This window comes from Chionomys nivalis, chromosome 6, assembly GCF_950005125.1.
Source record: "Chionomys nivalis chromosome 6, mChiNiv1.1, whole genome shotgun sequence".
NCBI lineage: Eukaryota > Metazoa > Chordata > Mammalia > Rodentia > Cricetidae > Chionomys > Chionomys nivalis.
The window spans coordinates 100230365-100351517 of record NC_080091.1 but is presented as its reverse complement, the minus strand read 5'-3'; the positions used below and the strand labels follow the sequence as shown (position 1 = coordinate 100351517).

The 121153-nt window shown below is 44.3% G+C and overlaps 3 protein-coding genes across 6 annotated transcripts; 2 read left to right on the top strand and 1 right to left on the bottom strand.

Annotated features, from left to right (window-relative positions):
• Window positions 1-1977: 1977 nt before the first annotated feature.
• Window positions 1978-10700, top strand: C6H1orf146 (chromosome 6 C1orf146 homolog). Its single transcript, XM_057772904.1, has 5 exons — window positions 1978-2083; window positions 6564-6657; window positions 8673-8838; window positions 9200-9278; window positions 10557-10700. The coding sequence occupies exons 1-5, from the start codon at window positions 2015-2017 to the stop codon at window positions 10698-10700; spliced, it is 552 nt and encodes a 183-aa protein (XP_057628887.1). The 5' UTR covers window positions 1978-2014.
• Window positions 10701-11297: 597 nt separating this feature from the next.
• Window positions 11298-45315, bottom strand: Glmn (glomulin, FKBP associated protein). Of its 3 annotated transcripts, none has more exons than XM_057771930.1 (19): window positions 45247-45315; window positions 44474-44513; window positions 43400-43525; window positions 35305-35421; window positions 34437-34545; window positions 29732-29966; window positions 27670-27772; window positions 25665-25852; window positions 24304-24357; window positions 23886-23916; window positions 23526-23615; window positions 22810-22851; window positions 22636-22709; window positions 19348-19432; window positions 18857-18963; window positions 17988-18051; window positions 12505-12628; window positions 11645-11727; window positions 11298-11421 (listed from the first exon to the last, which is right to left on the bottom strand). In XM_057771930.1, exons 2-19 carry the CDS (start codon window positions 44510-44512, stop codon window positions 11305-11307), a joined length of 1788 nt encoding a protein of 595 aa, XP_057627913.1. In that variant the 5' UTR covers window position 44513; window positions 45247-45315; the 3' UTR covers window positions 11298-11304. The 3 variants fall into 3 exon arrangements, with proteins under 3 accessions (XP_057627913.1, XP_057627912.1, XP_057627914.1); XM_057771929.1 differs by lacking the exon at window positions 45247-45315 and adding an exon at window positions 45080-45216; XM_057771931.1 differs by lacking the exon at window positions 45247-45315 and adding an exon at window positions 45080-45216 and having other exon boundaries at window positions 11645-11724.
• A 133-nt stretch (window positions 45316-45448) lies between these two features.
• Window positions 45449-107069, top strand: Rpap2 (RNA polymerase II associated protein 2). Of its 2 annotated transcripts, none has more exons than XM_057772024.1 (13): window positions 45449-45583; window positions 46196-46241; window positions 48802-48916; window positions 49918-50016; window positions 50215-50280; window positions 51880-51968; window positions 62981-63016; window positions 64700-65603; window positions 68458-68552; window positions 71919-71999; window positions 79596-79664; window positions 104147-104296; window positions 106779-107069. In XM_057772024.1, exons 1-12 carry the CDS (start codon window positions 45511-45513, stop codon window positions 104286-104288), a joined length of 1815 nt encoding a protein of 604 aa, XP_057628007.1. In that variant the 5' UTR covers window positions 45449-45510; the 3' UTR covers window positions 104289-104296; window positions 106779-107069. The 2 variants fall into 2 exon arrangements, with proteins under 2 accessions (XP_057628007.1, XP_057628008.1); XM_057772025.1 differs by having other exon boundaries at window positions 46196-46578.
• The last annotated feature ends 14084 nt before the right edge of the window (window positions 107070-121153 follow it).

The window sequence follows — 121153 nt, the reverse complement described above, 5'->3', positions numbered from 1 at the left end:
CTTGTATTGTGTATGGTGGGGGCAGGGAGGTGAATTCTCCTTCTTCACCGTGTATCAGGAGCTGGGTTAGGTACGCCAGAAAATGTCTTTGCTCTCGGAGAGTCAGTTTGTCATTCATTCATGCCATAAATGAGGCCATTATGGAGCGGCTGGTTTTAGCTCAGCAGGAGGAGGTCGTTATGGAGCAGCTGGTTATAACTCAGCAGGAGGAACTTGCTAATTACTAGAGCTGTTTTAGTAGAAGAGACTGTCTTGGGAACTGCTAACTCACCATCACCCAAAGTGACTTGGATTTGCATGAGTCACTTTCTAAATTTTGTTTTGAACTACTTCCGATTTAGGTAACACGCAGAAGGTGAATTTAGTCGACATTTAGACATGTATGGTTTAGCTGTTGACATAAAATACACCTCTAAGCAATCTTGTTGAGAAAATACACTAAGTGTTCAATCGAGGAAGGCAAATTCTGAACAAGTCCCATTTCGTTTGAAGGGTTATTTTTTTGGAGTAGACAGGATTTTTAAGGAGCTTTGAAGAAAAAGCTGACACTTATTATTCTAAAGATTTATTATTTGGAGGCTAGAGAAATGGCTCAGCAGTTCAGAGCACTGGCCGCTTTTCCAACGAACCTTTGTTCAATCCCAAGCACCCACATGGCAGTTCACAACCATCTGTAACTCCAGTTCCAGGAGGTCTGACACCCTCTTCTGGCCTCGGTGGCCACTAGGCACACCTATGGTACATAATCATTGATACAGGCAAAATACCCATACACATAAAATAAAACAAGTCTTTTTAAAAGATCATTTTCCATTGTGCGTGTGGTGTGAGTCTGTGCGCAGGCGTGAGCTCGTGAAGGCATCAATCAGATCCTCTTAGAGACGGAGTCATAATGGGTTTGTAGCCACTGCTGTGACTTTGGTGAATCAAACTCAGGTCCTCAACAAGATTGCTTTCAACTGTTGAGCCACCTCTTCAGACCTGAGTAAGCTGTCTTTAGAACATTGAGATTTATGTAAGTTGTAAAGCAGTGTGTGCCCAGTGTAGTGGATTGAATGAGAATGTCTGAGACCTCAGTGCCTGCCCCCTAGTGAGCACTTCCTCCAACAAAGCCGCAGGGTACTGTAACAAGGCCACTCCTTGCTATGAGCCTATAGGGACCGATTTTACTCAAACCACCACAGTTTTTCCATTCAAACTGTTCTGCTCACCTTTGTCCATTTCCTTGGCCTCCTCTGCCATAATGCCCGTCAGTGAGGTTTATTTTTGAACATGTTCTTACTTCGGGGCAGTACAGAATCCTGGCTCCTCTTAAATATTTCCTGCCTTTGTCCTGCAATCAGCTATTTCTCCAAAGAACCTAGTTTTGTAGAATTCTATAACAACCAGTTTGGTTGCTAGATATGTGTGTTTCAGAGGAGATGGGATTTGCCTACAGGATAGAATTCATAATTGCTTATAAAAAGTTAGGGACTCCAGTACACTGGTCCCCTCCCATCACAAACTGCTTGTGCTCAGGTATCACCTGGCCTTTGTCCCGTGACCCTGTGAGTATGGGCTTAAGAACTGTTACCAGAAAGTGCTAATGCCAAAGATGTTCTGGTGTTAATACTGTGGGCAAAAACTCCTGATATTGGCAGGCTAACTCTTTGGTTTACAAATCGGATAAAACAGCTGTTGACCCGAGTCATCTTCTCTCTAGGTTAGTGCTTTGGAGCAATTGCCTCTAAATATTACAAGAACTCTTAAGAGCAGACATTCACACCTGTGATCTCTGTACTTGGAAGAGAGAAGAAGATCAGTGAGTTTGAGGCCAACCTAGGCTATGGGGGACCCTGATTTTTTTTTTTTTAAAGACAATTAGTAAAACCTAGGATGAGAGAAGCCAAAAATGTGCAGCCAGACACTTCCTGTTCTGACTTTGATATTTAGTCTCACATTTACTCATCAGACATTTCTTCATTTCCTCAGATTGTGCCGCAGTCAGAGTCTGGGCTCGCCCAACGGCACGCCGATGGAGACAAGTGGAGGAAAGGAAAAGATAAAGTGGACAACCACCATTATTATCAGCTCATCTCTTAAGGTAAGGGGGCATTTAGACCACTGGTCTTCCATTACAAAGCTTGCAGCACCTCATTGAAGACGGAATCCGCAGTTAGGGAACAGGAAGTAAATGTGCCAAATGTAAGTTAGTTATATGTGTTCTGCCATCGCGTTCAGAACCCTACTTCCTAAGTGTGAAAGTTGGGAATGTTCTGGTGTCCTTTATAGGTAGGGTCTATTAGCTCAGGCCTCAAACTTGCTGTGGAGCTGAAGACACGGGAGTTCTAATCCTGCCTTGGCCTTCCTTCGACTGTGTGCAGTGCAGTGGTTACCGGTGTGTGCTGCCGTCCCGGTCCAGTGCTCTTTTATATTTCCTTAGTGCCTCTTTTTAAAATGTCTGTTTATTTATTTGTTTATTTTTACTTTTGTGCTTACTTCATTTATTTTTCTGAGACAGGGTCTCATGTAGTGATAGTAACATCCAGCTGCTACAACTGAGATGGCCTTCAGCCCCTACATCCCAAGTGCCGGGCATACAGGCATGTGCTGCCGTGTCCTGTAGTGTATTCTGATTCTGAGTTCACCAGTACACTAAATACTCATTAGATCAGAGCCCCATGTCTGGTCGTCTCATCGCATTCAGAGATGTTCAATGTTTCAAATGCGGTTTTTGATGTTATTTGCCAAAAAGATCCTAAGTAACAGATCTTTGTGATTCTTTGCTAAAAGAGTTGGTTACTGTAGACTTTTCTCATTATTTTCTTAAAATTTCACTTGCAAACATTTTATTTTTGACTCATATACTAAATATTGGGCCATGGTTTTCTCTTGTAGTTTTGCAGAGTTGAGTGGTTTTCTTTTGTGGTCTACCCTAGGCCCATAGTTCTCATATGCGTATGTAGCCTAGAAATCAAGGCTATTGCTAGCCTTAATTAAGAGTATTGCTAGCTAATAAATAATTACAAAGATGAAAAAAAGTGAAAAAAAAAGAGAATATTGCTAGCTGTTGTACTTTCAGGAAGGTTATATTTTTTATTTGTGATGTATAAACAAAATGAAACAGGTCTTTGCTGTTATTGTTTTTTTCTGGGGGGAGTGTTTTGAGACAGGGTTTCTCTGTGTAGCTCTAGCTGTCCTGTAACTCACTCTGTAGACCAGGCTGGCCTCAAACTCACAGAGATCCTCCTGCCTCTGCCTCCTGGGTACTGGGATTAAAGTGTGCACCATCACTGCCTGGCTGATATACTCCTTTTTTTAATTTTAAAGATATGATGAGCATCTTAGGCAGTTTGGCTCTTACATACCTACTGCATCTTTCCATATTTTAAGATAAGTGTCTGCTAGCCCGACTGTCTAGATCCCCTGTGGACCCATTTTTATTAGCTACTGTTTACGTAGTTCTCTGTCATGTCAACTTCTATGTGCCTGGCTGGTGTGTGTGTCTGTGTATTGTAATTTATATTTTAAAAATTGTACAAGTAATTTGAAGTCTTTAATATATTTAGAAGAGTAAGCTCTTCTACAAAGGCCTTAATTCTGTAATAGAATTAAATTGATGCTATTTGTCAGGCAAAACAGAAAACTTCATTTTAGATGAATAATGCATCAATAGAAGTCTTAAATATCACATAAGACTTTTAAAAATTGCCTCACCGAACTGGTCAATGCGGAGCACCTGTGTAAGCTCCTGATTTGATTCCAGCACTGGAAACAAATCTCACATTTATAATTCAGATTTAACTGAGAGCTGTTTATCTGCTAAATTTGGCCAACCAAGCTGTGTATTATCAGTTAACCTTCTGTGTCTCTAGAACTGGGAAAGCAGGCTCTTGGTTTCCTTCTGTAATGGGCTTTGGGAAGCCCTGTTTGAGAAATGCTTCTCCATGGCGCTGTAGGTAGCAATCAAGCGTCCTTTTAATCCAGCTTCAGGGACTGCAGTGGTCTGAAGCTTCTGTGTCCCTGTGAGATCTGCTCTACTTTGTCAACAGCTCTACCCAGCTTTCACTCTGCCGGTCTCGAATTGGCAGGTGCCCTTGGGGAAGAGACGGCCTAGATGCTGGGGTCATATCTTTGAATTTCTGTATAGATCTTGGCCTTGTAATTTCTCGCTCTTCTGCTAGCTCTTTGATGCATTTGTACAGATTTGTTTTCAAACTGTCATTTTCAAGTTTCTTCAGCAGGAGAGTTGACCTAAATTACTGAATCTGCTATTGCTGGAAGCAGTGCACAATTTAAAAACCACACAAGAAAGGGCCATGGTTGAACTGGACAAAGCCTCAGTAACATAAAATACTCTATTTAGGAAAGAAAGTAGCATATATTTTAGACTATGCACTTAAATTATATTTTTATAAAGGAAAATGTAAAGTCAGTTTAGGTAAGGTGTGTGTGTGCACGCACATACGTATGTGTGTCATGTGTGTATACATGTATATGGGTGCAAATGCTTGTATACACCCTGCAGAGGCCGGAGGAGGATGTCATGTGTCCTGCTCTTCCTTCCTTATCCTCCTAATTCTCTCACTGACACTGGGCCTAGGCTGGTGGCCAGCAAGTCCAGTACTGGGGTTATAGACATATGGCCATGGCTTTTTTCAGGCCACTTCTAGGGACTTCCTAGCATGGCCAGGAAGTGCTCTTGCCCATTGAGTTATCCCCCAGCACATGGGTAATTTTTTTTAATGTAGAGGCTAACTTGAGTTCTAGCCAATTAGGATATATATTAACCACTTAGGTTTTAGCCCTTTGCCTGATATGATCTAGTATTTTTGGCAGATTAGTAAGAAAGGTAATTATTTTTAATGGTAATACTTAAATCATCATACAGCAGTGCTGCCTCTTTGTTTCTGGCTCACCACAGGAAATATAAACAATGATCAGGAAGCTGGTTGTCACCTAGAGGGTATTCTGTGTGTGTGTGTGTGTGTGTGTGTGTGTGTGTGTGTGTGTGTTGGCCTCCCAGCCCCTAAGAAACAACTCCAGCCTCTTCCACAGCCACACACTAGTGCACATAAGAACCCACTGCTAGGGGCCGGGCGGTGGTGGCGCACGCCTTTAATCCCAGCACTTGGGAGGCAGAGGCAGGTGGATCTCTGTGAGTTCGAGACCAGCCTGGTCTACAGAGCTAGTTCCAGGACAGGCTCCAAAAAAAAAGCCACAGAGAAACCCTGTCTCGAAAAACCAAAAAAAAAAAAAAAAAAAAAAAGAACCCACTGCTACACACTAGTGCACATAAGAACCCACAGCCACACACTAGTGCACATAAGAACCCACTGCTACACACTAGTGCACATAAGAACCCACAGCCACACACTAGTGCACATAAGAACCCAACTAGTGCACATAAGAACCCACTGCCACACACTAGTGCACATAAGAACCCACTGCCACACACTAGTGCACAGAAGAACCCACTGCCAGATCGTTTCTTAAAAAGAAGTTTCCCCAAAGCCAGTAAAAGAGTCGGAGACAGCCTCTGTTCCCCGTTAGGAGTCCCACAAGAGGACCCAGCTACACAACTGTAACATAGATGCAGAAGGCCTAGGTCAGTCCCATGCAGGCGCCCTGGTTGTCAGCTCAGTCTCTGAGCCCTGATGAGCCCAGGTTAGTTGATTCTGTGGCTTTTCTTGTGGTGTCCTTGACTCCTCTGGCTCCTTTCCTGGATGGAGACAGAAGAGGGGGTTGAGGGGAAGGGGGAGGTGGGGAGATGGATGGGAGTGGAGGATGGGGTCAGGCTGCGGCTGGGATGTAAAGTAAATAGATGAATTGCTGGGCAGTGGTGGCACATGCCTTTTGTTTGGTTGTTTTTTTTAATTATTTATTTTCATTTTATGTATATTGGTGTTTTGCCTGTATGCATGTCTCTGTAAGGGTGTTGAATCCCCTGGAACTGGAGTTACAGACAGTTGTGAGCTGCCATGTGGGTGCTGGGACTTGAACCTGGGTTCTCTCGAAGAGCAGTCAGTGCTCTTAACTGCTGAGGCATCTCTCCAGCCCCTGGTTTTTGGTTTTTTAAGACAGAGTTTCTCTGTGTAACACTTCTTGCTGTCCTGTAACTCACTCTGTAGACCAGCCTGGCCTTGAACTCAAAGAGATCCACCTGCCTCTGCCTCTCAAGTGCTGGGATCAAAGGTATGCACCATCACCCAGCTGGCACAGGTCTTTAATCCCAGCACTTGAGGTGGGGGGCAGAGGCAGGCAGCTTTCTGTGGTCAGCTTGGTCTACAGAGAGTTCCAGGACAGCCACAGCTACACAAAGAAACACTGTCCTGAAAAACAGAAGAAAAAAAGGAAAAAAAAAAAAAAGAGTTTTCTGTGGTTCTTCTAGTTTTTAGCTCTGTAACACTGCTCCCTAGTTTTATCTCTATCAGGAATGGTCTCACTCCTCTTTGTGTCTGGTGATAAATCTTTAAGTGGAACAGTGACAAAACAAACCATTGAACACTTTTAATTTAGTCCTAGTTGTAATAAAAATCATTTAAGGCATGTCTTATGTTTGTGTTTCTGAAAATTCTTTCAAGAATTATGAAATTGCAACTGCCCTAGAAAATCGAAGCCACAAGGTTCGGTACTCAGATACATTGGAAAGAGGATCGATTGTCTTCTCTCTGTCTGGTATGGTATATTTGCTAATTGCCTTTACTTCCTTTTAAATATGTGGATGTACATATTAATTTTTGAAATTCAGTAGCAATATAATAGCTTAATGTGTTATCTTTTAGAAGAGTATACGGGCTGCATTTTGCTTTTGCTGCAAAATCACGCGTATGGCCAACTTTAGGAATCATGCCTTTGGTTAAATGGGATCTGGTAGGGGATGGAAAAGTGCTTGCTTTGGGACTGAGGCGAAAATAGAAAAGTCCTCTTCTCTCTCTCTCTCTCTCTCTCTCTCTCTCTCTCTCTCTCTCTCTCGCTCTCTCTCTCGCTCTCTCTCTCTCTCTCTCTCTGTGTCTCTCTCTGTCTCTCTCTGTAATATATTAAAGTTAACAGAGGCCAGCAGCAGACCTTGGCCAAATTTACATACCCAAACCAATATATGATGTTTTCCCATTAGTTTTATTTGCTGGAAAAAAGATCATTAGAGAACTTTATGGGAACAAATAAACATTCTGAAATTCTAAAATTGTGGGTGAGTCATGGGCAAAGTACAGGACTAAATTAGGCTAAGAAGGTGCTGGGAATATTGAGGTGCAGCTCCATCTGTGCTTGGGAAGTAAGAGATGTGACAAGGGGGGTGGAGGAAGGGAGCCGTCTCCGTCTGTGTCCAGCCGCAGTGCAGGCTGTCCAAGGCCAGCCTGGACCACACAGTAAGACCATCTCAAAATAAGAAAGAAAGAGAAGATTCTATTAGGAGGGTTACCGCTCTAGCAGAGATTTTGGATGGCAGGTGCTTTCTGAGTCATCTAGAAAGACCTTCACGCTGAAAATTACCTGGGTCCAAAATCATTCCTCTTGGCTGAATAGAAAACACTCAAGAGAGAAAGAAGTCAAGTGTTCTCGGTGACTTGATGTTTTCGTTATCATATGTATGTTCAATCCTCTGACAAGCCCCACAGAGAACTACTCTCTCCATGTCCTGGAGGAGGACAGTGAGGATCAGAGAGGTCATGTAAAGTGCACACATGCATTCAGTCACTGATCACACGCTGCTGTCTAGTCTTACCTACACATTCATGCCACAGCTAACCCAGCTTTCCCCTAAGACCACTGTGGTGAATTGGCCCCATTCCAGACATCATGTATCTGCTCACTGGGGTTGTTTTCATTTACCTGATTCCTGAGCTTCTAGGAAGGTTTCCAACAAAAGTTTTGAAGATTTACTTTAAACTACCTATCTCGTTGATTTTTAGCTTTTGAAAGTCAACACAGGATCTTCCGAGGTGCAGAAGGGTTAACACATGGAGTGCTTGCACGGTAGTGGGTGTGGGGAGGGCATGGCTCCTTCCTGGATGCCTGTCCCTGGCCGTTTATTTGTGTCCTTTGGAATAGCCTTTCTAATAAGACAGTAAATGTTTCCAAAAGTACTTTAGTATGAAATATATTTTGAGACAAGTTCTAGCCAGGCAGTGGTAGTGCACGCCTTTACTCCCAGCACTCAGGAGGCAGAGGCAAGTGGATCTCTGTGAATTGTGAATTCAAGGCCAGCCTGGTCTACAGATTGAGTTCCAGGACAGGCTCCAAAGCTACATAGAGAAACCGTATCTCGAAAAACCAAGAGAGAGAGACAGAGACAAGTTGTTATTCTATAGTCCTGGCTGGTTCTATAGTGCAGGATGGTTTTGAACTCACGATTCTCCTGTTTCAGTGTTCCATATGCTGAGATTGTACACATGCACTACCACACTTGGATTGAAGGGTTGACTTTTAAAATAGACTTAATCTTTTAATTAAAATTAGGCATCACTTTTATGTGCCAGTGCCTTAGATAGAAAAAAAATTACTGGGCAGTGTTTTCCCTTTAAATACTTGGAACAGTCACTCTGCTATAAAGAGCATGGCAAAGAAAGACCCAAACCACCTTGTTATATAAGGATTATAACAACAGATTTATATGAATATGTAAATGAGTTTGGGGTCCCTGATCTTATGGAATTCACTTTATATGACCACATTATATTCACCTTTTCTAGGAGTTGCATTTTTATTGATGGATGCTAAAGAATGTATATCAACGGAGGAAATATTTCTAACCAAAATTGAGAAGTTTATTAACATTCACCAGAATAGTTTTTTGGTTCTGTTTGCCCCACTGCATGGGCCTGAAGAATGGAATCTCATGTTCAGGATTCATCAGAGGTATGGACCAGAGCCCAGCCCGGGGTTTTGTTTGTATTGTTTACACTGCTTTGTTTACTTCAGTTCTTAATGCTTGTAGGCAGTTGAGTTTTGTTTTGCTAGAAGACAAACTTTATAACTTGCCATTTGTAACCAAACAGGGCAGGGCAGACAGCTGTTCCTTAGGTTAGGACTAGAGTTGATTTGGTTCAGACCTATTCTACAAAAGCAAGCCAAAGTGAGCTCTGAATTCTGGTCACACAGCCACCTCAGATCCTTAAGAACAATGCGGGCATGACTGGATGGGACAGAGTAGAGCACAGTCTCTCCGTGTCCTGCTGTGGACAGAAAATGTGACCTCCCCCCGCCACACTCTTTTCAGGTTCTTGGGCAGTAACTTACGAATACTTCCTGTACACAACACATTAAATGCTGCTGACCTCATGTGCACTATAGCTAAGGTAAGCCCCGGGGGGCGGGGGGGAAGGTACTCATACACAAATACACGTTGGCCAGAGATTTTAAGGTTTTTGTTTTTAAATTTTTGAGATAATTACTCCATTTCTCCCTCCCCTTGCTTCCTTAAAGCCCTCCCACGCACCCCAACTCTTTCAAGTTTATGGCCTTTTTCTTTAGTTGTTACATGTATGTGTTCCTAAATATATAAGTACAACCTGTGCAGTCCCTTTAATGTTACTTGTATGTGTAGGATTTCAGGCTGACCACTTAGTACTAGATAACCAGTGTAGGGCTCCCCTGGAGGCTGTATCTCCTGATGTCAGCATCCCCAGCTGCCTGCAGTGCTTCGCCTAGACTTGGCTTCTCATGCTCTCTCCCCTTCCATGTTAGCACGTCTACTGGTGTCTCTTTTATGGCGTGTTTAGACATCCATATTGATGAGACTTCATGGGTATAGCTTCTGACATTTCTAGGAGACAGTCTCCCAGCAAACTCCCTACTGTCTCTTTAAAACTCTTTGGGACCCTTTTTCTGCAAGGACCCAGCCTCAGGTGCAGAAGCCGTTGGCCCTTGGCTCTGCGTCCTCATCAAAGAGAAGTTTCCTGGATGAGAGGCGAGGCCCAAACTTACTTGTCAATAGGACACAAATATTTAAAGTGTAGTTAGGGATTGTGCTGGTTTAGAGAAGTGGTGTTTGTGGGTTCTCCAAGTTCATGACTTCACTAGTCCCAGGGAGTTGGCTAGGTTCCTGGTAGCATGCATGACCTCCCTCTTGTTGACCAGGTCTTACGTCCAGTTCTTGGTTCTGCTAAGACATGTTGTCATCACGCTGGTCACTGTGGTCACAGGCGGCACAGCTGGGGAGGACTGTTGTTGCTTCCGTCATTTGGAAGCTTGCATGGCATCTTCTGGGACCATGAAAGCTAGTCCTAGAAAGCTGTCAGGTCCACTCTAGCTCTGGGCCTCAGTGCCCAGTCTGAAGTGTGTAGAGCCTTCAGCAATAGGGACTTACCTTCCCCATGTGGGGCAGCCAGGGGCAACAGCCACAGCCTATAATGTTCGGGAGTCTCTTGGACAACCCCGCCAGCAACTCAAAAGAGGACTTCTCATGCCGAGTGATGGGGTTTTTGTTAGATTGTTTATGGCTCTTGGAAGCATTGGCAGCCCAAGTGAGAGGATCTAAGGCATGCCACCACTCCAGTAAAATGAATTTTTAAATATATGATCCTACAGAAAGACTGTTTCTGTAACTGCTGTTACATGTTTACATCTCCCTCCAGACTGCCTCCAAGCCAGCCTTAGACAGCATCTGCTATAGAATGGTGGCAACCAAAGCTTACATCATAGAGCAAAGCCCTGTTTGGAGAACACTCCAAAAGATAAAACTGAGTACTGATTCAGTTAGTCCAGATTCAGAGTTTTGATTATAAGTGTTCATTTAGAAAAATATAAAAATAATTAAACTTATCAAATTATAATGTCCAAATGTCTATTTAAGACCATTTATATTTAAAATAATATGTATACAATTAAACATGATTTTATTTTGGGAGTTTGGTTGAGTGATTCCTTTAATGTTTTGGAGTGTAGTTGTGTGGGACAGTGCTACTCGGGCATATATAGGCCCTTGCTATAACACTGGAAAAGCAAAGAGAAAATAATTGGCACAGTATGTGGACGAATAAAGCATTTTGACTACATTTTTTTGATGTTATAAAACAAATTAGTTTGTATTGAATCTTCTAAAGAAGTACTTTTTAAAAAAATTATTTTATGTGTATGGATGTTTTGCCTGTGTGTGTGTGCGCGTGCGTGTATCACATGGGTGCCTGGAAAAGCAGCCAGACCACGCCGTTCCTCCAGGCTCTGGAAGGTGAAGGCTGTGTACCACTCATCTGTACATCAGAAACTGACAAGCCCCCAACTGTATTTTTCTAGAAGTTCCTGTGTTCCTGCAAATAATTTTTTGACATTGTAAAACATACTAGAAACATCATCTTAATGATTTTTATTTATGAAGCAGAATTTTTACTTTATTCCAACGTTTTCTTCAGAGGTAGACTTTGTTTTGATTTCAATGAGTTCTTCTACTCGAGCTAGAACACTTTCAATCAAGTCAAATGTGAAAAGAGCTGAATGCAGGACCTGAATACCAAGAAAAGAGCATTACTGTGGTCATTACTAGTCTTTTTGGGAGAGGGTCTCGTGAAGGAGCCCAGACTGGCCTCCAGCTGGCAATCCTCCTGTGTCAGTGGGATTCCAGGCCCACGTCCCCACACCCAGCAGAAATCTGTGTTATTAACGCGGTTTCTAAAGCGCGCATAGAACAGACCTCAGACTGGATGTAGCTTAAAATTTTGGGAGTTACCTTAAGTTGCATTTCAGGAGGCATAGCAGGGATTTCTTCTCCACCTACAGTCACAGAGCAGACGCCTTTGCACGTCGAAGCTGCTGTAAGGGAAGAAAGAACTTTTCATGCACATGCAGCCACCTCAACAGCCCCCAAAGTCAGCACTGGGCAAATGCTTTACTGCCGAGCTGATCCCCAGCTCCACCTGCCAGACTTTATTACATCTATCTATGAACTTTGTGTGTGTATATTATGTGTGGCATGGTACATGTGTGTGTGGGGGGGGGTCACAGGACAACTTGGAGGAGTTAGTTCTCTTCTTCTACCGCTTGGGCCCCAAAGATTTAACTGAGGCTTAGGGCTTGGCAGATGGCAAGCATCTATTGGGCCATCTTGTCACCTTTCAGATTTTAATAACAATTTAATTTAATAATAATTTACAAGCTACTTTAATCATTGATAATTTTAAATTGTGTCAGCGAGGTAACACCTTACAAAATATTTGTTACCAACAAATAAACTTAAACACTAGAATTGTGCAATGTGAACGGATTCTTTAGAAAACAGCTTTACTGGTTAAGAATCATTTTAATTACACAAATAAAGCTTTCATGGCCTCTCACTTTTGCATAAAATGAACATGTACTAAATGTGAAAGTTTGGGGCTGAGAGCACTTAGCACTCTAATAGCACCCACACGGAGGTTCAGAAACACCTGCTCCATTTCCAAGTGATCCACCCCCTCTTCTGACTTCCATGGGCTCATACACACGTATGATACACATAAATGCACACACACATAAAATATTTTTAAAAATATGATCATTTCAGAATTTGAATTTCAGACTTAATGGAAAATAAAACTATATGCCACTAACCTTGGCTGTTTCGTTGGCTGTTTTTAATTTCTGCTTCATAATGTGCTTTTGACATATTAAGTCCTATATGAAGTGGCTTTAAAAAATTATTTTCAATCTTTCCAAGTTCTGTCCATAATCCAGTCTGTTCAGAAGATTAAATGAACAAATTAGTTCCTTGGTTCAGCATCCAGAGGATGCCTTCTGTTAACACACACGCACCTACACCACTGGAGAGACAGCGGTGTTGGTGTCCGTCAGAAGTGCCCTCTACAACCGACCCAGGCAGCACTGCTCACCACTGCGCCACCTAAATAGCTACTGGTTGTGAGCTGTGCCAGAGTGAACTGTGACGCCCTGCCATCTCCACATCACTTTAAGAAGGCTCCTCACTGGACTCATCAGTCAGTGTGCTTGGCCACGGGTCACATTCTAGGGATTTGTTCTCTTTCCTACTGATGGAGACTTTTAAAACCGAAATAATTTGACCAAGGTAGAGGGTTACTTTAGCATTATTTTGTCATATGTCTGAGAAGTTTTTCATGTCAAAATCATTTACAACTGTGGTACAAAAAAAGGGGGACAGTAATGAAGTTTTAACTTAACTTTTTTTTTAAAAAAAAAAAAAGGACAGATAAATACAAGAAATTGGTGGTATAAGATCCCAGGTACTCTTTACACTAGAAAACAGAGTTTACAAAGAGAATTCAGTTATCTGTAACCATGACAATGAGATGGAACACTTTACAGTGAGCTTATGGGACGCTCCTGTAACAGCTGATAATGATGACCCCACACGCCTTTCCCTGAAATCTCTGGAGCGTTCATGCATTGCTGGCAGGGATGTTAATCTGTCCAGTCACTACAGAAGTTGGTATCAAGGTTCCTCAAAAAACTACAAATAGAACATATCAGAGCTAGCACACGTAGTGATTCTCATCCAAGCTAGGTGCCCATCAACAGAGGACAGAAAGGAGAATGTTGTGTGTACACAATGGAGTATCAGTCACCATAGTCAAAGTGCCTTTCCAGAAGAGTGCATGAAACTGAAGTTAATCTGATGTGAAATAAGATACTCAGACAGTCCTCATATGCAGAATCCAGCTTTTTTTTTTTAAAGAAAAAGACATGAACACAGAAGAGGGACTACTTGAAAGAGGAACCAGCGGGAGAGCAGGAGGAGGCCAGAGTGTAAATGGGGTCACAACGACAGACGATTTTATGTGCGCCCGTGAAAGTGTCATAATGAAATGCATTATTTGGCCAAATAATATGTGCTAGTAAAAAGACTTTCAAAACACCCATCTTTTAAACAATGTCTCTTATCCTGCTGGGAAATAACTAGATAGGAATTCAGACTTAATACCTATCAGTGCGCGCAACGTCTAAGGACTAATCTGGGAAAACAAACAAGAGTGCATTTTATGATGACTGCATTGCAGAGGTGCCTTTAAAAACAATGTCCAATAAAGGAGAGTGCAAAAATATGTTTCCTAGCAGGAAAACAGTAAGTTGTGGTATATCCACATAATAGAAAACTACATAGACATTTTTTTCTTGAATAAATACTGAATGGAAGAAACCACTTTATATAGCATGACTTCATTCTGACTTAAAAGAAAAATGTGGCAACCTCACCTCCCAAGGGCAGTAATTACAGGCAGGAGCCATGGCATCAAGCTAAGGGCATTAATTTATTTTAATTTGTAATCCATAACATTAAAACATTTAATAAAAACACCCTTCAAAATTAGGCTAAAGAGAATTTCTTTCACATGCTGTTTAGCATAATTCCATCTTTCCTGTAATGAACTGTACTGCTTTTGGAAGCGTGTAGGCGTAAAGATGCTATGGAGATAAAAATATACTGTCTTACAGGAAAGTTACCACATCTTTTTTAAAACACAAAAGAAGAAAGCTTAAGATTTCTTTCATCTTAAAAAAGTAACAAAATTTTTACAGTGTTTATAAGGATTGAACTTTTGAAATCCTCACGATTGCCTGCGTTTCATTTCATATCCAAGTCACTGACTTAACAGTTCTGAAACCTTCTGAGTTGTCTTAACTATGCATTAAAACTTCACTGCAGCCGGGCAATGGTGGCGCACACCTTTAATCCCAGCACTCGGTAGGCAGAGGCAGGCGGATCTCTGTGAGTTCGAGGCCAGCCTGCTCTACAAGAGCTAGTTCTAGGACAGGCTCCAAAGCAACAGAGAAACCCGGTGTAGAAAACAAACAATTCACTGCAGCCTACCCCACCCACTAGACATTTTTACAGCACAGTGAGGTAGGTTCTGAAACAGGAATCTTGCAAAGACAGAGTCAACCATAATAAAAGAAGAAATGGAGCAGAGCATGCACTGGGGATGTTTGGGCCCACAGAACACTCACTGGGGACGCCCACCCCACCAGAGCACACAGGGGATGTCATTTCCCGTGTCCCCCCCCCCCCCCAGAACACACACCCGGGATGTTTGGTTTCACAGAGCATGCACCGGGGATGTGTGTGTCGCCCCCCCCCCCACTCCCCGCAGAGCACGCACTGGGGATGCCCCCGCCCCTCGCGCAGGGCACGCACCGGGGATGTTTCATCTCATCTCGCTTTTTCACTGCAGTGCTAAGGATTGAACCCAGGACCTCACAACAGGCAGTTATTCTGCCACTGAGCTACAACGCCACTCCTGGCACATTAGAAAGGATTTGAGTGAAGAGGACAGACGTTAAGCAACAGCACAACTATGGCTCTATTTTAGAATGATCTTGCAATTCAAAACAAGTAACCACTATCTGAAGAAACCCAACAGTAGAGAACGTGAGCTATAAAAATTAGAGATGGGAACTATTCGTCTGTAAGAGTCTAAAAATGACAGGAAACTAAGTGTGGGAGAAAGCACTGAAAACGCACAGGGAGCCCAGAGTGGGAGGACACTGGGCGAGGAGGACGTAGAAAAGTGGAGGTTGGCTCCAACTCAGGTTGGTCAGAAAAAGAGATTATCACTCCTGGTGAATCACTTAATATTGGAATGGACTTCTGTCTCTCCCCGTGTGCCCTTCTGGCCTTTTAGTTTTTCATCTCTTAGCACAACTAAACAAAAAACTGGAACTGGTAGGGGTTCCTCCAAGTAAAAAGGCACAACCCCGCATCACCACGGTGCCACGGTCACTGTAAGCGGCCAGAAGCTGCACTTCTGCTTTAGACAGGGCCCCGCTCTGCACTGCAGGCTGGCCTGGAACTTATGATCCTTCCGCAGCGGTCCCTGTCAGTGCCACGGCGCAGAGAAGTCACACCTGGACGGAAGCTGTCAGTTACTTGCTAACCACAGTGGCTAAATTTGCTTTTCCTTGTAACTGTTGTTAGGAATGTTTCCATTACAGACAGGCTAGAAAGCGTAAAGGCATCAACGTGGCAAGTGAGAGAGGACTTCTACCAATAACTCCCGGGGATGGAAATGCTGATAGTGGCATACAGATAAAAAACAAAACCCAATCAACAAACAAAACCAGTATTTGGTTCCTAGGGAAAAAGAAACCATTAATAAGGCAGCCCTCTCAGTCATTTTCTTTCTTTCATTATAAAATGTGCACACTAAGCTGTAGCAAGGCATTACCTATGGGTGTCAGGATAGACAGCAGAGCCTCTAGAGAAAGTCCTTCCTAGTCGTGAGAATCCCTGTGTCAAGCAAATCCCACCGTCTCTTGTGTATGTTCAGCCTTCCTGACTATGGCAATGTTAAACTCACAGCTTCCCTAAGATACCTGCTGAGGTCCAAGGCCCAGGGCTGCTCAACTTATATTGTACTTTTTTGTTTGTTTTTGCCATAGCCCCTTTAGGAGGCAAGGGTTAGTTTAATTTCAAAAGTTCTACAAGGAGTCATAGCTAACTTGTATCACTTTCTAGACATCCACATTTGAGCCAATGATTGACCTTTCCTGAGAGAGAAGGATTGATGAGAAGGGAAACAAAGAGCACTTTTCTTCCAGCATTGTGAAGAAAGGCACACAGCACCTGGTCAGGACAGCGGTCACCTGTGTCGGTGAATGGGTGGCCAGTGAACAGGACATAGGGGAACATCTGTGGTGATGGTAAATTTGATATACATGTCTGTGCACTTCATTTATGTAAATTTTACTTTCAAGAAAAATGCTGACATATATTTAACTCTGCCTAATAAAATATATGCTGAAATATTTGGGACAAAGTATATTGATAGCTACAGTTAATGTTGAAATGCACCAAAAATTACAACAATGAGAGCCGGGCAGTGGTGGCACACACCTTTAATCCCAACTAGGGAGGCAGACAGGTGGGGGTCTGAGAACTCAAGGCCAGTCTGGTCTACAGAGCTGGTTCCAGAGCAGCCAAGGCTACACTGAGATACCCTGTCTTGAACAGCTGCTGTAAAGGTCTTTCATCGCTGCTGGACATTTCAACATTTTTCACAATAAAACAATCATCTAGTGTAGACGAAGCCCAGTGTCGAGTCCGCTAGGTCCACTCAAGGTCCTGCTGCTCCTCGGACTTCTCATCCCCAGGTGTGACTTACCCGAGTAATAAAGTCCAGACTGGCATGACTCGTGTGGTTACAGGTAACAAGAGAGCAGATATTAGAATGGAGTAGGCTGGAAGGAGCCTAAAAGTGAATGTGATTTCACTGCATGACAAATCTCCCTCAAGTAGCTTTCTATTTATTGAATACTTCTAATGAAGTGCTATTAAAAAAGATCCATCTTCCTACACACCATTTAAAAGCACTGTTAACAAACTCAGTTTTGGGGCTAAATATGTTTCAGTTTGTCATGTCTGATGAGGTGATTTAGGATAATTTTATTTCATATAACTCTGATTAAAATCCTGAGCTATATACAAGCAGAAGAGACTGAGCAAGGAGTTCATGTGTTTTGGCGCTCCACAAGGCCAGTTAACAGGTGACCAGCAGGGCTGTGGCGGTTTGACTGTAATTGGCCCCCATAAGCTCATAGAGGGGGCGCACACTAGGAGGTGTGGCTTTGTTGGAGGAAGTGTGTCACTGTGGAGGCGGGCTTTAAGATCTCATATATGCTCAAGCCACACCCAGCATCTCCATTCACTTCCTGTTGCCTGCAAGATGTAAAAAACTCTCAGCTCTTTCTCCAGCACCATGTCTGCCTGCATGCTGCCATGTTCCCTCCATGATGATAATAAACTAAACCTCTGAACTGTAAGCCACCCCATTAAATGTTTTCCTTTATAAGAGTTGCTGTGGTCATGGTGTCTCTTCACAGCAACAGAAACTCTAACTAAAACAAGGGCCTAGCAAGACTTCCTAAAAAGAGCAGAGACAGAGCAGGAAAAACACATTAGATGTGAGAAGCCACGTGTGCCTGGGAGCCGACAGGAGGTGTCAGAATTGGTACCCAAGTTTCACAGCTGGGTAAGAATAATAAAGGTGGGCTTAGGACAGGGGTAAAAACAGCTCATGCATTCTTAATATACTCACAGAGTCTTTCCCAAATAATTCACTTACTTGATTGTCATTTTCATTATCTTTGATAACCAAATACCTCAATAAATTTAATGAAGCCATAATCCTGTTAATTAAAAAATAACTTGTTATCTTCAGTATAGATTTATATAACCAACAGCTAAAATATATTAAGCAAGTTAAAAGCTTGGAAATACCGCTGTCAACACAGCTGCCCTTGGACACTATCCCCACCCATCTGTGGAGTGGTAGCAGCTCCTCGCTGTCCTGATGTGAGCTCACAAGACTACGTGAGCATTATTTCCCCTTCGCCCCAGAGACAGCCTGGCTGTCCTCAAGACCATCATTTCTTCTCCACATCCATTCTAATACACCAAAGGGAAGTTTACACTCTACGTGGGAAAATAGACCTGAAAAACAAATCCAAATACTTAATCCCTTTACGCACTGTTTTTGTGAGATTCTTAAATTTTAGTCAGAAATGCTGTGGTTTCAAATCTCTGTGTAACGCTGAGATAGAAAATCAGTCACTTGGGCTGTAGAGGTGGCTCAAGAGGTTAAGAGCACTGACTACTCTACCAGAGGTCCTGAGTTCAATTCCCAGCAACCACAGGGTGGCTCACAACCATCTGTAATGAAATCTGATGCCCTTTACTGGCCTGTAGGATATATGTAGGCAGAATAATGTATACATAATAAATAAATAAATAAATCTTTAAAAAAAAGAAAAGAAAAAGAAAATCAGTCACTGTCCTGGAAAGAAGAGGTTTTGCTTCTATCTAAGTCACTGAGTAACTTAAATAGGAAAGGCTTACATACTTTTATGAACTAATTACAGATCCTAAAATCACAGGAAATATTTTCTTAGTTTAGGAATTTTACTCTCAGAACCCTGGTGATGGTCACCTCACCTATCTGAGCTCTGCAGTAAGTCTGTTTCAGCACCCTCAGGAAGGAACAGTACCAAGTCCAACAGCGAAATCAGCTGAGGGCCTGCAAACCATTTGTTAGATGTTTTCTGAAAAGCAAAAGAAAGATTATGAAATGTTCATGTAATAGCATGATAATGTTGCAAATTGTTATAGATTCTCTAACTCTCATTTCTATGTGCCATTAACTTTCTAGACCTAGTGAGGGTCTTGCCGCCTGAGAACCCTGGGGATCTTTTTCTATGTGGGGTTATGCATGGCCACATACAGATGAGACTCAAATTTGTATTTTTCTGAGAAGTAATACAGTTTAAGTTTATAGTTAATGAAATTCAGGGGGACAGGTTTTCTTTTTAAACAGGAGATTATACTTTAATATTACAGACAGAAAAATCCTGTGGGTAAGCCAACACGGACACATGCCACACATGAATAAACCGGTAACTAACCCTCACCTGGGTCTGTATTCTTACCTTAAATGACGCATCAATCTGATTTTTGATATTTTGAATTACGAAGCCTTCCACACCGGAGTGATTACTTGTATTTAATAAGCACCTTTAAAGCATAATTATAACACATGAAATTATATTAAATTGCAATATAATAGTGATAAAAAAGTTTACAATTCAATTGGGCCTCACGTAACTTCTGATTATAAACTTCACAGTGGGGACAATTATCAGCGTGGCCAGTGACCTGTGCAGTTATCCTAACAGCTTTTGCTTTCACTACCTGGTGAACCTCATGTACAACTGGGTCTTTAAAACAACTTTTATAGTGTGTGTGTACACATGTGCATAGGTCAGAGAATGGGAGTGTTGTTCTGTCAGCTGGTGTGTGTGTGCGCATGCACACATAGGCCAGAGAAGGGCGAGTGTCCTGTTCTTTAATATGTGTGTGTGTGTATGTGTATGTGCTCACGTGCACACATAGGCCAGAGAAGGGCGAGTGTCCTGTTCTTTAATATGTGTGTGTGTGTATGTGTATGTGCGCACGTGCACACATAGGCCAGAGAAGGGCGAGTGTCCTGTTCTTTTATGTGTGTGTGTATGTGTACATGCTCACGTGCACACATAGGCCAGAGAAGGGTGAGTGTCCTGTTCTTTAATATGTGTGTGTGTGTATGTGTATGTGCTCACGTGCACACATAGGCCAGAGAAGGGCGAGTGTCCTGTTCTTTTATGTGTGTGTGTATGTGTACGTGCGCACGTGCACACATAGGCCAGAGAAGGGCGAGTGTCCTGTTCTTTAATATGTGTGTGTGTATGTGTACATGCGCACGTGCACACATAGGCCAGAGAAGGGCGAGCGTCCTGTTCTATCCATATCCTTGTTCTTTTGAGACAGGGTCTCTCACCGAACCTAAAGCTAGGCTGGCACAGCAAGCCCCAGCAATCCTCTAACCTCCCACCCAGCACTGGAGTTAAAGGCACATAGAGTCATGATCAGGTTTTGTTATTGTTACATGCCCCCCCCCCCAACATGTTTTCTCTGCGTAGCCCTGGCTTTCCTGGAATTCACTTTGAAAACCAGGCTGGTCAAAGACCCTCCTGTCTCCGCCTCCCAAGTGCTAGAACTAAAGGCAGCAGCACCACTGCCTGGCTGTCTGCCCAGTTTTTGTGTTGATTCTGGAGATCTGAACACAGGCCCCCATGCTTGTGAGAAGGTGCTCTTACCACTGGGCCACCTCCTCAGCCTTCAAACAACAAATTTCTATTAAGCCGTGCATATAATTTAACATGCCAAGAGTGAGCACCGGTACAAGCTCAAAGCACAGAGCTGCTCCCTGTGAAAGTAGGCTGCTGCTGGCTTATTCGCTGCGGGAAACCTTACGGCACTGCTAATGGCTTAGGTCTCCAGTGTCCCCAAAGGCTCATGTGCTGGTTCTCACTCGGTGGTGGTGGCATCTTTAGGAAATGGGGCCTCATGGAAGGAAACTAGGTCCCTAGGGGCATGCGCTTGAAGAAGGGACCGGGACTCTAACCCTTTCTACCCACCTGTGCCTGTGCCCCTGGCCACAACGAGGTGAGGTGGCCTTTCTGCTGCCCTAAAGCAACAGAGCCAACTGCACAGACTGAGGCCCCGAGCCCGTAATGGGAAGCTACTACGAGAAAGGGGTCTCTCGGCAGAGTACGGCGGGACAAAGTGAGAAACCTGGTATAAGATCTAAGGGCCGAGGCTGTGTGAGCTGGGCCTGACTCTGTTGTCAGAGGACTAGGACATGCCCTGGGATGCTAGAACTCTACACTCCCCGCATCCCGACATTGCTTCAATCAGTTTGTACCTCATTCTTAGTACCCAGCCCAGGGTGAAGTGGGCTAAGATGGTAGGCTACCGTCAGTGTTGTTGGAGTACACCGCCTCCTAGTGGAAGAGGAGTGGAATCTCCCGTACACTGTGCGATGGCCTTAGAAAGCCTCTATTTATTACAGAGTTTTCTAACGTTTAACTTGTTGCAGAAAACTCTACTAAAAACTCTGCTGGTAAGATCTCAGAGTAACGGAGTGACTGGCCTGTCAAAGTTAAAGATCTCCGTGGACCTCAGTTCAGTTATAAACAATGAGACTATTGAACTCTAAGGTTCTAGCAGGAGCATTATCAATCTCTGTTATTTTTTTAAGACTGCTTGGAGTTTTTTTTTTAATTGTTTTTATTGCACTATACATTTTTCTCCACTCCCCTTCCTTCTTCCCCCATGATCCCCACACTCCCAGTTTACTCAGGAGATCTTGTCTTTTTCTCCTTCCTATTCAGATCCATGTTTATCTCTCTTAGAGTAAGTTTACAATATTTCAATTAAACTAAAACTTATACACTGCTATTCACATAATAGACATATGTTTCCAAAATACTTGATAAGCTGATTCTTTAGCTCTTACAGATACTGAACTATATTGTACAAATATTGTACCTTTAAATAATTACATGCCATTAGTAGGTTTCAATCAGTCACACACTAGGTTATTATCCATGGGCTATGTTTTAAAATGTCTCTTAAAAGCTCATGTGTTAAAGACTGGGTGCAGCCGACAGACTTCTGTGAACTGACTGATTAGCTGTGAGGGCTCAAATCAACCAGCAGATCAACCCGTCAGTGAGTCATAACAGAACGGTCCTGCTAAGAGGTGGGGACAGGAAGCAGGTCTCTGGAGGCAGGCCTGACAGGATGGCTTGTCCATGACCCTTCCTGTGAGGTGACCAGCTCTGCTCCATCATGGCCTCCAGACACCTCCTCCACGAGCTCTGTCTTACCACAGGCCACGGATGACACACTGAACCCAAACAAACCTTTCTCCCTAAGTTGTTGTCTCCATTACTTTGTCAGGGCAAGAGAAGTGCCTAGCTCGCCAGCTTGATACATACATACCTAAATAGTGTGTTTGCCTTGATACATACCCAAATAGTGTGTTTGCCTTGATACATACCTAAATAGTGTGTTTGCCTTGATACATACCTAAATAGTGTGTGTTTGCCTTGATACATACCTAATAATGTGTGTTTGCCTTGATACATACCTAAATAGTGTGTTTGCCTTGATACATACCTAAATAGTGTGTGTTTGCCTTGATACATACCTAAATAGTGTGTGTTGGCCTTGATACATACCTAAATAGTTTGTTTGCCTTGATACATAACTAAATAGTGTGTGTTTGCCTTGATACATACCTAAATAGTGTGTGTTTGCCTTGATACATACCTAAATAGTGTGTGTTTGCCTTGATACATACCTAAATAGTGTGTGTTGGCCTTGATACATACCTAAATAGTGTGTGTTTGCCTTGTGAATCCAGTTTGTCGATGTACAGCTGGAGCAAAGCCAAGCCCTTTTTCCTCTGGAATGAAACAAATGATACTATTACACGAAACATTTACATCTAGTTATTTATTAGCATTTCTCACTGTGACTCATAGCTAGTCTCCAATCATACATACCAATGTCTCAATGGGGCAAAGTGTCATAACTTTGACTAAGCCCTAGAAATAAAGAAAAAACATTTCAAGTTCATATATACTTTTGACCACAATGGAAGTTAAAGGAGACACCCAGGCTAAGGAGACGAGCTCCCCTGGCCTCACGGCTACGTCTACGGCAAACTAACTGCAGTCAGCTCTGCACACAGGACAAAGCGAGGTGTGACTTGGTGCGGTTTCAAAGGCAATGGTGATTTTCAGTTATGTATAGAATAGCAAGAAAAGGAAATCAAATATGCAGAAGTACAACACACTCATTAAATGTAACCAAGCTTATGTAGTAGCAAAAGACATTCTTTTCTATTTAAACACTAAGAATTTTCTACACTCAGAGCGAACAAAGATGGAAACAGATGGGGAGTGCAAGCCAGGAGAAGGTCACCAATAGCTGTTTAGGTTAATTCTAGGAGCTGGGGGAAACTCAAAAAGAATAAAATTATTTTAAATTATAAATTAATCAAAATAGAATTTAAAACTCAGTTCGGTAGTCTTGCTAGCCATATAGTCTGGCTTTTGGCACAGATGGCAGACCATTTCCATCAGCACAAAAACTCAACCGGAAGCAACAGCAGCACCTGCAGAGGCTGAGAAGGAAAGGAACTGCAGACATACATTCCCTTGGCAGAGTTCAGAATAGGCAGGGAGCCGTTTTAGAGCGGAATATATATTCTGCTTACCTGAGGCACAGCGAGAAAACTCTTGATTTCTAAGTACCGATGGAGTAGGCTGTTGTCTTCTAATCTCAGTAAGCTGTTCTCCAGAAGTTCCTACAGATGAAATGCACACGTACATTCAAGGTGAAGTTGACAGTTGCGTTATTTTTAATATTTACAATGCTAGCAGACCGGCTGGAAAGATGGCTCAACTGAGGAAAGGGCTTACCCAAGCCTGATGATGACCTGAGGTCCCCAGAACACATACAATGGAGAGAACTGGCTCCTGCAGGTTGTCCTCTGACCTCCACAAATGCACGTGTATGCGTACACACACACACACACACACACACACACACACAAATGGTAGCAAATGAATCTTACCAGTCCTTTTGAGAAAACAGATTGTTCTGTTCTGAAAGAAAACATTGACTGTTATCATTAAGGTTTTCGCGTTGTTTTAGAATGGTTCCGTACTTCAGGAGAAGCAAATACTGAAACACAAGGTCTGTTACAGCTGTGATGACCGGCCTACACCTGTAACACTAGCACTCAGGAGGCTGAGGTAAGAGGATCTAGCATTAGACACTAATCCATCCTCATCACAAGACTGTTCCAAGATTAACTAATTAAATGAGGTGTATGTTAAGGAGAAATTCTGTTGCTGTTGCTTTTCGCCACAAGGTCTGGGGTCGCACACCCTGGCCTCAGCACTGCATGTTGCTAAGGAAGAACTTGAACCCTGTTCCTGCTCCCCCAGGACTGTTCAGTGATGCCATCTGATCCTGAGATTTCATCTTACCTTTGCAGAAGCACTTCAATGTGTTCCATGTTCAGCTGCAAAAGGTGCAATGGGCTAAAATGGGAAAGAATAAAAAAAGATGTTTAGAATAGGCAACTTCCTCTCCTAACCACTGATAGACAAACCCAAGAGACCACATGCCAGATAAGACCTCAGCACTGACCTCCAATCACAGCCCAAACATCACCACACACACACAGAGAAATTTATACACATACTATTTGGCTCAGTCGTTAAGAGTACTGCCTGCTCATCTAAAGGTCCTGAGTTCAATTCCCAGCAACCACATGGTGGCTCACAAACATCTGTAATGAGATCTGGCGCCCTCTTCTGGCCTGCAAGCATGAATGTAGGCAGAATACTGTATACACAATAAATAAATCTTTAAAAAGAAGAAGAAGAAGAAGAAGAAGAAGAAGAAGAAGAAGAAGAAGAAGAAGAAGAAGAAGAAGAAGAAGAAGAAGAAGAAAGAAGAAGAAGAAGAAGAAGGAAGAAGAAGAAGAAGAAGAAGAAGGAGGAGGAGGAGGAGGAGGAGGAGGAGGAGGAGGAGGAAGGAGGAGGAGGAGGAAGAAGAAGAAGAAGAAGAAGAAGAAGAAGAAGAAGAAGAAGAAGAAGAAGAAGAAGAAGAAGAAGAAGAAGAAGAAGAAGAAGAAGAAGAAGCAGCAGCAGCAGCAGCAGCAGCAGCAGCAGCAGCAGCAGCAGCAGCAGCAGCAGCAAGAGCTAATGGGCCAAGCAGTGATTTAATTAATACAGTTTCTGTGTGGTCATTTTGGGGCTGAGCAACCAGTGACAAACAAGCGGCCTCCTACTACACAGAGTGGTTGTTCCCTTAGTCAGCAGAGAGGGCAAGCCTTTATCACTAGAGGTTTAGTAATTCTGGGTCTTCTGCTTCCCCCAGCTGAGAGGTCAGCTAACAAGATCGCTCAAGGTCCCCTATCAGTGAGCAAGGTAGGAGGCCTCTCGCCCCCTTCTCTGGCTGTGTGCTGTGTAGCTCACAGACCTCCAGACACGGAATACTGTAGCCTGTGCCTGCGGGGCTCACAAGCCCCCCCCCCTTCTCTCTCTTACAGCTCCACTGGGGGAGTCTCCCCATCCCAGGCATTTCACCTAGCACTCAATGTTGGGGGGTTCTGTTTCCTTTATAACCCCAATTTCAGTATGGCTGGATTTCACCTGTCTGTCTCCATGCCTTTCATGCCCCCACATCTCCCTGCAAGCCACACACTAACTTGTCTTTTCTCACACGGCTGGAGACACCCAAAACCTCCAGGCATCCCTAATCTGCCATCTCTCCGTGTACAGTGTGTTAGTATACATGCAAAGGATACTAAGTCAGTCAAGAGTTTGATATTGACTCTTACCTTAAGACCATTGGAAGCTGATCAATACCGATGCCCTGAACAAATACTAGGTATGTCAGAGAGGCCACAGAGTCTGCCAACTGTCTGTCTTCTTCTTCCTCCAACTCAAGGCAACCCCATGTCCTTTTTTTCCTTCCATGATTAAGAATAATTTGGGGGACAGGGTGTCCAATTTCTGATAAAAATCCCTGTGAAATGGGTTTTTAAAAAAGTAAGCTATTGATTGGTTGGCAAATTAACTACATTATCACCCCTTATTCTATATCCACACCCTGTATAATCCCTTATCTTTTTGAAGGTGTATAGAATTGTGATACTTGCTTTAATGATCAGTCCCACGATTAGACTGTCTCAGACACTGATGGTACTTAAGTGAGTGTGGTGGTTTGAATATGAATGGCCCCATAGGTTCATATATTTGAATGCTTAGTCACCAAGCAGTGGAAGCATGGCCTTGTTTAAGAAGCTGTGGTCTTACTGGAGGGAGTGTATCAGTGGAGGTTTCCAAACCCCAAAGCAGGTCTAGCAGTGTCTCTCTCTTCCTGCTGTCCGTATGTCTGAATGTAAAACTCTCAGCCGGTTTCCCAGCACCGTGTCTGCCTGCATGTTGCTGTGCTCCCCACAATGAGGATAATGTACTGAACCTCTAAAACTGTAAGCAAGCCCCAGTAAGTGCCTTCTTCCCTAAGCACTGCCGCGGTGTCTCTTCACAGCAGTAGAACACTGACTACGCCGGGGAGGACGTCTGCTGGTCTCAGATCAGTTGGTTCTGAGTTATTCAAAAGATTGCCCTGATGGGACTGACATATTCAGGCTGCTTTTTTTTTTTTTTGCTTTGTTTTATTTACTTATTTACATATTTATTTTGAAACATCAAAATAAATTTTGAGACTAAAATTAATAAAGTATCCACACAAATGAGTTTTGTTGACAGCCAGACTGTCTGATTGCTAGACAGAGGGCTTTAGCGTGAGCTAGAGCAAACCACTGCAGGGGACTGGAGGGATGGCTTAGCAGTGAGGAGCACTGGCTGCTCCTGCAGCTTGCAACCATTCATAATTCCAAGAGATCCAATACTCTCTTCTGGCCTCCTTGGCTGTTGTACACCCGTGGTGCACATAAAAAAGTCATACACTTTGTAATAAAATAAAATGAGTAACTTTAGAACACAAATGAAGCTGGACATGGTGGCATGCGCCTTAATCCTAGCACTAGGAGACAGAGGCAGGTGGATCTCTGAGTTCAAGGTCAGCTTGATCTACAGGGAGAGTTCTAGTATAGCCTGAGTTATATAGTGAGACCCTGTCTCCAAAAAAACTAAAAATAAAAAGAGAAAAAGACAGGAACCATTTCAACATGAAAAAAATATAAGTGCTCCAGAGAGAGCGGTGGATGCTGGGCAGTGACCGGGCAGACCTTCGGGGACAGCCACGCTCTGGAGGTGATGGTGGTGACTGCCTAGCCTCAACGCTACACTGCGATGGGGCCTGGGCGCTCTTCGAAAGGATCTAGCTCAACTCCTGGCACCCACATGCTGGCTAACAACCAAAACCTCTTCTGGCTTCCACAGGTCCTATATGCGTGTGGTACACAGACACATTCAGGCAAACACACACACATTCAGGCAAACACACACACAATTTTTAAAAAATACTACTAAATCAATAGCAATGATTTATATTATAATATTAAGAGAAAAAATACACAGGTGTATATATGATATAACCATTCAAGACGTTATATGTATGTATGTATGTATGTATGTATGTATATATATATATTTTTTTCCTATTTATTAACATACTAAGTAGAAACATTTGTAAGGCTTTGGATAACGAGTTACTATTTAATTGCCATCTTGTTTAATCTGTGTTCTAAAAAAGTTACATATTACCCTATTAGTAAATTATCAATTTATGTGCTCATATGAAATAGATCAGAATACAGAAGGATAAAATTTAAGATTACAGCAAGTATTATAGCAGAATTGACTGGCTGTACTTACTATTATTTCAGATGCAAAACTCCAAAAAGGGTCCTTTCCAACTTCTTCAGACTGTTCAAGGAATTGTGCTGTCAGCAAAGGGCACTTCAAGCACTTGCAACAGCTAAGGCATAAGAAATGGGTAATCATGGGTCAGTATCCCAAACACAGCATTCAGGTCTAGCTTTACATGAAAGATAAGCACTGCTTGACTTACTCAGGCGGAAATCACTGTCATTGTCACAGTATTAAGAAGTGGGACCTCTGAAAGGTGACCAGTCCTCGGGCTCACTCTCAGGGGAAGGACTGTGCTGTTTTCAGAAGAGGAGCTCAGCTTGCTGGAATCCGCGACTCTTCCACTGGGTCCTAGCACCCCATGTTAAACTTCCTAGTCTAGAATTGTGCTACTATTTTATTATAAATCAACTCATGTTTTATTATAGTAGCACAAATGGCCTAAGGCAAGCCCCAGTAATAATGTGTCTAAAACATGAATCCTGGGCTGGAGAGATGGCTCAGAGGTTAAGAGCACTGGCTACTTTTCCAAAGGTCCTGAGTTCAATTCTCAGCAACCACTTAATGGCTCACAACCATCTGTAATGAGACCTGGTGCCCTCTTCTGGCCTGCAGGCATAATGTTGTACATAATAAATAAATAAGTCTAATAAAAATAAAATAAAAAATATACCTCTTTAAAAAAGCATGAATCCAATCTCATTAGTAACAGTAATGGGGAAACACGAGATTGCCTTGGTAGGCTCCGTATGCTGAGATCCAATTCCGTTTCTCAGCGATCCGCCTGCCTCTATTTCCCAAACGCTGGGATGAAAGGTGTAAGCCACTATTGCCCAGTTACTTTATTTTTAATCCAACTTTATTCTGTGACTAAGTCTTTTCTAGTTCTTTAAAACAACCTTTAAAAAAAAAGTTTCTTAAACGACAAACAAACTGCCTCATAAAAACCAACCTTAAGTGCCCTAATCCTGCAAAATAGAAAAGTAACAATGGCACTAATTTCCCAAACTAGAAAAAGATTATGTCCAAGATATGTTTAAATACAAATTCCATGTATAATTTACAATTTAAGATTTAACAATAGCGAGGCTGGAGAGATGGCTCAGAGGTTAAGAGCATTGCCTGCTCTTCCAGAGGTCCTGAGTTCAATTCCCAGCAACCACATGGTGGCTCACAACCATCTGTAATGAGGTCTGGTGCCCTCTTCTGGCCTGCAGGCGTACATGTAGACAGAATATTGTATACATAATAAATAAATATTTTAAAAAAGATATGTTTAAATACAAATTCCATGTATAATTTACAATTTAAGATTTCTTAGCAGAGTCACATGAGAAAAGTTGTGAGAAATAATTTTCCCAATTAGCCCAATCTAACTAAAATATTTTGATAGGTCACAAGTATGCAAAGAAAGATTACTTAGGAATTTTATTGCATTTTCTTTCTTCTTATGGTGTCTGTTATTTGTTTTGGAGGTTTTGTTTTGATTTGTTTATTTTTTTTTGAGACAGGTTATTCTGTAACTGTGGCTCTGGCTTTCATCTCGCCATCCTCCTGCCTCAGCTCCTGAGGGCTAAAATGACAGGTGAGCACCACCTTATCCAGGTATGTCTCCCCTTTTATAACTGCCCGTCTTCAAGTCTGGAGGCAATTCTATGCTGATGGCACACACTCATTTGGACCATCCCTATGCCAACTGATGGGCGCTGTTTAGTCAGAACCCATGGTGAGCACGTGGCTGAATCTGAGGTTGGGATAGATGCTCAACTTTCTGGTGGTCCTCTGCTGCCTTCAGATGCATTCCCCAGACAGAATAAACTCCCTGAGTTAAATACCCTTACTGCTCCCACTTTCAGCATTTGCTGGCTGTGATGGGCGAAAGTAAATTAAGTGAAAGGTTTGATTTTTGCCGCCAGTGCGTCACTAAACATCCACGATCCATCAGGTCAACATTATGTCTGTCTGAAACTCAAATCCAAAACAAGATCTCTATGTACCAATAAGAAACACAGGGTAACAGCTACCAATTACTCACTCCACTGTGAGATGTCCTTCAAAATAGACTTACAATTTTAGTAATTCATCTTTTAACTTTTCATTTTCTTTGTTTTCTTTGTTATCAGTTGCTTCTTCCACAAAAGGTCTCATGAACTCTGTTAAGGCCTTGCAGCACTGACAAAGGCCATAATCATCTGTCTGTATTTGTTCCTTAGAGTATGGCACAGGGAGAAGAGACAGTTGACTCCAAAGGGTAGACAATGCCAAACCAACCGAGTACACCTTGTTGGGGAGCTTCTGAATAACTGCAACAGAAACAAGCGTAAGCAGCTGCACACAGGACAAGAGGAAGTCAGCATTCAGAAGGTTCTGGATCTTTAGCAGGCAGAGCCTTGCTGAGAGAAGTACCACTAGAGGCAGGCTGTGAAGTGGTGTGACCTGAGCTCACCGCCCTCCCTCTCGCTATGACCAGGCACTTCTCACTACTACCACCGCGCCCCCCACCATGACGGACCGACCCTAGCCAGACCAGCATTCTTCCTCCCCTGCCACCACAGCCCCCACCACCACGACGGACTGTATCTATGTCCCCCACCACCGCGACGGACTGTATCCATGTCTGATGGAGGAAGGTCATTGGTTAAGAATAAAGAAACTGCTTGGCCCTCATACATTAAAACATAGGTGGGTGGAGTAAACAGAACAGAATGATGGGAGGAAGAGGAAGTGAGCTCAGATGCAGGGCAGCTCCTCTCAGAGCCAGAAGCGATGAAGCAAGCCGCCAGGTCAGACATGCTGAATCTTTCCTGGTAAGACTGATGCTACACAGATTATTAGAGATGGGTTGATCGGGATATGAGAATTAGCCAGTAAGGGCTAGAGCTAATGGGCCAAGCAGTGTTTAAAAGAATACAATGCGTGTGTTGTTATTTCGGGTATAAAGCTAACCATGCGGGAGCCGGGCTGTGGGAAGAGGTCCACAGCTCCCTACTACAGATGGCGCCCACGTGGATAACTGCATCCACAGAAAGCCTGAGAAAGCTTGGGAAAGAATAGAGTAAAGCGTGTTTTCTTGGTAGCAGCAATTTCTCGGGTCTGCTCTGCTTGCTAGAGGCAAGCAAGTGCTCTCATCTAAGAGAGGCTTCCTGACTCAGCTTCAGCTGTGAAACCTTGCAGCTCATTTAAGAGGTCCTGCCACGAAATACTTAAAACGGTGTTGGTGAAAAGCTGAAGACATGCTTTTCGGTTTTCAGCCGTAGCAGGAAAAAAGTTGTGCTGTTTTAAAATGCTGGCTTTCTGGGCCATCCTACCAGGGCAAACTCTTGACTGTTTGAGGCAGGAGGGCCAACTACAGAAAGAGGACTTGATTGTTGTCTGTGGATGTAATGCTGCAGTTTGCTTGTTGGCAAAGACCTTGAAACGCCACAGAGTTGTGATAAACATGGCTACAGCCGCTATCTCCGCCATGAGGCTGGAAAGCTAAGGAATGGCACGGCTTTCGTCCTACTGATATTGCTTGGTAAATTAAAGACTCATGTGGTCAGAAAAAGAGAGATATACAGTAAAGAGAGATTCAAAGACAAAGAAAACTTTAAATGATTTACAGTGTGTTTAAAAATATATGCAGGCTGAAAGTTAAAGTTCCTAAAAGTAAAATAAGGAAGAAAGAGAGTAGTTGGGTGTGGTAGTACACACCTTTAATCCCAACACTTGGGAGGCAGAGGGAGATTGACCTCTGAGACTTCAAGGTGTGGTAGCACACGCCTTTAATCCCAGTGCCTAGAAGGTAGAGACAAACTGATCTCTGAGAGTTCAAGGACAGCCTGGTCTAAAGAGTTATTCCAGGACGAAGATATACAGAAAATATAAAATAAAAGTAAAAGTAAACGAAATAGAGGTTAAAATAAAGCTGCACAAAGATGGAAAATACAATGAGAATCTTGATACTGTATGCTATTATGCTCTCTTTGAATTGTTTGAATGCTGAGGAAGGAGCAACAGATGCTAAAAGATATTTGTTTATAAATGCTGCTGAACTAATCCAAGATAGATATTTTCAAAATACCTTGACTTCAGAATTTGGATCTAAGGATATGATACTTTGGAAAAGAGTCTCGTCTTTTGTTTTCACAGAGGATGCGACCCTGTGGATTTCTTCTATCCCAATATGGTATGATAGACCACGCCCTCCTGAAAGGTTGCTGTGAACACCTTCAAAAAATTGCTTCGCTCAACTGCCAACTGAGATGAACCTAGCAGACAGGTTATCCCATAAAAGACCCGAATAACAGCGCCCCCATTCAGCAGGAAGCAGTTTGGAGAGAAAAAACTGCGCCCATGTTCCCATATATTGTTTATAAATGCTCTTTTACATTTAAAGGGGGAGATGATATAGATGTGAATAATTTGCATTGATATGAATCTTGGTTTACTGATATTTAAGGTCAATTTTATTATATGTATATGTATTTATGACCTTGATTAAGGTATTGTGATTGTGTAGTTCATTTAAAAATGTAATGTATATAGGTTGTTAATGGATAATTATCAATAATAGTCAAGCTTGTAGTCATGTTAGTTAGATTTTCTAGATGTACATAGATATATTTTAGATAGGCATTCTTCATATCTTTCAAAGATTATAGAATATGGTATTATAAATGTTTTAATAACTTAGGACTTTTCATGACAATGAGACACGTCTGCTCCTGGCAGCACCAATCTACTTCAAGAAAAAGATGGGCATCGAAGAGGATTCTTATGGAGTTTGATAGCTATTTGGGCAAGAAACTGCTCTTGCCTGTAATATTGTATAAACTGGACACAGAGAACCCCCAGAGAGAGGACTGCTGAACTTGCCTAAAGCTGAGATGATCTTTTGGGGTTCCTGATTCATGGAGGAGTCTGCGAGACATTCTGCAGGACACAGCAGATAGTGACTGAACTGCCTTTGAAATTTCCTGCTTCATGGAAAAGTCTTCTGGATACTATGGACCTGTAGGCCGAAGATGGATGCCCCAATGGTACAAAGGAACTTTGGGTGACTGTCCAGGCAGCGAGATGTCTCTGCGATTTCTAGAGTTTTGTAAGTTACATACTTCTCATTTACTTAGGTAATATTGTATCCTTCTGGAGTCTTTGATGGAGTTAAAGAATAGTTAGTTATAGTTATAGTTTTCCTTAGTTATGATAAAGATAAAATAGATGTAAATATTGTAATTTTTACTTGATAACTGTTTTGTTATATGTAATTTTGCTATGTTAAAGTTAAAGCCTTCCCTTTTTTTGTTTAAACAGAAAAAGAGGAAATGATGGAGGAAGGTCATTGGTTAAGAATAAAGAAACTGCTTGGCCCTCATACATTAAAACATAGGTGGGTGGAGTAAACAGAACAGAATGATGGGAGGAAGAGGAAGTGAGCTCAGATGCAGGGCAGCTCCTCTCAGAGCCAGAAGCGATGAAGCAAGCCGCCAGGTCAGACATGCTGAATCTTTCCTGGTAAGACTGATGCTACACAGATTATTAGAGATGGGTTGATCGGGATATGAGAATTAGCCAGTAAGGGCTAGAGCTAATGGGCCAAGCAGTGTTTAAAAGAATACAATGCGTGTGTTGTTATTTCGGGTATAAAGCTAACCATGCGGGAGCCGGGCTGTGGGAAGAGGTCCACAGCTCCCTCAACACATGTCCCCCACCACCGCGACGGACTGTATCCATGTCCCCCACCACCGCGACGGACTGTATCCATGTCCCCCACCACCGCGATGGACTGTATTCACCATGTCCCCCACTGCATCCCTAACCTACATCAACAGTTCTTCCTCAGACTGCCAGGTGCCAGGCACTTGGACACAGCATTAAGAAAATCAACTAATAAAGTGTTTCTATAACTGGTTATTTTTTCTTATTTTTGATTATAAGCACAAAATATGAATGGAAAATTACACAGCACTATAAAATGGATAAAAGTATTACAAAGTTTTTTGTGCCCTTAGAAGATTTTGAATATTTGAGAAGTATAACGTTGGTTGACATTCAGATTTAAATGAATTTATTCTAATGTCCAGGTCCCTATCACATTCTGAAGTGTATATGATTTCTAAAATGGAAATAACTTCTTTCATGGAAAAGTGTTTGTCTTGGCTGCTGAGGCATATTATTTGCCAATACGAAGCCACAAACTTTCTCGTTCTCCATGCCTCGTTTCACTCTCTAGACAGACTTTTCCACTCCAACCTCCCAAACCGGAAGCTGAGCAACACGCTGCTGCTATCCCAGATTGCATGCTACAGGTCACAGCTGACCACTAAATATGCTTAGAGGGAAAATCCTAACTATAAACTGTGGAGAAGAGAGCTAGCCAGGGACCTAGAGAGATGGCTTAGTGGTTAAGAGCACTGGCTGATTTTCTAGAGGACCTGGGTTCCGTTCCCAGCACCCATGTGGAGGCTCACAAGCCACTCTAACTCCAGTTCAAAGGAAGTGATACCCATTTCTGGCCTGAAAAGACACCAGGCATGCAAGTAGCGTGCAGATATGCATTCAGACAAAACACTCATACATGTAAAAATTTTTTTAATTAAAAAATGAAAGCTAACTAAAGAGTTGTCAAAGTACTGACTGAGCAGCACCTTCCAGGCACCTCGCAGCGTTCCCACAGCTCTGCTGGAGTAGCCTAGGGGCAGGGCACTCAGTGACTGTCCATATTTAGGGGCAAACATCAAGGTACGTATGCAAATACAATAAGAAATGCTTGGATATCAAATTCTCATTACCTGTCTGTAGTGGCTGAAGTAAAAGAAGAATAGTTTGGGAAATCCGTTTTCCAGAGGGCTCTTCAATGAGTTCAAGCAAACCCAACAACAATTCCTTTGGGTTACATAACTATAAAAATATTCACAATTGAACCTGTTTAATACAAGTTGTATTTAAAGCCACATGATTACCATTTTAAAGAAGACATACTGAGAAATACAGTTACATTTGCTTATGCCCTAGAAATTGTTAAAAGGATCTTCAGAGACCGTGCCTCCTGTTGGCTGCTGTAGATGAAGGGCCCCCTTTGGTTCTTTCTGAACAGGTGATTTGTGGTGCACCCTGACAGCCACCTCACCGCCTTGCTTTTGAGAATCCTAGGAACCAACACCCACTATCTGAAGGAAGTGTCTCTTCCCTAACAATCACTTGTGTGTGCGCCTCCAGTCTCTAGTTTCCACATTAGGTTTCATCACGGGATTTTCAAACAAACTCTCTATTGTTGATCCCCACACACCTCCTCCATCCTCCCCACTTCCCTCCCTCACACCCCTTATAATCCTTTCAGCTTGCATGTCTCAAGCGGCACTAAAATCTGATTCTGGGTCTAATGTGCACAAGGGTCAGCATGGCAGCAAACCGCTTCTTTAACACTCACTTCGTCTGTATAATGAGAACACGTGTTAAATTAGAGGCTTATAGCCCTTTACAGGGTCTCAGACTGGATAATTCTTACATCCGGAAACTTTGGAAAATGCAAGATGGAACTGCCCACCCGTCCAGCCAAGCACACCTGGGCACTGCAGAAGAGTAACTGAACAAAACCCGACATGCAGGGCACTGCAGTGCTGCTGCTCCGACGGACGGAACCAGGTCTTCCCAACTCACCTTCACTAGTAAGTCAAACACCAGCAAACAGTCCTTCCTTTCATCCTCTTCCCCGTTCCTCAGGAGGCAGCGGACAACAGGACCAACAAGATTCCAGCCCATGGACTTGATGACGGTCTGCAAAGCATGGCGGAGTAGACACAGTCGTCTAGCGAACTCTTGGTGCTGCCTGACTAAGGGAGTAGAGGCCAGGCCGGTGAGGCTCACATGTCACCACTGTCCTCTGGGCTCACAGCAGCCTTGACCGGCTCAAATGCTTTTAATATTTTCACCGAGGGAAACAGAACGACCTCCACTTTCACCCAGCAACTACATCTTCCTAGGACCTAAACAGTTCTGTCACTTCTGACAAGATAGTTGATTTGCTCAGGACAAGCAGGTACTTAGCTTCCACAGAGAATTTGCTTCTTTTGATTCAAAAGGAAGACCAGACTATCAATGCCTGTAAACTGTTCGCAGTTCTTTGGACAATCTCTAAATAAAATTCTTTCTTTCTTTCTTTCTTTCTTTCTTTCTTTCTTTCTTTCTTTCTATCTATCTATCTATCTATCTAGATGGATGAATGAATGAATGAATGAATGAATGAATGAATGAAGAAAAATGAAGTCACATTATCTATCTATCTATCCACCTACCTACCTACTAGATAGATAGATAGATAGATAGATAGATAGATAGATAGATAGATAGATAGATAGATATGACTTCATTTTTATTCTCTCCCACACATAACTTTCTTTTCTTTCTTTTTTTTCTTGAGACAGGGTTTCTCTATGTAGCCCTAGCTGTCCTCAAACTCACTCTGTAAACTCAAACTCACAGAAATCTGCCTGCCTCTGCCTCCTAAGTGCTGGGATTAAAGACATGCACTACCACTGCCAGGCAATTTTCTTCTCTTTTCAAACACATGTCAAATGCTTCCCACACAGGTTTATCTTTACAATTAATGATTCACATTCATCTCAAAACCAGATTTTCAAAATTAGCAATATATCCCAGCTCTATTTTCTTTCAAGTCATTAATACATACCATACACATAGCATCTAATACGCTAGGTTCTAACACATCAGAGAAAAATCTCATGTGTGTGTGAGGATCCCTACCAACCAAGACTCTCAAACAGCAGTGTGTGCATGTGACGATCCCCAAGCCTTAGAGAAATTCAAGGAGCTTTATCAAGCTGTGAAGACCCCTCACAGAGAGGAATTATTGTCAGCTTTGCTTGGATCAGTCAGACACGTGGGTGTTTTTATCAAGCTGCAGCATAAATATTAAAGTTGCCTTTCTGACAATTACTTGCTTTGGTTGTTCTTGTTTTGAGACAAGGTCTTAAGATGCTCCCCGGGCTGGTTTTGCATTCCTAGACCCGAGTGGTTCTCCCCAGTCGGCCATCCATGGCACTGCTTTCACAGGCTCCCTACATTGTAATAGAAATATCCAAATACACTGACTTGGACGAAAGGTGGCTGGTCTATCTTTTACTGTCTGAAGGTCTGAATTGAAGTACATTAGAGATCTACAGTCATGTCAGTTTTAAAAAATTCACCTTTCTCTTTTCATTCAATGAAATTGATGCTTAGAATATGGTAGAAAATGAAGTACAAATTTTAATGAATAAAATCTAAGAATTCAAATATTATTAAAAACATTCATCATTAGTTTGGGTAGTGGTGGCTCACACCTTTAATCCCAGCACTCAGGAGGCAGAGGCAGGCGGATCTCTGTGAGTTTGAGGCCAGCCTGGTCTACAAGAGCTAGTTCCAGGACAGACTCCAAAGCTACAGAGAAACTCTGTCTTGAAAAAACAACCCCCCCAATACCACACGCACACACACACACACACACACACTCGCACATACACCATTATTTCTCTCTGTGTGTCTCTGTGTGTTGGTGTGTATGATGGGGGAGGACACACGCCATCGAGCACAGGTGGAGCTCATGGAACAACCCTGTGGAATCTCCTTTGCTTCCACCTTTACATGGGTTCCAGAAATTGAACTCAGGCCATGGTCATCAGGTATTTTTGCCCATGAGCCATCTCTTTGCCCAGGTATCTCACCCAATATTCTTCCAGTGCTAGTTATGTCTTCTGCCCAGCACTTGTATCTCAGAGAGCCCTGTAACTCACACCCCTACTTCTTTCAGATCTCCTCACACAGTCCATCTCCTTCACGGTGGGTTTAGTTTCCTCTCTCTATATTACACTTCCACTCTCTAGACTCTTCTTAGAGTGTATGTTCGAATGTCACATTGGAAGCTAGGTGTGGTGGCACATGCCTTTAAACCCATAATTTAAGAGACAAAGGTAGGAGGATCTCTGTGAGTTCGAGGCCAGCTTGATCTAAATAGGAGCTCCAGGATGGTAGGACTCTACAGAGAAGCCTGTTACTAACCAACAGAACAGAATACTGGAGTTCTTCTGGGCAGAGACTATTTTGTTCATTGTTACATCTAGTGTCAGTAGTGAGCACAGAACCTGTTACAAAGTAACACAGCAGGTCTTGTTGACCAAGGTAGCGAACAAAGGAAGTATACAATAAAGGCTAGATAATGCCTGTTAGCTTTTAAGTACAGCGAATTATCCTGCTTTGATGTTCTGTTTTCCTGTTTTTTTTTGTTTTGGCATAGCTTGACTTTTACTAGTCAAGAATTCATGTTATGAATTAGTAACTAAGTTTTAAAATATTACTTAAATATTAAGTACTCTTTTTCTTTCTTTTGTTTTTCTTTTTTCTTTCCTTTTTTCTTTCTTTTTTTCTTTTTCTTTTCTTTTCTTTTTTTTTTTTTTTGACAGGGTTTCTCTGTTTAACAGCCCTGTCTGTCCTGGAACTGACTCTGCAGACTAGGACACTAGGCTGGCCTTGAACTCACAGATAGCTGCCTGCCTCTGCCGCCCAAATGCTGGGATTAAAGGCATGTACCACCACTTCCCGGCTCTGAATTTTGAATTAGAGAAAATTCACCTTTTAAAATTTGGCTCCTAGATAGGCAGGATAATTATTTCCTTAGCGACATCTGACTTTCCATTCCCAGAACCCCTGGCCCTGCACAGTCCTCCATGGAGCTTAGCATCTTTCCTCCTCCTCTTCTGTTTCTTTCCGATGCTGGCCAGAGCCCTGACATACTTTTTCTGGAACTGTGGGCTTCTTTACTTTCTCTAAAGCGCCACTTCTTGCCATATGGCTGCCTGCTACCACGTGGCTGACCTCTAGGCCAGCTTAGCTTAAGCCCAGGCTTTTATTTCTTTTCTATTCCCTGGGCAGCTGCTGAGATTACAGCTTGCTTGGCCCAGAAAGGTTTCCTCTTAAACTCTAATTCAATTATCCTTAAGCTTAAAAAACAAAACGGCCGTAGCCTGTGCGCAGCACTTTGCCAGCTCCGCTTCCTCCCTTCAAGTGATCCTGTACGCCAGCCAAAATCTTAATATATGAGTTAAAAGACTGTTTAAATGTGTATGTGTGTAGTGTGTGTGTGTTTGTAGTGTGTGTGTATGTGTGTATGTAGTGTGTATGTATGTAGTGTATGTGTGTATGTAGTGTGTGTGTATATGTGTAGTGTATGTAGTGTGTGTATGTAGTGTGTGTGTACGTGTGTATGTAGTGTGTATGTATGTAGTGTATGTGTGTGTATGTAGTGTGTATATGTATGTAGTGTGTGTATGTGTGTATATGTAGTGTGTATGTATGTATAGTGTGTGTATGTATAGTGTGTGTATGTAGTGTGTATGTATGTAGTGTATGTGTGTGTATGTAGTGTGTTTGTATGTAGTGTGTGTGTATATGTGTAGTGTGTGTATGTAGTGTGTGTGTGTGTGTGTGTGTGTACGTGCATGCCCATATGAAGCAGCGTGTGTGGAGGTCAGAGGACAAGTTGGAGGTTGTTGATCTCAGAGATAAACTCAAATCGCTACACTTGGTGGCAAGTGATTTTACCCATTAGCCATCTTGCCTATCCTGAATTTTAGCTAAACATTTTATAAACATCGGCTACAAGCTTACCAGGCACTGTAGAATGATGTCTTTCGGAATTTATAGACTCTAGTGTTAACTATCTCATGGTCTTTGTTAGGGAGGGAAAGAATAAATCAGAATACAGGAAGAATTAGATACAGACTTAAAGACCAGGCTGGCATCGAACTCAGAGATCCACCTGCCTCTGCCTCCCAACTCCTACCCCTGACATACCTTCTGCAATGCTTTGACACTAAGCAGCACAACTGTCCCTCCTTACATCTCTCCAGTTCCAAGCCCATGGCTTATCCACATTCCAGTCGCTTTTCATTGGGGGCAGTCTTGCTCTTAAGTTCCCAGGGGATACTGGGCAAGGTCTAAAGACTTTTGATTGGTGTTGGTAGATAGGGTGCTATGGGTACAACAGGCAGAGGCCAGTGCTGCTGAATGTCCTACACTGCACAGGACAGTGGCCCTGGCCAAGATAGAAGCAGGTGTTAAAGTCTACATTACAGGGTCTTAAGACAAGTCCATCTTCGTATGGCTTTTAAAAACACTAACACAGACAGATTAGTAGTAAATCAGGACCCATCCTGAAACTGTCATCTGGCAAGAAAATCAAACTGTAATCAATGCTTGATGTGCGAGGTGATTTATGCTGTGAATATGTTTTATAAAGAAGCTGCTTTCGGTCAATGGCTTAACAGAGTAAAGCCAGGCTGAAAGAGATATATAGAGAGAGAAAGTGGAGTCAGAGAGAATCCATGTAGCCGCCACAGGAGACAGAAGCCTCTGCCAGAGCCCGCTGAAACTTTGCTGGTAGGCCACGACCTTATAGTGATGCACAGATTAATAGAGATGGGTTAGGTTAGGATATAAGAGCTAATTAGAAACACGTCTAAGCTATTGGCCAAACAGTATTGCAAATGATATAGTTTCTGTGTGATTATTTCGGGAGTCTGGGTGGCCAGGAAATGAACAAGCAGCCTCCCCCCACAAGTGTTCAATGTTGTATTGAAATCTGGACCCTGTTGTCAGATTATAGAGTACAAAGGTGATTTTCAAGACACTAAGCCTAAACCTCACTATCTTTAAATCTATCCCATTAACTATTTAGAAACATACTAAAAATACACCACTCAGCCACAAAATACCTGAGGACCAATATGCCATGTTCTCCTTCCTCCTCTGCCTCGCTGACACAGATGGGCCACTGAGGGCTGGGACAATTGCAATGGCTTGGGGGTGGGGGCAGGTTAGTGTTTACAAGCAAGCCTGAGGACCTGCGTTCTGATTCCTAGAACCCCAGTAAACACTGGGCACGGCAGTGTACATGCGTCCTGGTGTTGCTGGGCACGGCAGTGTATGTGAGTCCTGGTGTTGCTGGGCACAGCAATGTGCATGCATCCTGGTGTTGCTGGGCACAGCAGTGTGCGTGTGTCCTGGTGTTGCTGGGCACGGCGGTGTGCGTGTGTCCCGGTGTTGCTGGGCACAAAGGTGTGCGTGTGTCCCGGTGTTGCTGGGCACGGCGGTGTGCGTGTGTCCCGGTGTTGCTGGGCACGGCGGTGTGCGTGTGTCCCGGTGTTGCTGGGCACGGCGGTGTGCGTGTGTCCCGGTGTTGCTGGGCACGGCGGTGCGTGTGTCCCGACACCGCGGTGTGCATGTGTCCCGGTGTTGCTGGGCACCGCGGTGTGCGTGTGTCCCGGTGTTGCTGGGCACGGCGGTGCGTGTGTCCCGGTGTTGCTGGGCACGGCGGTGTGCGTGTGTCCCGGTGTTGCTGGGCACGGTGGTGTGCGTGTGTCCCGGTGTTGCTGGGCACGGCGGTGTGCGTGTGTCCCGGTGTTGCTGGGCATGGCGGTGTGCGAGTGTCCCGGTGTCGCTACTGCAAGATGGGAGCAAAGACGGGAATCTGGGGGCGCTCAAGGGCTAGCTTATATGGTCAGAACAACAAAGGGACCCAAGATGAGGACACATCTCTGACCTCTGATATGCACCACAGCATGCCTATGCCACACTCACATGTACAAACACAGACACACACATGCACATCATACTCTCAACACAGCATGCCTATGCCCGCACTCATGTGCGTGTACAAACATGGACACACACACACGCACATCATACTCTCACCACGGCATGCCTATGCCCACACTCACGTGTACAAACATGGATACACACACATGCACATCATACTCCTACCCAAAAAATTTTAAAAGACGAGATCCTAGGCCTCTTTTCTGTCTCTTGTGAACTCAGAATCTCCCCTGCCCTTTATGCTTTAATGACCTAATTTTAGAGTCACATACAAATCTACATCTGAATATCTGCTGTCTTAAAAGATAAAAATCTCAAGGGCAACTTCCTTGCATCTTACAAGCTTTCTCTTCAACTTGGGCTGCTTTTTTTAAAAATTGAGATCACATCCTGTATTGCAGATGCAAATACCAAACAACAAAAACACAGAAAAACAAACCATAAAACAAAACAGTGAGCCACCCTTTATGGCTCACCTGCTCTCATTCCCCATAATCAACATCTCTTTTACTCTATCCCAATTTTCTTGTAAGTCTGGGGCCACAGCTCAGGCGGTAGAGTGCTTGCCCAGCATGCACAAAGCTCTGGGCTCAGTCCCCAGCACCATGAAAACCCGATGTTGTGGTACACACCTGTGATCCCAGGTGGGGGTAGGAGAATAATGAGTTCAAGGTCATCCTCAACTATGTAGCCAATTTGAGGCCATCCTGTCTCAAGAAAGAAAGAAACAAACAAACAAACAAACTTTCTTTTAAGCCCAAATCCAGCACAGGAGTCAAGAGCTCCAAATATCTGAATTGTGGATGTCACATAAAAGCTGAGGTATCTTTCAGTGATTGCTTCTTATCTATATAGTGATTGTTTTTTCTTTTATCATATTGCCCAGGAGGTTTTGAACTAGTGTGCTCAAGTAGTCCTCCCCCTCAGCCTTTTAGTAGCTTAGAGTTGTAGGTGTTACAAGATGAGTTTAATGGCAGTGTCTCTCTGATGAGAGGCTGGAAGGCTCAATAAGGTACCATATGGAAAACATCTGGCACAAACTTAAAGATTAGAGACTTTAGTATTGATAGCAACTAAAAGTATTGTCAGAAGTTATCCTTTGAAAATGTAATTGGGAAAATCAAGAAAACTTAAAAATACAGAGCGAGGGACCAGAGGGATGGCTCAGTCGGTAAAACACTTGCTGCACAAAATGAGAACCTGTGTTCAGATCCCCAGAACCCGCACAAAAAGCTAGGGACACGGGCATGCACTGGTAATCTAAGCACTGGGGAAGCTAGGCACACCGGCAGGCGTTGGTAATCAAAGCATTAGGGAAAGCTAGACAAACCAGCAAGCACTGGTCATCCAAGCACCGGGGAAGTAAGAGGCAGATCTCTGGAGTTTGTTGGCCACCCAGCCTAGACGAGTCTATGAGCTCCAGGTTCAGTGAGAAACATTGTTTCAAAAGATGGGATGAGATGGAGAAAGCACTCAATGTCAATTTCTAACCTTGACACAAACTCACACAAACATGTAGATACTCCCCACACACACACCACAAACACACAACAAAAACCACAGTGAGTTTTAACACTAGGATAGCACGGGCTAAAGACTGTCTCCAAAACAAATCCTCACAAAATTGTGTTGGGGACTATAAAAGTATGTTATAGTTGATTACAGTCTCAATAGGGAGTCTCACATGCAGGGGTGTCCTAAGTGCACAGACAGGAAGGATACAGAAGGAAGGTCACAGCTTTTGTCCCTTTGCCTTTCCCTCCTCTAGCGTGTATGTGGTGAGCTGCTGCTGCTGCTGCTGCTTCCTTCACTATCATCAGAACCCGATTCCCTAAAGCTTTCATTGTGACCGAAGACCAGCAGCCCTTTCTGGCTTCTGGGGCCAGACGGGACTGCTGAGGCACCTAGCAGGGGACAGCCACTGTGGGACTACGCACCCAGCCTCAGAGACCGGGTAATCTAAAATGCCTTGGTCATGGTGTCTCATCACAGCAGTAGAGAAGTAACTAAGAAACTAAAGATAACTAAGCGGACTAATGAGTAACAACAATGTATCATTCCCTTCCCAACTAGAGACTGAAAAGTAGACACAAAGTGTGCTCACCTTGTTCTTTTCGTCTTGAATAATTTCCAGCAGCTGGTCTACATGCCCGTCCTCGATGCATCTTTGGCCTGCTAACTGGAAGAGGCCAAAATCCTCTTCTTTAAAATCATGCTCCTCTAGGATTTGCTGTTAAAATAGAAAAAAAGTACAGATGCAAATATAGATTCGGTATGAATGAGTTCCTGATTTTGTCTCTCTGGGAAGAAAAGGAAACCTTAAATTCTAGAGAAAGTGCGCATAAATACATAAATATTTTAACAATTGACTTTATTTTGTCCTTGAAACAGGCTCTCATGATGAAGTTTAAGCTGACCTGGAAACTTCAGATCCTCTTGCCCCAGTCTCTGAATACTGGTTATAAGCATGAGTCAGTATGGCTCAATGCATGATCTTAAACCTACTGTAGCAAATAAACCTATGAATACAATCATAGGTCTAAAATTAATGCATAGTGGGGCTAGAGAAATGGCTGGGTGGATAAGAGCATATGTTGCTCTTACAGAGGACCTGAGTTCAATTCCCAGCACCCAGATGAGGTGGCTCACAACCACCTGTAACTACAGCTCCAGGGGATCTGACACCTTGGGCTTTCATAAGCACCTGCACACACAGAGTTAAGGATTTCTTTTTATTTTATATATATGAGTGTTTGCCTACAGTAGGTGTGTGCCTGGTGCCCACAGAAGCCAGAAGAGGGTCCTGGGTGTTGGGTAATAGACCCAGGTCCTCTGTGAGAACAACTGAGCCATCTATCTAGCCCCCCTCTTTTATGAGGCAGGGTCTCTCTACATAGCCCTGACTGTCTTGAAAATCACTACGTAGATCAGGCCACCCTCAAATTCACAGAGATCCCCCTGCCTTTGCCTCCTAATTACTAGGATTAAAGGCAACACGTGTAAAAATAAAAAAAAAATTTAAAAAATCCAGTCTATCTTCCTGATCTTATGCTGTTTATTTACAAGTCCAAAAAAGCAGGAATTAGATAAGGCAAATAATATGAGTGACCACAGCGTAATTTGAAGATAATATATGCACTTCCCATAGTTTTCAAAGGTGTTTTCGGGAATTACTTACACATCTTTTTATTATGCTCTGAAGTTCCTCCACAGCCATTCTGAAATGAATAATAATAAACACAGTTAATTGTGTGATATCATGAAAATTATGTTTCATTCTGAATTAGAAAATACACACAATGTAAAGTTTTACAGCTCGAATGCTATTACTGAACGTTCGTGTGCTAGCCTAATAAAGCATTTTAAAAGCCCTTATCATATTGCCTAAAAAGCATAACTTTGAAAGAATGAAAAGAGAATAAAGAAAGAGAACCCTAAAGAGAACTTCCTAGAAGAACCTTTTTTCTAACAGGGGAAAATATTCCTTTTGTGAAGAAAAAAATCCAAACCGTAGACCTGGGACAAAAATTCTATTCATTAGGGAATTTTTTAAATATCCCATTGACAAAAACTGAAATCCAACACAATTAAGTCACCCAAAGAAGTCAAAGACTGCGATGCCTGCCCTCCACCCCTTCTCTAGAGGACCTGCCCTCCCCAGAGTAACCAACCAGTCCCAGTGAGTGAGATCACCGAAGCCAAGGCCCTCGATGGTGACCAGGACTCTGTGCCGCAGGGGGCTGGAATCTGCCCCGCAGGAGAGGACAGGAAAATCACACCCTACCGCGCCTATGGGCTGAGCCGAGGGGAAGCCATTTGTCCCCGTCTCCCTGTTCCTGCTGGGCAGAGCGTCCAGGCTCCAGCACCTCAAGGGGCCTAGCAGGCGAGCCGCGTGCTGCGCGGATCCTGGCCAGAGAGCCCGGACCAGCCCGACCCAGCACGTCCACCTACCCGCCAGACCGCGCGCTCTCTCCACCTCCTTCCTCTACCACTTCGGCCTGCACAGGCCGCACTCCTGGGCCCGCCCCCTCCGACGCTCGCCCCGCCCTCCTCGGATCCGCCTTCTCCGGCGCTCGCCCCGCCCCTTGGCACGCCCCCTCCGGCGCTCGCCCCGCCCTCCCTAGGCCCGCCCCCAGCCCGGTCCGGGCAACGCGTGGAGGCGGAGCCTCGCAGCCGCCGCGCAAACCCTCCCCTTGCTTTCCGACGGCATTTCCCATGGCTGCCTCTGCTGCTCCTCAGTGTTTGGGCCCGAGTGCCCGGGCCTCCAGCACCCACCGGAAGGCTGCAGGTAGGAACGCGAGCCTCTTCAGGTGTGGACCCTGAGGCCCTGGTTTGAGTACTACGCACGCGCGGAGTGCTGGCCGAGGCCGTCCTGGGAGGGAGAGCTCCGGGTGGCGGGTGGCTCCCCACCGCTTCCCTGGTGCGGTCGGGGAAAGAATCCCACACTCTTACGCAGGTGTTTCAGGATCTCCCCCTGCGTGGGCTGGGCTGGGGACCCCTAGGGAACAAGTGGCCGAGACAGGGGTGTTCAGCTGCTTTGAACCTTGTGCCTTGGTACCGGGTCTCTGAGATTCCAGACTCCTTTTTTAAGGCAAACTGTCCATTTGGGAGACCAGAAATATTTATCGTAAAAGTACCCAGTTTAGTTTTTTTTTTTTCAAGCACTTGATTAAAGTAGATACGATACATGAAAACAACCAGTCCCCAAAGAGACAGATTTTAGTCAAGAAAAATTGAAATGTAGTTAATTTACAGAAACTGAAATTTCCTTCCTGTTTACCCTTTTTTGCAAGTTGGAGTTGGAAATGTGAGAGAAAAGGAAACGCGGGCCACAGGGTGTTGTTGGGGTAAGACTATGCACTAAATGTGTGTTTACCCTCACTGGTCTCTTCCATTGCAGGCACTAAACAGACAAGGGTCCTCAAGCCAGAAGAGGCTTCCAGAAGGTAGACTACGTGGACAACTGCATTTCACTCTCTTTTTATCTCATTAATCGAATCAGATGTTTTTGGTCCTGATGTTTTATTTTCTGGTCTTGGGAATTGAGCTTCCTTCAGGCTTCATACGTGCTTAAAAAGCATTCTGTACTGTGCTGTGTTCGCCCGAACAGTTAAAAACGATCATGGATACCTGTTTTGGAGAACATCTTACGAGAAGACTTAGGAAGCACTATTCATTCTCACAAGTGTTACATCCTCCAGCTTTAAGAAAGCAAACTGGAGGCTCGGACTGCAGGGAACGCCGTTCCTGAATTAACCAAGTAGTCCTTTCCCTTCTCTTCAGGTGCACACTTATTGTTGTATATGCCAGGCTCATTGGGACCTAATTTTGCCTCCTTCGTAACATTAAGTACGGATTTAAAAACAAACAAACCAAACCATCTTTATTGTTGGGAACTTCTAAAATGTCAGGGTCTCTCATGTCCCAGAAGATCTCAGGACAGGAGTTGTCTGTGGAGACATTAAACGTATCTGTGGCTCTTCACCCCAAGATTTGCTAGTTCTTCTTCTAGATATTTTCCAAATACGAGATGGCCTGTATTTGGGTTATGAGAAATATCCGTATGTCGTCACAAATGCTGTAGGTGTTGTAAGAAAAAGGCTGCCGATGGAGGAGGGGCCCGTGACTTAGATCGGCAGACCTGTGGGTTTTCTAAAAGTCTTCAGACAGTGTAAAGCAGACAGTAGAGATGAGAGACTAAAGCTGGGGTGACAATATGGATGAGGACCCTGAGGTGGGATGGTGTATGACATTCCAAGAGGGGAGGAAGGAGGTGGAATTCTGTTCTTGTAGTACCCAACATGTCACAGTGAGAAATTTAGTTTGTAAAGTGCAGAACAGCAAACTTTAATTTTGAGACTAAAGGAATCTAAGACCAGAATGCCTGAGACCTGCTCCATACCCCACTCTCTTAGTTAGGGTTACCATTGCTGTGATGAAACACCATGCTCTAAAACAACTTGGGAGGAAAGAGTTTATTTGGCTTATACTTCCACATCACTGTTCATCATTGAAGGAAGTCAGGACAGAAACTCAAACAGGGCAGGAACCCAAGGAGGGGTGCTGCTTACTGGCGTGTTCCCCATGGCTTGCTCAGCTTGCTTTCTTAAAGAACATAGGACCATAAGCCCAGGGGTGGTCCCACCCACAATGGGCTGGACTCTTCCCCACCAATCAGTAATTAAGAAAATGCCCTACCGGCCAGCATGCAGCCCAGTCTTAGAGGCACCTTCTTATTTGAGGCTCCCTCTCTCAGGCGACTGTAGCTTATGTCAAGTTGACACAAAACTTCCAACACAACTATACCGATTGTCATCATTCGAGACAGAAGGAGCAACATTGACCCATGGGAAGCAGCTGTAGGTATCAGGAAGACAATGGCTCAGTGTGGTTGATAAAAGTCAAGCTGACATGACTTTTATTGATGGGTGGGTACAAAATGAGAAAAATAGTTTTTCATGAAGCTTTCATATCTACTATAAAGAACTGTAATCTGTGTTTATATCTTTTGTGATTGATACAGGAGTGGTCTCTGTATGGAGTTGGAGTTAGGGATTGTCCCTCAGTAGTCGAGTGCCTGCTTAGCACTGACAAGGCCCTGATCTCCATCGTTAGTATCTCAAAATAGCAATAAGGTGATCTTGATGAAGTGGTAGGAAAAAATAGGTGTTTAGTTTCAAAATGCCCATTTTAATGTATGCATTTTAAAATATGAATTGTTGGCAAAACTGTCCCAGACTTCCAAGTTACAGTGGGGACACATTGCTCTAGGCAAAGTCCAGGAGTCTAAAGTCTCAAAAGTTACTGAAAGTAGGAAGGACACACGAGAACATTCCCAGGTCCAGGTGTGAGAGGGAGGGAGGAGCACTGGGGACTACAGAGGCGTCTCCAGGACACTCATGACAGCAGTGACTGTCCATTCTGGGCGCTCCTCCTCTTCTGGTTTATGGAGACTCTGGTGGGACCTGGGCTGTCTTAAAACAGCTCTCACAGTTGTACTGTGCCGGGATCGCTTATCGAGATAGCCTTACCCTTACATTCCATGTATACGGGCCACAGAGGACTGGCAGGATCCCACTGCTCACTGGAATAAGGTTCCTCATATCTATATAGTTACTAAGTAGGACTTTGTAATAAAGGAAGAAACATACTGTCTTTTAAGATACAGGTTCTTTCTACGTCGTCCACGCTAGCCTTGAACCTGAGTCTTCCTGCCTCCACCTCCCAGGTGCTGTGATTGTGAACATGGACCACCATACCTGTCCTCCTTGTCTGTAGGTGTCTCTAAGTGCCTTCTTGTGCTCTGAGCCTGGGATTAATCCTCATGACCAGCTTCCATCTGCACAAAGTAGTTTGCTTACTTTTTGGAAGGTATTGGATCAGAAGTGGCAGGGTTAAAAACTGCAGACTTTATTGACAAAATAATAGGGTAGTGGTGGCTTTTGAAGCATGGGGTGTTGCAGATAGGAGTCTTCTCAGGGACCAACTTTCTCACTGGCATTTCAGGCGAGCGGAACTCGAAGCCGCAGTGCAGAGGAAAGTGGAGTGTGAGAGGAAGGCTGTGCGCATCGTCGAGCAACTTCTGGAAGAAAACATCACAGAGGAATTCCTAAAGGAGTGTGTATGTATGAAGTTGACATATTACCAGATTTTAAATATGACATCTGTCTTTAAGGACTTACCTATGTGTATGAATGTCTCGTACATATGTTCAGGTATGTGTGTGCACTTTGAGTATACAGTGCCCAGAGTCTGGAAGTGGTTGTCAGATCCCTTGGAGCTGGTGTTGTAGGTGATTGTGATCTACCCAGCACAGAACCAAACTCAAAAACCTCGGCAAGGGCAACAAATGCTCTCAACCACTGAACTGTCTCTCCAGCACCGTTTTTAAAAACTGTACGTATGTATGTGTGAATACATTCCACGTATGTTTAGTTACCTGGGAGTCTAAAAGAGGGCATCGGTTACTCTGGAGCTGGAGTTGCCAGCATTTATGAACAACCTGATGCGGATGGTTGGGAACCAAACTCAGGTCCTCCGGCAGGGCGGTAAGCGTTTCTAACCACTGAGCCATTTCCGGTCTCCCAGTCTAGCGTGTCTCAGTCTATGAGACTTCCCTGCACTTATGAAATAAGTTTTATTTCAGTCCTTAGATCCAGAATGTATGATCTGTCTTTTAAAATTACCAACGCTGATAATAGTTCTTGCCTTATAATGACTTTAAAATGAATTAATAAAAAGTACATAGTAAGATGGCCATAATTACAATGTATGATTAAATACATACAACATATGTAGTTATAACGTATGATTAAGTTTCATTACTAGTGGGGTGGGCACACATGCCATGCCATGTCATGCGTGTGCATTCAGTTCTGTCCTGCCATGTGGGTCCCGGAGGAGAAACTCGGGCTGTCATGCTTGGCAGCAGAAACCTTTTCCCTCTGGGTCATCTCGTCCGCCCAGACGTATTATGACAGCCTTCCTCTTGAGAGTCACCATGTGTCCAGCAGACACTCACGGAAGCACTTTTCCTTCATGTGCTCCTCTAATTCTGACTTCACGGTCGTTCCGTAATCTGTTCTGTAATCTGTTGGGGAACACCCTTTCTTTCTGTTCCAGGGAATGTTTATCACACCAGCTCACTACAGCGATGTCGTGGACGAGAGGGCCATTATCAAACTCTGTGGCTATCCTTTATGTCAGAAGAAGTTAGGAGCCGTAAGTGGTCTTCTCCTAAGTGTGTTTGTCAGTCTCTACAAACATGTTGTGGAAAGAAAGGGAACGAAAGCCTGAGGCCATGCACTGATAACTTAGACTGACCGAAAGTATTAACCATAAACGACTTAATTCTCTGTGACATAAAGTTTGTGTTCCTCACTTAAATTCTTTAGTAAATTATACTTTATTTTTCTTTAGATACCGAAACAGAAATATAAAATTTCTACTAAAACCAATAAAGTCTACGATATTACTGAAAGAAAGGTAAGTTCAAAAGCTGTTTAATGTGGCAGTTAATTTTTAAATGATATTAAATAGAATTCCAAATTTTACTTTAAAATTTGTCTGTTAGACAATAACTACAGTAACAGATTGTTTCTATCTAAAACTAAGGTACTAAGAAGATTTCTTGCTTGAGCTTTAACTAAGAACGGGATCTGGGGAGTCAGGAGTCCAGTCATTCTCAGCTGTGCAGTGGGTTTGAAGCTTTTCTGGGCCACCTCCCTCCCCCCAAAAAGATCTGAACATTTAAAAACAGAAAGTGCATGGTAGTATAAGCACGGGCAAGTAAACCAGGTTAAGAAGGATGAGCCAGGGGCAGATTCATCACATCTGTGAGCCCTCAGTACATGGCGACAGGAGTCTCGTAGGTGAGCAGAGAGGGTGGGTCTTTGAGGAGCTGGAGGTGGCACAGTTGTCCAATGGTGAGAACTGACTCATCCCAGTCCGTATACAAAGTGGGTGGATAGATGTGTGTCCAGAAAGCAGGCCTCTCTCAAGACAGGATGGGAGAGTATAAACTTGGACAGAAAAGTAGGAAAGAATGTGTTCATCAAAAAGTGAGAAAAACAAAGCCAGATGTGGTAGCTCACACCTTTAATCCCAGGGAAGCAGAGGCAGGTGAATCTCTGTGAGTTCGAGCCACCCTGGTCTACAGAGCGAGTTCCAGAACAGCCAGGGCTCTGCAAAGAAACTCTGTCTTGAAAAGCCACAAATATCAATAATAATAATAATGAGAAAGAGAGGAGAACAAGTGAAAAGTGTGAAGTTATATTTCTTACGGATTCATGGCCAGAATGTGTAGTCTAAGAGGAAGGAAGGCAAACGAAAGGGAGACTTCTGTGTGCCAGTGTAAACGGCTAGTGAACGTGTGAGAACACGCTAAAGCCAGTTTGAACACGGTGAACATGTGAGAACACGCTAAAGCCAGTGTGAACACGGTGAACGTGTGAGAACACGCTAAAGCCAGTGTGAACACGGTGAACGTGTGAGAACACGCTAAAGCCAGTGTAAACATGGTGAACATGTGAGAACACGCTAAAGCCATTGTGAACACGGTGAGTTGGTTGTACAACTCCCAAATGAGCTGGTGGGAATAGATGATGTTACAGCCATGTTGAGAGCCCGTTTTGGAATCTCAGTTTTGCACCAGGAAGTGGAGAAGGCTGTGGCTCAGAACCAGAGCCTCTTACATATTAGAGAGGCTTCTTAACGCTAAGTAAAGCCAGGAGCCCAGAAGCGTCTCACATTCTTTGTGACCAAGCCTTTTTATTCTGTTACATGCCGTGAAGAAATTCCTGGGCCGTGTGTACCGGGGTATATGTATAAAAGTATTCATAGCTATATAATATAGTATAGACATATAGTGGAATAATATTCTAATTTTAAAAAGAAAGTAAATGACATAGAAACCTTGAAGACATTAAGTGAAATAAAGCGACACAAAAGGACAAATACAGTATACCCATTTATATGTCCTCTGCTCTCGGTGTTTCCTTTTATTTGATCTTCTCATTCATGTTCTCTGTAGGCTGTGTTTGTAGGTAGAAATGTAATGAGCTAATTTTAAATGTTCCTTTCCAGTCTTTCTGCAGCAATTTTTGTTACAGAGCATCTAAGTTTTTTGAAACACAAATTCCGAAAACTCCAGTATGGGTTCGAGAGGAAGAGAGGTAATTGAATGTTTTTGTCTTGTTTGCTCCAGTGGTCGGGTAACCTTCCTGCTTTTGACGCTGGTGGAGAGCAGGCTGAGTCTCAGCAGAGGGTCACCATTCACACTGCTTAGCCCTGGGAAGCGGCTGTATCTTAAGCATAGTTACTAAGGATTTTTAAATGGGAAACCTTACCTGCAAGTGTTTTTCTCTAATGTTGTAATTTTGATCACAGAACTGGAGCTCGCATTCTGGCCCTTGCTTTGCCCAGGGTGAATCCTGCTCCTGTAACAATCCTGGATTAAAATAATGACTTTTTTCAGAAGACACTGGCTCTTGGGAATCTGGCTGAACTCACTTTACTGCTAAGAAACCAGGCTTTGTTACAATGACCGCAGTACCCTGAGCTTTAAAAAAGCCAATAGAAAAGGACCTTTTTGCTAAAAAGTTTGAAGGCTTTTGCTTCAGGAAATAATTAAACACTTGCAGTATTTTACTGATGCAGAACTTAAAGAAATTTATTAGTAAAAGCAACAGTTGTTATCATTATCCATCTAAACTGTATAGAAACTCCAGACAAATACTCGGTGACATTAGTATCCTCCTAGATGACGTGTGTTTGAAGAGATGGCACAAGCCCTGTTGTTTGGACAGACAGGGAAGAAGGATGCTAAGTAAATACAACGACTCAGATGTAAAGAGATGCAATTGATGTGAGAGTTTTGCTTTAAGACAAACAGACGAAACCTTAAGTTCTGTCCCTGAGAAAGGTGGAAGGTTACCTCTCTAGACTCTGTTAGTTCCTTGGCAGCAGTGGCAACCTTTGGTGGCATGTTCCTCTATAATCCCTTCCTGTGCAAAGCCTGCCTGTCACCATGCGGCCTTAAACCGAAGGTCATAAAGACAAAATCGGTTATTTCATCACTATGTAGCTTTCTTGTTAGAGACGAAAGGCACCATCGTCCAAGGTAAATGGGCACCCGCACTCTTCATCTCGCCACTGCCTTGCTCTTGACCTTGTCTCTCTAGAACTGCTGCCCAACACCGGCAGCACTCCTCTCCCTCTGAATAACACCAGTTGGCTTAAGTTATCTTTGTCTTTTATTTCCAAAGACATATACTCTCTGCTTGTTAAATTCAGCCCTCTGTCACATCCTTATACCTACTTCAAAACCATTTACCAAGCCAGACATGACTGTACATGCCTGGAATCCCCAAATTCTGAGGAGGCAGGATGACCCAGAGCTAAGGTCCTCCTTATCTACATAGTAAACCCCAGGCCAGCCTGGCCCACATGAGACCCTGTGGGAAGGAAGGAAGGGAAGAGAAGGCATTTACCAAACAAGTTTTCTTACTAGCTGTTTTCCTCTGACTCGGTAACTCTTCGCTGACCTTTTCCTAAGTCTCATCCTCTCTCTTCAGAATGTCTACTTTTCCTCGTGACCTGAAGCCTTGATCTATGTCACTTTTGGTTATTGAACTTCATCCTGTTTATATAACCTTTCTTACATTTAGTGGAGGAAAAAAGATGAAAATAGCCCTTTATTCCCCTAATCTAGACAAATGCCCTTAATTTCCAGAGTATTCACTGTACACTTAGTGCCTGACAAGACATACACACATGGCAAGGCACATACATGCTCATGGCAAGGCACATACATGCTCATGGCCAGACACATACATGCTCATGGCAAGGCACATACATGCTCATGGCAAGATACATACATGCTCATGGCAAGGCAATACATGCACATGCATATTCATATGTATCATAAATCTCAGCCTTGAATTTAATGGTAATTAAGATAACAGAATAAATACGTGATTGAAATTTAATAACTTTGCTGAGTATGTACGATATAAATTTTGTGACATCACCTAATGACAAACTGTAAACAGAAGAGAAAAGCTCAAGGGAGTAGGTTGGGGATTTGACATTGGCTGCCTACAGGGACCCTCTCTTGGCCAGTGTTCCACTTTCCATCTTTTCAGTTACCAGCATTAACTATAATCTAAAAATATTAGATGGACGATTCCAGAAATACTTCATAAATTCTTAATTAAAAATCATTCTGAATAGCACAGTAAAGATCTCACACGGCATGCATGGTTCATCCCTTTTCCCATGATATCACTGTAGAGTGTATGTCAGGCCATGTCACACCACATTCCTCCTTGCCCTTGGCATGTATGACTCATCCCTTTTCCCAGTGTGATCACACTGTATGGTGTATATGTCAGGCCTCCTGGGTTAGAGGGCGCTACTGTATGCCTGGGGAAAAACAGATCACAATGGGAAGAAGAGCCAGGTAGAGTCTGGTGCATTTTCAGGTGCTGGGGAGGGTCAGATGTCTGTAGTGTCCTCACTCCTGGGGTTGAGCCTGGGGCCTTTCACATGCTAATCAAGAGCCCAACAAATATACCCAGTACACAGGTCTTTTGAGCAGACCTTGCTCTGGTATTGGTCTACAAGATGAATTGAAAAAGAAAGATTCTCAAAAGCCTAAAAGATCCGTAGAGTCAGTCCAGTTCCTTTCAGAAATGGAGCCTATCCCATGAGCGTCTGAAGTCAGGCTCCTCCCCGCTGTGCTCCGCTGACTGGTGGGCATTAGTGACTGCTCCCTCTAACCCTTGTCTAACGCTTGTCTGTAGTACAGCCACACCCTAGTTTCTCACGCTAGAAGCTTCACTGTGAGTTTAATCTCTGAACTCTTGGGCCTGTGGCTGTGTTGTAGTTTAACAAATCCACTAGAGGTCACTGTTGTCACTGAGAATGGTTTTTCAGTGTGTTCCTGCATTTTAGAACAGCTGTCCTTATTGTTTAATGCAGAGATTTTTTATTTTAAGTAATAAATGTAAATTTTACTATAGCAATTTGATGGTAAATTTAAAATACAAGTTTTAAATCCATTCAAGTAATTAATATCTTATGCAATTATAAACTTTTTAATTAATGCATCTTGCATTATAGTCTAATACATGCATATGCCTTTAAGAATAGTCATTAAATGTCTCGTTTTTTTCTACCACTTTTATGACCTGCCGATTACCTGTGTGGTTTGTCACCCGCAGTTTGAAGAGCTCTGTTTTGTTCACTCTGGTTTGGGCTTTTCGTAGTCTTAGTACCACACAGCCATCTTTAAGCACTAGACCACTGTTCCTCCCCTGTGGAAGCAGAAGTCTGCGTCTGTGTTCGTCCGTTCTGATGTTCGGTCAGAATGAAACTGGACAGACTTGAGCTGCCTGGTCACAGGCGCGGTCTGATAGGCGTTTAGACGAACCAGCTTGCTGTTCTTTGTAAAGAGGAAGGCTGAGAGAAGATTGGGTCAAAGTTTAGATGAGAAGGAAAGCCGGGATATTTTAGAATGTGTTTGAGCCCTGGCACGTCAGGGAAACAGAATAATAAATCTGACCCAATTCAGTCTCTCGTACATCGCTGAGTACTAGGGTGAATTTGTTATATAATCCCTAACTTTGTGCCTCAATACGTTTACCACTTCTCTGATCGATGTGTTAGAGTTAGGAAGTCATTAATTATAGTGAAAAAATATCTAAAATTAAAACGCATCCTGAAGTCCTGGGGAACAGTGCTTCTCGCAGGCATGTCCCCGTAGTCTGCCCGAGGCGAACCACAAGGTCGTGCTGTGTTCATCTGCGTGATGTCCCACAGTGTGACTGAGGAATTGCTCACCCAGCTCGTGCTCAGAAACAGACCACATACAGTTCTGATGCCGAAACAGTGCGCTTCTACATAGTCTGCACTTGAATTTATAAATCCTGTATGGTTTTATACAAGTAGAGTTTGGCAGAGCTTGGGGCAGGACTTTCTAGAATTATGAGTTAAAATCTAAAAAGGAAGGGCAAGTGTTGAACAGCTGATTTTGTCTTTAAATATCACATCTGAGTGAATGGTTAATGCTGACAGAGCTAAACGTATCATGTGGCCTAGAGCTGGGGATTTTTACATATCAGTTCTCAGCAATAAACATGTGTAATCTGAGGAGAGGAAGCCAAAAACCTCTGCAGAGCAACCTTTATAACCTCTCCCTGAGCAGCCACCTCTGCTCAGAGATCAGAAAAACACTTTCTGAAAAGATTTCACTGTGTCTGGGGAGCTTTGAGGCCCCCACAGGGAGGACAGTTGGCAACCAGCTGTGTGTACATACACTTTGCAAGTAATGCACGCGCACACACACACACGACACACACACACACGTGTGTGTGTATGAACATATCTTTTCACAGGGGTCACATATCACATATCCTTCATACCAGTTATTTACATTATGGCTTATAACAGTGGAAAAATTACAGTTATCAAGTAGCAGTGAAAATAATTTTATGGTGGGGGTCACCACAGCGTGAGGAACTGCACCGAAGGGTCGCAACATTAGGAAGGCTGAGAACCATGGCACTAGAGCCAGGTGCAGTGACATACACCTGTGAGTCTAAGGTGTCGGCAGAGGGATTAGGAATTGAAGGTCATTCTTCACTACTGTGAGTTTGAGGCTAAATCATGTCTCAAGAAAAAAAATGAAAATAGTCACCTAGATTGACTTTAATGAAAAAAGGATAAATTATTTTTAAAATTTTTATTCTCTCATACATTACATCCCAACTGCAGGTCAACCCTCCCCCACCTCCTCTCAGCCCCTCCCCCACCTCCTCTCTCCTCCAGATCCACTTCTCCTTCATTTCCCTTTAAAAAAAAAAAAAAAAGAGCAGCCTCCCAGAGAAATCAACCAAACACAGCATAAGTAGTTACCATAAGTCTAGATCCAAGACGAGGCAGCCCAGTAGGGGAAAAGGGTCCCAAGAGCAGGCAAAAGAGTCAGAGACATCCCCCACTCCCGCTCTTAGGAGCCCCACAAAACATCAAGCTCAGACACATACAGGGTCTGTAATAGTCACTTCAGCCCTGTGATCCCCTCGGAACCCTGTTTAGTTGACTCTGTAGGCTGTGTTCTCCTGGTGTTCTCCACCCCTCTGGCTCCCACCATCTCTCCTCCCTCTCTTGTGCAGGGTTTGCCTGGCTCTGCCTAGTATTTGGCTGTGGGTCTCTGCATCAGTTCCAGTGGTTGCTGGATGCTGCTTCTCTGATGAGTTGGGCTGGACATCGATCTATGAGTATAGCAGAGTATCATTAGGAATCATTTCATTGACTTTTTTCCCCCAGTCCTGTTTGTTCTATCCTGGGTCTGTGGGCTGTCCAGCCTCTGGTTCTGGCTCTTCAGCAGTGTCAGGGGTGAGTTCCTTCTCAGGGCTTCGGTCTCAAGTGGGACCAGTTCCAGTCATTAGTTGGCCACTGGCACAGGACCTGTGCCAACATTACCTCAGCGTATCTTGCAGGCAGCCCCACTGCTGGAAACTTTGCCTGGTTATGGAAGATGGCCAGTTCAGTCTCATGACTACAAGACTTCTCTAGGGTCACTCTCGTAGAGTCGAGGGAGTTTCCACTGCGCTGGGTTTCTATATCAGCGCCCTCCATGCCCCAGATTCCACTCATCTCTCCAGTACTCTCTCCCACCTGCCCCAGTCTACCTGCAGTATTTATCCCCTCCGAGGGAGGTCTGTGTGTCCTCTCTTGAGCCCTCCTTGTTACGTAGCTTCTCTGGGTCTGTGGATTGTAGCGTAATTATCCTCTATTTAACAGCTAATGTCCATATATAAGTGAGTACATACCATGCTTTTCTTTATAGGTCTGGGTTACCTCACTCAGGATGATTTTTTTCTCGCTCCACCCATTTGCCTGCACATTTCATGATGTCACTGTTTTTAACATCTGAGCAGTACTCCACTGTGTAAAGGAACCACATTTTCTTTAGTTCTTCCGTTGAGGACCATCTGGCTGACTTCCCCGGTTCTGACTGCTATGAGTAAACCTGCAGGGAACATGATTGAGCTGGTGTGCCTGAGGTGGATGCAGTGCCCAGGTCTGGGCCCAGGAGTGGAAAGCTGCATCTTGGTAGATTGAGTCCCAGTTTTCTGAGAAACCGTCATAGTGATTTCCATAGTGGCTGTACAAGTTTGCACTCCCACCAGCAATGGAGCAGTGTTTCCTTTGTTCCAGCATGAGCTGTTGCTTGTGTTTTTGATCTCAGCCATTCTAACAGGTGTAAGATTGAATCTCAGAGTCGTTTTGCTTTACATTTCCCTGATGGCTAAGGAGGTTGAACAAAAGTGCTTCTGAGCCATTTGAGATTCCTCTGCTGAGAATTCTGTTTAGATCTGTACCCCATTTTTTAATTTAATTATTTGAATTGTTGATATCCAGTTTTTTGAGTTCTTTATATTATATATTAGTACTTTGTTGACTATAGAATTGGTGAAAATCTTTTCCCATTCTGTAGGCTGCTGTTTTGTCCTATTGATGATGTCCTTTGCCTAGCAGAAGCTTTTCAGTTTCTTGGGGTCCCATTTATTGATGTTCTTAGTGCCTGTGTTATTGGTGTTCTGTGCAGGAAGTTGCCTCCAGTGCCAGTGCATTCAAGGCTATTAGTGTGTCTAGTTTTATTTGACCCATTTGGACTTGAGTTTTGTGCAGGGTGATAGATACAGATCTATTTGCATTCTTCTACATGCTGACTGACATCCAGTTAAACCAGCACCATTTGTTGAAGATGCTTTCTTTTTTTCCAATTGTATATTTCTGGCTTCTTTATCAAAAAAAAAAAAAAAAAATCAGGTTCCCATGGCTGTGTGGATTTACTTCTGGGTCCTCAATTCTATTTCATTGATCACCTGTCCTTTTTTGCCAATACCATGTGATTTTTATTGCTATTCCCCTGCAGTAAAGTTTGAAATCAGGGATGATGATACCTCTGAATGTTTTTTATTGTACATGATTGTTTCAGCTATTCTGGTGTTTTTGTTTTCTCACGTGAAGATGAGAATTAGCCCTTCATGATCTGTAAAGAATTGTGTTGGAATTTTGATAGGGCTTGCATTATCTGTAGATTGCTTTTGGTATGATGGCCATTTTCGCTATGTTAATCCTATCAATCCATGAGCATGGGAGATCCTTCCATCTTCTGATATGAGTTGTGGGCTGGGATATGGTACTGAGGAGAGAGGGAGCTGTTGGGTAGTCTGGGCAGGCTCTGAGGAAGTGTTGGCGGTCTATAGGGTGGGCTTAGCATGGGTACTAGGTGCCAGCATGGCCTTTCTAGATAAAAAATTTATAATCATTTTGAAAACATGTCTTAAGTAGTTACTAGTTTTGTGTTTTCTAATTGAGCTTCCAGAACTATCACCAGGGCAACATAAATTATGAAGAAAATACTTAGCATGAAGAGAAATAGAGATTTTTAACATGCACAAAGAATTTTAACTTCATCTAAGAAAGGAGAGAAAAGGCAGTGTATCCTGTCTCATTCTCTGTAAAGGTGCACACAACAAAAATAAACATCTTGTTGGTCGTAGTGTGGGACCATTACTCATTTCAGAGGTTAGGGATCAACAAAGGCACTGAAGTCACTTAAAATACTACCTGGTAAACCCAGCGTGGTGGTGCATGCCTACAATCCCAGCTTGAGGCCAGCCTGGTTTACAGAGATAGTTCCAGGACAGCCAGAGCTATTACACAAAGAAACCCTATCTTGAAAAACCAAACCAAACCAAAAAACAATCTCCTAGTAACAAGGTTGACTGAGTCTGTAAAGTCAGACGGAACAGAAGCAAGGACAGTAAAATTTGTAAAACACAGTCAAGAGGAACAAACCAACTTTCCCTCAGGTATTTTTTGGGGCGAGGCAGGGGTCTTGTTGTTGTCTTCCTGACACTAGAGCCGCCTGCCCTGAAAGGAGCTGAATTTGAAGTAAGACCTAAATTCTAATCTCGACTGACTGTCAGCTCTGTGATCCAAGGTTCCCCTTACCTGTGAAAACAGCTGGCAGTTGGAGGATCATTTGAAATAGTATGTGAACCATAGAGCCAGTCTGTAACAGTGACAGACTACAGCCGTGAACCGTGGAGCCGGTCTGTAACGGTGACAGACTACAGCCGTGAACCGTGGAGCCAGTCTGTAACGGTGATGGAGCCAGTCTGTAACGGTGACAGACTACAGCCGTGAACCGTAGAGCCGGTCTGTAATGGTGACAGACTACAGTCGTGAACCGTGGAGCCAGTCTGTAATGGTGACAGACTACAGCCACAGCAGTGGTGACAGCTGAGCTGCAGTAGAAATGCACTGAACAGCACACAGAACACCTATTAAAGGATGACCTCGTGTTCTGCGCATCCGACTGTGCCGTCCCTTCATGATTCACCGCTACCCTTTAAGCCCAAGGCCTGGCATTTCTAAATGGTTCCACCTCCAAGCTGAATCATCAGCCCCTTTACCACAATTTCAAAAACCTGTTGTGGTTAGTGTTAACTCTCAGCTTAGGAGAATCTAGAATCACCTGGGAGGGGGCTTCTCCGCATGCCCTCTTGGGGGCGGGGATTAGTTTACCTTACTAGAGGTGGTGAGACCCACCCACTGTGAACCGCACCTGCACCTTCCCTGTTGGGATGATGGAGAAGGCAAGCTGTACATCTGCAGCAGGCATCCATCACTCTCTGCTTCCCACCAGACACAGTGGCGCTAGCTGACTGGAGCTTGCCTCTTTGACCTCCCTACAGTGATGCCTGGAACCATGGGCCAAAATGTTGGTACTTACTGCTATCAGAAGCAGAGATTTTATTTCTTTAAAACAGACACCGCCAGGTGAGCCTGTGGTACCAGCTGCTGAAGAGGCTAGGGCAGGAGATCAGTTGAGTCTTGAACTTAAAGACCGGTGTGATTAACATAGTGTAATCCCATTTCAAAAAAATAAATCTACAAAATGAAATTCAAACTAGCTTAAATTGTATTGATGATATAAAATGTTTCAGTTAGATTGTCCCTTGATTCAGCAGCATTTGGACCCCTGCTGCCGTCAGGGTTGTGAGCTAGAGTTTCCTTTCTGACCACAGCTTTGATGTTGTCTGCAGCCCTTAGCCGGCTGCGACCTCCTCCTGACCCTTCTGGGCTGACAGACTCCACATTCGGCGGCTACAGCCTTACCCTGGAAGATGATTCCAAATTCTTTCTTGTTTAACTTTCTGCCCTTTCCACCTCCCAAGGTCCAGTCATTTTTCCCCCTGTACTTGGATTGCTGGACATTACTGAGAAAGTTTTTAAGACCAATAACATTTTGGGTTTTGGTTGTCTGGGGTTGTTAAACTACATATTTTAGGGACCGTGGAACTTAAGCATGTAGTAATAGATCCAAGATGCTTGGCTTGTGTGAAAGGGCTGGGGTTGGAATGCAGGTGGTGAGGAGGCCTGCTGGCTCGCATCTGGAATACTAGCATTTGAGAGGCTGAGGCAGGAGAAGGGTAGAATTAAGGCTAGCTGAACTTTGTAATGGTTCCAGACCAGCCTGAAACGTAGTGAAACTCAAAAACAGATAGATACTTAAATACGTACACACCTAAAACCCTCCCGCCCGTGTCCACCTGGCACCAAAGCCGTGTCTCCGGCACTCCATGGGCCTCATCACAACCGCCCCTCGTTTTCCCGTTTGTGTTATCCAATCCACTCAGGTCTTTCTACTTACTTTCAACGTCCATCCTGCCTCCAACCTCCAGTGTGTTTTAACCCACTGTGCTTGAACACGTGGGCATGTTGGCCTCCCTGTCAGCATTGGTTTCTTCCTGTGCTTTCGGTTCTCTCTTCACTGCAAATGCAATGGTCTGCTCTTTGTTATAATTTTTCTTTCTTTCTCCCTGCCTGCCTCTATGGTCCCTCTACTTTAAAAAAAAAAGAACAATAAAAGAAATGGTTGCCACCAAAATAGTTTCACAATCCTCCCCGTGCACCCTTGTTTGGGACTTTAGTCCTAAATGGTGCCTTAGTGTCTCTCTGGTGTGCTCTGGGCCTTAGTGTTTCTGTTTGCTTCACCTGTCTTCTTGGCGTTTAAAAGGTGCTCGTTCTTATCAGGTCTGGAAGGAGCTCAGTAGTGCAGCGTCTGCCCAGTGTGCCCACGCCCTAGTTCAAGCTCGCACTACAAAATTCTCTGGAAAAGGCATCTTTTTAGTCAATTCAGAGGTGCTATGGATTTTTTCTGTCCTCATGGATTTGCTGACTGTCTTGTCCGTCTTTGTATTTGCCTTCTTTTTTCTTTGAAGCTGGCCTTGAACTTGCTGGGTCACCAAAGGTGACCTTGAACTTTTGTTCTATGATGAGACACTCTGGGGAGACACAATACACACATCTACTCACCCCCAGTTAGGGCACCCATGACAGACCAAAATACTCATGATGGTCAAATGTGATTTCTGACAGTATGTACCAAATTGTTCATGAAATTAAGTTTAACTTACTTGATTTGTACAGGGACTGGAAGGGTGGCTTAGTGGGGAAGAGCACTTAGCTGCTCTCACAGAGGAGCGGTTCCCAACAACTACACGGCAGCTCACAGCTGTCTGTAACTCCACCTCTAACTTTCCTGACACCCTCTTCTGCCTTCTCCAGGCACTGCACACACAGGTTGCACCAACACTCAGGTCTGGTATGGTGGCACCGTTAATCCCTGCTGTGGGATATAGAGTAAGACCCCCCCCCAAAAAAAAAAACATAGTACAGCAATATGATTGCTATCTCAGAAGTTAGGTTGATTGGATAAGAATTGCAACATAGTCTCTGCCTTCAAGGAGCTGGTGGATTAGTGTAACTTAAACATTTTGTAACAGTTCTGACAATAAGAAACAAAGTAATTGACTACCCAGATCTGACAGTGTTGGGGATTTAGAGACAAGAGTGGTCCGCTTATACCGGGTGCATGGAATTTGACCTTAATTCTGCAAATGACTTTTAGGTAAAAAACAAAACACTGGATCTAGATCTTTTTGCATGTATTTTTAGTAGTGTGCCCTTTAATTTTTTTCTTAAAGAAAAATCTTCATTCACATTACTTCATCAATTATATTTCCTATGCAGTATGGTTACAGTAAACCCTTGACTGTGTTTGATGTGTTACCTTCAGTCTCCTCTCTCTGGTTTGTTCTAGGCCCCCCGACTTCCAGCTGCTGAAGGAAGGACAAAGGTTCGTTCCCATCAGCTTGGCCGTCCTGAGTGGCCAGGTGGCATGAGCTCCTGGACTTCCTGTGCTGCTGTGGTACAAAGAACGCATGACGTGTTCAGGGTCTCCTTTTGTGAGGGAAAGATGATTTGTTTGATCTGTCTGATTTATTACCCAGCTGTCCCCCTGAGGACGTCTAATTGAACCTGTTGAAACAGACACAAATACAGCCTCCATCTTAGATACAGTCCTTTTGTTGGTGAGGTGGTGCGCATTGTATTTGAGAAAGGGTTTTAGATCTTACAGGATTTTAAGATATTAATGTGTTGCTTAGTTATTTGAAGGAATATCTAGAGCTTCAGTATAAACGCAGGTTGTAGGTTTGTTTTTCCTAACCCCACCACAAAGCTCGTAGTGTGGTTTGCTCAGCAGCAGCCATCGCTCAGAACAGATCCTCCCAGCTCTCAGTTAAACGTCCCTGGTTCTCAATCACAGGTATTCAGCACAGAGAAGGGACTCTTGTTTATTGGCGGACACCTTTATGGTTTTAACCTAGTGTAAGGTGGACACCGTAAAACCTCAAGAGAAATAACAAGACATAAACTACCAGTTTTATTCTAACTTTTTTTTGATTTGTTTCATTTTTCTGGTATTTATATGTTTGCCCAGGAAGGTCAGGAGAAGAGGGCATTGGATTCCCTAGAACTGAAGTTCTGGGCAGTTGTGAGCCACCTGTGGGTCCTGGGTCTCGAACCCAGGTCCAGCACAAGTGGTCTTAACTGCTGAGGCATCTTCTCAGCCGGAGGTCTTGTTTCCTGAAGTTACGCTTGCTTTCTTCTCACCCAGCAGTCACTTGCCTGGCGGTGCCAGTTAGAGATGCTGGGAGTTTTGGCCATCTTTCTGATCCCCAGTAGGACCTCGCTTTCAGCTCCTTGCCTCCTTCCCCACACTGTGCCCGAGCTTCTCCCCAACACGTGCTCACCCACAGGAGAGCCCCTACGTGTGCGTGAGCACAGCCTCTTGCGCACTCTTGTTTTGCTCCGCGTGGACTGCAGGGCTCCTGTTTGTCATCACTCCTTCGGAATTCCCAATCCTATTTCAGTTGACTCTGAAAAGTGAAAGATAGAATCTTTCATTGAATGTTGATGTACCAACTTCATTTTCTGTTTTGACCTTTGTGTTTTTTATTCCATGGAACTTTCTGTATAATGGTCAGCTAGAGCTAGAAAATATTCTGTTTTTTCAAGCAAAAACCAAAATCATTGAACAATATAGTGTCCTTAAAATGTTACAGTGTTTGTCTGCTGCGCTGCTTTTAAGAATTGTAAAATAGGGCTGGGTGGTGGTGGCGGCGGCGGCAGCAGCGCACACCTTTAATCTCAGCACTGAGGGAGGCAGAGGCAGGCGGATCTCTGTGATTCAAGGTCAGCCTGGTCTACAGAGTGAGTTCTAGAATAGTTAGGGCTACACAGAGAAACCCCATCTTGAAAAACAAACAAAAGAATTGTAAAATGGTTAGCGACAGACAAAGGAAACCTGGAAAAGAATTGTATCAAAGATGTATTAGGTTTGGAGAAATTACAGCCTTCTGGAGTCTATGTGCGAGAATATAAGTAAGGCTGTGTCTAAGGGATGGGAATTCCAGACTGTAACTGGGAATGCTTGTCTTCCCGTTGTAACTGGTTTTGCTTGTCTTTCCCTGTACAGTGGCCGCTCTGGAGAAGTCGTCCAGTTCTTCAGTGATGCCGTCACAGCAGCGGACATTGATGGTCCTGGTGCCCGTGAGGCCCAGAGTGAAGCCACAGCTCCCAGCGCTTGGTGTGATCACACCACAGACGATGAGCAAGACTTCGTCTCTTCGCTTCTCCCCGGACACGGACCAAGGGCAGCCAACACGAGGCCGCAGCCGCACAGAGACAGCAGCATAAGGAAGAAGAAAGCTGGTCAGAAAGTGGCCTCCAGGCACAGAGAGCAGGCAGTGGCCGATGTCACTGAGCAGCTGGGTAACTGCAGATTGGGTGGTCAGGAGAAAATGGCTGCCCGTGAGCTTCCTTCCGAGAGAGAAAATACGCAGGTTTCCTCACCTGGCCCGTCAGCTTCTGACAGCAGACGCACTGTGTCAGAAGTCACTCTGGTAGGGATAAGCAAGGAGAGTGCTGAGCATTTCAGGGTCAAATTTGCCAAGTCTAACCAAGGGTCTGGGTCAGCCTCTGGCCCAGGGCAGGGTCCTGAGGTCGCAAAGACAAGCTTACTTCGAGTTCTGAAGGAAACCTTGACTGAGTGGAAGACCGAAGAAACGTTGAAGTTTTTGTATGGCCCAGATCTTGCCTCCGTGTGCCTGAAACCGCCTTCAGCCCCCGTAGCCGATGAAGAACTCGATGAAGATGACCTAAGTTGTGACCCTGCTAGTTGTGGTCCTGCCTTGAGCCAACCCCAGAACAACTTAGACAAGACACTACCCTTTAGAGGCTCAGACACGGCCACGAAGCCACTGCCAAGTTACGAGAGCTTGAAAAAAGAAACAGAAATGCTGAATCTGAGGGTCAGGGAGTTCTACAGAGGACGCTATGTTTTAAATGAGGAAACTACCAAGTCGCAGGACCCAGGAGAGGTATGTCTTCTGATGGATATTTGTAGGCAGCTCACATTCGGAGAACTCAGCAAAGCAAATCTGGGCGTATGGCTCATGCTCTTTGTCGTAGGGTAGATTGATTGCTTAGGTAGTCAGATGCTCTCCGAGGTACTGTTCGGTTAGCGTGTCCGTGTGAAATGTTACAGACATGACTGGGGAGCTGGCTCATGGGAGAAGGTGCTCGCTCCTCAAGCCTCAGGAGCTGAGTTCAGACCCTGGCACTCATGACTCTAGGCACAGTGGTGTGCATCTGCTACCCACTGCCAGGCAAGCGAAGGGACGGAGGCAGGGGGACTCCAGGTGCCCTGTCACCAGTCTAGAAGGAACATCTCCACATTCAGTGAGAGGCTCTCTAGAAGCTAAGGTGGGAACCGTGATAGAGTAAGACATGCAGCATTGACCTCTGGCCTCCACGTGCCCGTGAACACACACAGGTGTATAAAACACACCTCACAAGCACACAGACGGAATGCCGCAGATGAGAATGCTGTGTGAAGGACTCACTGGGAAGTAGTGGATAGAGTTCCACTCGGCCGTCTGCTAGCTTCTTAAAACTCAGTTCTTTGTGTCTCTGCTCCATAAATGGGACTTTGCATAGCTTCCACTGGCATTTGTCCAGAGTGTGTGACATAGCAGCTGTGTACAAAGTCGTCCTCCATGGAGGCTGAGTGTAGGAAGGACCTTGTAAGGTGTGTTCACATGTGCTATCTGGGACGTCACAGAGCGTGGAGACGAGTGGATAACAGTCAGGTGTCAGTGATTTTGTCCTAAGATTGAAAACATGCTTGGAGATTTGGGGAGGGAAGGTAGAAATAGAATAATATAGAAATTTCTCCGATCTTTACAGACTTGTGCCAAATCCTTCCCTATACTTGCAATCACAGTATCAATACAAGACAGCATCCAAAACTTACATTAAGCTCGGAGGAACTCTGTGTCCTCCAGAGACTGCATAGACGCTACCATTGCTGCAGTTTTGCACTGAGAAGCCTAACGAAGGAAAAATCAGTGTCCGAAGTCTGGCTCCATTGCGGAACATTTTACAGCGTTTTCATTGGCATTGAGCAGCAAGTGTACAGATGGTTAATGTTTACAGTGAGCACCCTATGACATCGCTACCCAGACCAGGAAGTGCTTCCTTATGAGGAAACTAGATGCCATTAGTGTCTGCTCCCGTCACTGCCTCTTCAGAATTACTGTCCAGTAAGAGATTACTTTTGCCAGATTTGAACAGTCTATATTCTTTGCTGTCCAGTTTGTTTCCTAGGATACTGTTTGGTTTGTTTTTTATGTGTTTGTGCTATTGTGTGTCCCTGTAGCTCATTCTTTGATTGCCGAGGAGTATGCCCATTATATAAGTAGTGTAGTCCCTGAGTCCCCAGGGCTGTGTCCCATGAGCTGTGTGTCTCTTCACCTTGAACAGGGACCAGCAAATCCAAGGAAAGTCCATCCAGGTCTGGCTTTGAAAGACCGAGCATGCTAGGACCACTGAGAGGCTGGGCAGCCACGGCTACATCGAAAGTCCATCCACACTGGGTGATTGCTGCGGCTGCTCCTGGCGCTAGCACCAAGGCCCCATGCCGCTAGGAGGCCAGAGGGAATAGTGGCTGGAATCTCTGGTATAGGCCTCCTAGGAGGGAATGTCAGAGGCCCAGTGGCCCTGACGCTAGCCCCGCCATGCACTTCATGATGGGCACTGGTTATGAAGTCACCTGGGAGCACTTGTCTGCTGTCCACTGTCCGGCGAGTGCTTCCCAATGGTGTGTTGCTCAGTTCTGGAGCGTCCATTGGCTCTTTGTATAGTTCCAATTGTCTGCTAGAATTTTCAGCTGTCATTTTCCCTTGAAGATGATAACTTTATGTAGCTTATACAATATATCTCTTAACAGTAATATAATTTCATTATCTGAATCCCTGAGAGTTTGGCTTCAATGGACTAATGCTCCTGGTTTTTATTGTCTTATTTTATTAGATATCAAACATTTTATATTAAAATATTGCAAAATGAGCTTAGTGATACATGCCTGTAATCTCAGTGTTTGGAAGGCTAAGGCAGGAGGATCATGAGTTTGAGCCAGTCTGATGCACACAGGACCCAACCTGAGATACAGGATATTGTTATCCTCTAGGATGAATCTGTTCGATTCTCTTAAGATTTCTTCAGCCCCACATCACCATCACCTGATCGGGAGTTGAGCGACTTGGTGACGGCAACAGCCCTTAGGAGCCAGTCTTTCTCCTCTTCTGCCTTACTCCTAGAGTGTGCGCCTTCCACGTCTTGACCTCCATTTGGAGAGTATTACCCATAACCCTCCTTGTTTGGCATCCCTGATCTGTCATTTCTGTTAGAAAAACTCTGCTCAGGTGTTTGTTAGAGAAAACAAATCACCTGTTCCAGGGTCAGTCTGCACTCTCCTGAGCTGCCCTCTCCAGGGGCTCAACCCCAGTTCTTCACTACCTCGCTAGTTCTGCGATGCATTCAGACACGAAGTGGGTCTACACGAAGTAGGGTTTCTCATTCCTAGTTCATTTGAATGATCTTTTCTGAAAACACAACTTTCCCACAAGTTCTAGCAATTGTTGATGTTAATCCTTAGGTGTACATTTATTATGTACATTTTTTATTATTTAGCATTTTACGGAGGAGACAAGAGGGTGGATGGGCCAGGCGGGTTCATCAACCTGACAGTGACTCGGCTGATGCTCAGGTTTAAACGTTTTAGTTCTTACGTCTGTTTCTGTAGTAGAAGAGTCAGCGTTTATGCTTCATGTTACTGCTCTACTCATAGAAAGAAAACAATACCTGGTTATCTTTCTGTTTGTTTTGTTTAAGAATGGGTTTCAGCGAGATACCAGCTTCCCACTGATTGATTCAAGCTCCCAGAACCAGATTAGAAGACGGATTGTTCTTGAAAAATTGAGCAAAGTGTAAGTATGGATGTGTCATTCTGGCTTGGAAAGAGATTTAAATGAACTGAATGTTTTCATGAGTTTATAATTTTTTTAAAGATGATGTGAAAAACTTCCATGAGTTTCCTCACTTGAAAATTTCCATTTTAAGATTGTGTCTTTCTAGATATTTTTTGGTACTAAATTCTTTTTGTAGATGACACAGGACATCATAAAGGGTTTGGAAATTGAGACTGTAGAGTAGAAAGATGAAATACCCCACTTCTTCCTAAGCCAGCAGAGAGTGAGAGCTGTTGCAGCCAACCTAGGAACCTCAGGTCCGTGGTGAGCAGTCAGTGTGCTATGTGTTGCCCCAGCCCTGCTGCGCGCTGCCACAGCCCCTCCGCTGCGCGCTGCCACAGCCTGATTGCCCCAGCCAGTCCGCATATTCATAGGCTCCCTTCACACTCAAGAACATGAGTTCAGTCAGTTCAACCTGCACTTTGGCTTGAAGCATCCTGTGAAGGAAAGGATTGTTCTTAAATTAGCCCAGTCACAGATAACACTTAAAAGCTGCTCTTGCTTTTGTTTTTTAAAACAAAAAAGTAGCCAGGCAGTGGCGACACCCTCATTTAATCCCAGCACTCGGGCCGGGAGGTGGTGGCGCACGCCTTTAATCCCAGCACTTGGGAGGCAGAGGCAGGTGGATCTCTTTGAGCTTGAGCCTAGCCTGGTCTCTGTGAGTTCGAGACCAGCCTAGTCTACAAGAGTTAGTTCCAGGACAGGCTCTAAAACCACAGAGAAACCCTGTCTCGAAAAACAAAACAAAAAGAAAAAAAAATCCCAGCACTCGGGAGGCAGAGGCAGGTGGATCTCTTTGAGCTTGAGCCTAGCCTGGTCTAGAGTGAGTTCCAGGACAGGCTCCAAAAACTACAGAGAAACCATGCACCAAAAAATATAAGTAAATAAATCAGTGACTCAGACAATCAATCAAAGAGTTTCCAGGTCTTTTTTCCAGAGGTAGAAGGTCCACCTTGGACTTTTAAACCTACATTTTCTTCTTGTAGCAAGAAAACATGGCCTGTTTCAACCACTGTTTAAGGAGTTGTATACAGAGAAGTCTCACTTTTCTAGTATTTTGAAAAGAGGAAAAACATTTTCTGAAAGCATAATATTTTTGAGCAGCCAAGATATAAAACACTACTGGTAATATAAGGGGAAGTACAGCTATCTTACTTTAAGATAATATCTCTAAGCTACACCCGAAATCCTTTCTGATTAGTATTGGGATCTTTAGTTGGCCGGTTTGTTGGCTTGGTTCGTGGTATTTTGGAAGCAGTCTCACTATCATTGGCCTGAAACTCACTATGTATAAACCAGGAAACCATCTAACTCACAGAGATCTACTTATCTCTGTCTCTGCCCCAAGTGTTGGGATTGAGGGAGTGCCGCCATGCCTGATGTGACATTGTATCTTGATTTGGTTCAATCTAAAAATATTGACCACGGCCGGGCGGTGGTGGTGCACGCCTTTAATCCCAGCACTCGGAAGGCAGAGGCAGGCGGATCTCTGTGAGTTCGAGGCCAGCCTGGTCTACAAGAGCTAGTTCCAAGACAGGAACCAAAAGCTATGGAGAAACCCTGTCTCGGAAAAAAAAAACTGACAAAAATATTGACCACGAAGAAGAACTACTGTTAAGTTTACATTTTGAATAAATGTTTAAGTTAATATAGATTGAGCGTGTCCATATGTTAGGCTTTGCATGTATGTCTTATTCTGCCTTGTGTCTCATGTGTATGTACAGAATCTGTGTCTGTGTTCATATCCATGCAGGTTCATATATGTGAGGCCAGAAACCAACCTTGAATATTATTGAACCATTAACTTTGTTTCTTGAGCTAGGATCTCAGTGGGACCTGCGGCTTACTGACCAGGCCACAGTAGCTGGGCGCTGAGCCCAATGAGAGACCTGTCTCCTCCCAAGGTCCTCATGCTTGTATGGGAAACATGTTACTTGCTGAGCAGTCTCCCCAGCCCTGTTGTTTTGTTTTTTTAAAAAAACTAATCTTTATTTTGTCCGTTTGTGAAGTAATTCATTATCTCACCACCTATCTGATACAATGCAAGACAATATCACACCTAGCTTTGGTTATGCGTGTTTTAAATGCTGGGATGGGTTATCATTTTAGATTCATAGGTAGAAGATGTGGATTTCACTGGAAGTAATTTTCTAGATGTTTTAGCGGAAGTGATTGATGGTTGAGCATCGGGATATGTGAAAGAGGAGGCAGAAGATTGGGAGAAGGACTTTGAATGCCATTTTTCTGGGCTGACCTTCATCTCCCCGTCAAAGTTGAGAACCGAACTCAGGGCTTGCTACGCAAGCGTTCTACCCAACCCTTCCCCTTTTAACACCAGAAAGAGTAAGTGATTAGGTAGAGTGATGTTATTGTGGTTGTATATTTAAAAAAAAAAAAAAAAAACACAAAAAAAAACAACAAAAAAAACCCTTTATATTTAGAAACATGAGTGAAAATTAAGGTCCAATGACATCATGTTAGAATCTGCCTTAAAGTGCTTCTGCGGTAGAGCAAGGGACAGAAAAATGAAGCAACCCTAACAGAATATTAAATGTTGGATCTGAGCCAGGGGTCCTGCACTCCTGTGACCCTAGCACTTGGGAAGTGGAAGCAGCAGGATGAGGGGTTAAGGGCTGTCTTTAACTACATAGAAAGTTTGAGAGCAAGTGAGGCTACATCTCCATATGCTATACGTGGTGTGTGTGTTCCTTTGCTTTCCTGTTATAATAAAAAAAACTCTAGAAGGAATTAAATATATTTTGTGTATAATAAGCATTGTGTACTTTTATTTCAAATGTGTGGTATATGCATTTTTCACCTAATATCATTTTACATTTTCAAAAGCAATCTGTGCTATTTTAAAGGTTTTTTTTAAGGGAGTTACTAAATGTATCATATAAATCACCTACTGATATGTTTATCTCCAAGTTTTCACTAAAATGTGTCTACAGCCATCTTCTCGTGTTTGTTGGAATAGTGTTTATGTGATTATTCAGAGGGTAATTAATGCTTTAGTAGTAAAACCGTGGAGCTAAAGGTGAGGACAGGTTGGTACAGGGGGTGGTGTTCAGGCATCTATACTGGCCTGCCCTTGGGGTCCTTAGCTGCAGAGTGGGTTTGCATGTCAGGGCTTTGCACGCTTTAGCGCAGACACGCACGCAGCTGGAGTTAGGATAATGCTCCTTTGACATCTCATTGGTCAGTGTAGCTTAACCCTTGCTTCTACCTGTGTTGCTAGTGGCCAGGAAACCCCAGAGGCAGGATTGCCCACCGAGATGTGTTCTAGCTTTATTTAATGTATAATTATTTGTTTTTTCGTTTCAGATTGCCTGGACTTTTGGGTCCTCTTCAGATTACAATAGGCGATATTTACTCGGAACTTAAAAGCCTTGTTCAGACTTTCAGGTTAGTGTGAATGTTGTAATTTTCCTTCTCTGTTATTTTAGCTGTATTGGCTCCAGCACAGTTCATGGGGAGGCTAAGGCAGGAGGGTCTGTACTTTGCCTTTGTGGGCCCACATCTGCCCCGGAGGAGCACTCGGTGCTGTTCTCTCCTCCTCTGGACAGTACTTGTGATTCCTGTTGAACACAGCTCCTTATTGGCTCAATTTTGACCAATTTTTCTCTGGCTAGCTTGTTGTAAACTGTATTTAGGAAGAAGACTTACAGGATGGGGAGATGCTGCTGTCAGAGTGCTGGCCTTGGAAGCACAGTGACCTGAGTTCACTGCTGTCTTAGTTACGGCTTCTATTGCTGGGAAGAGTCCCACAGGCAACTCTTATAAAGGAAAACATTTAATTGGGGCTGACTCACAGTTCAGAGGTTTAGTCCGTATTGTTATGGCGGTCAACATGGCGGCATACAGGCAGATACGGTGCTGGAGAGGTAGTGAGATCTTGACCTGCAGGCAGCAGAAGGAGATTATCTAAGACCTCAAAGCCACCTCCACAGTGACATACTTCCTTTAACAAGGCCACACCTCCTAATGGTGTCATTCCCTGTGGTCCAAGCCTTCAAACACATTGATTCTATGAAGGTCATTCCTATTCAAACCACAAGTCCCCAAAAGCCAAATATTTTAAAAAACGAAAAGGCTAGCGTAGTTGTGTGTGTGAGTAATCTCTGCACTGAGGAGGTGGAGACAGGCCCTGTGGCTGCCGGCAGCCGGCCATGGTAGTTGGCAAGTTCTCGGCCAGAGGGAGACCCTGCCTTAGAGATGGCGGGTGACACCTGAAACATGACCCTACACATGTGCACACACACAGAAGGAAAGTTGTCTCTGGACACAAAGCAACTCGCAGCAAATTTAGTGAAACCGTAAGTGTGCCCCAGATGAGCATCTCTGCGGTGAGCCTGTGGGTGCACGAGACAGGCTGATCCTCAGGGAGGCTCACCTGCGAGCACCCAATGAGGGTAGTGCGTGATTTACTGGATCGTGGGGGACGCTTGGAGCACTGAGAGCTACAGAAAGGGAATAGGGATTTTCTCCGTGGAAAGAGGAGCAGTTGAGAGTTTCCTGATTGATAAAAACATGTACATGAGGACAGTCTCCCTGGGTTGGCCATATGTGAATGTCTAAAAATAAACCTGAATAATATGATTTTTCTAATTACTGATGGTTATGATTGTCATTGTCTCAGAGACAATACAACTTAAAGATCATTGATCACAAAACTTCAGGGATGCGAGAATGGTCTATAGATTGGCACAGACCTTTTGAATAAATGCTTTGTGAAAAAGAGCGTCCAGGCCAAATATCACACAACTCAGGGGTGTTATTTTATTTTATTTTATTGTATCCCTGTTCATGATGGAAACATACCCTTTGCATCTTATGTCTCTAATAGAACCATACATCCAAGAGGGGAAACAGAACTGTGTAGGGGTGGTGAGTTTGGATATAAGTCCGTGGTGTGTGAACACTGGGATTGAGGATTTCTTCTGGCCTCTCAGGGAGTGTCTTAGTAACAGTCTCGCTGGTTCCTAAGGATTTGCCCTGCATGTCCCTCAGGCAGTGGGCGTCTCATCGCTGTTCTGAGCAAACTGATGATGTCACTTGAGAAGAGCTCTAGGAACATGTCCTCTCAGGGGACCTTGTAGCGCGCCCAGTGTGAATGAGGCACTGGGTTCCAACTTGAACACTACCAAACACCGCTTTTCCCTCTGCGTCTAAGGTTGGCATTTCAGTTAAATAATGGAACGTGGTGCCTTAGTCACACTGTGCTGTCGGACAGGCAGCATTTCTCACTCCTGCGGGGCTACTGATGTCATTCAGATTGTAGTTTCAAAGTAACTGTAGGGTCGCTCTGTAACTACTGTACATCCATGGAAACGTGGGTGTTTGGTGTTGGAAACCACTGCTGGTCTCTGGAAGCGGCACTGGTAATAATGTCTGGCTGATGTCAACCCATGAAGTCAGTTTTCATCACATGCCGGGCTTTACCAAGTTACCTAATTTCTGAAAGCAATGGTACTGCCATTTCACGGTTGCAGGTAAGAAGTAAAACAGCCTCTCCCAGCTCATAACCAGCCATTCGGTTTTGATCTCAAGCCTCTCGGCAGAGGGAAGGTCATGGATCATAAAGGGCAGGGCCAACGGGTTTTATGACGGTCTGTCCATGGTTCCAACAACAGCCCTTATTTGCTTTAGGTCAGTGACCACAGCACTTGATTTTCTGGCCCTTTACTTCAGAATTAGACAGTGAAACTTGTTTTAGGGGTGGAGGTGTAGCTCAGGGCTATAGCGCCTATCTAGTGTATTCAAAGCCGTGGGTTCAATCCCCTCGCCAAGAAATTAGCACCATGGGGTCGTCGGTGCCATATTGGGGTCCGCACTGCCGCGTCTGGCTCCTCACTGCTATGTCTGCATTGCTGGCTCAGGGTCCTCACTGCCGGGTTGGGGTCCTCGCCCTCTCTATTCTACCTTTGTACCGTATCTTAAATGTTGTGATATGTGTCTATTTTCCATAAACATGAATTGGTTCTCAGCAAATCTTAACAAAGGCAGAGGAACAAGGGAACTTAATTTAGTTGCGCTTGAGGGACTAATGCGGTGATGTCATACTGTGTCTGATTGATTCACTAGATGGAGCTAGACTGTGAGCTCCATAATGGAACTTGAGTCAGGCCAGGTCTGTTCTCAGGTGGTGTTTCCCTCCATTTGCCTTGCGTTTTTTCTTTATTCACCTCTTCCTGTAGCTTAACTCTTCCCCAGGCAGATACTTTACTCAACAATCTCTGTCTATTCTATGTTTAGACCCTGAACAGGCATTCAGATGCATAAGCCCGTGCGTTCTATCGTGGGCTCAGAGTTTGCTAAGAGTAGATCCTGTTACCGCTATGCACACACAAACCTGAGGAAAGGGCCACAGAGGTAGTTCTGCAAGCTATCTCAGGAACACCCTCATGAAGAACTGATAGTAAAGCTGAGATATAGATAGATGTCTGCCTTGTAGACTGGGCTGTGGTTCCGTGGTGGAGTGTGTGGCTGGCGTGCCTGGGGCCCAGGTCTGACCTCTAAGAGCACACGAAAAGCCCTCAAGTCATTTGACTTGTATTGCGGCTTCCATTCCCTGAACTGGCAGCTTTCCTGGTGTCCAGTCTGAGTCGGTCTGGTTTCCTCACACACAGATCGAAGGAGCAGCTGGGGTATACTTGAGGGCTTCCAAAGGTATTCGGTTTAGAACCAGTAAAGAGGCCGGCAGGATTACTGAGGGTGATTTGGTACAGAATCTACCATTAACTTCTTTACCCATCACCTGAGCTAGCAGGACGAGAGACACGTGGTTCTTCACCTAGCAAACAGGCTGCAGGCATGCGGAGCCTTTGAGTTGTCCACATGCTGTACAAATTTACCTTGTCACGTTCTCATCCCTGTTTTGCATCCAGATCCTTCCAATTTCTTTTTCCCTTATTCACGTAAGACTTCAGAATCATCCCGGTTAGTAGGGGTGGTGGTAAATGTGAGGCCGTCAAAGTGAAACCTGGCTGGTCCGGAGGTGGCTGCTGTCAGAAAAAGAAGCAGTGTACAATAGTTTTGTTTTTGCTTTCTCTGCTTTTACAGATGCTTGAAATTTAATACCATCTGTGAAAAACAAGCCCCAACGTAAACATTATTTTGGTAGAATTCTGTAGAATTCTGCTTCCAAGACAAACTTGATGTGGAGTAAGTTATTTTTAATAGTCTTCCCTCTAAAGCCTGTGGGTCGGAGTCTTAGAGGAAACTCTAAGTTTCCTCCCTGCCTTCAAGGAAATGTCAGGGGCTCCCAGGGAGAAAGTGTGACTCTGTAGTCTGATTCCTTCTGTGAAGATGCCCTGTTGCTGGCAGTGGAGCGTGGAGAGATCCTCTCAGTGAACACTGACAGTGGGAAAAGGTGACACAGCCCACCTTGGGTCACAGAGCAGGTGGAGTGGTGCACAGCTCTCTACGCAGGCACCAAAGGCTCTCAGCTCTGCACGCCAGAATCACCTAGGGGGCTTTTAAACTATCCTACTGTCTGAGCAGAACCCTAACTAATCGGAGGACTGGTCTCTCACAGCACAGAAAGACTCCAATCGAGCTGGTCAAGATGCTTGTCTGAGCAGCTACGAATTAAAATCCTATTCTATTCTTCCTTTAAAATCCTCTTTAAATTTTATCTGTGATGAATCAAGACTTTTTTCTAAACGTATATAAATTTAAATTAACATGTGCTTAATACCCAGGGCCAGAAGAGGGCATTGGTCCCCTGGAACTGGAGTTACAGATGGTTGTGGATCAGCAAGTAGAACTTTTACGAAAGCAAGTAGAACTTTTCTGGTCTGCTAGTGTAATAGAAATACTGCGAGCTAAAAGCAGGATTTCTGGTGGTTTGAATGAGAATGACCCACTGGCTCATATGTTAGAGTATTGGTGTCTAGTTGGTGGAACTGTTTAGGAAGAATTAGGAGGTGTGGCCTTGCTGAAGGAGGTGTGTCACTGGGGTAGGCTCAGGCTGTTCTCGGTTGACTCCCTCTCTCCCCACTTGGGGATCAGATGTCGCTCTCAGCTCTCAGCTACTGCTCCAGTGCCGTGGGTGCCTGCTGCCTGCTCGCTGCCATGGTGTCCATGGCCTTGCCCTCTGAACTTGTCAATAGGAAACATGGCAATAGGAAAGTGACTAAGGCAGCTCTCACTGTGCTTCCCTGGTGCCTGGGGCAATGTTATAAATTACACACGTGCTACGTTTGCTTTTCCTGAATGACAGAGGAACTCATGAAATTGTAACTGTATGTTAACTGAGAGGTTTAACAACAAAAACCAGAATTTTAGACCTGATGGTGCACGTCTTGATCCAAGTACTCAGAGGCAGAGGCAGTAGCCTGCTACTCTATGTAAGCTCCAGGCTAGCTCAGGGCTGCATAGTGAGACCCATCCAAAGGAGTAGCTGTATCACACTGTTCTCGCCATTTCAGCTCTTCGTGGTTATGCGCTGAGTTGAGTTCCATGTTATTTCGTAAAGGACGACAGTGAACAGAAAAGCCCATATCTCATGGACCTTCATCCTGCCTGAGGGCCGTATGCATGTCCTGGTGTAATGTATTAGTGTGTAGCCGTACATTCTTCTCAGTTTCCAGTATGTGAGAAAGTTTCCATCTTAGTTCATGGGAGGGGGCAGCAGTGAGAGGCGCATCCGAGTAAGGTCAGGAGCTGTTACTGTATGGAATCATCCGACAGAGCTCAGCAGGTAGGAGGACTTGCTGCGCCGGCCTCTGAACATGATTCTGATCCCTGAAACCCACACAGAGCTGGAAGAAGTGAACCAGCTCCAGGGAGTTGTACTCTGACCGCTATATGTGCACTGTGGCACACACTCAACACACACTAAAAAATAAAAAATTAAGAAACCTGGAAATGGAGCTGGGTTGTTGGCTCAGTGTTAGGAGCACCCTTCTGGAGGCCTGAGTTCAATTCTTAATGCCCGTGTGGTGCCCCACAACTATCTGTAGCTCCGGTTCCTGGTGATCTGACGCCCCCTTCTTGCCTCTGTGGGCACTGCATGCACATGGTGCACAGACACACGTGCAGGAAACACACCGCACATGCTTATAAAGTAAAATTAAAGGTGAAGCCTGTGAACAAGAGCGACATCGTCACTGAACGTTTAGGATGCTGGTAAGCCTGGGGAAGTGAGCGGTGGCAAGAGGAGAAAAATCTGTGTGAAGAGCCGAGAAACTGGGGGTTGGGACTAGGAAAGCCTGCCCCTGCCAGAACGTGAGGAATGTATGTGCGCGTGTGTCACGTGTGCCGAGTAGACCAGAAGCAGAAACTGGAAGGCAGGGACGAGGTCCAGGCTAGAGCAGAAGGTTGGAGCCCTAGTTATCTTGGTGCTGTAAGAGGGAGTATCACCTGAAGGAAGTGTCTGCAGAGAAGAGCCCGGGGTACCCAGGGTTTGGAGGTTTGGGATGATGCCAGGAGGGAAGGGGAAACTGAGCAGAGGGACCTCTCTGCTCAGCTGTGTGGGAGCCCGCTGGTGGGTGAAGGGAGAGGGACCTGGCGGCCTTTTGTACAAAGGAAAGTTCTGTGGAGCTTTCTGTACCAGTTCTTCAAAGTTTGGTTCAGTTTGCTTTTGTTGTTTTTGAGACAAGGATTTTGTGTGTGTATATATCCCTACTGGACTTGTAATGGCTGTATAGATCAGGCTAGCCCCAAACGTACAGAGATTCCCTGGGCTCTGCATCTCCAGTGTTGGTATCAGAGGTGTACACTACCACACCTCACTTAATATTTTATATTATTAGTAGGTGTTGGAGTCTGTAACTCCATTAAATGACAGAGCTGGGCTAATATCCACATTAGCGGACTATTATACTATACTGCCTTTTTATAGCTAGACTTTTTATTAATTTGGAAAAACATTCTAAACTATAGAGAAAATCCAGATTGACAAAACAAACTGATAGGTTTTTAACTTTCTAACGTTTCACTCGTGGTAAAGACTGTAAACACTGTTCTGGCACCTGGATAAATGGGGTGTGGGAAAGAAAGGGAAGTCAGCTGAGCAGAGGGGGCAGGGACGTTCGTCTGCGGAGAGAGCACCTGTACTGTGAAGTGCGGGTGTCCATCTGGTCTTTGCTTTTCTCTTCTGTGCCGTGTGCTGTGTCCACACAGTGCTTAGTCTTGCCCATTCTTGACTGATGCAAATGATGCCACGCCATATTTGGTTTCATTCAGAGTGATTATCCAGCATACATAAGTCTAGGCCATTCATATTAATGGTTGTTTAATACTCTAAGTATGCTACAGTTTATTTCCTCTATTATAAGCAGTATTTTGTTAAAGGTTTCCATAGGTCATCATACATAAATGAAAGTACTTTAAGCCTTTATATCGAGAGAGAAGGTACTCATATATATATTCAAGATTTGAATCTGGTGAGCTAGCATTCATTTTCTATAAGTATGGCATTCCTTGTTGTCCACTGCCAATCAAGCACAGGGTAAAGCTAGGGTCAGAGCAGCTTCCCTTGTTAGCTTCAGCGGGTGCTGATGTGGGCCGGGGGCATCTGTGTCTGTCTGAACAAATGTGGTCTCACTTTCCTCGTGAGCCTCATGATCCTGTTCTAATATCACCTTTGCTGTAATGTGTAAGAGTGCGGCAGAGTGCTTCCTGTGGAGACTGCTGCTCCCTGTGGCTGGACTCTCAGAGCCAGGATGGTCCAGGACTGTCAGGATCAAGCCCTGAATAATAGCACATTATTACATCACTGACTGCCCTGTGGAACAGAGCAGGTGTTTAGACCTGCCTCTTAGCGGGCAGTGGTGGTGCGTGCCTTTCATTCCAGCTCTGGGGAGGCAGAGGCAGTGGATCTCTGAGTTCTAGTGCAGCCTGGTCTACAGAGTGAGTTCTGGGACAGCCAGGACTGTTATACTGAGAAACCCTGTCTTGAAAAACCAAAATAAAATAAGAACTACCTCTCTGACACATTAAATCATAATTCTTATCAAGAACTAAAATTTGAAGGTAAATCTTGATGTTTTTCAGATTATCAAACCGAAACATTATCCACAAGCCCGTGGAATGGACTTTGATCGCTGTGGTGTTGCTGACATTGTAAGTAACTCTTTCGGATTCTATCTCTGCGGGAACAGTCACAGGTTTGCACACTGTCTTGGAGAATGTCGTTTCCATGTTTTTGGATGCTGTGTTTGCTTCTTTGTATCTCTACCGTCCTAAGAAACCGTCCTCATAAATGTTATTTCTCTTCTGTTAGAGAACGTCCCATATGTGGGTTATGCCACAGTCCCATACATTTCATTGTTCATGCCTGTTCTAACGCCGAGTGAGCAACACTGTCTCGTGTCTGTGTTTCTACGTGTATTCATATATCTCATTTATTGACAGTTTGTCTTTAATGGTAGTGGATACATTTTATTTTCTAGATGTACATTTTAGAATCTAACAGTTAAAGGAGCTAATGTAAACACTTACTACACAAGTATATATAAGACACTTCAACCCACTCACCTTTTAAGGCGCCACTGGTGGTTTCTAGGCTCTCTTTCAAAAGGGTTAAAGGCATTAGGTGTAGTGTTTTTCAGCATGAATTGGAAGAAATTTTTGAGATCATTATGATTGCATCTCTGTCGCTGCTGGTGCGTGTTAGGTCACTGAAGCCCAAGGCAGTTGACATAGGGATGCTCACAGCTCAGCTCAGGGCGGCTGCAGCCCCACACTCTCCCCCTGCCTTGACTTTGGTCTGCCGTGTGTTTTTACCATCCCCAGGTGTGTGGGAAGGATTAGGTAGGCTTCAGTGAGCCCGAATCTGTGTCACCCAACCAGATACAACTCATATGATTCATTAAATCAGAACACAGAAAATAACTTTACTTGAATGCTCTGATATAAATTTTTAATCAGCCCTAAGAACAAATCTTTTGTTATTTCTACTATTCAGTGTTCCAGTTGAATTGGCAGTTCGTGAAAAATATCTTATTAATTTTTAAAACGTTTTTCTACTTTATTAAATGTGTAAATACCTTGGTCACTGACAGGGAAAACATCAGTAACAGTGCTTACCCACAGTATCATATGCCTGGTAATAAATGCTCATAGACAATTAATTGTACTTTTGTAATTTATTATGCCAAGAGGGAAGAGTATTTGGACTGACATGTTAGAGGATGAACAGTAATCTCAGAACCTTGCTACTACAACTGAAGACATAGTAGGTCCTATACTACTGCCACATCTCCAAAATGTTTAGCAAGAATAAAAAGAAGCATGAGAAGCACAATAATAAAATCTACTATTAAAATTCATATAATTATTCCAGGTAAAAACAAAGCTCCGGGCTGGAAAGCTGCTTCAGTCAGCCAAATGCCCACTGAGCAAGCATAAGGACCTGGGGTTAGACCCCAGCACCCATGTGGAAGTCAGTGTGGCAGCATCTGTCCCTCTAACGTGTGAGTGGGGGGAGACGAGCAGACCCCAGCTCACTGCAGGTGTGCGTGGGGGGGAGACAGAGCAGACCCGAGCTCACTGCAGGTGTGCATAGGGGGAGACGAGCAGATCCGAGCTCACTGCAGGTGTGCGTGGGGGGGGAGACAGAGCAGACCCGAGCTCACTGCAGGTGTGCGTGGGGGGAGACGAGCAGACCCAAGCTCACTGCAGGTGTGCGTGGGGGGAGACAGAGCAGACCCGAGCTCACTGCATGTGTGGGGGGGGGAGACAGAGCAGACCCGAGCTCACTGCATGTGTGGGGGGGAGGTGTGGACGACAAGCAGACTCTGAGCTCACTGCACATGTGAGTGGGGGGAGACAGAGCAGACTCTGAGCTCACTGCACGTGTGAGTGGGGGAAGACGAGCAGACCCCGAGCTAAAATCAAGCTCTGACTTCTGCACACACGTATGCACGTGCTAACCAGCATGAACATGTACATGCCTCCAAACAAGACCATACACCTTAAATATACACACACAAAAATGTAAAACCTAAATTTTTTTAAGGAAACCTATGTTTGTTTTTAATATAGGCACCATGTGACAAAAAATATTGACAACATTATCTTGTTCTTTTTTGTGCCATTTGACCTCTGGGCTTAGGTATGACAACCCTTCAGAAAAGTAACTTCAGTGGATTCAGTTGTACACTTTTTATGTGTGTTAAGTTTCCCATATGCAGTCTTAAAATGGCAGCTGGGAGCATTGTCCTCTGTCACGTTTCTCACGCCCTGATCTCTGCAGCTTGACCCAGCCTCCCCCAGCCATTGGTTCTTTTGGTGTGTGGACAGCTTGACCGTTTCTAGAGCAAGTCCTTCAGTGTGTGGACAGCTTGACCGTTTCTAGAGCAAGTCCTCTGGCTTCTTTCAAAGTCATTGGCCACTGTAGATCCCATGTCACAAGGTACCTGGTAGTTTTGTCTTTGCCAAGGTCTCCTTGACAGTTCCCAGCCACTCTGCCTGCTCTCTGCAGCATCAGGGGTTGGGGGCCTCTCTGTCCTCATCACTAGCTCCGAAGACTTCCATCTGGGTAGATGTTTCTTCTGTTTTCAGAAGCCCTCTTGACTTTCACATTTAATCCTACGGAACCTGTGCTTAGCTGGGGGTCCTTTCATTTACAGCTCTGTCTTTTCATCACTTTTGGAATAAATATTACTAAGCATATTAGGAATAAAACTTAAATATGTCTTTGCATTTTTACTTAAGATGTGTTAAAGATTTTCAATAACTCAAATGCTGATAGTTGATTGACCTATTTTAATAAGAACTGATTGAAAATGCAGTAAAATAACCGAGTAATTGCTGATTTTTATTATCTGAACCCTTAGTAATAATTTTGTCCAGTTAAACGTAACCAAACTTTATTCTCACATTAGATTCTGTTCTGGAGAAGTCTGCATATTGAAATAATACGGCTTGGATTTTCCCAAATAATTAAACCTGAATAAGATACCAGTCTTTGATGTATGTCTTTAAACAAAAATGTGTATAAATTAGCTTTTCTGCATTTTAGAACCTATGTATTCTGTTAGATAAAACCTGTTAATGTATTTATATAGTTTTGTTTGTCAATCAAATTAGGAAACAGTTTGCATCAAAGTGCATCTTCTAGCACGCAACTCCCTACACTTCTTTTCCTTTCTTCTTGACCCGTCTCACTCAGAGCAGAGGCTGACAGTCATCTTCCTCATACTCATGGTACTGAGTGTCTTAGACAACCCAGGTGACATCATCCGCCGCCCACCACTCCTGTGCTCTTTTGCCTTTGGTTTTCTTGGATTGGACCACTGTCATTAGTTCTAGTTTGTAATGCAGAGTAGGACCGAGCCAGCGCTGGCGAGAGATCTAGGAGAAGGTCCCGACCAAAAGTGGCAGCCAAAGGAAAGAGTCCAGAACAAATCCACTGGAGCGGGGGTCGGGTTTCCTCGAGGAAAGTGTGCCAGGTTCCTTGAGACTTGGGCTGTCCAGGGAGGAGGTGACTGCTCACTCTCTCAGATAGAGAGACACAGGCTGTTCCTGCTCTGGCGCCCTGGTTTCTCTAATGGAAAGCTTTCAAGGCCATCTCCAGAAGTGTCTGCTTTCGTTTTATTTATCCGAACTGGCTGTTTCCAGTGAACTGTGGTCTGTTTGTAGTCAGACCATTCGGTAGTTTATCCCTCTAAAAGCTTTGAGTATTCCCATCGTTCGGGGAGTAGCATGTAAGTCCTGGAAAATGGTATTTTAAACAAGTTCAGCTTGACCATGATCTCTAAAGGAAAGCCATCAGGACACGGAGTCACTTTAGGGAGTCCTCACAGATGGGTACTCTGGAGAGCCACTTCCCGGGGGCTGCTGGGCACGAGTGGAGAGATGTGACTGAAGCTTTTTACCCTCACCCAACTGTCTTTTAAAGCTTGCCCGCCACTCAGTTTCCTCATAAAATCTGTGTGCACCTTGAAAAACAGCTGGTTCATTAGCGACGTGTCGGTTCTTGTTCCTCAGTCCTGACCTCCCTCACCATTCCAGGTCAACCTTGGTATTTGAGACCATACTTAAAGACTGCTGGAAATATTTTTCTATATTTTATAATTATGGAATTTCGTACTTGACTTTCTTGAGATAAAATGCACACATGAAATTCTCATTTTAATGTTTATATAGTTCTACATGTTAGTGTATTTGCTATATTAGGCCGTGGTCAGTACTGTCTAATAACAGAACAGTTTTGTCACCCCAGACAGAAATGTCACATGACTTCAGCCTTGACTTCTCCTTCCGACACTTCTTATCTCTTCCTATCAAATAGCCACTTATCTATTTACCTGTTGTGAATGTTTCAAATCAGTAAAGTCATAAGACACGATTGTGTCTGGCTTCTTTCACTTAACGTCCATGTAGTAACGTATGACAGCACCTTGTGTGTGGCCAAATAACGTGCCGGGCTGCGGATGTACTGCACGCCTTTGCTGCACCTTTGCTGCGGATGTACTGCGTGCCTTTACTGCGCCTTTACTGTGCATGTACTGCACACCTTTGCTGTGGATGTACTGCACGCCTTTGCTGCGCCCTTGCTGTGCATGTACTGCGCACCTCTGCTCGGTTGTCTGGTGATAGTCATCACTCTTGTTTCTGCTCTGGCGCTCCTTTGTACAGTGATGCCGTAAACATTCACAAGCACCAGCGTGCTCTCCTGTGGACATGTTCTCAGTTCGTTGGTTGGATACACTGATTATGTTTAACCTTCTGAGAAACTGCCAGACTGTTTTCTGCGGCAGCTGCAGGGGTCCACGCTGTCACTGGCAGTGTGCAGGCATTTCAGAGCTGATCTTCCGAGTTCTCACCCTCGCAGCCAGTCACCATCATGTGCAGTGCCCGCAGCCCTGTATGGCATATGCTTGTCCCCAGCAGAAGACAAGGAGGGAGGGGAAGGAAGCTTCAGGAGTGGTAACTGACAGTAGGTCAGTAAGGGTGGACAGACTCAGGGTTGTCTTGTCCCTAGCCCCTCTGTCTCCTGCTTCCCAGCCACCAGAACTCTATTGCTCTGTCATAATGGAGTCAACTTGAAAACTGTGAGGAAAAAAGTATTTCCTCCATTTAATTGTCCTGTCAGTCATTTTTGTAGCAACTACATAAGAGAAAATAACACAGAATGCTGGCCCCGGAGAAGTGGGCTGTTGCCTACCCTGCCGAGTGGCTCTTGCGCTGTTTGAGCTGGTTTGCAGAAGCAGCGTGGAGGAGCTGCTAGAATGGTGTAAGCAAAGCTTAATAAGCAAGCATGGTTTCCTTCAGAGGGGCAGGGTGCACAGGAATGTGGACAGTAGAGGCCAGGCATATTATGTCCTTGCAAAGGGTCTGTCTGCATCTGCACTGAGTCAGTATCCTGGGGCCGACCTGAAAAATGATGGTCTAAGGTCATGAGGAAGTTTCATTAAGATGCATGACATTCAGGTTGTGGCATAGCTATTGAGTTATTGGTGACTTTTAGCGAAGTTTAACAGTGAGAATCAGGAGCAAGAAGCTTGGGAACAGAAGGATTTCAAAACACAGTTTAGTTTGAGAAGGAAGGAGATTGAAGTTTTTAAAGAGATTAAGTCCATTGGAAAGAACCAGGCACCCAGTCAAGACAGAGAGAAAGGACGCCTTTGGGGCTTCTTGGGAATGGGCGAACCCCACCCATTGGCAGGTCCAGGGTACAAATTTCTCAGGAGAAAGCCAGCAGGTGCCATAACTGTACCTCGGGAATTGTTTTCCCAAGTTCAGCCATGCCGCACCGCGGCTGCCGCCTCCTCTGCTCAGAGGGACCTGGCCACGGCCTGAGCTCACGGTAGACAATCCACTGGTGCTGCGGCATTCAGGACGCAAGCGTTGGAGGAAGACTAGGAAACCCAGCAAGGTGTAGCCTGCCCACACTCTGTACCTGGAGCTGTGAGGATGAACCTAGGATGTGGCGAAGACCCCAGGATGCTTCAGCTGCCAGGGTTGTGGGATGTCACTGATGTGCTCCTGGGTCAGAATGACCACCCTAATGTAAAAAGTGTTTATTGAGGATAACAGGAGACACCTCTGAGGGCAAGGGCAAGAGCAGGCAGTAACCTAAGGGCCCATTGTTTGGGTGGACTTCCTGCTGTTTCCTGGCTTCTCTAGAACACCCTGCAGCTTTCCTGGGGCCTTTTCCTATGTCGGTAATTGACAAGTCTGCTTGAATTAAATCGTAGCTCAGTTCTTTACCAGAAATCTACCTTAAGTAGTAACCTTGGGCTTTTTTGGGTAATTTAGGTGTCATGTCTCTCACTAGGGCCAGAGGTAGAATTCAGATGTCATTGTTTTAAGCAAAAATTAGTATGAGAGCAAATTTAAAAAGAATTAAAGAAATGAATCTATAAAAATAGCTTCACTTTACCAGGAGAAAATAGCCTTTTTGTGGTGGGCTCCCTCCACTCTGCCTCTGGTCTAATCTGTAGCTGCCCTTTCATTTGGTGCTCAAGACTTTTAAGAGGGGCGGTGCCCCCCCCTACTCAGCATGGCTTTTCACTTGCAAAATTAGTGTGAGGCCAGAGGATGGTGGCACACACCTTTAATCCCAGCACTCAAGAGGCAGAGGCAGGCGGATCTCTGTGAGTTCGAGGCCAGCCTGGTCTACAGGAGCTAGTTCCAGAACAGGCTCCAAAGCTACAGAGAAACTCTATTCTGAAAAGCCTAAATAAATAAATAAATGTGTTCCCAAGACATAGGAGGTAGGACTTGAAACTGATTTTGTTCAGAGTTCATCCTCAGCGACCCTGCTCCCCTGTAGCGGGATCTGACCAGGAAAACTGGGCAGCTGTTGCAGGCCACACCCAGTGAGGCATAGGCTGGGGGGATACAGGCCAGGCCTGTTGGAGCTCACAGCACCTCATCAATTCCCCAGATGCTGGACATAGAGCTGTAGGATTTCCTGTTTGCCTTGCTGGATTTTCGTCTCGTTTTGACCCCGTTCCTCCTTTCTGAATACTGGAATACTGTTTGGCTTGTGGGGTGAGAAGTCTGCCCTGTGCTGTTGGATATATGTAACACTTTTTATTCTAGGGGGCTCACAATTAAGAGTGTACTTTTAGTCTTGAAAACTACTTTACACTTGGACTTTTGAACAGTATTGGAATTGTTGAGACTTTCAGGGCTCTTGGAGGGATGCCAGATGAATTTTGCACTATGAGGTGGCCTGAGCCTTTGGGATCGGGAGATTGAATGTCACGTGAGCATCCCCACAGACTCCTGTGGCGTATTCGGGGTCTCTAGCTGCTGTTGCTGTTTTGGAAACTTCAGGAAGTGGAACTCATCAGAGGAAGTAAGACACAAGAGTGCATTCTTTGGAGTATCTTGTCCTTCGTGTGTATGTGTCTGACTTTCTGTACCTCCTTTTGTTGGGATAACCACACAGAAGAGGTGTTGTGTTCACCCTTGTGCAATGGACTGAAACTGTGAGCACACTGGACCGGCCTCCCTTCAGTACTCTGTCAGGGGTGAGCGCAGCAAGTGGCCCTTTCTTCAGGACTCCGTCAGGTGTTTTGGATGGTTGTGCAGAGTGACAGTTTATCAAAAACTGAAATATCCATATTCTCGCTCATTATTAGATTTACAGATTTGTAATGGTAATTTCTCATCTTCTAGGAATACCCATATGAGCAAAAGGGGGAGGGAGGTAGAAATGGTGTTCAAGGTCATATAAATATTGTAACACGTTAGTTATATTTCCTTTGTCCTTAGAATACCTAAATATCTTTTGTCCTGGTTAATTTGCTTGCCTATACAAATCCTAGGTTTATTTCTTTTACTATGTTTATTACTGCCTTCAACATTCTGAAGATGAACTATTTTCCCCTTCACTGAGGACTGAACAGAAGTGAGATTCTTTCTATACCCTCCATACTAATTGCTGAGAGTTTGTACAAGAAATGCATATTTTAGGTAGTTATGCAGGTACACACACACACACACACACACAGAGGTTTATGAGATGGGGCTTAATAAGTACTAGCTCGGGCTAACCTGAGCCATCTGTGTCCCCCTAGGCTGGCTTTGAACTCACAGCAGCAACCGTCTTTCCTCCTTTTCCCAAAGTACTGGGTTACCAGCAGGAGCCACCATACCTAGTGTGAACATGATACACGCACACATGTGTGCGTGCACACACACAAACACACACACTAACCCTAGCTCTGCTGACTAAGAGGAAGGTACTTCTTTTAAAAATATAAGTGCCACAAATTGGTTTTGATCAGTTTTAAAAAATAGTTTTTAAAAGAGACACAAAGTTGGAAGGTGGGGAGGTGGGTCTGGAAAGAGTTGGGGGAGGGTGAGCCAGCTTTTCTGTTGCCATGATGAGGCACTATGACCAGGACAACATATAAAAGGAAGGGTTTATTTGGACTTCCAGTTCCAGAGGGGTAGAGTCCATCATGGTAGCAGGCAGCAGACTCTTGAGGGGAAGCAGGGAGTGAACTGGGAAAGGTGTGTGTGTAACTTTGAAACCTCCAAGTCTGCCCCCAGTAACGTACTTCCTCCAAGAAGGCCATTCTCCCTAAACAAACCCACATACTACCAACTTGGAACCAGTTATTCAAACATCTAACTCTTTGAAAAACATTCTCTTTCAAATCACTACTCTGTGTATGGGTGTGGTGTGGTGTGTGTGTGTGGTGTATGTGTGTGTGTGTGGTGTGGTGTGTGTGTGTGTGTGTGGTGTGTGTGTGGTGTGTGTGTGTGGTGTGTATGTGTGTGTGTGTGTGGTGTGGTGTGTGTGTGGTGTATGTGTGTGGTGTGTGTGTGTGTGTGGTGTATGTGTGGTGTGTGTGTGATGTGTGTGTAGTTTTGTGCCATATTTATCATATTTATTCCCCTCCCCCAGCTCTTCCCATGTCCCTACTTCCCTACCTACCAACTTTGTGTCCTTTTTAAAAAACATAACTCATCAGAACCGATTTGTGGCACTTCTATTGTTAACTGCAGAGCCTCCTCTTAGCCAGCAGAGAGGCACGCGGAAGTTCATCTGGGGCATGCTCCTATCACAGGTGCAGGGAGACGGGACGACTGGGAGTCACTTCACCCTCTACCGTGTTTCTGCCGCTGTGGTACAAGCTCTAGACGGCCCGACCTGCAGGCCTGGCGCCGGCCATCGCCTGTCTCTGCCACCGTCTCTAGTAGGAGTGCCAGGATTACAGATGGGCACTTCTGCACCCGTGTCCTACTGTGGGCTCTGTGGACCTGACTCAGACATCAGGCTTGAGCATGGGAATTCTACCCACTCAGCTCTTTCCTTAACCCCAAAATTCAGGTACTGTCCAAAAGAAAACAGCACTTTTTAAACTCCTGATCAAAACTTACTTTCTACAAAGAGTTTTTTCTTAGGATTTTCTATATCTCCAGCAATTTTATAACTTAGTCTTTTGTTCATCCATAATCTGCTGAGCATCCCCAAACCAGATGCCTTAATCCGTGATAAAAATTGCCTGTGTTTGAGGCTTTTGTGTTCTCTCCCTGGCACCACAAAAAAAAAAAAAAAAAAAAAAAAAAGAGATCCCTCAGTAAAACAAACCCAAAAGACAGGTTCTCCAGACTCCCATCCCAGGCACAGGCACCCGCAGCTCCAAGGAAGGCAGTGGTTAAGGCTGTTGGTCCTGACCGATCACAGCCTCAGCTTCAGCAGTCAGTCCCTGTTTTCCTAATGCTGTCTGCATATCTGACCAAGCTCCCGAGTATGCTGGTAGTGTTACCCCAGCCTTGGTGCTTGCCCCTAGAACGAAGAGTGTGGTAATCACTGTGTGGGTCCCCTGCTTGATTTCACTGACTCACACAGCTTCAGAAAGGAGAGCATTTGCCCGGGAGTAGGCATTATGAAGAAAGCTGTCTAGGGCTCACCTGCAGCTGCTATATAGGCCTACCACAAACAGGATTTAGATATAAAGTTTTAAAGTTACTCCACCCCAGCCCCTTAAACAAACACACGTACACTATATCACTCCACAGTGATTTACAAAGGACTTGTTTCTTTTGAATTAGAAATATCAGTGGAAAGCATCCCTGCTTCCTTATTAATAGGTAATCCTAAACCCTTAAGTGCAAACATCATCAGGGCAGGAGCCATCTGTTAGAAGAAAAACATTTTATTTTATTTGGCTGCTGTGGTCTTCTATAATCAAAGCTTTTATCTCCATTTCCCAGATAATGGCTCTGAAGTGGAAAGCCCATGAAGGCATGCCCCTGTGTGGTGCGCTTTCTTATCTGCCGTCTCTGGTCTCCCGTCTTACATACCTACTAGTTTCTAACATTTGGTGACTATCTTTTTACCTAAGGTCAATTTTTATGTGCATTTTGGTTTTTGAGATAACCTCCTTGTGGCGCAGGCTTCCTTGCTGACCACTATTGACAGCGGTTCTCCTGCCTCAGCCTCCCAGGTACTAGGATTACATGAGGGCACCACCACATCCAGCTTACCTACGATAGAATTCGTAGTATTTTAATTTACATGATTAGCTTTTAGTGAGCCTAATTTCTAGAGACAAAACTTGAACAAGACTCTTGAAGCCCTGAGATGAGCTTTGCATGGATGACTCTGTCTCGTTGGGTGATTTTCTTCACTGGAAGTGTGGGAGTCGACTGAATTCAGGTTTTAGCTGAGGTGGAACTTGTCTCACCTGCGGCAGGGACAGGCCCTGGCACCGGTCTACCAGCCTTTCTCTTTTCCCCTTCATCCCTTAGCCTGCCTCCTTCCCAGCCTCTCCCTCACACGTCTCTCTCTGACTTGATCACTGTTACTTGGTAAAGGTTTACTCACCCATTCATTTCAGAGATGAAGAACTAGGATTGGTGGAGTCAGATGTTGGTCTTGGATACACAGCGCTGGGTTTGGGTGTAGTAGTACACACATACACACACACACATAGTCATACACACACATGCACTCATACACACACACACTCTTACACTCACACATGCGTACTCATACACACACACACACACTCATACACACACACACACCCATTCAGTTAAAAATATGATAAACTACTTCTGCTTCCACACAGTTTTACACTTACTTCTTTAGAGGCAGTGATTTGCCATGAGGAGAATCAAGGCAGCACTCTGAGGCTGGGCCTGTGCAGCTGTTTGTATTTACACCTAGTGACTTTTCTCTCACACTTATGACTTTTACCTTCCATGTTCTTCTGTTTTCCATGGCCTATAAATCAATCTTTAGGACATAAACATGTAGTTCACCCCTCCCCCCAAAAATGTATATATATAAACATAAGTCTCTGTAACAATAGGAGTGTTTCCACTTAAATATTGTGTTTGGACAATGTGTAGATAGTGCTGAATCAGGAAAAATGTCTACAGTCAGTGCTGTGAGTTTGAAATTGTGTTCTTAGAAAAACGCCAGTCTGTGGAGTTGCTATGTGGGTTGCTACTGTCTCATCTCCTGGTGTCTCGCACTGACTAACTCGGGGAATTAGCCTTGAAAAACCAAATGAACAGATAGAACTCCTGCAGGCTGTGGGACCTCCACAGGCGTGGCTTGGCACAAATATGCCCATACCCCAACACTAAATGCACCAGTAAATTATAATTTAAAAACTAAAGACACATCCCCATACATCTAGAGGTTTTGTTTGTTTTTTATGAACCATGCCATAAATTGCTGAGCAGCTAAAGCTGTTGCAGAAACCTGCGGTGCTCAGGCAGCTTGGGAGTCAGTTCTCTTACACGTGGGTTCCAGGGACTGGCTCACGTCATCAGGCCCAGCAGCAAGCTCCTTTCTGACACTGAGCCACGGTCTCACCAGCCTGGTCTTTGTTTGTTTGTTTGTTTGTTCTCATGATTCTAGAGAACTGTTTGTTTTTATATAGCCCAGGCTGGCCTCAGTCTTAGAGTCCACTGCCTGGGTCTCCCAGTTGTTGGGGTTGTAGGTACGCCCTACCACAGCCAGCCTTAACAAATTCTTTACATTTAGTGGCAGATACCAACAGGTAAAATACTCAAACACTTGTCCAGCCCAGTTGTGGCAGCACACGCCTACAGTCACAGCGCGTGGAAGGGGTGCGGGACGACTGGCATGAAGGTGGTTATCAAATATTAATAGGTCCTGGTAGAATGTTCATTTTAGCACAGAAGCTTCCTTTAGCTAGCTTTGTGAAATCCATTTTATTCAGTAGTCTTACAAATTTAAATGAAGCTATAAAAAGAAAGATTATTCCTAAATGTAGAGTGCTTGCCAAAGTTTTCCTTTGTTAACTTTAAAATCTATTCATTTTGTGTATTGTGGAGACTTAACGTTTTATATTTTTATCTATATATTTATAACAAATATCCCATTCTGTTTTTCTTTATAGATGTCCACAGAATTCTAGAGCATATAAGAGCCAAAGGGAGGAACAGGAAATGCACACACGCACGCACACACACACACACACACACAATAAATACATTCATACTAAAAGGCAGAGTAGGAGAGACTTAATAGTAACAGTTTTAGGAAGACTAAGATTAATTTTGTTAACTTAATTAAGGGTGTGGGGGAAGGAACCATTAAAAGTTAGTCATTTAAGCTGAGAGCCGGTATACATGGTGGACAATCATCTCAAAGATACAAAGAAATGGATCATGGCCATTAGCAGAGAGGGCAGCTTGAGTGAAGAGCAGGACCAGCTGCTCTAGGCAGGTAGGAACCAGTGGAGACCAGCACCAGCTGCTCTAGTCAGTGGAGAGTAGTGTGACACACGGGTCTATACACAGGAGAGAGAGATTTTCAAAAGGACATCTGTTTTCAGTGAGGTGGGGTGAGAGGGGGCAGGCACTCTGTGGCTGTTGAGGTGGAGTCTGGATGACATGTAGTTAACAGTGGTCCTCACGGTCCAGAAAAGGAGCTGACCACGAACAACAGAAGATTAATGTATATTATCCTGATGAGACCAAAGATCATGGATTTGTAGTGCTATCAGCCAGAGTTCCTTTCTCCCCAACCCTCACTCCTAAACCCTACCCTAGGAGTTTACGGTCACCCTGTGGTGTAGAGGAGAAAGCATTGATCTTGGATTGCAGTTTTGCTGGGTAGGATAGCTAAGATAAGGGGACAAAGATTCAGAAAGTAGTGTCAACAGATTGAATCCAGAAAGAGACCAAGGAACTGGGGAGATGACGCCATTGGGTAAAAGCATTTCTGCGCAAGCATTAGGACCTGAGTTTGAATCTCTAGCACCCACATGAAAAGCTGGATTTAAAATGTGTCTGTAATACCAATGTTCCTACAAAGATATGGGGGGTGGAGTCAGAATTCCTGGGAACTCGCAGGCCAGCATACTTGGTGAGAGAACAAAGAAACACTATCTCAAAGCAAGATGGGAAGTGAGAACCAGCTCCTGGGGTTGCCCTTAGACACTTCATGAGCACTGCGTTCACACACACACATTGTACATGCACGCTCACACACGCGAGTGCACACACACCAACATGCATACACACATGCACACACAACGAGGAGCAAAGCTGGTCTTCTTAGCCGTGTATGTCCGTGTCCTGCTGCTCCCCCAGAGGGGGTTCCCTTTGTTGACCTTCTCTATTTGAGTGTCCCTTGGGCACTTCAGACTCAAAATTGAGATCCCGCGTATCTTCCCTTTCGGATGAGTCCTGTTCCTTTGGTGTCTTCCTGATTACCCAGCATGGAAAACTGACTTTGTTAGCCCAAGCACAGTGGTCTAGGTTTAACCCTAGAACTAGAGAGGCTGAGGCAGAAGAATTGCCAAGAGTGCAGAGCCTGCCTGCCGACAGTGAGACCTTACCTAAAAAGCCTGGGAGGTGGGTGTTCTTTTCCTTTGCTATGTTAGCTATTCTTGGCCAACAATTTGACTAAAACCCAACCCAAGTGACTGGGAACACTGTAAAGGATTTTTCTTAGTTAAATCATTTGAAGTATGAAGACCCATCCTGTTTGTTGTTGTTGTTTTTCAAGACAGGGTTTCTTTGTATAGCCTTGGCTGTCCTGAAACTCCCTCTATAACAGGCTGGCCTTAAACTCAAGAGATCCGCCTGCCTCTGCCTCCCCAGTTCTGGGATCAAAGGCATTGCCACCACCTCCCAGCTGGGAAGATACACCTTTAATCTGGATTTTAGGAGGTGCAAAGATCCATCATTAATCTGGGCCACACCTTCTGCTAGCAGCCTATGTAAAGACGTGGAAGAAGGAAGTTCTTACATTTTTGCCTGCCTGCCCTCACTCTCTCCAGCAACTCCATCTATTCACTGACATCAGAGCCTGCTTCCCTGGATTTCCAGTATACTGGAGACCAGACGAGACATCCAGCCTCATGGACTGAAAAATTACTGGGTTCTTGGGCCTTCTGTTGGTAGACAGCCATTGTTGGACTAGCTGGACTAGCCTGTACGTAGCACAAATAATAAAAACCCAGAGACAGATATTGGGGATCAACCTGAGGCTCAGAAAAGCAAAGCAGCCAGCCACTGGCTCTCACCTCTACCTCAGACTGAAATGGCAGTCCTGCCTCCAGGAATCTCAGAATGAGACTGTTTCTGAGAGCTGTCTCCTCCCATTTTATAATCCTCTCTAGTGTTGGGATTAAAGGCATGCACCACTACCACCCAGCCTCTATGGCTAACTGGTGTGGCTACTGGAATTAAAGGTGTGTGCCACCACTGCCTGGTCTGTAAGGCTTACCAATGTGACTGATTTACTCTCTGATCTTCAGGCAAGCTTTATTTTTTAAAATACAAATGAAATATCACTACACCTGTAAGCCATTCCAATAAATCCCGTAGATAGATAGATAGATAGATAGATAGATAGATAGATAGATAGATGATAGATAGATAGATAGATAGATAGATAGATAGATAGATAGATAGATAGAGATAGATAGATAAGAGAGAGAGAGAGAGAGCGCGAGATATGATTCTATGAGTTCTGTTCCTCCCGATAACCCTGACTAATACACTTGCCCTTTACTTCCCATAGCTGGTTACTCTGCCTTTCAGTTTTGGTTTGAGTCAGTGTGTCACTCTGCAACCCTGGTTGATATGGAACTTGCTGTACAGACGAAGCTGGCCCCAGACTCACAGGTAGCCACTTGCCTCTGCTGGGATTGAAAGGTATACACTCCCACGCCCAGGTAGTTTTTCTCTGTGTGTTTTCTCCATGCCCACTGTTACTGAAGTGCACCAGCCTAGACTGATCTTCCTAAGCAGATGACCTCCATGAACATGAGAGGGGCTGTGGGAAGGATGGGGGAGCAGCATGCACTGTGTATATGCGCAAAATTTTCTAAGAACAAATTAATTTTTTAAAAGTAGTGAGATCCCAGCTCCCCATGTGTGGCTGCCTCGTGTCTAACACTTCTCTCCCGGGGCTGTCAACGTGTCTCTCCTTGCAAGCCTCTGGCAGCACTGTGGCTTATGATGGAACCTGTCAGTGAAAGCTGTGTCTGTGTCACTGCCGTCACCTATGAAAAGACCTGCCAGAAGATTGTCTTTGCTAGTCAGTTTCTCTCAGCAGTAGTGGATACCTAGAATGTGGTGACACTTAGCCCGCAGCTTCAACCTGACTGTGTCACTGCCGTCACCTATGAAAAGACCTGCCAGAAGATTGTCTTTGCTGGTCCGTTTCTCTCAGCAGCTAGGATTCCTAGAATGTGGTGACACTTAGCCCGCAGCTTCAGCGTGACTGCATTTAACCTGCTTATTCGGTTCAGAAATGTAGGATCTGAACGTACGTGCCTACCATTCCAGCTACTCAGGCCAAGACCATAGAACTACACGAGCCTGGGAGTTCAAGACCAGCCCAGGCAACACCACAAGATCCAGTTTTATAAACTAGAGGAACTCTGAATTGTTGTTTCTCTATCTTGGCTGTCCATTAGAATCACATCAGGAACTTTAAAAAATGTATTTACTAATGACTGATTCACAAGTATTGATTCACTGGTCTTTGTAAGACCTAAATAGAAGTTTTGTTTTTAGCTTCCTAAGGGGCTAATTGTACATAGAGAACCAAGAACCAAACTCAGGGTTTATCGGGGTGCTGAGTAGAAAAGGGGGGTTCGCAGCAGGCTTGCCCACTTGCGTTGGCCTGTTTTCTCTGTAATGGCAGACCTCCCTCATGCTGTACTTGAAGAGCACACACAGTGGTCTCTGAAAATCATGAGACCTGCTCGGTTCTTAAAATGAATCAGATGTGTGAGCTGCTGTGGTCTCGCGGTTAGGAGTGCAGACTGTGGGGTGCTCCTGGGGCTGTTTGCACGTCTGTTACTGACTTATGTGACCTTCATAGAGTCGCTTGGCCTCATCTTGGAGTTAACACCTGCTGCAACCTCACAGAAAGACCAACAAGTTGTCTCATAAGAAAATCTTTGTAGAAAGTTGTAAATCACTGACTTGTGTTTGGATCCCCCCACAAGGGGGCCACCCAGGCTCAAGGGCTGGGGTGTCTGAATGTGAGACTCAGCTCCCATCTCTGGGCATCTGCTTTCCTGTCGGGTCAACAAAACGGAAAAAAGCGTAAAGTTGTCCCGCGGCACATGACCTAGCCTGTGCTATCTTATAGGAAGAGGAGGCTCTGCAGCATGCTGACTTTCTGAACTTTTAGCTCAACTGATTATTGTTTTATTGTGGGTAAGAAATCAGATCCATAGGCTAGACGAATGTTCGTAGCTGCCCCTTAGAGTTGGACTTTTTGCCTTCTGTCCAAGAAACCGTGGAGTAAAGAAGGTTCATTTTAAATATGAAATTTAAAATTCTAATTATTTGCATCCTGAAGAGCCCTTAAATATACAGGCAGAGATCCTTTGAAAATATATACCCTTTTTCTCATTTCTGAAAAAAGACATTTCACATAATATCTAGGGTATGTGTGAGCCCTCAACTTTCTGACAGCATCGTGAGCTTTTGTGTTACAGTCACAGGTTGCCAGTGTTTCATTTTCTGAGTGTTAGCGTAGGGTAGTAAAGACAGAGACATTCTGGTTTAATCCTCTTGTCATTTAGTTCTTCTGGAAAGAAGGGTAAATCCTAGCTCAGTATATAGAACATCAAGATAGCCTGATACTGGGGCTGGAGAGATGGCTCAGCAGTTAAGAGCACTGGCTGCCCTTCTAGAGGACCCAGGTTCAAGTCCTGGCACCCACATGGCAGCTCACAACTGTCTGCAACTCAGTTCCAGGGAATCTGACACCCTCACACCAATGAATATAGAATTAAATACATGTAAGATTGATACTGAATCCCACTGAGAAAATTAGGTGGTATAACCTCATAAAATACTAGTTAAACGTCTGTTAGATTTTTCACCTGCACCATTCTTAATGAAGTGCTTCAGCCAAGTGCCATGGTGCATGCCTGCAACCCCAGCATGCAAGAGTGCAATGGTGCATTCCTGCAACCCCAGCACGCAAGAGTGCAATGGTGCATGCCTGCAACCCCAGCACGCAAGAGACTGGGCTTTATAGTGAGACCCTATCTCATCTTAAAATTTATATAAACCTATAAAAAACAGAATTGTCTCGTCTGTCCCAGTAGGTTTTGCTCTTGTTTGACTCTAATCCCATAGACGTCGGGTATTATGTTTGTTATTTGGTACTTTAAAATAGGGCCCCATCCTATAGCCCAGGCTAGCTTAGAACTTGTGGTTGTCCTCAGAAGTGCTGGGATTATGGCTGTGAGCCTCCGCTCCAGGCTCCGCTGTCTTTTACATTGCTAACATGATAAATGCAGTGTATGCAAACTCTGACAGTGTTTCTCTTTGGTAGGAAATTCCCTCATGCCTCTCCTTCTTGGCTCGGACTTACAAAGAATAAGAGGGGCGAGGGTTTAGAGTTTTTTCTTGAAAAAGGCAGTGTTATCTTTTAACAGTCACTGCATCCATGGCCTTTATGCATGGTGAGCCACAGAGTGGGCTCCCTCCCTGCAGCAGAACTCTGTTTGAACTCAGTAATTTCTCAAATCTGATAGGTAAAACTGTGTGGCTTTTGCTTCCTGTCCCTTCCTCCGCCCCTAAACCATACAGCGCCGTGTTCTCTGGTGACATTTACTCACGCAGACCTCCTCACGGTTCTCCTCTGTGTGAGGGGGATGTGCTGTCCAGTGCCATTTAGAACAGCCTGCCTCGGAGCCCGCTCTGAGAGTGCTCCTGCTGCAGCTCAGTGCTGAGGGTGTTCCTGGGAAATCCACAATGCAGGTGCCTATAGATACCCAAGACGCACTAATTCAGAATGCTGGATGCTCGGAGCTCTTGAGTGCAGGTCCCATTGCTTCAACCTGGCACAGCAACTAAGGCAGGAGAGGCCAGAATGGGGAAAGTCACTGAAAACTCCAAGTTCATCGCCCTACAGATGGCTTATACAGCATTAAATCTGTTATTTAGTCCTAATTGTCAGATAGACCAAGATTTGAACTCCGTGTATGGCTCTCTCTGCTGACAGGATACAAACCCCAGACCTGTGGGTAACTTCTGAGGCCTAATCAGCAGTTTTCAGAGCTCCGGTCCTTGAGTCTGTTTTATTAAAAGCCTCTGTTGTCGTGCTCAGACTGGAAGCCCTTCCTCCTCCTCAGAGTCCCTGTTCACCAGATGCTGTCCTGAAAGCGGAGAGCCCTGTTCCAGCCTGGCGCGTGCTCTCCTTTTGATGTGACAGATGTGGAGCAGTGGGCTAGGGCTTATCAATAAGATGCCGATTGACACTCGGCTTCGCCTTTGCTGTCGCTGTGGAGAACTGGCTGCCGGGGCCTCTGTGTGCTCAGAATTGAGACTGGAATCCCTGGGGTTCCCATGGGAAGTTTCTTCTCCTTTGTGATGTTATGTCACAAGTTTTTATTACCTACTTTTGCAGACTGCTCCCCTCTAGGATAGTATGTGCAAAGCGGACCTCTGCCCTCATTCATGCTTAGACAGATTTAAGCATTAATTTTTAAAATATTCACTACCATCCACATTGTCTACCAATGATTTTAAAGATGTTTCCTAGAGAAACACATTGTCGAATATCAACTCTGGTGTGTTGCTATCTCTTAATTAAGTAGGGGTGATCCATCCGGTCATTGTTTTCCTTGATGGTCACTACTGAAAGTTTAAGGAGAATAGAGACTTGTCCCTTTCAGTGTTTGGTGGGTTATTTTTAATAAAAAGGTTGAACAGGATAATGTACCTGAGGATAGAGTGCACGCCTGTAATCTCGCCCTAGGAAGGCTTCAAAACCAGCCTGGGCAACAGAGCCGATAGCAAAGTTTCTGTCAGTCAGATTTTACAAAAGGGGCTAAGTATTTGGTAAGATCCTGCAGGTGTACTTCAGGGATAACTTAGGAGTGAAAGATTTCATTTCATAGTATAGTCTTTGGGTTTGTTAGGCTTTTGCAGTGATAGATTTAGACAGTATTTGTGTTCTAAGGCACTCTGTCTCTCTATAGTAAGAAACTGGATGGGAGCACAGGAAAGAGCATGGGTTATGAGGAGTAGTGACACAGCATCCCAGCACACAGGAGGCAGAGGCAGGTGGATCTCTGTGAGTTCAAGGCCAGCCTGGTCTGCAGACTGACTTCCAGGGCAGCCAGGGCTACATGTTGAAATCCTGTATTGAAAAAGGAAGGGGTGGTGGGTGAAAGGATCTACGCTAGGGCTCAACAATGGTAGAGTGTTTGTCTAGGGTAAGTGAGGTCCTGTGCTCAGCCCCCAAACCCACAAAAGCAAGAGTATCTGTGTGCCCTCGAATGTCAGAAGAGGACATCAGAGCTCTGGAACTAGAGTGACAAATGTCTGTGAATCACCATGCGGGCTCCAGGGACCAAACCTGGGCCCTCTGCAGAACACATGCTTTTAGCCATGGAGCCATCTCTCTAGCACCCAAAAGAGTGTTTCTGAAAAGTTGAAAAGTGTTTGGAAGGGAGGGAGGGAGGGAGGGAGGGAGGGAGGGAGGGAGGGAGGGAGGGAGGGAGGGACTGACTTAGAATTCTGGCACAATGATAGTCTTATATGCCCTGAAGTCCCAGCTCAGTTGTAGAGGCAAGAGAATCACTTGAGCCTGGGAGTTTGGGTCTAGCCTGAGCAACATAGTCAGTTCATGGCTATTGTTCTTGTTGGAGCCAACTGGCTGCTTGGTTGACTGGTTCTAGGACAGGAAAAAGTTAAGAGCTACAGATTAAGCCCGCCTAGTGACACTTGGCACTGTTTCCTCTCGGCAGAATCCATTCTTCCCATGTAACTGTCCTGGCAGGAACAAAGGTATTCGAGAGACGGTTGTCCCCCTCCCTTTGTTTGCCAAGAACTTTATGCTGGGAAAAGTAAAAAGGCTTAACCCTAGTGCCAACCAGAGAGGATCTCCTGGGAAGAGATCTCACATAGTTCTGACAGCTTCTGCTAGACCATCTTGCAGGAAATACTGGAGCCCAGGACATGGGTAATGGCGGGTTACACCAGGATCGCCCAGTTGTGCGTACTTCTTGCCTTGTGTTCGTGTCAGGACTTAGGGGGCCAGAGTGTAACTAGATTTGTTTATTTGTTCCTCTTCCCAGTGACCACATTGAGTAAATGTCCTTTCCCCCATTTCGTGAATCTTTGTTTAAGTGGCCGGTGGAAGATGGGATGAGAGCCACCCCTGCAGGGCTGCCGGGGCCCAGGCTCTGACCCTGACAGCTCTCATATCACAGAATTAATCCCAGGAGGACCAGACGTGAGAGGGGACGTGCAGGAGTAGCTGGAAGTTCCTGTGTAGTGCTTGGTTCACCTGATGCATTTAAAGCTCCTTAAAATCCCTGGCTGTTGCTCTGGAATATTCTGGCAGGAAGATGCAACTGTATGCAAGTAAAAAGGAAAAATCAAAATATTTCCCTCCATCTTTTCCTCTAAAAAAAAGGGTAATATTGTGGTAAAGAGAAAAACATGGCAGCAGTGCAACACAGTGACCTGGTCAGCAACAGTGTGACAGACGCCGAAGATACGGCACCACCCAGGGATGCAGGAAGGACAACGGAGAAGAATAAAGCACAGTAAAGAGGTGGGATGAAGGTGAGGATTGATTGCAAGGAGGAAGGCGTTTAAACCGAATGGAGTCGCAGGAACGAGCCCACTGTGCAGAGGTCTGGGAGAAGAATCCCCCGAGATGAGACCATCTTGGTGCAGAGGCAGGACTGGTCAGCACAGATGAAATGCAGTGAGCCCGGGAAAATTCTCTCTACAGGAAGGTTTTATGAGATCATTTTGACTTGTAAGACATCTTTCCCAGACCAGACTCCAAACAACCTGAAGCCAGATGGCTTGCCTGGATTTCTCTTGTTGCTGGCACCATAATCAGTAGAGCTGTAAGCAGTGTATTAATAATAGGGTTACTTGTTTTAATTAGCATAGGGGCTGACTGTAGTGGTTCATGTTTGTAATCCCAGTGTTCCAGAGGTGGAGGCAGAAAGATCAGGAGTTCAAAGACACCTCAGCTACATGGTGAGTTGCAGACCAGCTGGGCTACGTGAGAAAAGTAAAGACTGACCAATATTTGTACAGGGCCAGATGGTAAATATTTTTGTCTTTACTGTAGTCCCAGCCACTCAGCTTTGCTGTCGTAACACAAAAGTAGCCATTTGCTGTAAATCTATAGGCTAATAAACTTCATTTACAAAAATAAGTAGGAAGGTGAAACAAGCCCATGGGTCCCAGTTTGTCCCTGGGCCTCTCCTAGTATATCGGAAGTGATAATGTGGGGGACAGCAATTTCAGTTCTGAAATGGTCATTGCCTTTTTTTAAGACAAGGTTTCTCTTTGTAGCCCTGGGTGTCCTGGAACTCACGCTGTAGACCAGGATGGCCTCAGACTCAGAGAGATCCACCTGTCTCTGCCTCCTAAGTGCTAGGATTAAAGGCGTGAGCTACCACCGCCCGGCAATAATTGCCAAATTAAGAGAACAAGGCTGTGGAGAATGAGAAGATGGCTGAGAAAAATGGGGCGTTCGCTTTTCCCTGGTGGTGACTTAGCAAACTTCATGGCTAACAGCACATTCATTCACATAAGTTGATATGTATTCATGTGGTAAAACAATGAAAAATGGTCCAAAGAAGTTAGAATCCTCGTACAGTTGCTGCTGAAGGGAGTGGTGCACTCAGACCTGAGAGGGCTGTGCCCACGGGTGTGGAAGTGGCTGACTGACAAGGATGCAGCAGTGGCCCAGGCAGGGGCTCCTGCCTGAAGGGAGCTGAGACGGTGAGAGGGAATGGGTAGAGCCGACCTAAGAACACTGCAGGCTCCACAGGGTGACATCTCCTTGGACCTAGGATGTTGAGGGTAAGAGTTGAGGGCGGCGGAGGAGGGAGGAGAGTGCGGCTCAGTCTTAGGGCCCCTGTCTAGCACACATGATGCCCTGGGTTCGGTCCCCAGCACTGCAAAGGCAGCAGTCAGGACGGCTGTAGTCGGTGTGCACAGAGCCCTGAGGTCAGTGCCCTGGCCCCTCTCTCCCTTCAAAAAGAGGACTGGGTTTTCTGGTACCAGAATGCTGTGGTGGAAGAAATGAGAGGTTCTGGTTTGAACATGATGCATTTGTGTACTCTAGAGCAGCCTACAGGAGAAAAATCCCAGGTTTTAATGATGGGTAGTCAAAGCCATGTGATTCAGTGTGGTAGAGAAAAGGACCAGGATGAGACTTGAGCTTATGACTAATGAGCTGCTGAGAAAAGAAAAATCAACAGGAGAGAGTAAAGAATCAGAGGGTCTCAAAAACCCAAAGGAGAATTCTATAGAAAAAGAAAATGCCATCACCTACAGCAGGAGACTGAGGGTTGTTGACTGGGAACTCAACAGTTCCAGTCAGCCTTGTCCAGAGCCTGGTCAGCCATACGCACACAGGTTCTATGTTCCTCAGTCCTTGTTTACAAAAGACGACCCTGTATAGAACCTTCTCTCGGCCCCAGCACGGTACCCCCCCCCACACACACACACACATAGGTTCTCCAGTCCAGTCTGAGAACCCACAGCTTCTCGGCACTTCTAACCCTTATCAGTTTGCTAAGACCCAATCCTGACCAATTCATCCAAAGAGCAGACAGCCTCTTGCTAAAAATAACTGGAGAATTTAGACTGTGCCTGGCAGACTGGAGGTGTGAGTATTGCTGTTATTTAATAATACATGTTCAAGGTGATAAGAGAAGGAATTGTTAACACATGTAAATTCAATATATTGGTCCATTTGCCTTCTAGATGTGAGTTACTTTGGAAAGACAAGTCATAGTTCTCTTGACTCATGTATAAAGTTATACATTTAAGTCAAAATTTTAGGGTTAGCATCTTTATATATTACTGTATGACTTGTCAAACCATCCTGTGCTTTTTGCCTTCAAATGCGTGTTCTCTAAAGAGGATCTTATCAAAGACCCAGGTGCAGTTTCCATTTTTGTATGATCAGCTGTGGGGTCTTTAGCTGGTTTGGGGTGGTTGGCTGCTGTTGGGTGTGCTTTGTTCTTACTTAGTGAGCTTTTCATTAGTCAGATCTCCATTTCCAAACTTTGATTTTTTTTTCCACAATTTCTTTTTGCAGTGTTTCTACTGCATATCCTGTACACTGTCTTCCACATGCATGCATGGAACATGCTCCCAAACACACATACCATGTATATGCATGTACACACAATAAGAATAATACAAAATTTTAAATTTAAAAGGTACTCATCCAAGTGGGTTGCCTAGAAACGTGGTAAACTTCCCAGTAGCTAGGACTGCCAGCATCCTCATGGCTGGTTTGCTGGGACACTTTGACCCTTACTTCTGCAAAAACTCCTTCCTCCCGAACTGTGAAGCTGTGGTAGCAGGTACAAGGGAACTTATATGTGCCCCACTGTGATCTTCTTGTTCCAAGTATCTGGATCCTCCGAGTCCCATGATCCTTCACTTAAATATATACATATACCCATTACAGTGGTTCTCTGTGGGAGAGGAGTTGAAGGCCAGCAGCAGTCTGCTCAGTGATCTTGGGTTTCTGATTGCCTGTTTTATTAAAATCTTAGTCCTGGAATGTAGCTTGTCTTGCATGTGCAAAGCTTTGAGTTCAGTCCACAGCACATTAAAAAAGAAACCGTTTTCTAATAAAAGGCTTGCTCATTGATTACATTTCATTGAGAACATTACATGTAGTCAGTCTTCAGAGATTTGTCAGAAGCAGTTTGAAGAAAAAACATGGATTTGGTATTAAATGCCTTATGGTATATTAATGTTTTAAAATTTAAAATGTAAGAGATTCATCCCAATAGGTAATCTTGCTTTTTGTTATCTTTTTTTTTTCGGGTGGTATAAGCCAAATATTTTATATAGATTGTTTCCAAAGCTCCCCCATCTCCTCCATTCTACAGATAAAAATTTTATGCATTTTGCTTTTATCCAAAGAATTTTTGCTGGCTTACTGGGTGTGTTAATAGGTACAGTAGACATCTTTCCTTATTGAACAGCGTTTGTTAGTCTTTTAGTCTTCTGAGACTTCCAACTTAGTAAAAACCTTTCTCTACAAATTTTGTTATTTTGGAGAAACCTTTTCCTTCGCAGGAGACCAACCATGGAAAACTGAAGGTGCGTCCTTCGGTCCTTCTCATTTCCTCATGCGCATTTACTATTATTGATTTCAGATTGACGCCGATTCTTGGCATTCAGAAGCATTCTCCGAAAAATGTGGTATTTACACAGTTTATAGCCACCCTGCTGACAGAACTGCATTTAAAATGTGAAGATCTTGAAAATTTAACCACTGTATTTAGAGCCAGCTGCTAAGAAACATGGTGAGTTGGATTCTATTTGTTACCTATGTGATCTTGGCCAGTGTTCTCTCGCTAACGACGGACGCCCCAACCACAAGTTTAAAAAACAAGCGCAGAGCTCAAGCTCACTGCAGCTGGCTAAAGACTCAGCTGCCCCCAGTCCTCGGAAATCTTCCCGTGAAGACAGCGTTCTGGTTCGGACACCCAGGGTAGCCCCAGGCCATCCCGCTGTCCCGCCTGATCGAGGTTCTTCCCATAGAGCACCAGTGGCCCATCGTGAGCCTTCCCATTCTGCTGCCCCGAGAGCGGAGCTGACCTCTTTCTAGCCAGCATCTTAGTTACCTCAGTGTAGACAAGCAGGTAAATTTGCATGCCTGGCTTTGTTAAATTTTATAACTGCTTCTAGAGACACAGCTCAAGTCTGTCATACGAATTGTAAAAACCCAGAGACAGACATTGGGGTTCAAGCCGAAGATCAGAAAAGAAAGCAGCCACTAGAGAGATCTTACCTCTACCAAGGCTCAGACAAAGGGGCGATCCTGTTTTTACATGACTGCAGACTGCAGTGCTCTCTTCCAGACCTCAGACTGCACCCGGACTGCACGGATCTCCTCTCTGGTGCTGGGATTAGTGTAAGCTCTGTTTCTCTTTAGACAAATTCGCTCTCCTGGAGCCCAAGGGGCCTTGAGTCCTGGGTTTAAAGGTGTGTGCCAAAACTCCCTGGCCTCTAGTGGCTTAGCTCTGCACTCTGATCTTCAGGCAAGCTTTATTTATTAAAACACAGCCGGGTGGTGGTGGCGCACGCCTTTAATCCCAGCACTTGGGAGGCAGAGGCAGGCGGATCTCTGTGAGTTCGAGGCCAGCCTGGTCTACAAGAGCTAGTTCCGGGACAGGCACCAAAAGCTACAGAAAAACCCTGTCTCGAAAAACCAAAAAAACAACAAAAAAAAAAACCACACAAATAAAATAGTCTTTGCCTCCTCAAGCTGATCATCAGAATGTCCCTTGACTACACCTTTTTCTGCCTTCTCATTTAATGTGAAAATCAAAATTCTTGGGAAATATTCTTAATTCAAGATTCTCTTTAGTATAAAAGCCAAGCAGCATAGAAATAAGCTTTAGATAAGAAAGTCTTCCTTACCTTTGGCTATTGGAGGTAAGGAAAACTAATTCATTTTTGCCTCTGTCTCTGTCTCTCTGTCTCCTTTGTTCTTTGTCTAGAGGTGGGACCCCATGCAGTATTTCCCCTTCCATGTTGGCATGTCTCTTGTTCTGGCCGCCATATTGTTGAGGTGTCATGGGTAAAGCTTCTCTCTCATTTCCCTCCTGGTTCTCCAGCTCTTACAGTCTTCTCATGCCCTCTTCCAAGATGTCTCTTAACCTTAGTGCAGGAGTTGTGTTGTATACAACAGATATTGTATATCTGTTGGGGCTGGGCACCCCATGACCCGCTGCTTACTGTATTTTGAGCAGTTGTGGTTTTCTGTGATAGTCTCCGTCTACAGCTAAGAAAAGTTTCTTTGGTAAGGAATGAGAAGCTGTACTTATCTGTGAGTAGAAGTATTTAGAATGTGTTTAAGGATTGTGTTGGTTTAAAACTAGCAGTGATAGGTTCTCCTTTTAAGATTCGTGACCTCACTAACCCGGGGTAGTTGGCTGGGTTTCACGTACCAGGCATGATTTTGATTTCCCTCCTGCTGAATGGACCTTAAATCTAATTAGACAGCTGCTGGCTACCTCTAAAATAAGAGTGCCACTATTAGTCGGGCGGTGGTGGCGCACGCCTTTAATCCCAGCACTCGGGAGTCACAGGCGGGTGCTCTATAAATTCAAGGCCAGCCTGGTCTACAGCGTGAGTTCCAGACAGGCTCCAAGCTATATTGCCCCTTAGGAATGACCTGGCCTGGGAGTGGTTGTTGTAGATCATAGTGGGCATCCCTGCTGAGTAGCATAGGATGGCTCGCCTCCCGGCACCATGAGAGCTTTTCAGTCTCGCTTGTCAGGTTTGGGCCTTAATCCCTGGGCAGGAAGGGCTCCCACACCTGGACCGTTTGGAGCCCTGGGCAGGAAGAGCTCCCACACCTGGACCGTTTGGGGCGCTGGGCAGGAAGAGCTCCCACACCTGGACCGTTTGGGGCGCTGGGCAGGAAGAGCTCCCACACCTGGACCGTTTGGGGCGCTGGGCAGGAAGAGTTCCCACACCTGGACCGTTTGGGGCGCTGCCTGTGTTCTCTCAGCAGTTTCAGGTTTCATGCTTAGGTCTTTGATCCATTTGGAATTTTTTTTTGTATGAGATGATAGATATGGGCCTAATTTTATCGTTATGTGTGTGGACGTCCAGTGTGCCCAGCACCAGCTGCTCTTACAGAGGTCCTGAGGTCAATCCCAGCACCCACGTGGTGGCTCGCAGCCACGTATAATGGATCTGGTGCTCTCTTCTAACGTGCAGTTTTACATCCACATACAATTCTAGGTGTTTTATTCAGACTCTTTTGTTTCCCAGATATAATTCAAGAAGACAGAAGATGAATTCTACTCAACATACCTGGAATTTTAGCCACTGAGGGGCCATGAGTGACTGCTGACTAAGTGTATAACTCCCTCAGTGACCCCAGCAGGAAGAAGCAAGCCCTTACTACCAGAACTTCAAAACACAGGATCTTTACTTGAAAAGGAAAAAATAAATTGAAACTTGAATGAATATTCAAGAAAATGCAATTACCTTTATCTTCTTATGGTTGATTACAGCAAGAAAATTTTAGTTTTGGCTGGTTATAAATTCTATCATACAGATAACAGCAAAAGTTGGGTCAATAAATGTGCTCTAAACGTGACCTTCAGTGGAGCCCTTTACAAGTCTTTTCAAAAGCTGACCATACCACCACACCTGCCCTGCAGCCAGGCTCCCACCAGAACCCTCCTGCGATGCCTCTGCACCCCACTTAGTACTGAAACATGCCATGTTCCACTCCAGGGTTAACCTGGTGAATACCCCATAGCTCCCAGTTCTCACCTTTTCCCCAACCTGTGCCCAGCCCAGTGTGACCACCCCACATAAGCTAACCTCTTGGCTTCCACAGGGTTCCATGTGTGATGTAGCCAGGGCTTGCACTATAGCCTGCCCCACCTGCAACCACCCACAGATCCCATCTGCATAGGTTCCAGCCACCCTACTTGGTAACCAGACTCCTCACATTTCCTCCAAGGACTAGCCTAGGTCCCACATCCCATGTCCTGTTTGTGCCATACCCAACTTTTAGGCTTACACCAGGACTTGTCCCAACCTGTAACTACCCACAGAATCTTCCTGAGCACAACTGACTTGGTACCCAGACTTCCCACATTCTTCTCCCAGGTTCTAACCAGGTGACTTCCCCTAACTCCCATCTATTCTTTTTCTAAAGCTGGCCAAATCTAGCCTGGCTCCCACAACCATTGTGCCAGCCTAGTCCGACCTTCCCTGCCTACAGTGCAAAGGAGCACTGAGCTTAGGCTAGGACCTTCCTTACCTATCCCTCAAACCACAGGACTTTCCCAGGTCGTATCCAACCTTTCAACACAGCCAAATCTACCCCCTAGCCTCCATGCTTGGAAAAGGAAGCACACCCTGTATGCCAGCCCGAAACCCTCTCCCCACCTGACTTCACCCATTTTCAACCTAGAGACCCAACCCACTTGCACTTCCTCCTTTCTGCCCCAACCTGCTCTGTCCATAATGAAATAAGAACAAAAGAAATCCACTTGCTGCTGGCTTTGTGGGAGCCTAGGCAGTTTGGATGCTCACCTTACTAGACCTGGAAGGAGGTGGGAGGTCCTTGGACTTCCCAAAGGACAGGGAACCCTGACTGCTCTTTGGGCTGATGAAGGAGGGGGACTTGATTGGGGGAGGGGGGGAAATGGGAGGCGGTGGCGGGGAGGAGGCAGAAATCTTTAATTAAAAAAAAAGCTGTGGGCCGGGCGATGGTGGCGCACGCCTTTAATCCCAGCACTCGGGAGGCAGAGGTAGGTGGATCTCTGTGAGTTCGAGACCAGCCTGGTCTACAGAGCTAGTTCCAGGATAGGCTCCAAAGCCACAGAGAAACCCTGTCTCGAAAAACCAAAAAAAAAAAAAAAAAAAAAGCTGTGTTATAGAGCCCACTCCAGTGATACACTTCATTCAATACCACACCTCCATTTCAAACAGCTCCACCCACTGGGGCCAAGTATTCAAATGGACGAGTCCATGCATTCAAACCACCAAAAGCAATAGGAAAAATCTATCATTTCATGATACCTACCAATTCCTTCCATTCAATATTTTACCCTGAGCTTCCTGATAAGTCTCGCTAGTTAGCACATGCTAACTATACCATGGGCGTAGTCTGGAGGGCATAAATTTCAAAAAAAAAAAAAAAATCCACGTGCCAGATCTCATCCCGAGAATGTCAACAATCTGAAAAATTAAGCCAGTATCATCTCTGATGTGGGAGTGATTTCTTTCTAATCTGTTGCTTTCATTGGTTAATTAATAAAGAAACTGCCTAGGCCCATTTGATAGGCCAACCCTTAGGTGGGTGGAGTAAACAGAACAGAATGCTGGGAGAAAGAAGCCAAGTCAGACAGTCGCCATGATTCTCTCTCTCCAGACAGATGCAGGTTAAGATCTTTCCTGGTAAGCCAGCTCGTGGTGCTACACAGAATATTAGAAATGGGTTAGATCAATATGTAAGAGCTAGCCAATAAGAGGCTGGAACTAATGGGCCAGGCAATGTTCAAAAGAATACAATTTCCGTGTAATTATTTCGGGACACAGCCTGCCGCTCCACACAGCACATCTCTCCAACTCCTACTAGTCCTGTACAAATGTTTGCCCATAAGAATTACCCAGATGAACTCTAGGACACAGAAATTTTTTTTTTTAAAAAAAGAAAACCATAACCTTTATCAAAGGATTCAGGAGTTTAAAGAAGACAAAAAGAAACAGCTCAGTGAAATTAAGGAGAATAAATGCAGAGTGATGCCCAAGAAAACACAAACATAAGGCTAATGGAAATGACAGACAATCCAAGACTTGAGAATGAAATTCAATCAGGAGATAAAAATATTGGCGAGGACTCAAGGTTCAATGAAGGTGGAATTGGAAAACCCAGGGGCTCAACTAAGAAACTCAAAGGAAAGCCTCACAAGCAGGATGAACCAAGCAGAAGATCAAATATCAGGACTCAAAAAAGTAGGAAATCTAGACTAAATAAGCAAGGCATATGAAAAAAATTAAACACACACACAATATGTGGGACACTATGACTAAACAAACCTACAAATACAGCCACAGAAGAGGGAGAAGAATCCCAAGTCAATGGCATAGACCAGGTCTTAACATAGAAGAAAATTTCCCCAAACTAAGCAGACATACAGATACAAAAAGCACACAGAACACCAAATAAGACCAAAAAAAAGAAAATCTTTACAGGCAAATTATAATTAAAAGATTAAGTATACAAAACAAAGTATTGAAAGCTACAGGAAAAAAAATGTCAAGTCACATATAAAGGAAAATGCATCAGAATAACAGCTAATTCTCAGTGGAAACTCTGAAAGCCGGAAGAGCCTGGAGCAACGCATTCCATGGAGCAATGCATTCCAAGTCCAAAAGACTAGGATGGCCAAACTGGACTAATATACCCAGCAAAACTATCTGCCATGATGAAAGGAGAAAGAAACCCTTCCATAATGTAAACTGCCCAAAATAGTTTATGTTCAACAACCAAATCTAAGGAAAATACAGGGATCGTTATTTCATGCTGAGGAGAGGGGAATGAGCATACAGAGAGACCATAGAAAGAAATACAGAGCCGTGATTATTAAAAGACAAATTACCACTGAGAATACAACAAGAAGCAAGATTTATCCATCTGATGCCTACAAGAAACGTTTCTTTTCAAAGATAGTCACTGCCTTGGAGTGAAAGGATGGACAAAAGTACTCCACCCAGATGAGACTGGGGCACCATCAGGCATTGCTGTCCTAGTACATGATGAAATAAGGCTTCAACTGAACTCATCAGAAGACTAACCAAAACATTACTACCCAAAACATGGATGCACCAAACAGTGGTGCTACCAAAGATTGATTTCCATCCATAATAGCAGGTGATTTCAATACCCTACTTTCTCCAATAGACAGGTCACCTGGACAAAACGATAATCAGAGGAATATCAGAATTGACATCATACATTAAATTAATATAGCCACAGAACAATCCACACAAACAAAAAAGTACACATTCTACTCAGTAGCACACGGAAGGTTTTTCTTAAATGGACCACAGCCTTAGACACAAAACAAATATTTAGGAATTCAAAAAGACTGAAAACACTTGAGGTATCCTATCTAACCATGAAACAATAAAACTTAAAATTGACAGCAAAGACATTTCTATTAAATATACAAGTTCATGGAGATTTAAGAACTTGTTGCCTTAGGAGCTACAGACCCTGAGCCGGCCACCTCCTGTTACCTGGCAAGACTTCCAGGGGAGGGACTGGACACCAACCCAGTCACACAACCTTCAATGTATAATCTGTCCCGCCTACAAGACGTGCTGGGGTAAAGGTACAGAAATTGTGGGAGATCCATGTCACGCGTGGGAGCCCACACCTGACACTCCCTGGAATGCCAGAACCTAGACGCTAAACAACCCAGAGTCCGAGCATAGAACAGGAGCGGGAAAGAAAGTCAGTGTAATGACGCCTAATATTTACTCTGCTGTGCTCAGGATTGGTGCCTGGCACAGTTGTCGTTAGAGGCTTCGTCCAGCAACTGATGGGAACGGATGCAGACCCATAGCAAACACCACACAAAACTTGGGGAGAAGAGGGGGAGAAAAGATTGTAGGAGACAGAGAGGTCAAGGGCATCACAAGAAAACACAGAATCCCCTTAACCTGAGCTCATAGGGGCTCACAGAAACTGAACCACCAAGCAGGGAACCTGCATGGGACTGGCCTGCATAGGCCATCTGCATCTATGTTTCGGCTGTGTAGCTGGTTCTTGTGGAACTAACAGCAGGAGCAGGGGCTGTCTCTGACTCTTCTCTGGCTTTTGGGACCCTGATCCTCTGTTGGGACCATTTGGAGTCCTGGCCTCCAGCTGCTCTTCCCTGCTAGAGATCTTTACTTTCCTTCTGATTTGAGTTACTGAAAGCTGTGTCAAAGTTGTTTACCAGCTCTGCTTCACAAGCACATGCTGCCTTGGCCTTGAGGATCAGAGGAAAGGTTTTCACCTGTTGGCCCACTTGACTGTTGGGTAGATAAGCCTCCATGGTGCTATTGAGTAAAGGGCTTCTTACCAGTGACTAGAGGTCCATGTCCCTGTCTCTCTGTCTGTCTGTGTGTCTTTGTGTGCTTCAACCTCCAGCCCCTTGCCCGAAGCTTGCGAACTGTATGGTAGTGCATAGAGCGCAGGCGTTGTGCACTGCACTCCTCATACTGAATTTCCTTGCCCAGCCTTAATATGAGGGGAGGTGCCTAGTCTTACTGCAACTTGATATGTCATGTTTGTTTGATATCCATGGGAGGCCTACCTTTTTCTAAGGAGAAATGGAGGCACAATGGGGCACAGGACAGGGCTGGGAGGAGAGGAGGGAGGGGAAACTGTGGTTAGGATGTAAAAAATAATAGTTTTAAAAAATCATTTTAAAAAATCTCATTGCTGGCTGGGCGGTGGTGGCGCAGGCCTTTAATCCCAGCACTCGGTAGGCAGAGGCAGGCGGATCTCTGAGTTCAAAGTCAGCCTGGTCTACAGAATGATGACAAGCTCCAAAACTACAAACACTGTCTTGAAAAACAAACAAATAAATAAATACTCATTGCTGGATGATGAATGAAACAAAGAAGAAATCAAGAATTTTTTTTTTAAAAAAGCTTCCTGGAACTAAATGAAAACACACAATAAAAACCTTTGGGACACATTGTCCTATGGTGAAAATGTGTAGCTCTAAATGCCTACATTAAATCAGGAAGAAAAAATATTTTTAGAAATCAAAGACCACAAATCAGGGGCCTAATGGTACAACTCAAGAATTTGGAAAAACGAAAACAAATCCAAACCCCATTGAGGCAAGAAATAATAAAAATCAGAGCAGAAACCTATGAATAGAGGCAGAAAAGGCCTTTGACAAAATTCAACACAATTCAAGATGATAAAAGTCCTAAATGTATTCGGAAGACAAGGGAAATACCTCAACATAATTAAGGCAATTTACAGCAGGCTCATAACCAAGTAAACTTCAATGGGGAGAAACTCACAGCAAATCCACTAAAACCGTGAACAGACAAGTGTGTCCATTCTCTCCAAAGCAAATCCACTAAAACCGTGAACAGACAAGTGTGTCCATTCTCTCCATAGTTCTTAAATGCAGCACTTGGGCTCTTAGCGCAATAAGACAGCTGAAGGAGATCAAGGGGACACGAATTAGAAGGAAAAAGTCAAAGTGTCATTATTTGTAGACATGACAGTATATGTAAGTGACCCTAAAGATTTCACCAGGGCACTCCTGCAGCTCTTAACACTCTGAGCAAACCAGCAGGATGCGAAATTAACTCAGAACTTCAGCAGCCCCTCCTATTTACAAAGGACAAATGGACTGAGCAAGAACCAGGGACACAACACCTGTCACAACAGCCACAGATAATGTATCTTGGGGCAACTCTAACCAAGCAAGGGAAACACTTGAATAATAAAGACTGTAAGCATTGGAGAAAGAAATTAAGCTATCAAAAGACGGAAAGATCTCCCATGTTCATGGATTGGTAGGATTAACATAGTAGAAATGGCCATCCTAGCCAGGTGATGGTGGCACATACTTTTAATCTCAGCACTTAGGAGGCAGAGGCAGGTGGATCTCTTTGAGTTTGAAGCCAGCCTGATCTATAGAACTAGACCCAGGACAAGGCTACACAAAGAAACCCTGTCTTGAAAAAAAATGGCCATTCTACCAAAAGCAATCTACAGAGTCAAGCAATCCCTGTCAAAATTCCAGTATAATTCTTCACAGATCTTGAAAGAACAGTTTTCAGCTTCATAGGGAAACACACACGCACGCATGCACACACACAAACCATGACAGCTGAAATAATCCTAACCAGTAAAAGAACCGGAGCTATCACCATCCCTGACCTCAACTTTACTACAATTATGGTAGTAAAAACCGCATGATGCTGGCCAAAAAACAGACAGATTAATCAATGGAATCAAATTGAAGACCCAGACATAAATCCATATACCTATGGACATCTGATATTTGATAAAGATGCCAGAAATACATAATGAACAAAAGACATCTTCAATAAATGGTGCTAGTCAAACTGGATGTCTGCATATAGAAAAACATAAATAGTTCCGTACTTATCGCCCTGTAAAAAACTCAACTCCATATGAACCAAAGCCTCAACATAAAATAAGACACACTGAACCTGACAGAAGTGGGGAATAATGCTGAACTCACTGCACAGGAGAAGCTTTTCTGAACAGAACACCATCAGCACAGCCACTAAAATCTACAATTAGCAAATGGGAACTCATGAAGCCGAAAAGCTTCTATATGGCAGAGAACATCATGATCTGGACAAAGCCTCAGCCTCTAAATGGGAAAAGATTTTTACCAACTACACATCTGATAGAGGGCTAATATCCAAAATACATAAAGAACTCAAAAAACTAGATATCAAGAAAACATAAATCCAATTAAAATAGGGTATAAGTCTGAACAAAGAAGTCTCAAAAGAGGAAGCTCAGATGACTGAGAAACAAAAGAGTTGAACATCTTCAGCCATTAGGGAAATGAATCAAAACCACTTTGAGATTTCATCTCACACCCATCAGAATGGCTAAGATCAATCAAATAAGTGGCAGTTCATGCTGCAGAGGAGATGGAGTGAAGGGGTCACTCGTGCATTGCTGGCGTGGATGCAGACTTGTACAGCTCCTAAGGAAGATGGAAACTGATGCGGCTCCAGCGATAGCACTCTTGAGCACACACCCGCTCCCCTGTGTCCGTTACTGCTCTAGTCATAATCACCAGAAAGAAAACATGTCCTCACAGCTGAATGGGTAAAGAAAATGTGGCAAATTCACACAATGGAATATTACCCAGCTATTTTAAAACAATGAAATTCACAGGTAAATGGCTGCAACTAAAAAAGTCTGAGTGATGTAACCCACACCCAGAAAGACAAATATGGTATGTGTTCACTTACTTGTGGGTATTAGCTGTTAAGTGAACAACAAGCTACAACCCACAGAACTACAGAGGTTAGTACAGAGTTAGAGATGGGTGTGGGAATAGGTCTCCCAGCAAAGGGAAATAAAATAGGTAGCTATGGATGGATTGGAGGAACTAAAACAGAATGACCAAGTGTGGAGGGAAGAGGGCAGCAAGGGAGGGAATACGGGAAGAGCAGCTAAAATTAAGGACTATTTGAAGATGGAAACTGGCGAGGAGCTTGAAGACTTTGTCCAGTTTTGCAACTTTCGGCAAATAGCAATTTTAAAAAACAAACAAAAAATGTATCCAGGCAGTGGTGGTGCACACCTTTAATCCCAGCAATCGGGAGGCAGAGGCAGGTGGATCTCTGTGAGTTCGAGGCCAGCCTGGTCTACAGAGTAAGTTCCAGGACAGGGTCCAAAAGCTACAGAGAAACCCTGTCTCTAAAAGCCAAAAACAAAAAAACAAAAAATGGCCAGACCCAGACATTGGACTCAAAGATGAGGGAAGTGGTCCCTGTCCTCAGAACCTGGGTAAACGCCCAGAAGAGGGCACATCCCTGCTCCACCCAGAGCGGCCCTAATTCACACCTGTTACCAGATCACTCCCCTTTCACTCCCGAGAGCATTCCGGTTTGGACAGTTGCCCGTGTAGTCACATCACCTAAAAGGCACGGCTCTGGTGATAAGAGATGGCAAGGGACTTTTTCAAAGGCCAGAGTGGTTAGGTCAAGGGTCATGAGATGGGAGTCTGGACAGGGAGGGGTCAGCTCAGGCACAAGTACTCTCCAGAGTCACCAGGGTTTGTTCTTTTCAAGATAAAAGTCTGGAGTCGAAGAAAACTACAACAGCAGTAATCACAATTAAGAAGACAGGGCCAATTAGCGGTGGGAGCTAAAAGGAGTAGAATTCTCCAGGCGGCAAGGCATTTTCTAGCAGATGGTAGGAGAGGGTACTATAAGAAACTACAAATTATAAAACCTGGGTAATGAGCTTTTTTGGATCCCCCAGACCCACCCTGCCTCCTAAATTCTCTCCCTAAGGTTTCCTATTTTCCTAGAACTTTGATTTGTGCTCCAGCTCAGCCAGCCTACAACCCCCAAAGGAATTACGAGATCCCGTGAGACACTGAGTCTGTCGCTGCTAAGACCTCAACCATGGCAAAGACTGAGCAGCCAGCTCCTGAGTCCTGGGTGGGTAGCCCAGCGTCACTCGGCCACGTGGACTTGGAGCCCATGTCGTCTCCTCTCCACACACTAAAGCATTGTGGCCTTCAACAAGCATAACCTCTAGGTTTTCTTGTGAATCCAAGATTGCAGAGAGCAGGGAAAATGTTTCAGGAAAACCCCATGCTCTTCAGAGAAGAAGTCCTGAATTCTGGGTAGTTTGGGCAGTGTTTTCACTTTCTCTCTAAACGCTTTAGGAACCAAGTCTACACACTGCTAATATGCAGACGGTGAGGTTTTTTGAAGAAATCTTGAATATTTCCCATTCCTGTGATATTCTCAAATTTTAAAACTCTGCTAGGAGCCAAGATTACACGCCTGTGATCCCAGGACTCCAGCAAACGAGGTGGGGAAGCTTAAGTGTGGTTATATAAACAGCAAGACGCAGGCTGGAGCTCAGAGAGTTCTTTCCTGGGATGTAAAGTCCATGGGCTCAATCTCCAGCACCAAGGAAAAGAGCCCAAAACTAACATACGTGACCCTTTCTTAAACAGAGCAGTGCTCCCAGGCCCAACCTACTCAGTGGAATCTCCACGAATTTTAACATCTTAGGGCGAACCATGGCCAAGCTCAGCTGCTGTTCTCATCAGGGCAGGGCTACTTCTCTTAACAATTCACCCATGCCCAAGGAAAGGGACACATTAGCTTTGCCTCATGTTATAAACCCTGTTTTTAAAAGGAAGAAGACGACAACTCTGGGTGTCTAGAAGCCCACATCTCTACTAGGCCAGCAGTTCTTAACTTGTGGGTCACGACCTTTTGGGGGACTCCTATCAGATATCCTGTATATCAGATACTTATTACAATTCATAACAGTAACAAAAGTACAGTTATGAGGTGGCTACGAAATAATTTTATGGTGGGGGGGTCCCCATAACATGAGGAACTGTATTAAAGGGTCACAGTGTCAGGAAAGTTGAGTACCACTGTACTAGCCCGAGGGTGGGTGGAGGGGCAGAAGTGACTTCGCTCTAAAACGTACATAGAGGCCTAGGACAGAGATCAGTATTAAAACTGCCATGCAGGCTGGGAAGCAGAACCCATAGGCAAGGGTCCTGGTCACTCTCATGCAGTACAGGCTGGGGACAGAGAATGACTCCCCAAGAAATGTCCTGGTGAAACATTTCCAATAAAGCTCTTTTTCCAAACGAAGCTAGCAACACAGGAATTTAGGAAAACCCTCCACGCCTGTCATTCCCCCAGGAAAAATGTTTGCTTTGGGAAACTGATTACCAATTGAACCATGGGTGAAAGCAGAGGCAGGAAACTTCCCATCAATGAGCCAGCCTCATCCTGGGGCCCACTGAGAGAATCCCAATTCAAGGAGGTAACTAGTGTTTAGTTTGCCTCCTGGTACCTTTGCAGTCATAACCAAAGCAGAGAGCACTGCTTGATTTCAGAAGTCAGCCAGCCACCTTACAACATCTTCAGGAAACTCTGCACTCCCTTAGGGCTTGCGAAACCCCCCATATCTTGCAGAGCAAAAGCAAGTTCTCAGTCACCCACCTCTAGTTTGCATAAGGAAAGAAAGTGGAAGCCAGTTATTTTCTGCTGACCTGAGTCAGCCAACCTCACAAGACTTTTGCGGGAATAAGATAACAACAAAACGCACTCGACCGCAGCGAGAACTCTTACTACTTAGATCACCAGGCTAAGCCAGTCTAAATAACAAAAAATGTCTTAAAATCAGCACACAAACAACCACACAATTTCATGACACATAAGATCTTCAGAGCAAACCACCTGCTAATCTTGTCTGTAATTCCCTTAATCTTCATTTTTTTAATATGGAAAAATAGTAGCACCCCCCCCACACACACCCTTAGTTCTTGTCCTCTCATTGCCCTATGAACACAGTCTCTGTCTTCAGACAGGGTGAAATAACAGTGTTTTATACGAAGCCCTTTTCACTATGGTCACACGGCATGGTTATCCAGAATTCTCAACTCCCTTTCCACAGTCAACACCTACATAACGTCTACTTTGTCCAGAGTCTTGCTGCTAACGACAGAGTGAAAGTCACTGAGCCAGTGAAATCTTTCACTGGAAAAGAGCGGAAAGCTAAGAGCCAGAGAGGTTTACCTGACACAAGGTAGGCCAATTCCATGAAGGCAGTTGCTAGAAATCAGTTCTTACATTCCCTGTCTGTGGCTTACCCTAAGTAACATGAAGAAAAACCAGCAAAGAGACAACAGGAGGAAGCGTCTACAACTACATCCCTGACAATCCCAGCAAGTTCCCACCCAGACACAGGAGGAACTCTCAGAGCCTGACGATGATTTCTCTTCTCACTCGTTAAAATGGGGGGCAATAGTCACACTCACAAATGGCCAACAAGCACATGAAAGACCACAATGAGATACTACCCCACTCCGAAGACAGTAGATATTATAAATAAGACAGGGTAAGGTACAATGACAACATTACTTTGGGAATACAGTACAACCATTATGGGCAACAATGTGAACATTCCTCAAGAAAAAAAAGGAAACTAAAAATTGAATGGTCATTTGATCTAAGTCCTTCTACAAGATCTATGTCAAAAGGAAATGCAATGGCTGTTAAGGAGACACCCACACTCCCACAATTGTTAACTATTCACAATAAACCAAGAAGTGGAGAAAACCAAAGTGCCCATAACTGAGGAGTTGACAAAGAAAATGTAGTGTTCAGTCATTTAAAGAATGAACTCCTAGCTGGGAACGCAGCTCCTCTGGGAGAACTGCCTGCCTAGCATGCACGAACCCCTGGGTATGATGGTTAAGACCACATAAACCAAGTGTGACGGCATCGCCTGTGATCTCAGCACCTGGGAGGTAGGCACAGCAGGTCAGAAGTTCAAGGTCATCGTGGACTACATAGCAAGTTCCAGGAAGCCTGTGTTATCTAGCACACTGTCTGAGAAGGGGGAAAGAAGGGGAGGGGGGAGAGAGGAAGTGAGGAGAGGGGAGGGGAGGGAGGGAAGGAAAACCAATCTTGTGATTTGTGAGGGGAATTGAGTACAGAAAGACAGGGGTTGCATAATCTCATACCCATATATGGCATATTCAAAAATTGATCTCAGATGCTGAGAATAGAATAGTGAGTACCAGAGTCTAGAGAGCCTGGGTGGGGGTAGGTGGGTCAGGGAGTACAACAATAAGATAAGAATATGTGTGGTAACTAAGAATAAGTTGGCTTCTGTATACCTCAAAGGCTACAAGACAGCCTGTTTTCACTTATAGCAAGAACACTATTTGAAAAGATAGCTATGTTAAACCTAATTTAAATATTATGCATCAAACATCACATGGTTCTCCATTAGTATGTACAAATGTTAGGTTCTCGTGTATAAGTTTAAAAATAAAAACCCAATGAGACTCGAAAACGAAGAAGCTCAAAACAGGACTCTCTCAATCAAAGTCCCCAGGGGACCAGGGCAGCCATCCTGTCTGGGTGAGTTAAACTGAGAATGCCTCCCTACCTCTGCTCCCCTGCACCAGGAGTGTGGCCACAGGGAAGGCTGAGCCTTTGAGAGAGGTCAGGGTTTGAGTCAGAATGCCCAGAGAAGGTTAGCTGAAGCCCAGAGACTCTTGATTTTTGTTTGAAAGCTTTCAGAGTTTGGAAAAATAACTCAATAACTAGAACTTCTCAGAGGAAAGCCTTTCACTATAAAACATGATGCCAGCATTAAGTTTCAAGTAACTATCTTTTATCCTGCTAAGTGTGGTGTTGCAGAATTTAGGAGGCAAAGGGGTTCTCTGTGAGTTCCAGGCCAGTTAGGGCAGCACAGTGAGACCTTGTCTCAAAAGAAAACAAAATGGAAGGGAGGGAGAAAGGGGAAAAGAGAAGACTTTAAAAACTTGAAGAGTTCCCAGTTTTTATAGTTTGCTGAAGAGATTTTTATCTTTAAATTGTAGATGACTGCTTAATTTTATCAAAGCTATTTATACATCTGCAGTCTTTTCCCTCATGTCCATGTTGAAAACTATTCCTATAGATGCTTTGTGCAATCCTGCATCCTGGAACAACCCGACCGGACACACGGAGCTTCCCCTCTTTGTGCATGGCTGTGTTCATTCACCATTCATTTACTAAGAGTTTTTCTCGTGCTCATTCTAGGTATCACTGTGTGAATTTTCTCACAAATCTTGTCTGGCCTCAAAACTGAGTTGGAAAGTGTACCGTTCAATTCTGTCTTCTAAAGTTTCTGCATGGACGAAGGATTGATACTATTTTTTTAATAGCTGGTAGGATGAGAGAAATTCTCTGGGCCCATTTCTGTGAAAACATTCTAAGCAGGAATTCAGTGCTGACACAGTCAGCCGTATATACAGAAATATTTATTTTCAAATAGTGTTGGAAATCTGTATCATAGTTTGATCACCCACCCGAAAGCCATGACTGCAGCTCTAACAGCTGACCCTCCTCTTCTTCATTCTTCTCTTTCTCCTACTCCACTGCCATCATCCTCCTGCCCCCACCCTGCCCCACCACTTCCCAATGCCCAAGAATGCTCCACCACATACAAGAGTGCCTGTTAGGTATTAAACGGAAATATGGATTCCTAAATGCCAGACTCTGACAGATCCCACTGAAGTGGCCAGGCTTACATTTTAAGGCCTTCTAAGACACACAAGAAGTCTCTCTGCTACTGGTTCCACTTCTGCTGACGAACACAGAATAAACACACGTCTCAGTGCTGTGCCCAGCAGCAGGCACGGTGAATATTTACAATACTAAAGGAAAAAATAAATAAACGATTGAACATGATGAGAATCTGGGAGCTGGAGCTCAAAACTACCTAATATTAAAATAGCTTCCCTGATATCAACATGTAGAAGAATGAAAATAGACCCATATCTATTACCATGCACAAAACTCAAGTCCAAATGGATCAAAGACCTCAACATAAAGCCAGCCACACTGAACCTCATAGAAGAGAAAGTGGGAAGTACAGTTGAACATTGGCACAGGAGGCCACTTCCTAAATATAACCCCAGTAGCACAGACACTGAGAGAAACAATTATAAATGGGACCTCCTGAAGCTGAAAAGTTTCTGTAAAGCAAAGGACATGGTCAACAAGACAAAACGACAGCCTACAGAATGGGAAAAGATCCTCACATCAGACAGAGGTCTGATCTCCAAAATATACAAAGAACTCAAGAAATTGGTCATCAAAAGAACAAATAAGCCAATACAAAAAAAAATGGAGTTCAGACCTAAACAGAGAACTTCCAACAGAGGAATCTAAAATCGCTGAAAGACACTTAAGGAAATGCTCAACATTCTTAGTCATCAGAGAAATGCAAATCAAAACAACTCTGAGATTCCATCTTTCACCTGTAAAAATGGCCAAAATCAAAAACACGTATGACAACTTATGCTGGAGAGGTTGTGGGGTAAAGGGAACACTTCTGCATTGCTGGT

Coding starts and splice junctions, on each gene's coding strand:
- C6H1orf146 (XM_057772904.1), top strand. CDS start 2,015: ATGGAGACAAGTGGAGGAAAGGAAAAGATAAAGTGGACAACCACCATT. Junction 2,084..6,563: donor TTATCAGCTCATCTCTTAAG/GTAAGGGGGCAT, acceptor AATTCTTTCAAG/AATTATGAAATTGCAACTGC. Junction 8,839..9,199: donor ATGTTCAGGATTCATCAGAG/GTATGGACCAGA, acceptor CACTCTTTTCAG/GTTCTTGGGCAGTAACTTAC.
- Glmn (XM_057771930.1), bottom strand. CDS start 44,512: ATGGCTGTGGAGGAACTTCAGAGCATAATAAAAAGATGT. Junction 29,967..34,436: donor ACTTCAGCCACTACAGACAG/GTAATGAGAATT, acceptor TTTCTGTTGCAG/TTATTCAGAAGCTCCCCAAC. Junction 27,773..29,731: donor AAAGATGAATTACTAAAATT/GTAAGTCTATTT, acceptor CTTATGCCTTAG/CTGTTGCAAGTGCTTGAAGT.
- Rpap2 (XM_057772024.1), top strand. CDS start 45,511: ATGGCTGCCTCTGCTGCTCCTCAGTGTTTGGGCCCGAGTGCCCGGGCC. Junction 51,969..62,980: donor TGGGTTCGAGAGGAAGAGAG/GTAATTGAATGT, acceptor GGTTTGTTCTAG/GCCCCCCGACTTCCAGCTGC. Junction 65,604..68,457: donor AGTCGCAGGACCCAGGAGAG/GTATGTCTTCTG, acceptor GTTTTGTTTAAG/AATGGGTTTCAGCGAGATAC.